The sequence below is a fragment of the Nannobrachium achirus genome (assembly GCF_963921795.1).
Source record: "Nannobrachium achirus genome assembly, chromosome: 9".
Taxonomy (NCBI): Eukaryota; Metazoa; Chordata; class Actinopteri; order Myctophiformes; family Myctophidae; genus Nannobrachium; species Nannobrachium achirus.
In genome coordinates this window covers 60470481-60614659 of record NC_137818.1, presented here as the reverse complement: position 1 = coordinate 60614659, position 144179 = coordinate 60470481, and the positions used below count along the sequence as shown (strand labels likewise).

General features: G+C 42.3%; 6 protein-coding genes across 7 annotated transcripts; 4 read left to right on the top strand and 2 right to left on the bottom strand.

The window, feature by feature from the left end:
* Positions 1-49510: 49510 nt before the first annotated feature.
* Positions 49511-62687, top strand: LOC308290612 (protein-serine O-palmitoleoyltransferase porcupine-like; the record flags this gene model as incomplete). Its single annotated transcript, XM_080732519.1, has 13 exons — positions 49511-49646; positions 51365-51557; positions 51975-52018; positions 52743-52924; positions 53529-53659; positions 54205-54231; positions 55064-55189; positions 55286-55386; positions 55847-55923; positions 56411-56474; positions 57493-57578; positions 58508-58618; positions 62586-62687. The coding sequence occupies 13 exons, from the start codon at positions 49511-49513 to the stop codon at positions 62685-62687; spliced, it is 1380 nt and encodes a 459-aa protein (XP_080588645.1).
* Positions 62688-67463: 4776 nt separating this feature from the next.
* On the top strand, positions 67464-84962 carry wdr13 (WD repeat domain 13). 2 transcript variants are annotated; one of them, XM_080733351.1, is made up of 10 exons: positions 67464-67505; positions 69591-69680; positions 70364-70595; positions 74791-74900; positions 75470-75600; positions 76355-76662; positions 79895-80075; positions 81152-81293; positions 82368-82486; positions 83561-84962. In XM_080733351.1, exons 2-10 carry the CDS (start codon positions 69640-69642, stop codon positions 83743-83745), a joined length of 1449 nt encoding a protein of 482 aa, XP_080589477.1. In that variant the 5' UTR covers positions 67464-67505; positions 69591-69639; the 3' UTR covers positions 83746-84962. The 2 variants fall into 2 exon arrangements, with proteins under 2 accessions (XP_080589477.1, XP_080589478.1); XM_080733352.1 differs by having other exon boundaries at positions 67476-67505; positions 69573-69680.
* A 1518-nt stretch (positions 84963-86480) lies between these two features.
* eif4e2rs1 (eukaryotic translation initiation factor 4E family member 2 related sequence 1) lies at positions 86481-91130 on the top strand. Its single transcript, XM_080733431.1, has 3 exons — positions 86481-86654; positions 88309-88506; positions 90761-91130. The coding sequence occupies exons 1-3, from the start codon at positions 86498-86500 to the stop codon at positions 91111-91113; spliced, it is 708 nt and encodes a 235-aa protein (XP_080589557.1). The 5' UTR covers positions 86481-86497; the 3' UTR covers positions 91114-91130.
* Positions 91131-102521: 11391 nt separating this feature from the next.
* Positions 102522-107409, bottom strand: LOC308291526 (putative G-protein coupled receptor 173). Its single transcript, XM_080733556.1, has 2 exons — positions 106439-107409; positions 102522-104898 (listed from the first exon to the last, which is right to left on the bottom strand). The coding sequence occupies exon 2, from the start codon at positions 104748-104750 to the stop codon at positions 103542-103544; it is 1209 nt and encodes a 402-aa protein (XP_080589682.1). The 5' UTR covers positions 104751-104898; positions 106439-107409; the 3' UTR covers positions 102522-103541.
* Positions 107410-111014: 3605 nt separating this feature from the next.
* LOC308291680 (uncharacterized protein) lies at positions 111015-126872 on the bottom strand. Its single transcript, XM_080733774.1, has 4 exons — positions 125701-126872; positions 119038-119084; positions 118865-118947; positions 111015-114923 (listed from the first exon to the last, which is right to left on the bottom strand). The coding sequence occupies exons 1-4, from the start codon at positions 126549-126551 to the stop codon at positions 113271-113273; spliced, it is 2634 nt and encodes an 877-aa protein (XP_080589900.1). The 5' UTR covers positions 126552-126872; the 3' UTR covers positions 111015-113270.
* A 5862-nt stretch (positions 126873-132734) lies between these two features.
* Positions 132735-141258, top strand: tspy (testis specific protein Y-linked). Its single transcript, XM_080733043.1, has 8 exons — positions 132735-134236; positions 134433-134510; positions 134933-135044; positions 135910-136064; positions 137055-137131; positions 137778-137947; positions 138073-138117; positions 140775-141258. Exons 1-8 carry the CDS (start codon positions 133169-133171, stop codon positions 140927-140929), a joined length of 1860 nt encoding a protein of 619 aa, XP_080589169.1. The 5' UTR covers positions 132735-133168; the 3' UTR covers positions 140930-141258.
* The last annotated feature ends 2921 nt before the right edge of the window (positions 141259-144179 follow it).

Genomic DNA, 144179 nt, shown 5'->3' with positions numbered 1-144179 from the left:
GAAAATGAAATGATATTGATTCAACTCTCTGAAGCAGCATGCGTGGCAGATCAATTTCCACCCTTGAATCTGGAGTTCGGGCCGTGAGAAGTGAGTCCCAGTAGCCGCTTACCTAAAATAACATTGTAATAAATCTCCGCTCAGCCCTGAGGGTCATATTGAGTGTTTATCATAAGAGACAACCGCTCTCATAAATCCTTGATTGTGACCCTTGAGACTGTGAGAAGTGGTGGGGGTGTGATTGGGTTTATTATGGCTCGCGTAAGACATAATGAAGCAAAAGAAGAACCATGAGAATGAATCATGACATGATTTGTCAGCTTACCAGTAGGCCATCCTGGTAGGCCAAATACAAATCCATATGGCCATGTTGCTTTGTTTCATACTGTATACCAGTGGTTCTCAACCTTTTCAGGCCACGACCCCCAAAATAACCATATCTTGACTGGGGACCCCCCAATCTGACGAGCACTAAGAGTTGAGGCATTACATTTTGTATAACATGGTTCTATTGTGAAAATAGCAGATCTACATGCTCACAACGCCTCGCGTTGCCAGGCGTTGTGAGCATGTAGATCTGCTATTTTCACAATTTCCTCCTCTGCTATTTGACAATTTGGCCAATGTTTAATTTGTCATTTTAGAGGCATTAAAAAGTCACTTTAGAAATGTGCAGATACCCTCTATACACTTAAACTTTTTGTTGGTTTGTTTACTGTTGAGTGAGAAAACAATGTTGCACATTAAGTTAATCATCTGGGGAGCCCCCAAAATAATTTGGGGACCCCTCTGGGGCTCCGACCCACAGGTTGAGAACCACTGCTGTATATCAATTGTGCCTCTCTTGTGAAATGGTAGGCTACTGGGCGTTCGTTCTTGAACAGAGGGGAGTGTGGCAGTGTCAATTTCTCACATTAAACAACAGCGACATCCATCGGTGGTGGCTGAGAACCACAATCACTTTACCTAGTCCTGCCCTAGGAACATACTACTAGGAACGTTTATTTACCGTGCTTCATCCGGAACTAAATGCAGTTGCACCACAATAATGTTAGTTTTCTATTTCTAAAATTACAAATTAAGTATTAAAACATCATTATTTAAGGGCAGCCTGTGACGTTACTGAACGCAACATTTTGTTAGTGTGGCCAGACAACTATTCCACAATCTCCGAATGCTATACAGTATATAGTCTACACCTCCCGAAATACAAGTAATGGAAGCTGGCATTTCCGTTCATGAAAATATATTTTAAAATATAATTTCCGATAAGCAGCAAGCTACTCAAGTGTGATACTCATGATCACAACTTCCGTCTCGCAGACTGTATGACGGGAGCATTTCATAATTGTGGGAGGCAACAGTCTGGCCAAGCAAGACTACCTGCAGGGCAACCAGATTATAGTACTTGTCCGACTTTATTCCATCCATCTTCCCCTCCTAGATACTAGATTTTTCTTTTTCACACTGTATGTCCATACATGGGCATTCCCAGATATGGACTAAATATTGATGATCAGGGATCTCCATATATGGGCATAAAAAGGGACAGGGACGGAATTGTAAGCGCACCTCTCAAATAGAGACCAATAGAGAGGACTGACAGATACAGAGATATTTGCAAATTTCCTAACTTAGTTACAGATTTTATAGTCAAACTAAACCAGTTACTTGAGAGGTCACAGGACCCTTTTCCGCCGGGGTTGAACTGGTTCAGTTATTTTTTTTCCTGCCTAATATTGAACCAGTTCAGAGGGAACTGGAGCCAAAAAATGGCCACCGGTTCCATGGAATCACCAAGGTTCCAAGAATCTAGAATGGAACCAGTTCTAGACCAAAGTTATTTTGTTGGAAAAGGGGCCACAGAGAAAGCTTTCAGAATTCAGCACCATGGATAGTGCTAAAGTTGGTCAAAGACCAGCTGTGTGTAACAGTATGTGTTGATTCAGTATGTGGACTGACTGAATGAGTGTTTGTCTCTTGCTGCTCTTGTTAATCTACTCTAAATCAGTGGTTCCCCAGCTAAATGATTGATACAGAAAGAGGCTAAGTGATAAGGTTTTTAGGCTTTTCAAACACATATTGCACAGGTCAGATATGACAAATTACTTCAAGAAAAGACTGAAAATAATACCAATAATCAAAACCAGTAAGATGCCTAAAGGCGAAAAGGAGTCGCGCCTCTCTCTTGGCCATCCGTCTTGGCCATATATGGATTCTGTTAGTGTGGTTCTAACAGGGCATCATCTGGGATACAATTCCTTTTATGCTCATATAAGGAGATCCCTGCTCTGAGAATCTGACATCACTGATGTCACCCGTTTATGCCCATATATGGAGATACCTGCTCTGAGTATCTGACATCACTGTGATGTCACAGTGATTTGTCAGGGGAACCACAGTGTCAGGCGTTACCCGTACGGAAGGACAATCTGTGACGGTTCTGATAGTAAACTGCGACCTAAGGTCGCAATTATAAGTAATGTATTTATGGCCAAAACGGGCCAAACATTCAATAATTGTATACTTTCAACAATAGCTAATTAGCCATTGTGTCACAGTAACAAAAGTGTCACAAAAAAGAAGCGTTGTGAGCTTGTAGGTCTATTTCCTTTTTTTCCCCTTTCAAGTTTTGAATGTACATTCTTCAACAGATGAATTTACATATCGTCTCTGTCGGGTGGAAACCTCATATGCCCAAAACTATCACTTTTCAGGATTTGAATTCAAAAGTATCAAAAGTAGCAGATTGACAAGCTCAAAATGCATCGCTTTGCACTGCATTTATTTACGATGATAAAAAACACACACTCTGCACAGCAGCGACGGTATACAGATGAATGAAATCATATGATTATGTAATACAGTGACAGGCCTACCTCCACAGTACTAGAAGTCTGAAAGAATCATGTCACCAGCCCACAAAAAAACACAACCTGTGTCACCAGGAGCCCAGATGCCTGCAGACAAAGAGAGAGATAAAGCACTTAGCAATATGAATACACAGTGACCTATTGTAAGACCCTTCAGGCTCATGCAAAGGCCAAATGCAATTTAAATAGCATGTTATGTAGACAGATGCCAGGTCATGGTTAACCTGGCATCCTATAGTGCAGGAGCCTTCAACGTTTTCAGGTTAAGGACCCCTTAGCTGAGAGAGAGATGAAGCAGGGACCCCCACAACCTGTTCATAGATTCCATATAGTTTCATCGTTTGCCAGCACAATCATCAGTGTATTATGGATTCATGTCAATTTGTGCTTTCAGATATTTAGCCACTTGAACCGTCAACACTTAATAATCTTCACCTTTCACTCTGTACTTAGTCTGCTCTTTTTCCCCTCTACACCAAACATCTTTGCAGAAAATAGCCGATCTACAAGCTTGTAGATCTGCTATTTTTGGCTAAAGTTCTCAGAATATGGACGTTAGGGTGGTTCATATAAAAAAAAGAGAAAAAAGTTTCTATCACACAAAGATTTGGAGGACCCCCTGTAGTAACTCTGAGGACCCCCTAGGGGTCCCAGACCCACTGTTGAAGACCCCTGCTATAGTGTGTATAGTTCAATGAACATATTATAGATGTATTTGAATATTCTAGTGTTAGACTGATGATAGGTTATTGGTTTACCTATGATCCTAGATTACCATTTCTATGCATTTGAAGTACAGTATTACCATGTGATGTCCTTGCTCATTGTAAATCGCTCTGGATTAAGAGCATCTGCTAAATGCCTAAAATGTAAAACACACAGCTTTTGACCAAAAGGTCTCCCCAGTTCTCAAAGAAGACAAACAGCGCTCCCTGTTGGAATAAGATGGCAAACACACCATAAGCTAGAAGCAGTGCTCTTCCAAGCACAGGTCTCCACCAGGTCGGTCTGGTATGTTATTGTCGCCTCCTGGTGGCGCTACAATAGGCCAATGTTAAAAGGCAATGTCTTCTTCTCTCTTTCATGCTGCAAGCATGATTTTAGGCATTTTGTGCCTGCTGGTGGCGCTATAACAGGCCAATGTAAAAAGGGTGGAATTTGTTCCTTGACCTAGAGGGAATGTGCAAGTGCTCATTTGAGAGGGGACGCAACCGTCTATAAACAGAAAACGAGATATCTGTCTAAACACCTGAACGTGGCCAGCGTGCTCTGTCTTCTGGTCTGTGGAATGTAACAAGTGTGAAACCATAGCCATATTCAATCATAGCTATGTAGGTATTTGAATTTGGAGGTATTGAGGTATGATTTGTTTTTCTTCGCATAGTCCCAGAAATTAAAGAAATTAGTTCAATTGAGCGTTAATTAAAATCGTACCTAGTACAGCATCATTTTATAATGGACAATTTACTTTTCGGGCAAGTGCCTCTGAGACCTTAGTGTCAACCCCTGAATGTGAAGGAGTACTACTTATTTTTATTTTTAAATAAGTCAGACAAGGTTTTTCCTTGTCCTCTAGGGAGAGCAGATGTCGATCACATGACTGTAGAGATTATACTGTACCAATTGTTTGGACAAAATGTGTTTTGCAAAAATCCAACATCTCTTTGGTCATATCATTTTCCAAAATAGCTAAAAATAGTAATATACATCTTGTACGAGAAATAGAGAAATAGCAAAAATATCCAATCTATCCAATCTACAAGGTCACAACATGTTGCAATGTGACACGCTGACACTGTAGATTGGATATTTTGTTGTACAACTAATTGTAGAGGGTTTAAAGGTCACATGTAACAACTAGGATTTAGGATTTCTTATTGATAAAAATTTTAACTCATACACCTGCTAAACAACACACTGGTCAATTCCCTCCCAAACGTACTTGGGAAATGGGAGACAAAATCCAAGTTCATGTTTCTCATGTTCACTTTGTATCCAGTACTTATGCTTAGGGTAAGTGCAGGGTAGATAAGATGACCTGTACAGAATGTAGTCAGTGTGTGGTGATGATGCTGACCTGTCTTCTAGGTATTGGTTTGGGATCTCTCCTTCCAAAACAGATCCCAACGTTGCTCTCTGCCATCACCTTGTTCAGGAGCTCAGGAGCCTAGAGATTGTAGCACAAAAGACAAAGACAATAACAGGAAGGATTAGGAAGGAAAGAATAAGTTGTATAAATGGATAGGTCTGGCTGGCTGGCTGTGTGTGTGTGTTCACAAACCCATTTCGGTTACAGTAAAGCTCCGTTATGTATAGACCATCAACAATACCAAGGAAGCATTGTCATGAGCCAGTTGAAATACTTGTTTTCAATACATTTGCTGTAAGTTCGCATAGGCAGATATTGTCATTTAACTTTTTACTCAACCAAATTAATTTTAAAACTTTAATTACTAGTGACTACAGTACTTTTACTTTGGTGCTTCAAGTCTTTTGTACATTTTAACACATTTACATTTACTTATTTCTGACTGTGCCGTTTTCCTGCCAAGCTTTTTAGCCATTTTGACCAATCTTTCAAAACCAATACAATATTCTGTATTATGACGTCAATATCAGACAGAATATTAATGTAAGAAGTGAATGTCTAGTTTTCAAAATTATGTTTTTGGTATGTTCAGATCTTTATAAATATTTGAATAAGGCATGGTTTGATCAAAATATGCCCTCTGAGGAAATAAATCTGAGAAAAACACTGTTTTGTAAATGATACTGTATCAAGCTGAAAACTTACTTTTTTATTTTTGACTTCTATGATGTATTTACAGTATTTTTCAGTATTATTATTTTTCAAATAATAAGACAAATAAGTGTTTCTTTTTTTCTTATTCAATCAAGTGCATTTTTGTTCATTTCACATTGTGTCAGTGGCTTTTTCACACAATCCAAAATACTTTCTTACATTCAATATTGTAGTGCAATAGTGCATGGGGGGGAAAAACGCTTTTTACAGACTTTCAGTAGTAGTCAATACTTTTCAAAACAAATAAGAGAAAGAGAAGAATAGAAGGTAGAAGTGTGTGTGTGTGTGTGTGTGTGTGTGTGTGTGTGTGTGTGTGTGTGTGTGTGTGTGTGTGTGTCTTTTTCATAATCCACCTCTGTGTGGTACCGTGCAAAACACTTCTTGTGTAATGGCCCTAAACACACAGTGCACATAAACGCTGTTTCACTCCTTTTGCTCCTTTTTGGAACAGAACTTGCAAAACCTTGTTGGGTTCTCTTTGAAGAGGGTGCGCGGAATCTTGGCTACTACATGGTTTGTTGGCATAGGTGGGATACCAGCTGAGAGCCTTGACTGGGGACCAGGCTCCCTTGGTCTTCTGGTGGGACGTGTTGGGCTGGTCCACGCTTTCACAACACTTTCAATCAAACCCAGCATGCTTCGAATGGCCCCCTCAGGATTTCTCTTCTTGTACAGGATGAAAGCATTGAAAATGCAGATCTGGAACAGGTAGAAGACCAACTTATTTGTCCATTTGCTGTTCTTCCTACTGAACGGATAATAGGAGATGTTTTAGATAGTCCAAGACCGGGCAGACTTTGAACAGCCCGTCTGTCCCAGAATCAGCCGCATCGATGTAGTGGAAAAAAACAGAGGATGATCTGAAATGGGTTTCGTGGCACCAACAGACAAGAAAATAGAAGAAGAGCTTTGCTTCTGAGAATGACCCTCCAGAGTGGAAGGAGCGTGGTACTGGTGATGTGAAGTTGCTGAAACAAAGAGAAGGGCACCATCCGCCTACAGATGAGGAGAAAGTACGGTGTCGTGGTCACTTCCTCCAGAGACCAGTAGTCCTCCAGCTCGGGTTTCCAAATGATGCCAGTCAGAAACAGGAGGCCAAAGAATGTTTTTAGTTCAACTGTGAGCTCCTGCCAGTCGTTGACCCTGAGTGTGGCATCTCTGGGGTCTGGGCAAGGCACTGTTCAGCATAAATGTTGGTCTGCTCACCAATACCACTCAGCAAGTCTTCGGTCCAAAACGGGCTGAGGTTGGTCGGACTGGATGGTTGCGGCATCGTTGATGAGTCCAGGTGTAGCTGTAAAAGGGAAGTCTGCAGGCTGCCAAGCCACCTCTGCACTGAACCATTCACCATCTGTCCTCTACCTAGAAGTAAAGAAAAACATATCCATTTACAACACAATACATTTAGTCACACACACACACACACACAAACACACAACTAGAGATTGCAGATTGATTGGTGAGTGATCGCAATTGGCCGATAATGCCTCTATCGGCTTTGACCGGTATCAGCTTTGCGATCTACAAGCTATATCAGCCATTTTCACAATATTTATCTGTCGGACTGAATGTAACCTCAGCTTCAACTCCTATAAGTTGAATTGGATACTAAAGGACCTCAGCTTGCAATCTCCTAATGTTTACACTTAATATATACAATGTCAATGTTTTGTAAGAAGAATCATTAAATATATAAATGCTGCTACAGTAACAATAAATAGAAGAATTTATGGATTAGACGCTGTGATCGGGAATATCGTTATCGGCAGGTACTGATTCCAGTTGATCGGTATCAGTCCCAAAAATGGAGCATCTCTACACACAACTGTATAATAGAATACATTATCTCCACACACACACACACACACACACACACACACACACACACACACACACACACACACACACACACACACACACACACACACACACACACACACACACACACACACACACACACACACACACACACACACACACACACACACACACACACACACACACACACACACACGGCCATCGGCCAAGTACAGGTCATGTTCTACTTGCCCAAAGGTCATTCCCACTTCCCCGAAAGGTAAATTGTCCATTATAAAATGATAGGTAAGGTTTTAATTAACATTTAATATTTCTTTCTTTACTTTCTGGGGCTGTGCGATAAAAAAAGAAAAAATATATACCTCAATACCTCCAAATCCAAATACCTACATGATTGAATACTAAGTCTATGGTTTCACACTTGTTATTTTGTATATTTCTTTTAAACTGTAAAACAGCACATTATAGATAAACGGTGCCTTTATTTTACATTCCACAGACCAGAAGACAGAGCGCTCTGGCCACATTCAAGTGTTTAGACAGATATCTGGTGTTGTTTATAGACGGTTGCGTCCCCTCTCAAAATAGCACTTGCCCAGTCGGGCAACCTGAAAGCAACTCCACCTGCCCCAAAGTTTTATTTACCTGCCAGGGGCAGGTGGGCAAACCTTAGTGTCAATGCCTGTTATATACAGGGTTCCCACACATCTTTACCAATTAATTTCCAAAACCTTTCCAAAACTTTTCCAGAATATTTAACCCGATTTCCAGGACTATATAACAATAATTCAGCTCAATAACGAGTCCCTTACTCCTATAAGCAATGCCCAAAAGACAGGTAGTGTATGGCAGTGGTTCTCATCCTTTTCTGGCTGTGCTGACCCGGGTACATCTGACCCGGGCACCCTGACGAGCACCAAGAGTAGAGGAATTTTGTATAACACGGTGAAAATAGCCGATCTACATGCTTTGCGAGGCGTTGTGAGCATGTAGATCTGCTATTTTCACAATTTCTGCCTCTAATATTTGACAATTTGGCCAGTGTTTAATTTGTCTTTTCAGAGGCATTAACAAAATCAATAACAAAAGACAATGCATAGCTATTTCTCCAGGACCCTTGATCAATTCCAAAACTTTTCCAGTACTGGAAAAAAAAAATTCTAATTTAAAAATATTTCCAGGAATTTCATGACCGTGGGAACCCTGTATATAACGATAATCTTACCTCCCGAGCCATCACGTGACTCTTCATGATAGTCATCATCACCACCACCACCACCGTCTGACTCCGAGCCTAAATAACAGATGAAGTACAAAAAAAGAACAAATTGATTTACACTTATAGGCATTTAGCAGACACATTTATCTAGAGCGACTTAGATTATAATATAAAATAATATATATATAATCATTATCCCACGATTATAAAATAAAGTCTTACAGGTAAATTTTGCATCTGGGATGTATGCCTCCGGTGCGTCTCACTCGGCTCTCACTGAGGTCACAACCATTCACCGGACCCGTCAAAACAGCAACGTCTGAGAGCTGTACGGACTCTCCACCATCTGTGAAAGATTGAATTGAAGAGACAGAGACGCACAGGTGTTGTTGTGGCTGGTGTCTCGTCCTCTGAAGCGCTTCACTGCTTTGGTTTCTTGTGATGATTTCTGTAACATGTTTGTTTTAAGGGACGAGGTTGCTAACCTCATTCCCAACCCCCAATATGGAGGACTAGGGATTGTCCTTAGTCTGACCCCTGCCCTTTGGGTCACTAAGCTTCTCCACCGCGACAAGGTGACAATCCATGGGAGAAGTCCGATTTAGTCGTTGCCAATTCCCAACTGATCCCCAAGTGTCCTGCAGTTCCTGTTGCTGCTACAGTATAAACTGCTATGTGCATCAGCAGCTTCTGCATAGCAGCAAAAAGAACACGATCACTTGATCCTCACCAGCTTCCCACCCCCTAACTGTTATATTATTTATAGCAATGTGCTAATAAACTAAACTAAACTAATCAAACACTGCCAAATGTGTTTGTTGGAGCGCCCGGCCAAGCTGGAGGCACCGCTGCTACTGGGTATTAAACCCAGCCGTCTGCAGTGGCGGGAGAGGGTGTGATTTTACCTCTACCACACCCAGACGCTCCATACTGTTTTGATTGTGTGTGTGTGTGTGTGTGTGTGTGTGTGTGTGTGTGTGTGTGTGTGTGTGTGTGTGTGTGTGTGTGTGTGTGTGTGTGTGTGTGTGTGTGTGTGTGTGTGTTAGTTAGTGTTAGATATAGTTAGTTAGTAGTGTTAGTGTTAGATATAGAGTTAGTTAGTAGTGTTAGTTAGACAGACAGGGTTAGGTTTCTTTTTTTTTTTTGTATTTTTTTTAATTTTTTTTGTATTTTTGTATTTATGTTTTTGGAATGTTTACAGTAACAAGGGAATCCAGGCTCACTGACAACTAGGTAATGTAGGTTCCTTCATGCTGCGGTCGTCCATGTCCACCAGGAGCGGTTAGTAGGGCTCAACTAACCCAGCTCAACTGGAGGGACTCTGAGCGGTCAGAAGAGACTCCTCAATCAATCCAGACAAATACAAATCAATGTGACATCTCAGTGGGGCGGCATCACAAAGTGAATTCACTTGAAGAGCCAGGCTCACTCACTGGCAAGGTAATGCAGCCTTCTTCATACTGCAGTCGTCCATGTCCATGTCTACATCCTCGTCCACCAGGAGAGGCTAGGAGTAGGGCTCAACTAAGCCAGCTCAACTGGGGGACCTCTGTGACCAGTCAGAGACTCAATCAAGACAAATGCAGAGCAAAGTGACATCTCAGTGGGGGATTTAAACCTGGGACCCATCATTGCAAAGTGCTTTCACCTATATAGTCAGGCTCACTGGCAAGTGGTAATGCAACTGTCTTCAGTCGTCCATCCTTACTGGAAACACGTCCACACGCACCAGAAGTAGGGCTTAACTAACTAACCTATTTCAACTGGGGGGACCTCTGTGACCAATGAGAAGAGACTCCTCACACATGTCAACTTCCACTTAACTGCTAGCTCTGAACTAAATAAGATCTGCACCTGGCTCAATGACAACTAACTATCATACACCTGGCTAAAACAGAATCCATCCTCTTTGGATCAAATCATAACCTTATCAAGGTCGATAACATCACAGTCAAAGTGGGTGACAATGTAATAATGCAAAAAAGAATTGGGTTGCATCTAGTGAAAAGATGACTACAAAGTAGGGATGGGCCGAAAGCAAAATTCTTGGCCGAAACCGAATACCGAATACTGGAAACATTCCACCGAATACCGAATACCGAATAATACATGTATATAATTTATTTTGTATAATAAATGTTTGTACCATTGCTGTACCTTTGTTGTAAAGCTACCTGATTATGGCAAACCCTAACTTAAATAATAATCACCATATGGTTCCATAAAACATTTATTTCTCACTTTTGAATGCACACATAACAAAATAAAATATTTTCTCTTTGCAATGTTAGCATAAAACAAAGTCAAAATAGTGCAACTATTTCTGTAGTATCCTACAGAGATAAAAGTGCATCAGAACAAGGTGCTTAAAACTGCAGAATGATCTAGGCCTACAACAAAATACTATTGTAAACACAAGGGCTGTAACAGCCAGGCCTTCAACAACAAATGCACATACTGTATGTTGCAAAATGATCTAGGGCCCAGGGGTCCTCAAATACAAATCTTGAAGGTCCAGAAATATTTTTTTGAAACAGGTCCAGGTCCGAAAAAAAGGCGAAGGCGAAATAAGGCGGATACATTTATACAGTATGTACTGTATGTATGTATGTTTATTATAATCATTAGAATTGTTTATTTTAATTATTATTATTATTATTTGGAACTTTGGAAATCTCAGTTGGAACTGTTACCCCTGCTACCTGATGCTGGATAAGCGGTTGAAGATGGATGGATGGATGAATGGATAATTATTTCTAGATAATTATCTAGAGTAGGCTACATTATTTACATTTATTGTGTAGCAATAAAACACTGGCTTATAGTTTAATTATTGGAAACTAAAGAGCATAAATGCAATATTAGGCTTGTCGTTCAGAATGGAAAATAAAGTGGAACTTAGCGTGAGGGGGAGAGGATTACTTGACATTCAGTTAGTTGACACACGTACTGCACAAGCCAGACTGACTGACTGCTGATTGACTATGTCAAATGACCAGTCAAATCAGGGTCAACGAGTCATAGTTATTAACCTAACACAGCCTAGGATAGCTGGCAATAATATGCGACGACACATCACATTGTTAAAGAGGCATGATCACGCATCGCGAGTTTCGCGACCATTTCTCGTCTAATGCAAGCAGTTGGAGCCTTACATCGTGGATATTAATGTGTTGCTGTTGTCCTCTCCAATTGAACAGCCAAAGGTAGAAGATCTCTAAGTTATTAATCCAGTGGGAGCAATGGTTTCCAAGAGGTTTTAGCAACTTTTTTAAGGCAGCGAGCGGAATGAGTGTGTGAAGAGGGGAGGGGAGGGGGGAGCAGCATGGAGAGCATACTGCTTCGGAGGGAAGGAAAACCTTTGATCTACAAGCCCACAGCACGTTACACCCGCAACGCTTTGTGGGCTTGCAAATTGGCGTAGGGGTGTGTCTTGTGAGCCTGTGTATGTGTTTGAGCGAATGAGCACAATCAGCACATACACACCCACGCACACACAAACACACATCACACACAGTCAGTCCGATCGTCAGATACAACTGTGCGGAGTTTTCTCAGAAATGTGCCGCGGTCCGGACATGGACTGCGGTCCGCCTATTGAGGACCCCTGACCCTGTCCTTCACACTATTCGGTGCTCAACTATTCGGTTTTAAAAGCTATCCAGCCGAAAACCGAAAATGCATTTTTAGCCATTTTCGGCCGAAAATTTTCGGTGCCGAATATTCGGCCTCATCCCTACTACAAAGGTAATGAAAAAAATCAACAAACTTGTTTCTTACAGAGGATGGTAATTAACAATACACGGAAGACACTAGCGGGTGCACTCATGACTATGGAGTCCATGTATGGTATCACGATGCCTCAAAGGCTCCAAAGACAAGGCTCCAAACAGCCCAAAACAAACTAATTAGGGCCCTGCTTACCGGCTCACCTCACCTCACCGCTATTCACTTTTCAAGTGTGTGGTGGCTCAAAGTAGATGCCCGAGTACAGCACCTTGCAATGGGCCTGGTGTACAAAATACACTACACCACTAAGATACCCATGTACCTGACAAAATACTTCCAAAACGTCAAGGATGTCCACAATTACAACAACAGAGGCAGCTCCACAGATCATCTTCAACCCAGTTCGGCTCTAACAAGGGTCAAATTTGTTCTCCCGCTATACCACTTAAGTGGAACGCCCTACCGAAGGCCTTGAAGAAGTGTAAATCCCTAACTTCCATTAAAAAACCTATTACAGGCGGCTTCTTCTACTCAAACCTGGTAACAGTAAACCTAGCCTAACCATACCTCCCCCTGACCCTTCAATTGTAAATACCATTATTTTGCATTGTACTTTAAGGCAGTATTTTTGACGAGTTAAAAAAGGATCTCGAAGTAAATAAGCGAGTGCTTTCCTGAGCTTATCCTTTTAGTTGACCTTATACAAGTGAACTGTACCGTCATGAAACTGTACCCTTTCCTATACAAACGTCTAATAAATAGTTACTACAATCAATCAAAACCATTCAAAATTGGCTTTCAGGGTTCAATCAATCAAAACCATAAAAAATTGACTTTCAGGGTTGCCTACCACTTACCTTTGAAAATTCATTCAATATTCCATATTAGTCCGATTTGCTCATGGGATGGCTCAAAAGATGTGCACAGATGTCATCTCCTTGGAAAATAATTTACCTCGATCCATTCCAAATCCAAAGTTAGCGTGATCCGTGTGAACCTTGCTTTTCCAGACTCTCCCATAGGCTTAAAAATCGTTATAACCAAATGAACGCTGATTTCGTTCCGGTGACGTCGTCGTCCTTGGACCTTTATTCTACCTTGAAAGAAATAGCTGATCCATAAGCTTGCCAACAGTGTCATCCAGTGTCACTTTCCACCACTCAGCCAATCCACTCCCATTATACAGACGTTTCCTTTTTACTCTGAAGTGACGTTACCGGTCATCAACGTTTCTAGGTGACCTCCCAATTACCCCAGAAGTACTTGGTGATCCATAAGTTGTGGACAAGTTGTGGACAGAGTAAAAAATAAGGAACTCCTCAAACTCGTCACCAGCAGGTTGGACAAACTTTAAATCTCGTCATGCAGCACCCAATGAGGTAACAACCACCTACCACCGATGTGCTGTAACACCAGCCGAAGCGCTCCAAGGCAATCCTGACACAACAAAGTTGAGGATTCAATTCTGTTGCCCAGCTGATGGAAATGCAGCTGCCTTCATATGCTACAACCTTGCCTGTCAGGTCCTCCTCTTCAGGGGTTGAGACTCAGCAGCTCCTCATTTCCAGGCTGAAAGGAAGGCATTCCAGTCAACGGGGGCCCCATCGTCTATGGGGCTGGTGCTGCTCAGCGGCTCGCTGCTGTCCACACTCGGCTCCCCGTTCAAGGTTGAAGCTGCCGAAGCAAGGAGCCGACTCAGCTGTTGGTCCAGACCGAGCTCCCTGCTCGAGGTTGAATCGTGGCAGCCCATGTCCAAGTCCCAGTACGTCAGGTCTTCCTCTATGGGGCTGGTGCTGCTCAGTGGCTCCCTGCTGTCCACACTCAGCTCTCCGCTCAAGGCTGAATCCTGGAAGTCCAAGTCCGCCAGGTTGTCCTCTTTGTGGCTGGTGCTCAGTGACTGCCTGCTGCCCAGACTCGGGTCCCCACTCAAGGCTGAAGCCACAGAACCAAGGAGCTGACTCACCTGATGCTGAACAGAATCCAGGTAGCCATCCAATTCCAAATCCAAGTCCTCTTCAACAGACCTCAGCTGTTTCTGTTCTTCTGCACGATGGGGGACTTTGGCCATGCAAGCTGTAGAGTCTGGGCCTCGCCTCTTCCTCTTGAGCCTGCCGCTCTCCAGGGGTGGACTCTCCAGGGGTGGACTCTCCAGGGGTGGACTCTCCAGGGGTGGGCTCTGCAGTGCCGGGTCAATCTGGATGGAGGTCATCCGCTTGTTGAAAGCACGGAGAAGGATGCGCTCGGCATACTGCTGGTTGACTGTCCAGTAGCCTCCCTTACCACTGTCATCTTCCATCCGAGAGAGAGTGGTGAATTCCTTGGTGGTGCACAGGTTGTGCCGGACGGAGCTCTTCCACGAGTCGGGTTTGCGGTGCAGGCGGTAGTAGGAGAAGTTGTCCATTATCCACTGGTAGATGTAGGAGACGGTGGTCTGTCTCGTCCCACTGGCTTGCATGGCCATGCAGATCAGCATGGGGTAAGTGAACTTGGGTCTTCCATGGGTGTCGTGTGGCACGATGCCAGTGAGGCTCTGCTGCGTCCCGTTGCAGACCACTGGCGTGGTGTTGGTGGGTGCCAGGTCGCCGGCCAGAGGGGACAAAGGCTTCTCAGAGGAACCCGGCTGGTGGCGTGGCTCCTCGCTGTCCAGACCGAGCTCCTTGCTCACGACCCAATCCAGGTAGCCATCCAATTCCAAATCCAAGTCCTCTTCAACAGACCTCAGCTGTTTCTGTTCTTCTGCACGATGGGGGACTTTGGCCATGCAAGCTGTAGAGTCTGGGCCTCGCCTCTTCCTCTTGAGCCTGCCACTCTCCAGGGGTGGACTCTCCAGGGGTGGACTCTCCAGGGGTGGACTCTCCAGGGGTGGGCTCTCCAGGGGTGGACTCTCCAGGGGTGGACTCTCCAGGGGTGGACTCTGCAGTGCCGGGTCAATCTGGATGGAGGTCATCCGCTTGTTGAAAGCACGGAGAAGGATGCGCTCGGCATACTGCTGGTTGACTGTCCAGTAGCCTCCCTTACCGCTGTCATCTTCCATCCGAGAGAGAGTGGTGAATTCCTTGATGGTGCACAGGTTGTGCCGGACGGAGCTCTTCCACGAGTCGGGATTGCGGTGCAGGCGGTAGTAGGAGAAGTTTTCCATCATCCACTGGTAGATGTAGGAGACGGTGGTCTGTCTCGTCCCACTGGCTTGCATGGCCATGCAGATCAGCATGGGGTAAGTGAACTTCGGTCTTCCATGGGCGTCGTGTGGCACGATGCCAGTGAGGCTCTGCTGCGTCCCGCTGCAGCCTGCCGGCGTGGTGTTGGTGGGTGCCAGGTCGCCGGCCAGAGGGGACAAAGGCTTCTCAGAGGAACCCGGCTGGTGGCAGCGGAAGACAGGAGGTTGTTGGTGGTGGTGGCCGGACGGCTGGGATCCTCCGCCGTTGGCTCCAGGGATGGAGAAGTCACAGGGCAGTGGCCTTACCAGCAGCCACCGCAGGCTGGTCAGGCTGCCATCCACGTCCCTAGAGAAGGAGGCGCTGTCCAGTTCCTTGGGTGTCCAGGTGGTGGTCGCCATCACCTCAGGCCGCGGGTCTGCACGCCACACGGGCAGCATGGTACTACTACTCTACTCTGAAACCTCTGCTCTCTCTCAGATGTCCTTATTCCTCTGTGTGTGTGTGTGTGTGTGTGTGTGTGTGTGTGTGTGTGTGTGTGTGTGTGTGTGTGTGTGTGTGTGTGTGTGTGTGTGTGTGTGTGTGTGTGTGTGTGTGTTTACTTACCTGTACTGGCTCTGACTCCGGATAAGCGGTTGAAGATGGATGGATAGAAGGATGGATGGTCTATTGGTGTCCTCCTTATTCTCCTCCCTCTGCTTCCTGCTGCACTGAGAAGAGAAAAAAAAGAGACCTAAAAGATTAGTACATATAGCTCACACACAATTATAAAAACACAATGAGGGTCACATTTCATAGCAGATAACATGGCCTATCATTAAGATTTTAATTATGTTTCTGTATTTGTGATCGATTACGACTTACAGTACTAAAGTAAAGTACTTTGGTAGTAATTATGAATGGCCCATTTCAGAAGAAAATCCCTCAAACTTTGTCAAACCTTTACAAAGTATGATATAGAGCTTAGTAGTTCATTACCGGTATTTTGTTTTGTATTAATAATCTAAATCTGACAAGGGCCTCTGGTTGCACTTAACACAAGAATACTTCATAGTTCATACCACGCATTACAGTATCTACTGTCAAAAATTAACACTTAACACAAGAATACCGGTACTTCATACCACGCATTACACTTGCGTGGTATGACACATCTACAAGCTTGTTGGCAAGCAACCTTGTAGTTCATGTGACAGATTTAGAACCTGCTGCATTTTGTCCCTGTTTCAAATGAACACAACATGTGACAATTAAGTGATGGCCAAGTTAATTTAGCCAGAATGAGATTGATGTATATCCTTTAAATAATTTCACCATACAATCACATTTGGCCCATTATAGCTAATCAATAAATATTAAATTACATATTACCCCCCCCCAGTCTCTTTTGCAAGCACAGTATGCGCTAGCCAAGAGGCAGACATGTTATGTTACATACATTCCATGCTTAAAACTGAAAACTCCATAAAACACTTACTGTACATACTGACTACCAAACCAAACACCACTAAAATGACAAGACGACTTGTCGCTTGAAGTTCAATATGACAAGCGACACGACGATTTGAGTGATTCCCAACGACAACATGCTGTGAGCCCCCATTTTTATTGAAAACATTAGCCAACTTTCACAAAAACTCATCCAACATCACCATAACCGTTCAATATGACAAGCGACACGACGATTTGAGTGATTCCCAACGACAACATGCTGTGTATGGAAGCGAATTTAAATCAAAACATTAGCCAACTGTCACAAAAACTCATCCAACATCACCATAACCGTTCAATATGACAAGCGACACGACGATTTGAGTGATTCCCAACGACAACATGCTGTGTATGGAAGCGAATTTAAATCAAAACATTAGCCAACTGTCACAAAAACTCATCCAACATCACCATAACCGTTCAATATGACAAGCGACACGACGATTTGAGTGATTCCCAACGACAACATGCTGTGTATGGAAGCGAATTTAAATCAAAACATTAGCCAACTGTCACAAAAACTCATCCAACATCACCATAACCGTTCAATATGACAAGCGACACGACGATTTGAGTGATTCCCAACGACAACATGCTGTGTATGGAAGCGAATTTAAATCAAAACATTAGCCAACTGTCACAAAAACTCATCCAACATCACCATAACCGTTCAATATGACAAGCGACACGACGATTTGAGTGATTCCCAATGACAACATGCTGTGTATGGAAGCGAATTTAAATCAAAACATTAGCCAACTGTCACAAAAACTCATCCAACATCACCATAACCGTTCAATATGACAAGCGACACGACGAATTGAGTGATTCCCAACGACAACATGCTGTGTATGGAAGCGAATTTAAATCAAAACATTAGCCAACTGTCACAAAAACTCATCCAACATCACCATAACCGTTCAATATGACAAGCGACACGACGATTTGAGTGATTCCCAACGACAACATGCTGTGAGACCCCCTTTTTAAATCAAAACATTAGCCAACTGTCACAAAAACTCCCCCAACATCACCATAACAGTACAAATATGACAAGCGAGACGACGACACGAGTGATTTCCCGGCAAACGACAACATGCATGTCATTTTTTAAATTAAAACACTGGCTAACGGTCATCAAAACTCACCCAACATCACCATAAACTCAAATATGACAAGCTCCAAGCGGCAGGAGACAGCCAAGTGACTTCCAATAACATAACAATGTTGTTTTTCAAAATGTAAACACACAATTCAGTTAAGATAAGTTAGCATTTCGAAGAAAAATGGTAACATGTCAACTTACCCTCTCGGTAGAACTGGCTGACGATCGACTCGACCGTCAACCAGTCGTCGACCGGGTCGACGAGGAACTTGACTTCGACGCCCAAAAAAGGAAGAAAAGTCAAGTGTCCAAACTGTCCAAACTGTAGATGAAGGTGAAGGTGAAGGTGAAAAACGCTCAAACGAGTTCGTTAGGTTGGGTTGCAAACCAAGTAACGTCCTCTGTGTGGAGCTGGTGATGCGTAACTGATACGGTGAAGGTTCTGAAAGCATCTGACGGCTCCTGAACCGCTGGTGTCATTTAAACACCTGCGCCTGGTCCACGCGCGGATCCGCGCAACTCCATTGGCCCGCCGATTGCTTCGCGTGTGCACACGTGACTGAGTCGGCCAATCAGCGTGCTCCTTCCGCTCCTTCCCATCTCCGGTAAAATCAAAACATGCTCAGTATTTATTTAATTTCGGCTTTTTTGTTCGTTTTAGGCCCAAATATTTACCAAATCCAGGTAAATAATTGATTATTAATTTATTTAATTATTATCTTTTAAATTAGTTTTAATATAGGTGTAGGAATCAAAAATCCAGATCGCTTTTTCGTTTCCTATCCTCCGCCCCTTTTTTAACCACGTGTGTGTGTGTGTGTGTGTGTGTGTGTGTGTGTGTGTGTGTGTGTGTGTGTGTGTGTGTGTGTGTGTGTGTGTGTGTGTGTGTGTGTGTGTGTGTGTGTGTGTGTGTGTGTGTGTGTGTGTGTGTGTGTGTGTGTGTGTGTGTGTGTGTACTCCTTACATCCACTGGGTGTCGCTGCAGGCTTGTGAACTGTCTGTTCTTTGGAGAGTTTTTGACCATCGTGGCACAACCATAGATGTGGGCACAACAACAACAACAACATGCAGCCATGCAAAAGCAGGCAGCAGAAATAAGTATTTGCGGCCAGGGAAACGCAAACGCCAGGAGGTTTATGATTTTAATACCTGCTAGTAAGCTATCAGGTAGCAATGTGCTAGCTTACGTGAGTGTGGATGGAATTTGTTTAAATTAAAGTAGCATAATAATATAGTCTGTACACTATAACTGCCCGTTTATAAGACACACCTAATTAGTTATATAATTATTAATTAATTATAATGTGTTTGTTTTGTTTTGTTTTTTCTTTTCTTTTCTTTACTCTAAATGACAGGGTTGCCCATGACATTTTCTTCAAACAGCACTCATCACCAGTCATTTATCTTTGCTATCTTATGGAAACTAAATATGTTTCAACTCACATTTTGAGTTTGATTCAAGTTTGATTCCAAAAATAGTAACATTGCTGCTATTACACAAGATACTGTGTCAACATAGATATAGAACGTTGTCAACATAGCAGACATTCTTCTAAAAAAGTATCAAAGTAAACATGATATATAAAAGTATAAAACATGTAAATTAAGCTCAATGAACTTGAAGAACCTTGGATTCATATGGAGCAGGTCCATGTCATGTTAGAGTGGGGGTGTTCAGGACTGTTTAGTACTAGAACTAATTCATTCATTTCGATTGGTACTGGAAGGTCCTTAAATGTTACTGTAGGATAATGTGGTACCAATGACATACAGTTATACAGTGTGACTTTGAATCAATGGATATTTTATAAAGAATATCTTTGTACTGTATGTTGATAATAGAAAAGCATGGTCTTTTATAACAAGCAATAGCATGATGCATAACATGGCATATTTTGGGCATAACATACACTATCCTGTGTGTGTGTGTGTGCGTGCGTGCGTGCGTGCGTGCGTGCGTGCGTGCGTGTGTGTGTGTGTGTGTGTGCGTGTGTGTGTGTGTGTGTGTGTGTGTGTGTGTGTGTGTGTGTGTGTTGTCCAACAGGCATCTGGAGATGATGGAGTCCAGGAAGATCTTGTGGGCAGCGATGATGTGATCCAAGTCTTGAGCCTGCTGGACTTCCTTCAACAGCTCATCCCAGGAGCACTACAGTATACCTACACGCGCACGCACGCACACACACACACACACACACACACACACACACACACACACACACACACACACACACACACACACACACACACACACACACACACACACGAGAAGACATACAATTTACTAAACTGTAATCAGTATGCACAGCACGTTAGTAGTGAAAATAGGCGATCTACAAGCTCACAACGTGCTGCGAAGCGAGGCATTGTGAGCTTGTAGATCTGCTGTTCTCACTAGTTTGGGTCCTGGGCAAACGTCTAATTTCTCTTTTGAGTATTGAGCTAAAAAGTTTGGGAACCACTGCACTAGAGTCCTACTAGCAGACAGAGGTCATCATCACACACGTGTAACTCTGCTGTTTTCATGATAGTCGTTCTATGATGTCGGCCAGGAGAACACGTCATTCATTCATTCATTACTCTCAAATAACTTTTCTGTGTGACACTGTTCTGCTATGTAGTGTTGTGAACATGAGGTGTAACATTATCTGTCTTATGGTAATCTGTTGTTTGCTTTATGGTAATGTTTTACAACCAAAGTAATGTTTATTATCATTCATCTTTGGCCAGTATGGTTGTAGCACAAGGTACCTCTGTGGTCAGAATGTAAACAAACAGTCTATGCTGTTTTGATATGCTGCTTTATAAGAAATTATTTTTATTCTTAATTTTATGGAGTGATGTGTGATTTGCATTTGTGAGTCCTAATTAGTATTATGTGTTAAACCCAGGGTACAGTAATGTTTACAGGGCTCCCATGATCATGACATTCCTGTAAATATTTAGAAATGAGAAAAACAGTTTTCCAGGTTTGGAATTAATAATTAACTATTTCAAAATGTGTGTATATACGGTAAATTGATTTTGTCTAGCATTACGTGAAATATGTAACATGGTAGAATGTAGTGCTGCGCTGCACGAGCTGTCTGAGTGCGGCCTAATGTATACAGGACATCACGTCAAGAAAATAATAGATGTACAGGCTAACAGCATGTTGCACCGTCATATGTTGTTAGCTTGTAGATCTGTTATTTTTGTCACCTGATGCCTTTGCTCAGTCTTGGTGCATTGATAGCACACTGAAGTAAGAGATTGCACTGTGATTGCTATAGACCTGGAAATGGGATGAAATACTTTGGAAAAGTTATAGAAAAGTTTTGGAAATTCATTGTTGAAAATATGTGGGAATCCTGTGTTTATTATTGACGTAAAAGAAGACTAAATGGGCTCAGGTGGTTTTTGCCTTGTCTGTGACTGTGAGAGTCATGCCGTCCTGCATTCATTCATATCACATCACTTTTCTGTGTGACTCTCTTCTGTTTAAAGTGGACAGCGTGGGGAAAGAGGACTGCTCATCGTGCCTGTGGAGAACTGCTTATCGCGCCTCCCACTGCACAACTTTGGTATTTCCATTCTCCTTTTTATACATCTAAATTATTTGGACTGAGGACAATTATAAAGGGTCCATTATTATTTTATTTGTTATATGTGAGGACTGTTCAGTCTTCATATCTCAGAAAGGACAATGGGTCAATGTCATTTTGTATAGACATACAAGTTACATGACTGTTCATTAGACTTTATTATATATTGTTACATATCTCTGCTGTCGGACCGAAACCTCCTAACTCCCAAATGTAAATTTTCAGGAAAATTTGCTCAAGTGGACTTAGGAGGTTTTGACCGAAGGGCTTTTTACTACTTTTCATTGGTTCAATATTATTTTAACCAACACACAGACGTAAAGGGTGTTCAATAGCACATATTTTGAAAAAAAGAGAGGGCCAATCGGGTGGAGTTAGCTGATTTGGCAGAAAGTGTGGAGTTAGGAGGTTTTGTCCCAAGCACTTTTAATTACTTTCCATTGGTTCAATATGATTTTAACCAACACTCAGATGTAAAGGGTGTTCATTCTGTTCAATAGCCCTATGATTTATACCAAAAAATCTAAAACCTCAAAAATGGAGTTAAGAGGTTTTGGCCAGACAGTGACGATATGTTATTATATCATGTCATTATATGTTCACTATGACTGTTCAGAGCTTCAGACAGAGATCAATCATCATCACACACTGTATACATTCTATATGCCCTGCTAAGCATAAGTACTGCATATAGTGAAATACCGGTATGAATTTAGATTTGATCTCCTAAAGTACCCTTGAATTGAAGAGAATTGGCCAGGATATTGTTTAGTAGATGTATGAGTGTCATTTCTTTTCTTCATGGGTACACTTTTTATGTCCCAAGAATCCATGGGCACACCAACATAATACGGGGGTGTAAATATCGTCACTGTTGGGAATAAACCTTGTATCTCCAAGTTTCAAATTTGTACGTTTCTTCACAAAGCAAAGCCCTGCTTCATCATACAAGGCTGTCGCACAACAGTAGTGAAAACAGCAGATCTACAAGCATTTTTAAAATGCATAAAAATACATAAATACAAGTGCTTTCAAGCAGTTTCAAGGGGCACACCAAAGGTCCCCCGGCACAGTGGTTGAGAAACACTGCACTATGATTAACATGATTAACGGGTGGTCCATGTCTGTCTTTTCTTGGTTATAGTGGAGTCTCATCATGTCTCATGTCATTTTCTGGCTCAAACCTTATCCTGTACATATACTGTACTTCAGGTATATGCCATCCCCCATGCCGGCATGAAAATACTACTGTCACAGAGATACATACATACTGGTACAGTAGTTACAAAAGGTAACATTTAGCTTTTACTGTAAGCTCTGGGAATTCAGCTTGACAACTCATCCAGAACTTCAAAAGGGACTGCTTCATGTGACTCTTGAGTCTGTGGACATGGCAATTTATTTTCCAAAATGAAAAACTTTACTTTCCTATGTGCTGAACGCATGATCAGGGCCCACATGCACCTCCACAGACCACCAGTGGTCCACGGACCACCAATTGAAAACCTGTGTAGTAGGGGAACTATGACATTTCCGTGGGGTATTGTAGGTAGGGGAAGGGGAGCAGAGGGATTGGTTCATGCTGAACGAAAATGTATTTGCCTGGATTGAGATTAGGCAGAGACCTGGGGAAGAGGATAACTGTCAGAGGGAATATTCCTTCTTGTCTTCACTGTCAAGGGAGATTCCCAGAAGGGAATCACTTCTATTTGGCTAATCTACTGTCATGGAATAACCTGAAGCTTAAATGCAGAGTAATGGTCACAAAAACCGTGGCATAAATCGTCTGTGACAGAAAAACAACACACATTAAACAATACTACTGCCTCCACCTGCACTAGCATTTGCCATTTTGCCTTTTCTTTTGTTGTAATTTCATATTTACAATTGGGCAAAAAAGATACATGCTAACACTAAGTGACAGCCAGTCTTACATGACAGTGTATTAGAACAGTTTCTCAAACTTTTACATTTCAAGGTCTCCCATTAACTCTGACAGTGTACAAATGGAACCAAATGGACCTGTTAGGGTTCATTTGAACACTGTTAGAGTTACAGACTTGTATGGGTCCATTTAGACCCCCCTAAAGGAACCCACAGAGTCCCTGGAACTGGAAGCCACTTTGAGAAACACTGTATTAGAAGACTATTGCAACTATAAAGAATAGTTGCATACTAATGTCAAGGTACCATTGTTGTTGTGACATGCAGCATTTAGGGGAAATTAACCCATTTAGACCTAAGACCGATTCTAAAAACGCCTTCTAAATCCTGACCTAGGTTTCCTGAAAAACTTACAATATTTATTAAAATATTACAAATATGTCTATGCTGTACATACTGTAGCAACAAGTACCGCAAAAGGGGTTCCCGGATTGAAAGGTATAGTTTACGTATAGGGGTTCCCGGTCTAAATGGATAGAAAACGTACCTAACGCAGTAACCTTGCTTAATAATATACTATAATTTCCCATTCCTTAAAGTTGTTATCACTTGAAAATGTTGTGGACTTTGCTAACATTATCTTTACTTTTCTTTATGTAAGCATACTGTATCTTCTTCTGACAAGGCACACAAATTCATCTTGCCTGTCTCTGTGTTTCAGGGGGAGAATGCTTTTATATACACAGTGATTCCTTACTACAGAGATGAGGAATGTGAGGATGAGGAGAGGACCATGTCCAGTGTTGCATTGGTGATTCAATGTTTGACACAACACCACCAGTCTTAGCCTGGTTAATAAACCAGACCGCACAACACCACCCCTGGCGGTGGAAGGATTTGTATGAGCAACACCAGGCTAAGCCAGTCTTGGATTCCCAGGTCCAGAATGGCATAATTGCCATTTGACTATATTTATGTAATCTGAATGTATCAATTGCATTAGCTGTTAGTTTCCCTAACATCTATAGTACTTGTCTGACCTTATTCCATCCATCCTTCTTTCTGGATAAACTTTATTTTGCCGCACTACTCCTTTCTCCTCCCAAAATTTGGTGGCACGCGCTTGGGCCATAATTATGTCAAATTGACCGTGTGCTTGCATTTTGCTAAGAGATAAGTTATATAGTTTAACTTGTATCAATTTATTTGTGAATACATTTTCTCCATTGACTTGAATGGGAAAATGCATAAAACATTTATTTCCCAAATATGGAGATGAATGTCTGACATCATAGACCACATGAGACTGACACAGTATGCCCATACATGGGCATTCCAAGATATCGGCTTAATATTGATGACATCAGAGATCTCCATATATGGGCAAGGGACAAGGACTGACACAGAGATCTCCATATATCCATTAATTTACCGGTATAGTGAATACATTTTCCCCATTGACTTGAATGGACACATGGAATTAATTTGCAAGTGTGACTCGCGTCACGGCAACCACACTTGCAATTTCCCAGAATTGCATTTTTCTAGTTATTCTCTATTATGATGATGCATGCCAAAATATGAATCAGGTGACACAAATGAATCTTTCATGGTATTTATTATGAGTTAGATCATACAAAATGTCCTCCAAAATACAAATATACAAATAAATTATACAAATATAACAAACATTATTGTACATACTGAATTAGAATTAATACTGAATTAGTATATAAAATAGAACATTCATCACAGGTTAAAAGAGGTAACAAGACCAGTCATGTCTGTGTGTGTGGGGGGGTGGGGGGGGTTCAGGAAGGCTGGCATCCGCCGCACTTGTCCTGCTGCTCCTCCTGACTTGTCTGTGAATGGGTGGGCGGCGGGCCCTGTGGAACTTCCATTACGGTCTCTGTGGAATGATAATAGTTTTTGGGCTTTCTCCCCCTCTTCTTCCCGGTGTAGATGGTCCTCTTGGGTGGCGGTGGCTCCAAGCTGATGTCCACTTTGATCGTTGGTGCATAAAGGCCTCCCGAGAAGGACTCCGCAAAGTGCTGCTGTCCATTAGCTTGCAGGGTAAAGCTGTAGGTGGGGCCAGACAGTGCTTCCCATAGCCGCTGTTTGATTCTACGGCCCAGCTCCAGGCTGTACTCGCGGGGCTTGCCGTTGGCATGCTGCATCATTGGGTCAACTACCGAGTGATACAGCTGCTGGTACTCGGCTACAGAGCGTCCATGGATCATCAGAGGCTCATCCACAGACTCTGATGCAGCAACGGGCAAAGTTTCTGCAGGGGACGGTGGGCGGACAGAACGCCAGTCTGGCAGGACAGCAGCGTTCTTAATGAATCTTTCGTCTGGGATCTCCTCAGAGGTCCTCAGACTGTCGTCGTTGTCCTGCTGCTGCTGCTGCTCCACCACCACCTCCTCTTCCTCTCTCTTCCTCTTCCGGTTAGTCTCCGAGGGTGAAAGGGGAACAGCTGGTCCCTCCCCGTCTGACTGGAGCCTCTTGTACCGTTTCCTCCTCCTGAGGAAACTCCCGTCGTCGAACATGTTCTCCGACTGCGGGTCCAAGGTCCAAAAGAAGCCGCTGCCCTTACCGGTGTTGACACCTGGCTCCCGGGGGAGTTTCACGAAGGCGTCATTGAGATACATGCTATTGCGGAGAGACAGTTGCCAGGTAGTAAACTCTCTGTAGTAAGGGAAGCGGTTGATGATAAATTCATAGATCCCGTTCAGAGAGAGCTTTTTCTGCGGGCTCTGGAGGATGGCCATGGTGATGAGGGCGGCGTAAGAATAAGGTGGCTTTCCTAGGAGGTGCTTTGGCTTCTGGATCGAATACCTCGAAGCTGCCTTCTGGTTCTGGCCTTTCTTCACAGTGGGGTCAGGGGTCTCCACTTCAACGGGGGTGACCACTTCAATGGGGGTGAACACTTCAATGGGGGTCTCCACATCAATGGGGTTCTCCAGTTCAATGGGGTTCTCCAGTTCAATGGGGTTCTCCAGTTCAATGGGGGTGTCCACTCCAATGGGGGTGTCCACTTCAATGGGGGTGTCCACTTCAATGGGGTTCTCCAGTTCAGTGGAGGTGTCCACTCCAATGGGGGTGTCCACTTCAATGGGGTTCTCCAGTTCAACGGGGGTGTCCACTCCAATGGGGGTGTCCACTTCAATGGGGGTGTCCACTTCAATGGGGTTCTCCACTTCAATGGGGTTCTCCAGTTCAATGGGGCTCTCCAGTTCAATGGGGTTCTCCACTTTAATGGGGGTCACCACTTCAATGGGGGTCTCTGTTGCTTTGTCGCTTCGTCGTTGGGTCCTCATGGAGAGGTGGTGGTAGCAGTACCCCTGCCGCTGCAAATCCTTACAGCAGTCCTTGTGGGAGCACAACGGTCTCCATTGCTTGCCATTGAACTTCTTGCGTAAGCCGGTGTGCAGGCATATCACATCGCCCTTCTTAGGCTTGGGCTGTGTGGCCTTGCACAGGTGCTGGGTGGAGGACGTCACACCAGAAACCAAGACTCTTCTTACTCCGCCGCTGTCCGAGGAGCGCTTTCCTGCTCTGGAGGAGACAGCGGTGGTGGCTGAAGAGATGGTTGGGAGAGGATGGAGCTTGATGGTTGGGAGAGTAAGCAGCTGGAGTGCCATCGCCATCTGCATCCTTGTGTGATCGCTGTTCTCTGAACCGCTGATTTCATTCCTCGTCGAACAGGTTGTGGAGTGGGAGGATGAGGAAGATGACGATGATGAGGTGTGGTCCTTGTTTTCCGGGGACCAGCTCCTCTTCTCTTCTCTCCTCCTTCTCCTCTGTTCGGCAAGGTGAAGGAGGCAGTAGCCCCGTCCCTGGGACTCCTTTGGGCACGTCTCTTTGGAGCACAGTGTCCTCCACTGTTTCCCGTTGAACTTCTTACGGACGCCCGTGTCACAGAGGAGCACAATGTCACCTTTCTTGAAGATCTGACCCATCATATTGGCTTCACAAAGGTGTATTATTAGTTGGCAGGTTCACCAGAGGTTCTCAATATGATGATCTCACTCTGTTGTCATCTGCATGTAATCTGCATGCTTTGTGGTCTATTTATACTGACATGTCAGTGACGTGGCATAAACAATCCGCCACGTCACAAACGCGCTCATTGGTTACTGTACAGTGTACGTTTCCATGGAGATCAACAAAACTGCACCTGCAACCGTAGCCACGCCCCCCACCGCACGCGATGATGGGGAAGACGCGGCTTCTGATTGGCTGAAACGGGCTCGGGAGCACTGGGCTGCGTGCGCGTGAACCGCGCGCGAGCCGAAGTAAACAAACACCGATCCGCGGTGAAACGTTGCCGAGGTGGGGCGGGGCTTGGGGTTTACGGTAAGTGAGTTGCCTGGCTGGTAAACACAGAAGAGTCGCGGTTAAAACACTAGCCGACGGCAAGGTTCAAAACAAAGGGCGAGAGTTTTACCGTGAGTCGGTGTTTACGTCCGGGCTGGAAGGCCTAATAAAGCAACCCACAATCGCACAGGCATGGACATTCAGTAGGCCTACTGCATTTTTACCTTACTTTTACTTGAATAAAAGTATCAATAATGCAATGTAGTACTCTGTTATAATTTAAAGTCCGGAATTCAAAATACAAAAAGTATTGGAATCCAAATGTACTTAAAATATCAAAAGTAAAAGTACTACTCATTATACAGAATGTCCCATTTCAAGTTTTCAAAAAATTGTTGAAAATTGCAGATCTACAAGCTCACAATGCAAATATATGTAGGGCTTAAGTGGTGGTTACGTTTTGAAATAATAATCAAAATCTACAAAGTAACTGTAAAGTTTTCAGTGGAGTAGCCTAAAGAGTAATATTTGCCTCTGAGTGCACTGTGTAATGAAGTACAGTAGTAAAAGTGTTGGAAATACTCAAGTAAAGTACAAATACCACGACGTTTGCTAGAAACGTGGCTTTTTCCTTTTCAAACTTGAACTTGTATCTGATTGACATACATTAAATCAACATGTACATGCGTTGATCTAATTGTTTTTTGTTTACAGCGCTGTAGTCTGCTTCATATAAAGTTAGAACTTCAGATCAGATTCCATGTAGTCATTAACGTTTCAACGGTGCAACTTGTTGTGAGATGATGATGATCAATATTGCACAGTCGACTGTAATTGCGACCGAAGGTCGCAGTATACCATGAGAAATGTCGCAGCTTGTCTCCGTCTGTCTCTGTCTGTCTGTGTCAGTCAGTCAGTCAGTCAGTCACTCAGTCAGTCAGTCACTCAGTCACTCAGTCAGTCACTCAGTCAGTACACATTTTTACAGTCTATTTGTTCCCTTGTCACTGTGACATCTCTCTGACACATCATGCTCTGATGTCACAGAATGGGTTTGCTGCTGGCTTGATGTCCCTTTTATGCCCATATATTTTTGACCCATATATAGTTGACAATGTGATGTCAGAACATGCCCATATATGGGCATTCCCAGATCACACTTGCAAATTAATTACATCCTTGTCCGTTTTAGTCTATGTATTGCTGGAGTTTTTTTTTTCAAGCCAAGGACCCCCTAGAGATGAAGCAGGGACCCCCCCACTCGACATATTGTATGTAGCCTATAGGATTGTGGTTCAGATTAAACTTTTTCATAGATTTCATAATGTGTATTTTCAGACAGTTAACCACTTTAACCCTCAATACTTGGAAAACTTGTATTTGGTCTGTTCTTATTTTCCCTCTGCCGTACACAAACCTCTTTAATGAAAATATAGCCCATGGTCACAGCGCCTGTAGCTGAGGCATTGTGAGAATAGTGATGTTAGGGTTCAAGTGGTTAATGTAAAAACTAAAAAGAAAGGAAAAAAGGTCCCATCACAAAGATTTTGTGCGGCCCCCTGTAGTAACTCTGAGGACCCCCTTGGTGACCTGTTAAAGACCCCTGGTCACTCATCAGATAACTATCTGGCACATATTCCTTTCCAACATGTCAAAATAATGTATGAATAGATGTCTGTTTTGTTGGCTTGGCTGTTTTTGTTTTTCAAGTCGTTATTTGTTCCATCTGTACAGATAAGCAAAGAATATGTACAATACATTGTCTCCACTTTTGGGTCCACACACATCTGTCTTTTTGTTCACGTTTAGTTCTTCACCAAAGTCAATGAAGATGGTCTGGAGGAAGACTTCTACGAGACTGGTGTGAGAATGAGAAGTTACTGTTGGCTTTCGTCATCTGTCATGTTACTGTCAGTGTCAACTCAGCGGACAGGACACGAAGACACTTCAAGTCAATGTAAGGACAATTTTGGTGCCAAAATGTGATATTGTAGGGCTAATTTCATTGTGGTCTTATTTCTTCTTCACTGTAATGTACAAGCAACATTCTTGTTTCAGGACACTTAGTTGGAAGTCTTCCGAGTTCTGAGTATAATATTTAGATATGATAGAAAATAACAGTAATGAAAATGCATCAGAAATACATTCAGTTTTGAGTTGCGGACATTCCTTCTGTTTTAGTCAGACCAAGCCTTTTACTGTTAGTGGATGTTAACAAGTAATTAACTCTTGATAATGAAAAGAAATGCACATTATTTTGATGAGGAACTTGGGACAGAAAATATGTAATCATGTCCTCTTGTGGTTTCTCCAGGTGTCTGTATTCACAGATGAGACTTTTGCAGGTCGCCTGCCACCTACCACGACATGAAACTAAAATACAGACACGCACACCACAACAACAATGTACACAATGTTTGTCGGGCTCCTGTCTTGCACCATCTTCCATCTGGGAAGAAGAGAATCAAATGGAGACGAAGAGACTCCACTTCAGCGTCTGTGTGTCCGTCTGGCTAATCTCGCAAAGCACTTGGCAGACTGAATTTCTTGTGCACACTGCCAGTAGGCCAGAGAAGTAAAACTCTGAACATTTTTCAAATATTGTTTTTTTTATGTGTGTGTGTAAAGTGTAAATATCTTTTCCCTTTTTTCTGGATTCTTAATCTCAGATCCACTGTCTCTCCATTTTTGGGCAATACACGTGACATCAGATATCCACATGGTCACTACTTAAACCCTATAACGCAGGGGTCTTCAACGTTTTCAGGCCAAGGACCCCTTAGTTGAGAGAGAGATGAAGCAAGGACCCCCCACAACCTTTTCATAGATTCCATATTTTTGACAGCACTATCATTAGTGTGTTTTGGAATCATGTCAATTTGTGTTTGCAGATATTTAACAGCTTGAACCGTCAATACTTAAAAAAAACTTGAACTCACTCTGTACTTAGTCTGCTCTTTTTCCCCTCTACTCTAAAGCTATTTGCCGAAAAAAAAGCTCACAACGCCTCGCGCTTGTGAGCTTGTAGATCTGCTATTTTTGTCTGAATAATTCTCAGAATATGGACGCTAGGGTTCAAGTGATTAATATAAAAAAGGAGGAAAAAAAGTTTCTATCAAAGAAACAGATTGCAGCCAAAGTGCAGATTTGGACACCAACTTGTTTGTGTATCCTGGATTCAAATTGCCACGTTTAATGCGCACTCCGTCGCGAGCCAAGGTTACGTGACAAAAGGACAGATCTACAAGCTGCAACGAAGTCTGAAGCTTGTAGATCTGTTCTTTTTTTGGCACTGCTACGGAGAATCAATTAGGTCATAGTTCTTTGATCTTGCGTGAAGCTGGTGGTCCACACTGGTCCATAACCAACACGAGACTAAAACTATTTTAAACTTAAATAACGTTAACTATATGTATGATATTCATGGCATTAATTGTATAGTGCTCCACAATAATACTCCATTTAATAACAACAACTACAATTCCATTCATTATTTCCTCATCAATTTCAGGTGCTGTACATCATTGGTTATCAAAGTGGGGTCCGGGGACCCCCATGGGCCGTTGAGAGAGCTCCAGGGGGGTCCCTATTCCCCAGCTAAATGATAGTTAGGAACCAAATGGACCCTTTTGGGTATGTAACTCAAAGAGTGTACAAATGTAACCAAATGGACCCGGTTCAACATTGATTTTACAATATAAAGTGGGGTCTCAAAGATAGAAATGCCATTAAATGGGGGTCTGTAGCCTAATGTATGTCAAACTGGGGGTACTTGAAATTAAAATGGTTGGGAATCACTGCTAGAGCCATACAAATCTTGGGGGTCCCTGGAATATCTTCAAATGGCAGTAAATAGGTGTCAATTCGGGGGTCCTTGACATGAAACAGTTTGAGAACCACTGCTGTAAGCCTATGATGAAGGTGCTGAACTTGATGGGTGAAACAAACATTATCTTTCTTTCTTTCTTAGACATACATTGATAGGCTATATAAGCTTTTTAAAAGTTGTTAATTCAATCATAATAACAATATTGTTATTTATTCGCGACCCCGACGTTTGGGAAACACTGTTGGACCAGCGATCAGTGGTGTAGTATTGATAAAAGTATCAATACTGCAGAAATACTCTTTTACAAGTTAAAGTCCAGAATTCTAAATGTACTTAACTAATCTAAAAAGTGTGACAAATAGCTCAGAATAAGTTGATTAGAGTCTTAACTGAATCTGAATAGGCCTACCCACAGCTTAATTCTACTTGAAAATATCTAAAAAGAAAAGTAGCAGCAATAAAAGCTCACAAGGTGACAGTCTATGAGCTTACAGATCTGCTATTTTCTTTTTACATTTTTGAAGTCCAAAAGGCATTCAAAAGTATGGAAGAGCTGGGTTACAGGGCTGACATTTAATGAGAAACAGTGGATGCAAGTGCCTTTCATACATAATAGTGGCCACAGGATGTCTGGTGTTTACTGACAATAAACCTTTTTCAAGTGAAAAATCACATGATGCAATGCATCACAGATACCTTACCTAAACTTTAAGGTCAGGTGGATTAGGTGCTATGACTCTTACTTTGGCTCTGCTGGTATACAATTTTATCTGTTGTCCCATTGGCTAAGAAGGGCTATAGTTTTTGTATGTGTTATGAGGCCACCTGGTGGATCTGGGGCGCAACTGCCTTGGATAAAATACTCATGTGCTGCTCATGCATAGCACAGAACCACCAAGCTCCCCAGAACAGTACCTATGAGAAATACATGCAGAAAAATATGTGTCTGCTTACTTCTGTGTATGTAGGCGTGTCATCGTAGCTGAGAGAACGATGATGCAGGGACCCCCACTACATATTGTATAGCTGAGAGATGAAGCAGGGACCCCCACTACATATTGTATAGCTTAGAGATGAAGCAGGGACCCCCACTACATATTGTATAGCTGAGATGAAGCAGGGACCCCCACTACATATTGTATAGCTGAGAGAGAGGTGAAGCAGGGATCACCTCTACATATTGTATAGATGAGAGATGAAGCAGGGATCACCACTACATATTGTATAGATGAGAGATGAAGCAGGGATCACCTCTACTGTAGAGGTGATCCCTGCTACATATTGTATAGATGAGAGATGAAGCAGGGATCACCTCTACATATTGTATAGATGAGAGATGAAGCAGGGATCACCTCTACATATTGTATAGATGAGAGAGAGATGAAGCAGGGATCACCTCTACATATTGTATAGATGAGAGATGAAGCAGGGATCACCTCTACATATTGTATAGATGAGAGATGAAGCAGGGATCACCTCTACATATTGTATAGATGAGAGATGAAGCAGGGATCACCACTACATATTGTATAGAGAGAGGGATGAAGCAGGGACCCCCCACAACATATTGTATAGCTAAGAGAGAGATGAAGCAGGGACCCCCACTACATACAAACTGAACAGAACTCTGACCACAGGACTCTGGCGATCAATCGATACCTTTGGAACCACTATATTAATGGAAGGTATTTCTCATGCTTTATGTTCAAAAATCTGAACTAACCCTTTAAGGCGTCAGCTAATAGGGATCCGTATAAATAAACAGGCTCCAATTCACTGATGAAGCTTTGCTATTTGTTCAATACAGTATGAAGACTAGCGGTGATAGTAGCATGTCTGCCAGAGCCTGTAGATCAGACCCGACCAGCTCCATCACTGTCACTCTTGAAAACCCAGTTGTATAGGTTGGTTTTGATGATCTGACTCCTGCCTTGGCCTTGAGGTTTAAAAAAATATAACGAAATTGGCACAACTTGTGTTTTATATCTTCAGAATAATGGGATTGAGCCTTTGTACAGGGAAGACTATGTGCAATAATGTTAGCAGGATGTAAATGCATGGCTGGTTGCATCCTGGAAGCAGGAATGGGAGGCCGCGACCCCCAAAATAATCATATTTTAACTGGGAGTTGAGGCATTACATTATGTATAGCATGATTCTATTGTGAAAATAGCTGATCTACGAGCATGTAGATCGTCTATTTTCACAATTTCTGCCTCTAATATTTGACCAATATTCAATTTGTCATTTTAGAGGTATTAAAACGTCCTCAAATTGTCACTTTAGAAATGTTGATACACCCTATATACACTTAAACGTTATGCTGGTTTGTTTATTGTTAAGTTAGAAAACAATGTTGCACATTAAGGTAATCGTCTGGGGACCACCCAAAATAATTCTTAGCCATTTTGACCAATCTTTCAAAACCCACATAATATTCTGTATTATGACGACAATAGTACTCAATAGCTTTAAGAAAGTGAATGTCTAGTTTTCAAAATTATGTTGTTCAGTTCTATATAGAAAAGTATGTTTGACCAAAATATGCCCTCTGAGGAAATAAATCTGAGAAAAACACGGTTTTGTAAATGATACTGTATCAAGCTGAAAACTTACTTGATCTTTTTATTTTTGACTTCAATGACTTCTATGATGTTTCTTCAAAACAATTACAAAAGAATAAGACAAATAAGTGTTTCTTTTTTTCTTTTTCAATCAAGTGCATTTTTGTTCAGTTCACATTGTGTCGGTGTGTCGGTGGCTTTTTCACACAATCCAAAATACTTTCTTACATTCAATATTGTAGTGCAATAGTGATTGCCTGGGGGAAAAAAAGCTTTTTACAGACTTTCAGTAGTAGTCAATACTTTTCAAAACAAATAAGAGAAAGAGAATACTAGAAAGTAGAAGAGTGTGTGTGTGTGTGTGTGTGTGTGTGTGTGTGTGTGTGTGTGTGTGTGTGTGTGTGTGTGTGTGTGTGTGTGTGTGTGTGTGTGTGTGTCTTTTTCATAATCCACCTCATAACACTTCGTGTGTAATGGCACTAAACACACAGTGCACATAAACGCTGTTTCACTCCTTTTGCTCCTTTTTGGAACAGAACTTGCAAACCCTTGTTGGGTTCTCTTTGAAGAGGGTGCGCGGAATCTTGGTTACTACATGGTTTGTTGGCGTAGGTGGGATACCGACTGAGAGCCTTGACTGGGGACCAGGCCCCCTTGGTCTTCTGGTGGGACGTGTTGGGCTGGTCCACGCTTTCACAACACTTTCAATCAAACCCAGCTTGCTTCGAATGGCCCCCTCAGGATTTCTCTTCTTGTACAGGATGAAAGCATTGAAAATACAGATCTGGAACAGGTAGAAGACCAACTTATTTGTCCATTTGCAGTTCTTCCAACTGAACGGATAATAGGAGATGTTTACTCCGGTCTTGGACTATCTAAAACATCTCCTATTATCAGAGGCAGACTTTGAACAGCCTGTCTGTCCCATAATCACTGTAGTGGAAAAAACCAGAGGATGAACTGAAATGGGTTTCGTGGCACCCACAGACAATACTGAAGATGTGAACCATGACCCCCACTTTGAGCCCATCGTGTCTCTTCCAGAGCAGGAGGTGAAAACGCTGAAGGAAGACGAAGAAGAGCTTTGCTTCTGAGAATGACCCTCCAGAGTGGACACCAGTTCGGGTTTCCAAATGATGCCAGTCAGAAACAGGAGGCCAAGGAATGTTTTTAGTTCTTCAACTGTGAGCTCCTGCCAGTCGTTGATCCTGAGTGTGGCATCTCTGGGGTCTGGGCAAGGCACTGTTCAGCATAAATGTTGGTCTGCTCACCAATACCACTCAGCAAGTCTTCGGTCCAAAACGGGCTGAGGTTGGTCGGACTGGATGGTTGCAGCATCGCTGATGAGTCCAGGTGTAGCTGTAAAAGGGAAGTCTGCAGGCTGCCAAGCCACCTCTGCACTGAACCATTCACCGTCTGTCCTCTACCTAGAAGTAAAGAAAAACATATCCATTTACAACACAATACATTTAGTCTCTCTCTCACTCACACACACACACACAAACACACAACTAGAGATTGCAGATTGATCGTTGAGTGATCGCAATCGGCCGATAATGCCTCTATCGGCTTTGACCGGTATCAGCTTTGCCGAAGCTATATCAGCCATTTTCACAATATTTATCTGTCGGACTGAATGTAACCTCAGCTTCAACTCCTATAAGTTGAATTGGATACTAAAGGACCTCAGCTTGCAATCTCCTAATGTTTACACTTAATATACAATGTCAATGTTTTGTAAGAAGAATCATTAAATATATAAATGCTGCTACAGTAACAATAAATAGAAGAATTTATGGATTAGACGCTGTGATCGGGAATATCGTTATCGGCGGGTACTGATTCCAGTTGATCGGTATCAGTCCCAAAAATGGAGCATCTCTACACACAACTGTACAATAAAACACATTATCTCTCGCTCACACTACAATAAAACACATTTTGACACACACACACACACACACACACACACACACACACACACACACACACACACACACACACACACACACACACACACACACACACACACACACACACACACACACACACACACACACACACACACACACACACACACACACACACTTTCTTAACTTGCTTGTCTCTCCTGGTTTTCCCAACAGGTGGTACAGATGCTGCAGGCTCCCTCTCCACATCTGAAAAAAAAAACACACACACAAAATGATGTGCACAAAATAAAATCTTTTTTTTTTTTTCAAGTTTTCTAACTTGAATGACGGTCTTAGTTGCCATGTGCCAGTGAAAATCATTGAACAAAGACACAGTATACAAATGGAACCAAATGGACCTGTTTAAACAGGGGTTGACACTAAGGTCTCAGAGGCACTTGGCCATCGGGCAAGTACAGGTCATGTTCTACTTGCCCAAAGGTCATTCCCACTTGCCCAAAAGGTAAATTGTCCATTATAAAATGATAGGTAAGATTTTAATTAACATTTAATATTTCTTTCTTTACTTTCTGGGGCTGTGTGATAAAAAAAGAAAAAATATATACCTCAATACCTCCAAATCCCTACACTAGCTATGATTGAATACTAAGTCTATGGTTTCACACTTGTTATTTTGTATATTTTTTTAAAACGGTAAAACAGCACATTATAGATAAACGGTGCCTTTATTTTACATTCCACAGACCAGAAGACCGAGCGCTCTGGCCACATTCAGGTGTTTAGACAGATATCTGGTGTTCTGTTTATAGACGGTTGCGTCCCCTCTCAAACTAGCATTTGCCCGGTCGGGCAACCTGAAAGCAAACTCCACCTGCCCCAAAGTTTTATTTACCTGCCAGGGGCAGGTGGGCAAACCTTAGTGTCAATGCCTGTTATATAACAATAATCTTACCTCCCGAGCCATCACGTGACTCTTCATGATAGTCATCATCACCACCACCACCACCACCACCGTCTGACTCCGAGCCTAAATAACAGATGAAGTACAAAAAAAGAACAAATTGATTTACACTTTTATCTAGAGCAACTTAGATTATAATATAAAATAATATATATATAATCATTTATCTCACGATTATAAAATAAAGTCTTACAGGCAAATTTTGCATCTGGGATGTATGCCTCCGGTGCGTCTCACTCGGCTCTCACTGAGGTCACAACCATTCACCGGACCCGTCAAAACAGCAACGTCTGAGAGCTGTACGGACTCTCCACCATCTGTGAAAGATTGAATTGAAGAGACAGAGACGCACAGGTGTTGTTGTGGCTGGTGTCTCGTCCTCTGGAGCGCTTCACTGCTTTGGTTTCTTGTGAGGATTTCTGTAACATGTTTGTTTTAAGGGATGAGGTTGCTAACCTCATTCCCAACCCCCAATATGGAGGACTAGGGATTGTCCTTAGTCTGACCCCTGCCCTTTGGGTCACTAAGCTTCTCCACCAGCGACAAGGTGACAATCCATGGGAGAAGTCCGATTTAGTCGTTGCCAATTCCCAACTGATCCCCAAGTGTCCTGCAGTTCCTGTTGCTGCTACAGTATAAACTGCTATGTGCATCAGCAGCTTCTGCATAGCAGCAAAAAGAACACGATCACTTGATCCTCACCAGCTTCCCACCCCCTAACTGTTATATTTGTTATAGCAATGTGCTAATAAACTAAACTAAACTAATCAAACACTGCCAAATGTGTTTGTTGGAGCGCCCGGCCAAGCTGGAGGCACCGCTGCTACTGGGTATTAAACCCAGCCGTCTGCAGTGGCGGGAGAGGGTGTGATTTTACCTCTACCACACCCAGACGCTCCATACTGTTTTTATTGTGTGTGTGTGTGTGTGTGTGTGTGTGTGTGTGTGTGTGTGTGTGTGTGTGTGTGTGTGTGTGTGTGTGTGTGTGTGTTAGATATAGAGTTAGTTAGTTAGTAGTGTTAGTTAGACAGACAGACACACCTTTTTTTTGTATTTTTTGTTTTTGTATTTTTTTTGTATTTAGTTTTTGTTTTTTGTATTTATGTTTTTGGATTGTTTACAGTAACAAGGGAATCAAGACAAACACATCAAAGTAACAGCCCAGTAGGAGGGGGCATTAAAAAGTGCCTTCATTTGAAGAGCCAGGCTCACTGACAACTAGGTAATGCAGGTTCCTTCATGCTGCGGTCATCCACGTCCATGTCCATCAGGAGCGGTTAGTAGGGCTCAACTAACCCAGCTCAACTGGAGGACCTCTGAGCGGTCAGAAGAGACTCCTCAATCACTGACAACTAGGTAATGCAGGTTCCTTCATGCTGCGGTCGTCCATGTCCATCAGGAGCGGTTAGTAGTGCTCAACTAACCCAGCTCAACTAGAGGACCTCTGAAGAGACTCCTCAATCAATCCAGACAAATACAAATCAGTTTGGCATCTCAGTGGGGCGGCATCACAAAGTGAATTCACTTGAAGAGCCAGGCTCACTCACTGGCAAGGTAATGCAGCTTTCTTCATACTGCAGTCGTCCATGTCCATGTCTACATCCTCGTCCACCAGGAGAGGCTAGGAGTAGGGCTCAACTAACCCGGCTCAACTGGGTGGAGCTCAGTGACCAGTCAGACTCAATCAATCAAGACAAATACAGAGCAAAGTGACATCTCAGTGGGGGATTCAAACCTGGGACCCATCAGGCTCATTGGCAAGTGGTAGTACAGCTGTCTTCAGTCGTCCATCCTTACTGGAAACACGTCCACACACACCAGAAGTAGGGCTCAACTAACCTATTTCAACTGGGGGGACCTCTGTGACCAATGAGAAGAGACTCCTCACACATGTCGACTTCCACTTAACTGCTAGCTCTGAACTAAATAAGATCTGCTCCTGGCTCAATGACAACTAACTATCATACACCTGGGTAAAACAGAATCCATCCTCTTTGGATCAAATCATAACCTTATCAAGGTCGATAACATCACAGTCAAAGTGGGTGACAATGTAATAATGCAAAAAAGAATTGGGTTGCATCTAGTGAAAAGAGGACTACAAAGGTAATGAAAAAAATGAACCAACAAACTTGTTTCTAACAGAGGATGGTGATTAACAATACACGGAAGACACTAGCGGGTGCACTCATTCAGCCCCTATGACTATGGAGTCCACGTACGGTATCGCGAATCCGCGATGCCTCAAAGGCCCCCAAAACAAGGCTCCAAACACCCCGGCTCACCTCACCGCTATTCACTTTTCAAGTGTGGGGTGGCTCAAAGTAGATGACCGAGTACAGCATCTTACAATGGGCCTGGTGTACAAGATACACTACACCACTAAGATACCAATGCACCCGACAAAATACTTCCAAAACGTCAAGGATGTCCACAATTACAACACCAGGGGTAGCTCCACAGATCATCTTCAACCCAGTTCGGCTCTAACAAGGGTTAAATTTGTTCTCCTGCTATACCACTTAAGTGGAACGCCCTACCGAAGGCCTTGCAGTGTAAATCCCTAACTTCCATTAAAAAACTATTACAGGCGGCTTCTACTCGAAACTGGTAACAGTAAACCTAGCCTAACCATACCTCCCCCTGACCCTTCAATTGTAAATACCATTATTTTGCATTGTACTTTAAGACAGTTTTTTTAACAAGTTAAAAAAGGATCTCAATGTAAATAAGCAAGTGCTTTCCTGAGCTTATCCTTTTAGTTGACCTTATACCAGTGAACTGTACCGTCATGAAACTGTACCCTTTCCTATACAAACGTCTAATAAATAGTTACTACAAACTACAATCAATCTACAAACTACAATCAATCAAAACCATTCAAAATTTACTTTCAGGGTTCAATTAATCAAAACCATTAAAAATTGACTTTAAGGGTTGCCTACCACTTACCTTTGAAAATTCATTCAATATTCCATATTGGTCCAATTTGCTCGTGGGATGGCTCAAAAGATGTGCACAGATGTCATCTCCTTGGAAAATAATTTGCCTCGATCCAGTCCAAAGTTAACGTGATCCGCATGAACTTTTCGTTCCAGTGACGTCGTCATCCTTGGACCTTCATTCTACCTTGAAATGTATTGCTGATCCATAAGCTTGCTAACAGTGCCATCCAGTGTCACTTTCCACCACTCAGCCAATCCACTCCCATTATATGGACGTTTTCAACATCTTCAACGCTTCTAGGTGACCTCCCCGTTACCCCAGAAGTACTTGGAGATCCATAAGTGTTGACAGAGTAAAAAATAAGGAACTCCTCAAACTTTAAATCTCGTCAAACTCGTCATGCAGCACCCAATGAGGTAACAACCACCTACCACCGATGTGCTGTAACACCAGCCAAAGCGCTCCAAGGCAATCCTGACACAACAAAGTGGAGAATTCAATTCTGTTGCCCAGCTGATGGAAATGCAGCTGCCTTCATATGCTACAATCTTGCCAAGTCGGGCCAGGGTATCTATACTGTCAGGTCCTCCTCTTCGGGGGTTGATACTCAGCTCCTCATCTCCAGGATGAAAGGAAGGCATTCCAGTCAACGGGGGCCCCATCGTCTATGGGGCTGGTGCTGCTCAGCGGCTCGCTGCTGTCCACACTCAGCTCCCCGTTCAAGGTCGAAGCTGCCGAAGCAAGGAGCTGACTCAGCTGTTGGTCCAGACCGAGCTCCCTGCTCGAGGTCGAATCGTGGCTGCCCAGGTCCAAGTCCCAGTACGTCAGATCTTCCTCTATGGGGCTGGTGCTGCTCAGTGGCTCCCTGCTGTCCACACTCAGCTCTCCGCTCAAGGCTGAATCCTGGAAGTCCAAGTCCGCCAGGTTGTCCTCTTTGTGGCTGGTGCTCAGTGACTGCCCGCTGCCCAGACTCGGGTCCCCACTCAAGGCTGAAGCCACAGAACCAAGGATCTGACTCAACTGATGCTGAACAGAGCTAGGAGGGCATGGAGGCACACAGGGGACAGTGGAGGTAGCATCACTGCAGAGCTCTGGGCCCTGTGGCTGTTGGATAGGAGGGGGTGGATGGCTGTGTTTGGACTGTGGCTCCTCGCTGTCCAGACCGAGCTCCTTGCTCACGACCCAATCCAGGTAGCCATCCAATTCCGAATCAAATTCCTCTTCAACAGACCCCAGCTGTTTCTGTTCTTCTGCACGATGGGGGACTTTGGCCATGCAAGCTGTAGCGTCTGGGCCTCGCCGCTTCCTCTTGAGCCTGCCACTCTCCAGGGGTGGACTCTCCAGGGGTGGGCTCTCCAGGGGTGGACTCTCCAGGGGTGGGCTCTGCAGTGCCGGGTCAATCTGGATGGAGGTCATCCGCTTGTTGAAAGCACGGAGAAGGATGCGCTCAGCATACTGCTGGTTGACTGTCCAGTAGCCTCCCTTACCGCTGTCATCTTCCATCCGAGAGAGAGTGGTGAATTCCTTGATGGTGCACAGGTTGTGCCGGACGGAACTCTTCCACGAGTTGGGATTGCGGTGCAGGCGGTAGTAGGCGAAGTTGTCCATCATCCACTGGTAGATGTAGGAGACGGTGGTCTGCCTCGTCCCACTGGCTTGCATGGCCATGCAGATCAGCATGGGGTAAGTGAACTTGGGTCTTCCATGGGCGTCGTGTGGCACGATGACAGTGAGGCTCTGCTGTGTCCCGCTGCAGACCGCTGGCGTGGTGTTGGTGGGTGCCAGGTCGCCGGCCAGAGGGGACAAAGGCTTCTCAGAGGAACCCGGCTGGTGGCAGCGGAAGACAGGAGGTTGTTGGTGGTGGTGGCCGGACGGCTGGGATCCTCCGCCGTTGGCTCCAGGGATGGAGAAGTCACAGGGCAGTGGCCTTACCAGCAGCCACCGCAGGCTGGTCAGGCTGCCATCCACGTCCCTAGAGAAGGAGGCGCTGTCCAGTTCCTTGGGTGTCCAGGTGGTGGTCGCCATCACCTCAGGCCGCGGGTCTGCACGCCACACGGGCAGCATGGCTACTACTACTCTACTCTGAAACCTCTGCTCTCTCTCAGACGTCCTTATTCCTGTGTGTGTGTGTGTGTGTGTGTGTGTGTGTGTGTGTGTGTGTGTGTGTGTGTGTGTGTGTGTGTGTGTGTGTGTGTGTGTGTGTGTACACTTGTACTGGCTCTGACTCCGGATAAGCGGTTGAAGATGGATGGATAGATTGATGGTCTGTTGGTGTCCTCTCCTCGTCCTCCTTATTCTCCTCCCTCTGCTTCCGGCTCACTGAGGAGAGAAAAAAAAAAGAGACCTAAAAGATTAGTACATATAGCTCACACAAAATTATAAAAACACAGTGAGGGTCACATTTGATAGCAGATAACATGGCCTTTCATTTTAATTATGTTTCTGTATTTGTAATCGATTACGACTTACAGTACTAAAGTAAAAAGTACTTTGGTAGTAATTATGAATGGCCTATTTCAGAAGAAAATCTCTCAAACTTTGTCAAACCTTTTCAAAGTAATGTATGATATAGAGCTTAGTAGTTCATTATTTTGTTTTGTATTAATAATCTAAATCTGACAAGGGCCTCTGGTTGCACTTAACACAAGAATACTTCATACCACGCATTACAGCAGTATCTACTGTCAAAAATGAACACTTAACACAAGAATACCGGTACTTCATACCACGCATTACACTTGCGTGGTATGACACATCTACAAGCTTTTTGGCAAGCAACCTTGTAGTTCATGTGACAGATTTAGAGCCTGCTGCATTTTGTCCCCGTTTCAAATTGAACATAACATGTGACAAGTGATGGCCAAGTTAATTTAGCCAGAATGAGACTGTAAGACCTTTAACTAATTTAACCATACAATCAAATTTGGCCCATTATAGCTAATCAATAAATATTAAATGACATGTTACCCCCCAAGTCTCTTTTGCAAGCACAATATGCGCTAGCCAAGAGGCAGACATGTTATGTTACATACATTCCATGCTTAAAACTGAAAACTCCATAAAACACTTACTGTAGTGTACATACTGACAACCAAACACCACTAAAATTGGAGTCACTAAAGCACACATGGGCAACGTAGAGCCCAACCGCAACCGGCCCTTTGACCATCTCAATCCGACCCGCACATTCCTCAAAAGGAAAAACTAAATGTACACCCCCCCATAAAATCTAAATTCTAAAAAGGCAACAGCATTATGTTAATTGTTTTGAAGCAAATGCATTTAACTTTATTACAATTAATAGTAATTAATATTTACATCCATATTACATCAAAGTGTAATCAAATGTTACAAAGTTAATTGTTTATAATGTAACAAGGAAAAGGTCTAACCTAATAAAAGGTGTTTTATTAGTAACCTACTAAGTCATTAATAACTACAGTACATACTATAGCCAAATTTAAAAGTTAATACTGAATTGAAGTGGATTGTTTTATGTAGGCTACAGTAAGTAATCTTTTCATCGTAACCCCAGAGTACACCAGAGTGATAAAATACAGCTGTAAAACTGTCAACCAAATTCATGCTGTTTTAACTAAATGCAAACTTCAATCCAATAAATTGTCCTGTGTGGCCCTTGGCTGACTTTATCAAAGACAATGTGGCAGTTTGGATTGAAGGTCAAGGTCATTCAGTCCAAAATGAAATACTACTACTGCATACTGCCTGCATACTTTTTACTTTTGACTCCAATACATTTCTATAAAGGGATATTTCAAATAAAATAGCAATAGTGAAAATAGCAAATCTACAAGCTCACAATGCACCAAATCACTTGTAGATCTGACATTTCTATAAAGGGATATTTCAAATAAAATAGCAATAGGGAAAATAGCAAATCTACAAGCTCACAATGCACCAAATCACTTGTAGATCTGAAAAGGCTATGAGAGAAGTTTCCCAAGGATAGTTATGTAAACGAAGATGTATTAATGCTGTACCATAGGTGAAGCTAAAGATAACCACGAAATAGACTACAGTAAATATTAAGTACAATGACGGGTCCTTCTGACCTAGCCCTGAATACAGGACTCTCATATACATGAGATGAGAGTCCTGTATTCAGGGCTACTTCTGACCATAAATCCCAATCCAGAGCAACATGGTAGAGGACAGTTTTAACCAGTACAGTGGGCAAAGCAAATCTATAATCGATGTGTCACCATGACCATAATCCAGCAGAGATTAAAAAAAAAACACACACACACTGAGACCAAGACCAACAAGCAAGAGGGGGAACAATGTAATTCTATGAAGAAAAAACGCATTACATTTCAGTTTAAAGCATCAATGTGGTTTGAAATTGAGCTTGTCATCTTAAACCAAATACCAAGCTACCAAAAGGCACCCAAGCAGTTCAAACTCAAAGCTTAACGGATATGTTTGACAAGCGAAAAGACGACTTGAGTGATTCCCCAACGACAATATGCTGTGAGCCCCCCCCCCCCTTTTTTTTTTAAAGAAAACATTGTCTAACAATCACAAAAACTCACCCACCATCACCATAACAGTTCAATAAGCGACAAGCGACACGACGATTTGAGTGATTCCCAACGACATGCTGTGAGCCCCGCTTTTTAAATTAAAACATTTAGTTAACTGTCATAAAAACTCACCTAACATCACCATAATAGTTCAATATGACAAACGACACGACGATTTGAGTGATTCCTAACGACAACATGCTGTGAGACCCCCTTTTTAAATGAAAACATTAGTTAACTGACAACTGTCACAAAAACTCCCCCAACATCACCATAACAGTTAAAATATGACAAGCGACACGACGACTCGAGTGATTTCCCGGCAAACGACAACATGCATGTCATTTTTTTAAATCAAAACACTGGCTAACGGATATCAAAACTCACCAAACATCACCATAAACTCAAATATGACACAAGCTCCAAGCGGCAGGACGACAGCGAGTGACTTCCAATGACAACACGCTGTCATTTTTCAAAATGTAAACACACAATTCAGTTAAGATAGCATTTTGAAGAAAAATGGTAACATGTCAACTTACCCTCTCGGTAGAACTGGCTGACGGTCGAGTCAACCGTCAACCAGTCGTCGACCGGGTCGACGAGGAACTTGACTTCGACGCCCAAAAAAGGAAGAAAAGTCAAGTGTCAAAACTGTCCAAACTGTAGATGAAGGTGAAGGTGAAGTTGAAGGTGAAAACCGCTCAAACGAGTTCGTTAGGTTGGGTTGAAAACCAAGACAACGTCTCAAGTCGGAGCTGGTGATGCGTGACTGATCCAGTTAAGGTTCTGAAAGCATCTGATCTGACAGCTCCTGAACCGCTGGTGTCATTTAAACACCTGCGCCTGGTCCACGCGCGGATTCGCGCAACGCCATTGGCCCGCTGATTGCTACGCGTGTGCACACGTGACTGAGTCGGCCAATCAGCGTGCTCCTTCCGCTCCTTACCATCTCCGGTAAAAATCAAAACATGCTCAGTAATTTATTTAATTTCGGCTTTTTGTTCGTTTTAGGCCCACTTATTTACCAAATCCAGGTATTATTAAATAATTATAATTATCAATTAATTTAATTCGTATCTTTTAAATTGTATTTAAAGTTTCTGGCTGGGCTGCTCTGTGGACATACGGTACTCTTTTTCCATACCAATGAATTAGCAACAATGGCTAACTACAACGAGACAAGGCCGGTAAACAACCCGACTACCCGGGCCAGACCCACATAACCATATCAACATCTAAACATAATGCATTTCTCACTAATAATGTAGTCCAGAGTCATTCCAATACATTATTATTAAATTATCCACCAACGACGAGAAGGGAAAAAGTATCTTGTGTAATTTACAATACTCACAAAACGTGTGGCGCCCTCTACTGTTGATAAGTAGCTTGTGCAGACTAACGTGTGTGTGTGTGTGTGTGTGTGTGTGTGTGTGTGTGTGTGTGTGTGTGTGTGTGTGTGTGTGTGTGTGTGTGTGTGTGTGTGTGTGGATTGCCAGGCCACCAATGATGAATAATTTTGTTCTCATAATGACTTGCCTCTTGGTTATTTTAAAATAATAATACAATATTCACATTATCACATACATACATAGCATTGGCTTCCAGACAGAGATTTTCCTCCAGGAATGCATCTGATTGTATTTAAGCTGCACTCCCGTTTCTGACCATAAGAGGGCAGCGACAGACTTTACATTTAAGGGTACATGTTAACATGAGCGTAACACAATCTCTACTGTATGTGTTCTACTCTGTAGCCTATTTATGTATCATGATTGCTTGTATTTGCATTGTGACCTTGGCAAATGTTGTGTGATGCAGCGGCTTGGAGATCAACGAGACCATTCCCTTGCTGAAAGATGGCATCCATTTGATCCTATATAATAACTAATACCGTAATTTGGATTTGGTAGTGATTTCAACCAGTAAAATGCCAGTTTATGCCACACTCGAGCGTGCCAGAATAGGGCCTGACTTGGAATGTAGATGTAGTCTAACAGCTTCGTGGCCCCGTGGAGGCGCTATTCTACATCTAACAACATAATTAATAATAACATATGTGCTTTTCGTTTGTTGTGACTCTATCACCACCATAATCACCATAATGTAAAACAAAACAAAAAATCTTAGAAAGTAGGCGGTCCTTTGTCGTCAGTAAATGATGATGATTGGCGCATGAGGCTGTCACTTTGTGCTACCCCCCACAGCAACGATTGGACGCCGTCATCGAATCCAAGACAGAGGATTGGCTAAAGGATGCATGTGTGCGTGTCTCCAGTGGTCCTGATGCAGCTGTGTGAATGGTGCTCATCCATCCATCCATCCTCATCCAGATAGGCATCAGCTGGACCGAACCGAGTGTCCGTGCATGAAAGAATCACAGACGTCTCCCCAGCAGCACTATTATAAGGGACGTGTCCCTTATAATAAACGGAGGACGCTAGAAGGCTATTCGTGCTGCTTACCGGAACACACCACAAGAAAACGCTTCTTTGAGACGGTAAGTTAGCTTTATTTTCTGGTGGTGGTCAATGTGTCCCTTTGCGAAAAAAGAGCTGATCTACAAGCTAACAACGCGACTCGTTGTTAGCTTGTAGATCAGCTCTTTTTCGCAGTTAAAATGGACACATTCGTAGGCTTACGGTCAAGTAGACTATGTTGTTGATGTTGAAAACTATAAATCCTGCCGACTAGGACACTAGGTTAATTAAACAAGCTCGAGCAAGCACATACAGTGTCAAATGATCAGTAGGCTAGAGCCACTGTACTGTAGGGTTGTACTGTACTAAGGCTGCAGCACGCCGATTCCTTTCAAGTTAACCTAACCGGCATATATCGCTATAGCCTACGCTTTATCGTGCAGCTGTGATGACAGCCAGGAACGTCTCCTCGCAGCTGGGTCGACTGCATTGCGGAGAGAACATGCCTCATAGAAGGACATATGATGACATATAAGATTAAATTAATCGGTTCAGTGCTCTCTCTGCAGGCGTAATTCGGGGTGTTTTTGTGTCATGGTCTATAATAGCCGACCAGTATAGGCCTCCTAGGCTTCTCTTCTGTAAAGATTATTTGACCTGCACATCCTTGTGATTTTTGTGACGTGATTTGCATTTATCCCAAATTAACATGTGTTTTTTTTATATAAATAACCTACACATCTGATGAATAATGAATTAAAGTAGTTTACCTATTATTCATATTATTCTGATTCTGACCTATTATTAGTCTATTATTAATGCAAAAATCATGCATATCATGACATGTGTTGTTAGTTGCTTTATGTGTTGTATAGTCACATTGATTGATTTGAAGACTTTATTAGAAGAAGTTTGCATAGGAAAAAGTACAGTTTCATGACGGTACAGTTCACTGGTACAAGGTCTACTAAAAGGAGATCCTAGAAAAGACTAAGCTTATTTCTACAGGAAACCATTTAAGTATCTCATATAACATTGAATGACAGATGGATAGAACACAGTACTATGCAGTAGATATAGTCAGGAAAAAAGTGTTTGATAATGTCCCCACATGCTAACATAAACATACAGTATACTAGGTTTGATGTTTACCTGCTACCCTTGTAACTTTGTAGCACTCATTGCTCTCTATTCAAGTGACATGACCAGAAAAAAACCTGAAGTGGACTAAACAGTTATTATTATTTAACTTATTGTTTGTTGACAGGGTTCTGATCTCTTGTTGGATAAGAAGGGCATCTGACAATGATTGTTAAATAGGCTCAGGCTGCTACAGTATACTGAGATTTAAAGTTGCATTCCATGACAGGCACTATATGACTGACAATTCAAAAGGTTTGCATGATATGTGTATATATGATCACCAGATTTATAGCGAGACAGACAGTGGGCATACAGTGTATATGTGAAATAGTATAGCTCACTGCAGTGGTTCTCAAATAGTGGGGCCTGGGGACCCCCAGGGCCAGGGGTCCTTGAAGGGGGGTTCTAGCCGGGGCCAGGGGTCCCTAGCAAGAGTATTAGGACCCTACTGAAGAATGAACACTGGTTTCTTCTCAGCTCCACTGGTTTTACTGCTTCAACGTTTCGATCCGGTTGGATCTTCTTCAGGAATATATTATATCATATTATTCCTGGTTCCATTTGTATACCCAGGGTTGTGGGGGTTCGTGGGCCTAAAGGTTTGAGACTCACTTGCTCACTGAACATATACTTACAGGGTTCCCACGGTCATGAAATTCCTGGAAATATTTTGAAATTAGAAAAATCTTTTTTCAGTTCTGGAAAAGTTTTGGAATTTATCAAGGGTCCTGGAAAGTCCTGGAAAAATAGCTATGCATTCTCTTTGGTTTTTAATTTTGTTAATACCTCTGAAATGACCAATTTAACATGGGCCAAATTGTCAAAGATATAGAGGCAGAAATTGTGAAAATAGCCTTTGCGAGGCGTTGTGAGCATGTAGATCTGCTATTTTCACAATAGAACCGTTTTATACAAAATTCCTCAACTCTTAGTGCTCGGCAGGGTGCCGGGTCCCCAGTTCAAATATGATTTTTTCGGGGGTCACAGGCTGAAAAGGTTGAGAACCACTGGCATACCCTACCTGTCTTTTTGCATTGCACATAGGAGTAAGCGACTCGTTATTGAGCTGAATTATTGTTATATAGTCCTGGAAATCGGGTTAAATATTCTGGAAAAAGTTTTGGAAAAGTTTTGGAAATGAATTGGTAAAAATGTGTGGGAACCCTGTACTTAGGTCCTATTTCTCTCCTCTCCTCCTCAGGTGGAGTGATGGGAGCGTTCGGCCGACAGGAGTTCTTCCAGGAGCTCTTCCAGGGCTGCTTGCTGCCCACCGCCCAGCAGGGTCTGGAGCAGGTCTGGCAGCTGCTGCTCATCTGCCTGCTGTGCCGGCTCCTCTGGATGTTGGGTAAGACAGGGGTTCCCAAACCTTTTTGTCTCAGGGCACCCCATAAATATTTGTTTAAACCGAGGCACCCCTACATTATAATTTTCACTCCCAGCACCTTATATTTATAGCATATCGTCGTTGTCGGGTGGAAACCTTGTATGTCCAAGACCGTTCGTTTTGTTTTTATCATCTATAAAATGTACTAAACTAGTGAAAACAGCCGATCTTCAAGCACACAACGCCTCACTAGTTTTGTGCGACAGTTTTGTATGATGAAGCAGGGCTTTGCTTTACCAAAAGAAACTCGGAGATACGAGGTTTCTGCCCGACAGTGACGATATTTTAGTGATTGTGTTGCGAGGAAAACGTTGAGATAATAGCCATTTTGGTTAGAACTGACTGAAAATAACTTTGTACTTCAAGTTTAAAATTATACTAAATAATATTTTTTCAAGTGTCCAAATAAATTCCAAATATGATCACGTTATCTCGCGGCACCCCTGGACTGCCGTCACGGCACCCCAGGGTGCCCCGTCACCCACTTTGAAAACCCCTGGGGTAAGAGGTGCAGCAGTTACATCCAACTGATCGATTTGAATTGATTATATAGCAAAGAAATGTATTTGTAATAAAATAACCGATTTTCGAGGGGGAAAAATGCAGATCTAAAAGCTCTTCTACAGAGCTTGTACTTACTGTACATCGGCTGGTTTAGCTATATTTTTGTATATCAGTTATTTAAAGACGATCTCATCTCACAGCGATCTGTGCGATAGGCTTCTCTCATTTTTGCCATTGTCTTCCCGTGATGTAAAGTGCCGTAACTAAAGTACAGGTACACAAGTACTGTACTTAAGTACAGTTCTGAGGTATTATTACTTATTACTTACTTTCAATAGGCAATACTTTATACTTCTACTCCACTACATCTCAAAGGCACATATTGTATTTTTACTCCACAATGATTATTTGAAAACAAGTTTACGTTGTAGATTTTGATTATTATTACAAAACCACCTCAGACCTATTCACTTTGGCAATTTGAAAATAGCCAATCTATCAGCTAATTTCAAAGGATTTTTGTACATTCTATTAAAACTTGATAAATAGGACCTTCTGCAGAATGAGTACCTACTTTAACTTTTTGGTACTTTAAAAGACAACTTTGGTTTTTTACAACAAGAGTTCATATTTGAGATTGTAATTAGAGAAAAGAAAAAGTGAGTGTTCAAATGTTTTCATTTGCTTCGTTCTATTGTTTTATCCCGTTTACTGTGCTAAAATGTGGGGCATGTGTACGCATGGGGGCATGCGTACAAGTGGCTAAATATGTCTTTTTAGACAATAAGCCAGCAGTTTCTTTATTGCTATTTACAGTAACACTTCTAGCCCCCATAAGCCATAAGTCACATCCAACCATGAAAGGTTGCTTTGTATCTTGGGAATGGGCTTATTCTGTGTAAAATGACATATTTAGTACTTGTACGCATGCCCCCAACCACTGAAATAAGAATCTCTAAAACAATAGAAAGAAGTAAATGAAATAATTTTAACACTCATCTTTTATATTCTTTAATTACAATCTAAAATATGAACCCTTGTTGTAAAAAACTAAAGTTGTCCTTTAAGCATTTTCGAATTCCAAAGTTGTGCTGTGTAACAGACTACTTCTACAACAAGGTGTACAATGTCAGTTCTTCTTCCATCGCTGACTGTCTCTTTCTCGCCTCAAACAGGCCTCCCGTCTTTCATGAAACACCTGAGCACGGTGGCGGGGGGCTTCTACGCGCTCTACCTGTTCTTCGAGCTGCACATGATCTGGGTGGTCCTCCTCAGCCTGCTCTGCTACCTCATCCTGTTCCTGTGCCGCCACTCCAGCATCCGCGGCACCTTCCTCTCCATCACCGTCCTCATCTACCTCCTGCTGGGGTAAGAGAGAGCCTGGTGAAAAAAAGCATATACAGTATACAAGCTCACAGTGCGGCACTGAGTGCCGCGCTGCGGGCATGTAGATCTGATGTTATATGAAAAGTCGTGAAAATGTGTGCGAATCTTTGAATATGAGTATTTTTGAAGCGCACATACCGGTATGTAACTCAAATTTTGCTTCTGGTGGTCCCTGGAACTAAATGTTTTGAGATGGGGGTCCGTGACCTATCAAAAATAGCTATCAAAAATAGCAGATCTACAAGCTCACAGCACAGCACTCGGTGCCGCTTGAAGTTGGGGAGAGTCTGTCGTCAGTGGAGGCTATTGATAAATCAAAGCCGTTGTGTTTCAGTGGTGACGACGTGTGGTGACGACTTTATCAAAACCGAAACGATTGCTTTTGTCTCATTTGTGCAGAGAGCTTCACATGATGGATACTACCACCTGGCACAAGATGAGAGGTAAGCTCACTTCTGGAGGCGCTTGAGCTTAATTTATAGGAGTGGTACGCTGGTGTTACTTGCCTGAAAAGAACAGATTTTCAGTCACCCTCGTGCAACAGAGTATAACCATTTACTGTAAGTTCTATATATTTTTTGTGAAGATAGACGAATTACAAGATCACAATATGTTGATGCGACGCTTGTAGAGCACCTATTTCAGGGTTGTGGGGGTTTGTGGGCCTAAAGGTTTGAGACTCACTGGCTCACTGAACATATCGTCGTTGTCGGGTGGAAACCTTGTATGTCCAAAACCGTTCATTTTGTATTTATCATTTTAAAAATGATCTAAACTAGTGAAAATAGCCAATCTACATCTTGTAGATCGTCTATTGTCACTAGTTTTGTGCAATATAGTCTTGTTTGAGGTACCAAGGCTTTACTTTACAGAAAAACTTAGAAATTTGAAACTTGGAGATACAAGGTTTCTGCCCACAGTGACGATATTTAGGTCCTTTCAGGGTTGTGGGTGTTTCTTTTTTTTTTTAAGAACTGAATTTGCTTTGAACATCCATGTTTATATTGACATACCCAACATAGGGATGTCAGGTGGATAAATTGATATTTACAGTATTGAGTTCTGACCGTACAATGCACGTCTGCTTAGCTCAGATTTCCATCGATGATGATGGATCTGTCATGAAATGTGGTCAATATCCTGAACGCTGGGTGTTCTACTTCCCAGGTTCCCAGATGGTGGTTGCCATGAAAGCCATCTCTCTGGCCTTTGATTTGGACAGCGGCGTGGTGACCAGTGTGCCCTCGCCCATGGAGTTCATGGGCTACATTTACTTTGTGGGTACAGTCATCTTTGGTCCCTGGATCAGTTTCAACAGTTACAAAGAGGCACTAGAAGGACGTAAGCTGGTAAGCCTTATGTTTTTGGGTAAGAATGGTTGAGAATGATTTAAAACAGGGGTCTTCAACAGGGGGTCCGGGACCCCTAGGGGGTCCTCAGAGTCACTAAAGGGGGTCCTCCAAATCTTTGTGTGATAGAAACCTTTTCTCCCCCTCCTTTTATATATTAACCACTTGAATCCTAGCGTCCATATTCGGGGGACTTTAGCCAAAAATAGCAGATCTATAAGCTCACAACGCCTCGCGCTGCGAGGCGTTGTGAGCTTGTAGATCGGCTATTTTCGGCAAAGAGTTTTGGTGTAGAGGGGAAAAAGAGCAGACTAAGTACAGAGTGAAAGGTCAAGTTTTTTAAGTATTGACGGTTCAATTGGTTAAATATCTGAAAACAAAAATTTACATGAATCCAAAATACACTGATGATTGTGGTGTCAAAAGATGAAACTATATGGTATCTATGAAAAGCTTGTGGGGGGGTCCCTGCTTCATCTCTCTCTCAACTAAGGGGTCCTTGGTCTGAAAACGTTGAAGACCCCTGATTTAAAACAATCGTGGATGTGGATTGGCACCTCTCTTTAAAATCGTCATTTTCTTTCTGTCTTTCCCCCGGGGCCAGAGCTTGGCGTGGTTGTGGAAAGTGTCCATTTCCTGGGTGAAGAGCCAGGTCTGTCTGGTTATCTCCAACTGTGTTGCCCCCTACCTGTTCCCATACTTCATACCCGTCTTTGGAGACAAGCTGCTGCGAAGGTAAATAAATCACAGCAACTCAAACCTCCTGGTTATTATCTAGCTTGGATTGTTTTCTCGGCTTGCTGCAAGGAAAACATTGAGATAATAGCCATTTTGGTTAGAACTGACTGAAAATAACTTTGTACTTCAAGTTTAAAATTATACTAAATCATATTTGTGTCCAAATAAATTCCAAATATTATCAAATGATCTTGCGGCACCCCTGGACACCCCAGGGTGCCCCGTCACCCACTTTGAAAACCCCTGTTGTAGATCATCTATTCAGTGTGCAAGACTGTCGTGTACGGGTGAAATAATTTGGCAGTAGATTGGCAAATATTCATGAATCTTGGTGGGATTCATTAGTTGGCTGCCCTGAGGACTTAACTTTTTGGGTCAAAAAGGTCAAGGTCACAATCAAGGTCAGACTTTGCCTGCATAATAATAGGTCACATATCTCAGGAATTAGAACAAGAGATGTTGTTGTGGCAGGCTTTGCACCGCCAAGTGTTGTTTAATTTGTGCTATGTTTTTCTTCTTCCCGTTACATGCTACGCCCACAGCAAAAAGAGAAGGAAGATCAGGTTAGTGTATTGGCCTTTGCCACACAACATAAGCTACTATTGTACACTCTTTGTCCTCAGTCTCATAACGTCACTGTCGGGCGGAAACCTTGTATCTCCAATTTTCAATATTGTATGTTCTTTCGTAAAGTAAAGCCCCGCTTCATCATACAAGGCCGTCGCACAAAAGCAGTGAAAACAGCAAATCTACAAGCACACAACGCCTCGCGGTGCGAGGCGTTGTGTGCTGGTAGATCAGCTGTTTTCACCAGTTTAGTTCATTTTTAAAATGATAAATACAAAATGAACGGTTTTGGACATACAAGGTTTCCACCCGACAACAATGATATGGTTTTGTCCTGTGTGTAAATCTCCTGTTTACCTGCTGTGACGTAATTTAGTTGCTGTCAGAACAGCTAATCTTTAACATATTTGAAAAGCAATTCTTTTCTCCTACAATGACATACCCAAAATAGGGACACTGGGTTCAAAATGGTAAAGTCTGTTTGTGGGCTTTATAAATATTTAACCAATAAAAAGCATTAACAAAAGCTTATGACTAAATAATAACATTTCATCCATTGTAATGCATGTTCCTTTTTCCATTTTCCATTTTCTTCAAAGTTTTGTACATACAAGGTTTCCACCCAACAGTGATGATTTGTATGAATACGTGTGTGTAACTGGTGAGATATAATTCTAAAACCTTTCTCTTCTGTACATTTGCTTTTCAGAGGTTCTATTGCCAGGTATGTTTGACAACTCTCACAGTGTTGTATTATCTGCGATTAATTCAGTTGTGTTTCAGTTTTTAATTTAGTCACTATGTCTGTGACTAAATTCTATTTCTATTTCTCAGGTGGCTGTTGGCTTATGAGAATGCAGTCTCTTTCCACTTCAGTAACTACTTTGTCGGTTACTTGAGCGAGACAACCACCACTCTGGCCGGGGCCGGCTTCACGGAGGAGAAAGAAAACCTCAAATGGTCAGATTTAAATGCGACAACATAAAGAAAAGGTTAATTTGATGTTACACTGACCCTTGTTCAAGTCCCTCATAACGCCCCTCTTTTGTATTCCAGGGATATGACTGTAGCCAAGCCCCTGAACATCGAGTTCCCCAGGTCCATGGTGGAGGTGGTGTCCTCCTGGAACGTACCCATGTCTCGCTTTCTCCACACCTGTGAGTCGGGAGGGTTGAAGGCCGAAGTAGCTGATATTTAATTGTGAATCCTGTTGTTCTACTGTGACGGAGGACTAGGGCTGCTACTATCGATTACATTTCTAGATGATTAGTCTGATTAACCACCTAAGAATATAATATAAGAATAAGTGATTAAATGTAAATCTGACATTAATTCCTTCCTCAAGTTGTCCTCTAAAATGCCATGGGAAGTCTCTGCCACCTACATAAGATGACAATGTGTCATCTTATGTAGACTAGAGATGTCTTTCACATAAACTTCATACAATAGAGCGATATCTTTCAAGTCAGAAATCAACTTTTCTTCAAAAAATCTTCAACTTTTAATTGTAATGCTGGAAGCATCCATGTTTTGCGTTCCTCTTCCACTGTTAAGGAAATTACAAGTAACTCTTTAAATAAACATGGCGAAGCAAACCATAATTGTCTCTTTTCACAGACGTTTTCAAGAGCGCCCTCAAATTCGGTACCTTCTCGGCTATCCTTGTGACCTACACAGCCAGTGCATTGCTACACGTGAGTTTCATGTCTAAACAGACCTTGTGCTGCTCCAGTCCTTGTGTGTTCTGTTGTATTGTGGTACTACTTGGTCAAATGCACAGTATGTGCACCACTTTAAAGCTGCAAAAAAGAAATAAATGATATTGAAACAGAAAGCTGCAACCAGCAAATGGAAATGTGCTTAATGATTGCTGGCCAGCCGCTTTAGAAATTCGATGAATCATCCTACAATAATAACATACTAAGACTCCAACCGTTTCCTGAATGTACAGAGCACAATCTCAGGTCAAATGTACATTAACAGGCCTGATTGTTGTGTATTGTGTGATTGTGATGTTAAGTGTAGGCTATTATGTATTTGGCTTGTTTTGTCTTTGGCAACAAATGGTGCTACAGTACTAGTGATGCGAAACCTTTTTTTGGCAAACTAAAGTATCATCAAGACAATCAGTCAATCAATTAATCAATAGGTCAATCAATTGTGTTGTAATGTGTTGGGTAGGGTTTGAGTTTCCATCTGGGAGCAGTGCTGCTGTCTCTTGGGTTCATCACGTACGTTGAGCATGGTAAGTGTCTGTTTAATGTCCACTCCATTCTAAACAAGTACCTGTGTCCATTTAGAGCAGCGGTTCTCAACCTTTTCAGGCCGCGACCCCAACTAAGAGTTGAGGCATTACATTTTGCATAACACGGTTGGTTCTATTGTGAAAATAGCAGGTCTACATGGCGTTGTGAGCATGTAGATCGGCTATTTTCACAATTTATGCCTCCTGCCAATGTTTAAAGGAGTAGTTCACCACTTTTCAACCTGTCTTCATATAATAGGTCCTCACTAATGTTCATAATAAAATAGCACAATTCTTTTCTATTCAGTCTGGGTCTCATAGGAGAGCTGTCAAATCCTTCTACCGGTGACATCATCGTTTGACAAAAAAATATTAAATAATATTTTTGAAAAGAAATATTTAGATTTGTATTATCACAAGAACAATGGCTTCCACTTTAACATTGCAACTTTTTCAGGAATAGAAAGCCTGCAGTTTCTATTAGCTTGCATTTCCCATTGATGATGTCACCGGTAGAAGGATTTGACCCACCCACAGCTCTCCTATGAGACCCAAACTGAGTAGAAAAAAAATGGTGATATTTTATCATGAACATTAGTGAGGACCTATTATATGAAGATAGGTTGTAAAGTGGTGGAGTGCCCCTTTAATTTGTCATTTTAGAGGTATTACAAAGTCCTTAAATTGTCACTTTAGAAATGTACATTTACCCTCTATACGCTTAAACTTTATGTCGGTTTGTTTACTGTTGAGTGAGAAAACAATGTTGCACATTAGGTTGATCATCTGGGGAACCGCCAACATTATTTGGGGACCACCCTGAGGGCCCTGACCCACAGGTTGAGAACCACTGATTTAGAGAAAATGCTTAGCTTTGCCATTATGGTTAATATCACCCACTATTGCATTATGTGTCTAATCACTGTAGTATTTTGATATACACATTTCATGGATGTAAAGTAAATGATTCGTCTAGCTTCATTGTAATGCTCCTCTGTGCTGGTGTACTGTGTTTCAGTATTGCGAAAGAGGCTTGCAGCCATTTTTGATGCATGTGTGCTGTCAAAGAATTGCCAACCAAACTGCACACACCAGAACAAAAAGGTAACTTGTGTTGGTTTCTTCTCTTTCCTTTTGTTTTTCTAGAGATAAGATTCTATATTGTCTCGACTTTCATTCATTAGCCGTGAGCTTTGATGTTGTTTGTTTGTTATCACATAATCAAGCCTTCAAATTTCTACTACTACACTGTCAATCACATGAAGAAAAAAAACATCTAATTATCTGCCGGCTCAATAGAAAGATGAATTGATTGTTTATTTGCACTTGAAAGGCTGTGGATAGGAGAAATAATTAAGTATTTCAAAAGAAAGCAGTGCACCATAGCTACTGTCTGTATGCACTGCTGACTTGATCTTAACTTACTGTATGTTCCAATCTTGCATTGATTTTAATTGTATTTTTTCCTTCTGATCTTGCGCACTTGCAAATGTGAACAGGCGTTGTGTTGTGTTCCTCCTACCAGGGGCGTCACAAGGGGGAGGAAAGTGGGACTGAGTCACTAGGGCCCAAGGTGGAGGGGCCTTAATTATTTTATATACTTGAGCTGTAGTTCTGCTATTTTTTAAAAGTCGTGAAAATGTGTGCAAATCTTCGAATACATGTATTTTTTAAGCGAACATTTGTAACTCAAATTTTGCTCCTGGGGGGTCCCTGGAACTAAATATTTTGAGATGGGGGTCCGTGGCCAAATACATATCATTTTGGGGGTCCTTCACATGAAAAGGTTTGAGCACCACTTACATAGAAACATAGATTAAAAAAAAAAAAAAAAAGCTCACAGCCGCGCTGTGAGCTTGTATATCTGCTATTTTTCGATAGTCAGAGGACAAAATAATGCCTAATACCCCCTCCCCCTATGAAGAACATTCATGTGGGGGGCCCGCAGTGAATCCTTGTACCCAGGGCCCAGGATTTGGTACCACACCCCTGCCTCCTACTGTAATTCCCTACATAATTCCCTGTCTCTGCAGACACTGTGGGTGTACGTGATTAATGCCGTGTTCAGCGCCTTGGCAGTCCTCCACCTGGCATACCTGGGCTCTGTGTTCACTTCCAGCGTGGACTATATGGACGAGGACGAGGTGAGGTCACCACCACGCGTCTGTGAGATTATGTCGTTGGTGTTCGGGCAGAAACCTTCTATCTGCATAGTTCAACCTCTTATGTATATATTGGATTTTCGAAGCGGTGAAAGCCGCTTCCAAGGAGTGGCTTTGTGTGTCCCGTACCTGTCCCGTGCATGCAGAATTGAGGATTGGTCAAGCTTCACATGACAATTTGGCCCTCCAGACAAAATCATTAATTCATTCAGAATTCATAAAAATATAGAACTAAAGCACATAGAAAGTATAGATCTAGAACACAGAATGTATAGATCTAGAACACAGATTTCATAGCTCTAGAACACATAGAATAAAAATTCACCGCTTCACTTCGAACCGAGGTTTGATTTTTGAAGTGGTGAAAACCGCTTCCAATGAATGGCTTTGTATGTATCACGCCCATATATGGTCATTTCAGTCCAGAATGAACAGGCTTTTTCAAAAACAGAATGTCCGTTTAATTACCATGTATGGTGATCTCAGTCCAGAATGAACAGGGTTTTTCAAAAACACAAAGTATGTTACCTTATGTCCATATATGGTCACTCCAGGCCAGAATGAACAGGTTTTTCCTGTCCCGTACGTGTAAAATATCAGTCCAGAATGAATAGGCTTTTTCAAAAAGCAAAATGTCGATGTCCCTCCCGGTTAGATGAATGGATACTTTGAGGATTGGTCAAGCTTCACATGATAATTTGGCCTTCAGGGTTTAAAATATGTAGTAAGCCACAAATACATTCAGAATAGAGGTTTTATCTGTCCACCGCTTCACTTCGAACCGAGGTTTGATTTTTCGTAAATGAATGCCCTACTTTGACAAAATTGACACACTACAGTGTCACACGTTGTGAGCTTGTAGATTGGCTATTTGTGCCGTTCGATAATTCTTTTAAGTAGATTAAAGTGCTGAAGTGTATTGAATTGAATAGGCTCTTTGCACAGCAGCCACAATGTGAAGAAATTGGGCCCCTTCCTTACTTCCTTCGCAGGTGTTATGATTCTAATTGAATTATTGAATGCTTTAACCAGTGAAAAATAGCAGATATACAAGCTCACTGCGAGCTTGTAGATCTGCTATTTTTGAAAAAGTTGTGAAAATGTGTGCAAATCTTTGAATATATGTATTTTCAAAGCGAACATTTGTAAATCAAATTTTGCTTCTGGGTGGTCACTGGAACTAAATATTTTGAGATGGGGGTCCTTGGACAAATAAATATCAGTTTGGGGTCCTTCACATGAAAAGGCTTAGACTAACTGAGCACCTTTTCTTTGACGATGGCCGGCCAGATTGCTGACACAGAAACACAGGTTTTTCAAAAAATCTTAGAAGGACACTTATAGAATTGGGTCAAAATTCTAATTTTCATGATTTTTCAAAAATAACAGATCTACAAACTCGCAGCGCGGCACTCAGTGCCGCGCTGTGAGCTTGTATATCTGCTATTTTTCAATAGTTAAAGCCTAAAATAATGATACACAATAATGTGTACCCTTTCTGAATGGGTTAAGGCTCTGTTCCATTTAGTGTAGCACAGTGGTTCTCAAACATTTTGATTTCAAGGACCACTATAGCTCTGAGAGTGCTCAAATGGGGTTCCATGTGTACACTCTCAGAGTTACAGACCCATAAAGAGCCATTTGGAACCCCTCAAGGACACTTTGAGACCCACTGGTGTAGCAGTGTGTTTCCAGTGAGCCAACAAGCACAATATCAGCACCCTGACTCTGTTTGACCGGAATGGAACTGAGCCTTTTTTTTGCGACCATAGGTCGCAAGTATACTATGAAAAACCGGCACATCTTGTCCGCATATCTCTGGGTGTACGTCACGCCTGACACTGTGGTTCTATGGGTTTGTCTGTGGTTCTATGGGTTTGTCTGTGGTTCTATGGGTTTGTCTGTGGTTCAATGGGTTAGTCTGTGACATCACACTCCGGCTTGATGTCCCTTTTATGCCCATACGGTATATGGAAATCGCTGATGTCATCACGAGTCCCACTTGCAAATGAATTACGTCCTTGTCCGTTTTATGCCCATATATGGAGATCCCTGTCCCAATGTCATCAATATTAAGGGCACCTGGGAATTCCCATAGTTTTGGTAATGCCCATATATGGGTATGTTCTGACTTCACATTGTTGAATATCATGCAGGGGTCTCCATATATGGGTAACTGGTCCGATATACATCACTGGCCAGATGGCCAAGAATTGGCCCTTTAGGGCGAGGTCACATGTCGCCCTGAGGCGTCTTACTAGTTAGTATCATTGGTAACAAGGAAGGGGCCCAATTTCTTTACAGTATGGCAGCTGTTCCTATTGTGTGTAGAGTTTTTGTGAATATTTAACTAATGAAAAGTATTAACAAGAGCTTGTGAATACACAACTACATTAGATCGAACACAGGTTCTTTCCTGAAAAGTCACAGATTTGAACATACAAGGTTTCTACCCGACAGCGACGATATGAGTCTTGAGTCTATATTATTTATATACGATGGCATGGCACTCACATCCAGTGGAACACTTGACAGTACATTATGTGACATGGTAACAACCCGTGACAGAATGTAACCTCAGCCTGGATATTTTTAGGGCCCGCAAGACTGAAGAGTTCTGCAATTGAGCTGGCTTTTCGACCTTACATAAATTATGTACAGTGGCAGTACTGTATGTCGTCGCCGTCGGGTGGAAAACCTTGTACCGGTATGGCCGAAACGGTTACTCTTCAGAAACTGGAAAGAAAGAACCTGTGTTCAATGGATCCAGTCAGGGCCGGTTCCTGGCATAAGCAACATAAGCGGTCGCTTAGGGCCACAACCATAAGGGGGCCACATCACAGGGAGAAGACTGCAACGCGTTTTGAGCTTGTAGATCAGCTATTTTTCACTATATGCATTGTGGGGTGAGTGTGAAGTGGCCCTCTCGACATGTGGCCAAGACCCGCAGGTTAATATCGGAATACTGATATATTATTGATTTCAGCTGTTACCCACTTTAATTACTTCAGTCTATAGTAGCATAATGACCAGTGCTATAGTCTTTTTTGTCAATGTATTTGCATTTCATAAAGTTAACATACGAACATATAAATGTATTTGAAATTAAATAATAATGTTACTTTTCAGGATTCCAGTAAAAAAAAATACCTAAAAAGAATACAGGATTCCAATTAAAAAAAATTGTGAAAATAATGGATCGTCGCAATGCTTGTAGATCTATTTTTTTACAATTAGCATTGTGGCCCTCTGGAGTGATTGTGAAATATAGTGGCCCTCTCCATCATCTAAGTTGCCCACTCCTACCCTATCCAAATGCTACTTATTATTTTAATGTGCAATAAAATTAAGATCTCACACAAGACACAACAGAATTGAAAATATGCCACATACTGTAGAGTTGAATAGGCCTACAAAGTTGCAATTTGAGACCAAAAGAACACAGGATGAAGGTGTGTGATGTTTTGTATGAATCTGATTCAGATCAATTGTTGTTTTTTCTTGTTATAACATTACACTCATGTTTTTGGACAAATGAAACAGTGTCTAGAAATAGTATTATAATAGTTATATCTTGGTTTTGAGATGTTTTTCATTAGAGCATAGGCCTACATGTGAAAACAGCCGATCTACAAGCACACAACGCCTCGCGGTGCGAGGCGTTGTGTGCTTGTAGATCTGCTGTTTTCACTACTGTTGTGCGACAGCCTTGTATGATGAAGCAGGGCTTTACTTTGCGAAGAAACGTACACATTTGAAACTTGGAAATACAAGGTTTCTTCCCGACAGTGACGATATTTACACCCCCCGTATTATGTTGGTGTGCCCATGGATTCTTGGGACATGAAAAGTGTGCCCATGCAGTAAAAAGGTTGAGAAACACTGACATAGAGATACAAGCTTTCTGCACAACAGCAGTGAACTAATACGCCTATATCTCTCCCGACAGGATGACGTAACACATCACACCATTCAGAAGTGGTCAGAACTCAGCTGGACGAGCCACTGGCTCACATTTGGAAGCTGGGTATTGTATCGTCTGATTCTCTAGTTTCAGAGAGACCGAGAGAGAAAAGTCAAGGAAGCAATAAAGAAGAGACACTGTATTTGACACTGGCTCTCGACACTCGCACTGTGACCTTATCAAGAGACTGGAATCACCCCTAACACGGTATATAATAATGCATCACAGTGAAGCAACGCCTCGACACCCGACGTGCAGCGCTCAGGATAATCATTGTTCTGTCTACAGTGTTAATATGACAACCCACTTGGGACTATTTTTGATACGTTTGAAATAATTGCCTCCCCCATTCCGTCCTTTGATCTGTGCTGCAGACGTCAACGTGTCGAGTTGTCACACGGCAGAAAGATTTCTCACTGCGAATCGCAATCAGTAGCTAACAGCATGGTGGCCATCAGGCACTCCGGTTGTCATTGAGCACTTAAACCCTATATACAAATTCTGGTTTACATTTTTATCTACTTAAATCCTATATTATATTTGATTGACAGGGGGTCCCCCAGTCTATACTGTACAAGGCCCACTGCTTTTTCTTCCAAGATCTCTATGCCAAAAAATTGCAGATCTTCAAGCTTACACAGCGTGTCGCAAGGCTAATGTTCGCCACCAGAATAAGGATGCTAAGGTTCAAGTGGTTCATTTGACTCATGTGTCAGTTGCGTGTTTAGTTTTAGCTCACCTCTTGAGCATGGATAAGGAATACAAACAGTTTACTTTGGAGTGAAAATAGCACAGTGTACGGATATTGAGGCAGAAAGGTTATTGATATTATTGTAATTTCTCTATGTGAATTCTAAGCAATTAATGTAAACGGGCAACTATTTATAAATCACTTTTAATGATAATGATGGTATTTTACTTCAGGAGGGGTGGGGGTATGTTCTTCGGTCATCCTAAAAAGATATTTTGTTTAGAGATGTTATGTGAGCTTTTGAAATACTAAAACACATTTTAATATTACAAATAAAAGTTTATAATCAGAGTATTTCATACATTGCTACAGAGTAAACATATGTACTGTAAGCCAAACTTCCAATTTCAGATGGCAAATTCAAGATTCCGTTCCATTGAATTTTGAAACCTGACATATTCAGCAATGTGTTTTGACGATTATACTGATATTGCTTTGAATAATTATACTTTTATGTAATTCGCTTATACTTTATGAGAAAATTTACACAAGCTAAAAGACACTGAATACACCTTGTGATGTATGTTTTGTTTTTGTACTTGTGCTACATCTAGAACATGTAGCGTTGATCTTAGAATTCATGAAATGTAGTCGTCAAGATTACTGTACCCATTTGAAATGATTTCATCAAGCTTCCTGTAAATGTGTAGCTATTGAGAGTGATCCCTTTTTTATAAATTTTTCATGAAACCTGAATTGACGTCTTCATTTCATTTACGGTGGTAAAACCATCAGTCCGATATCAGGTGAGAACACAGATCATACACATTCTGGACTGCTGTAATAAATACTTGTTTATTTCAATTGCAATTATTATTTATTTACAACAAGAATGAACTGTTTGACAGTCAGGGTTGAGAAAAGGGTTGAAAAGGGGTGAATAGGCTGAGAAGTGACAGTGTTCAGTTTGTTTGGCCTCGTTTGTTTGACCCCGCATCCGTTGCGGGGCATCCGACAAGCCTAGCAGAGGGGAGAGGGGGAGAAGGGAAAGGGAAAGGGGGAGTGGATGCAGAACAGGTTCTCTCTCTGCCTCTGTGTGAGAGGGTAGCAGATGTTTCTTTATAGTCCATCGCCCGAGGGTGTCGCTTGCAAAAAAGAACAGCTCTACAAGCCGTATAGCTTGTAGACCAGTTCATTTAGGCCGGTGGGTCTCAAAGTGGGGTCCCCGGCGAAATTATTGATAGATAGGAACCAAATTTGGAGGGGTCCTTGAAATAAATATATATAAAAAAAGAAAACGGTTGAGAACCAGTGTTTTAGGTAAGCAACACCGTCATACTACGGAGTATAAATCTCTCCACAGTCCCATGGGGAGGTGTGTGGGGGAGCTGGGGGAGAGGAGTAGTTTGCACTCAGCCCTGCCTGCCTCGCGGCCCCCCATGCTTGTTGCGCCGGCAGGAACCCAGCAGCGTCTCCAAAGCCATCTTCACGAATGCCTGGAAGTTATTGCTTCTCTCCCTTCGGCTGTCCTGCGAGGGGACGGAAACACACGCGCACAGATAGCTTCACATGATGAGGACACACAGCAAATCGCGGCAACTCTTTTTCTGTGTGATTCTCCTTGCAGAGATACACGCATCAATATGTCGTCACTGTCGGGCAGAAACCTTGTATCTCAGAGTTTCGTTTAAATCACTTTTAAAATGATAAATACAAAACAAACGGTTTTGGACATACAAGGTTTCCACCCGACAACGACGATATCTTTTGGTGATTTATGGGTTTTTGATCAGAATTCACTGATGATACCGATTTCTTGTGCCTATTGGTGCTTACCTCCTTGCTTTTTGTTGTCATCTCCTTTCTGATCAGCTTTCTTCGGCTGCTCTCTGCTCTCCTTAGGACTCTGAGGTTGCTGAGGAAGTAGAATGTAAATAATTGTTATTACTTTAAGCCTATTATTCACAGGTTGAGAGAAACCATATTATGTATGGCTTTGGCATGGTGGAGAAACCAATTTTCGTACCTTGGTAGCTGACTTCTTGTCCGATTTATTACCTGTGGATTGTGGAAGAATTCAGATGTATCGGGTCAAGCTTACTTTTTAAGACAAAATGCATCTGACGTGGATGCATTTCTTTGGTCAAATGAAATTGCCTCATTGAAGAAAATCGCTTCCTTGAGGTTATCTATGAAAAATATCTATATATATATAGATGAAAGTCTTAACTTAAAGGGGAAGACCACCCATTTTCAATATTGAACTGTGTCATTAATATAGTCTACCTAGGAGTTGTGTGGAAATAGAAAAAAAGTTCCCCCCCCTTCTGTGTTGCCTAGAACTGGAGTATTGATTTGGGGGTTTGTATTGTAAAGTACAGCTTGATGACATCACACAATACAAACCCCAAAATCAATACTCCAGTTCTAGGCAACACAGAAGGGGGGGGGGGCTTTTTTCCTATTTCCACACAACTCCTCTAAGGTATATTAATGACATATTTCAATATTGAAAATGGGTGGTCTTCCCCTTTAAGACGCTTAAGAAAACAATTCCAATGGGCCCTATATAGCCATAGGCACCCAAAATTTAACATCATTTATTTTTATGTATTCTTTTTTTTACCTTTTGTTCCTGGCATTTTGGCTGTGCTCCAAAGTCAGTGCTCCTTCTGAAAATGCAGTGCTTAATGTGGTGTTCAACGCGCACATTTATGGCCCTGGGTTGTGAATGGACGTGTCACCAGGGCCCCTTCGGGAAAGAGCGTCACCGAAAAGAAAAGAGCCCCGTCAGCTGCAGCCTGCTGGGCTGCTGAGCCACGCGAAACCACCTGGCCTTTATAATCCCCCACCCCATTGTAGGAGCCACTAGAACGCAGCATTGTCCATTGTTCATCCACACAACACAAGAAAGCATTCTCATGCAGGTTATTCATTGATCCTCCTGAGAGTGTTAATATGACTGACTTTACTCATGCAGTGGTTCTCAAAGTGGGGCCCGGGGACCCCCTCGGGGGCCCTCGAAGGGGTTCCAGGGGGTCCCCAGCAGAATTAGTCAATATAGCAATGTTTTAAAGAAACAAGCCATATGGCTTTCTTGGGTTTAAAAGGACCGTGTATGGAACTCTCCTTTCCTGTGATTTTTTGGCAAACTGCTAATAAAGTATTCAATCAATCAGCATCCCAATCTGTTTAACCCACTTTAACCCAATTTCACATTTTGCCAATAATTATTGATGCCTGAAGAAGGCCTATGACCAAAAGCTTGATATACAAAAAGTATAAAATAATCAGATTTTTGTCATTAATTAATTGATTAAGTAAAATTATTAACAGTGAGTTTTATTTTTTTTTAATTTTTTTTACTGTGGTCTGTGGTGGTAACTGTAGGTGATGGTATGGTTTGCTGAAACATACCATCCCAATTCATATGTAGGCCTAAAGGGTAATGCTCTTACATTAGTCAATTATTTATAAACGTGTATTGCTTTGCAAAGGTAACTTAACAGAAAAGTAATGGGAAGAAAAAAGATATTGCCTATGAAAAACCCGGGTTATTAATGTGTAACTTATTTGTTTTCAATGGGTGGAGAATCATAATATTAATAATAATATTCAAAAACGGTCATGGAAACGTTTTTTTTTTTTTTTTTTTTTTACTGAGCTATAAAGTATAAGGATCGTAATTCGCACTGTACTATGTCAATCCCCATGATTTACACATCAGCGCAGCGGAGAAGAACGGGTCACCCTAGAGGTGGGACGTTCGCGAACGAATCGAGTCTTTTGAACGGGTCTTTGATCGGTTAAAAAAACTCTTTTTCCAGATATTTTTTTCGAGTGGATGGTAGATACAGATAAAAAATAATATCTGCCACAGATATTTGTTTTATCTGTGACAGATTCTTTTTTTATCTGTATCTACCATCCACTTGAATGGAAAGATATCTGGAGAAATATATTTTATTATCTGGCCCAGTGGGAATGGGCCTTTAAGTAGCCTAATTTGTGATCTTAAATTCATAATCAAAATCTACTAAGTAACTAAAATGAGCCAGTCTTTTGAACGGCTCTTTGAAAGGAACGGATCCCAGAGATCCGGCTCACTTCAAAGAACCATAAATCCCATCTCTAGGTCGCTCGCTTTACTTCCTGCCCGTGTCACGTGACCTGTCAGAATAAACATCAAAACGATGGAGAAAAGCTAAAGCAAGGTGAGTGTCTCATTTAATGCTTCATTTCTGCTGTCACCGTTCCTTCTGAGCCACGTTCGTTCTGCACCAGCGTGTCGACATAACAAATGAAACGAATGTTGAGAAATGTGGTCTTTTTTTTTTACGCATAAGGAGGAGTAGGCTAATAATAGTGTGGCTAGTTGTGTTAGCTGCCCGCTGGCCTTCCTTCCTGCTCCATGGTTGAATGCTTGTTATATTCACCCTGTTCATATCAAGGTCCATTCTTTTTGAGCCACGGACCACCATTTGATGAGATTCAGCCTCTCAGACCCAAAAGTTAAAATATGTTGTCGTTTATGATTTTGTCCACAATTCCATGCTACCTCTGTGAAGTTGGCATCCCATATGATGAAAACATATATAAAAATGGTGTCATTCTTTAATCTTTAGTGCTGAATTGTGCTGTAAATGTAATAATTTGTGCTGGTATCACTTTTTAGTTTCTACATAACACCACTGTTCTGCCCCTGTGTTCTGCTCCTATGTTGTGCTCTCCATCGCCCTCTGTAGGCCACACCACTGTAATGCTGATAAATCTGCTAATTCATAACCATATAAATATTTATATATATAAATATATATATATATATATATAAACACAATTGATGATTTCAACGGCACAAATTAGAGCACATCCAGCACTAAAGAATGAGACCCTTTTCCCAGATTTGGAGCCAAAAAATTGGGGGTGCAAGGCTCAGCAAAACTATAACTTGAAATATCTCAAAAATGATAGCAGCACAAAATTTACGGCACAATTCAGCACAAATCCAGCACTAAAGAATGACACCATTTTTATATATTATGTTTTCATCATATGGGTTGCCAAGTTCTGCCAACTTCACGGAGGTTTCCAATGCTGTATTGATGTTGGTACCATAGGACTGATAACGGGTCAATACAAATAACATTGCTTCTATACATGCTCTTGTTTGTGTAGACTTCTTATGAATTAAGTAAGATGTAAGATGAATAATTTAACTCTTGAGAGCGTAAAATGAAACCAAACGGTCCATTTGGTTTCATTTTACGCTCTCAAGAAGAGTTAAAGATCTATAAGGGTGACCAACTCTTCATCATTTAGCTGGGGACCACCTGGAACCCCCTCAAGGACCACTGGTTGAAAACCACTGATTTAGAGCCTATATCTCTGTTATAAATGCATGGTGTAACATGTTATATCTTGTTGTATGTTGATTCATGATGTCTTGTGAATGTCTTGTTATAGCTTAATATCTTGTGTTATAACAATACTGTAGAACTTGACATGAATTATTTAAATTCAGGTGAACTCAATTTACATTGAGAGAGAATGAGTTATATATTTATTTAGACCCACTAGGAAATTGGAAAAAACTGTGAGTCAGAGATGAAAACCAGATCATAATGATGACACACAGTGATAATACAGTTATCTCACTGTTATCATGAACATGGGACACAGCAGAGGCAAGACCTAGCCTAGTCTGTATACTGTGGTATTATTTACAACACATCACGGGACTTCACAAAGGAGCGATTGAAAGTAGCTTGGTAAATCATCCCGGTCACGTGAATTAGGGGTGGGCGATATGGTGATAAATATCGTTGAGACGATACAATGTCTCCACGATATGCCTTTTTCAGAGGTATCGTATATCGTGATACAATGGAGGGAGCCTTGTAAAAGATCCTGTTTAATCGTTAATACAGAGATTCATTGCAGAATTCAATTTAAACCTGCATTTTGGTCAAAATCATCAGTTATCAAACTTTAAAATGTCAAGGTCTCCACCTAACTCTGACAGTATACAAATGAACGGGTCCATTTGGTTTCATTTGTATACTGTCAGAGTTACATACTTGTAAAGTTCAATTTAGACTTCCCAAAAGGAACCCAGATAGTCTAGTTTTTGTCAAGTAACTTGAAAAATAACCATAAAAACCGACATGAAAAGAATTGTGATAAAATCGTGTATCGTGATACAGCTTGGGAAAATATCGTGATTTTGTATTTTTCCATATCGCCCACCCATATTATAACATCATGCTCCTCGGTTGTGACAGCTCTGTGTTTGTTGACAGGGATCTGCCCCTGGCAGTGGCTTCCTGTCTATCCCACAGTGCTTGAGGAATGGCTGCCGTTTGGCAGCAGGTGTTGGCAGTGGACGCAAGGTAAGGCGCAGTCAGGCGGCAGGGTTGAAGTTTCCCTGTTGACTGTAATTGTTTATAGCCAGGGTTCCCACGGTCTTGAGATTCCTGGAAATGTTTTGGAATTGGAAAAATATTTTTCCAGTACTGGGAAAAGTTTTGGAATTTATCAAGGGTCCTGGAAGGTCCTGGAATAAAATAGCTTTGCGTTGTCTTTGGTTATTGATTTTGTTAATACCTCTGAAATGACAAATTAAACATGGGCCAAATTGTCAAATATTAGAGGCAGAAATTGTGAAAATAGCCGATCTACATGCTCACAAGTCACAACGCCTCGCTTGTGAGCATGTAGATCAGCTATTTTCACAATAGAACCATGTTATACAAAATTCCTCAACTCTTAGTGCTCGTCAGGGTGCCGGGTCCCCAGTTAAAATATGAATATTTCAGGGGGCCACTGACTGAAAAGGTTGAGAACCACTGGCATACACTACCTGTTGCGCATAGGAGTAACCGACTCGTTATTGAGCTGAATTATTGTTACATAGTCCTGGAAATTGGGTTAAATATTCTGGCAAAGTTTTGGAAATGAATTGGTAAAAATGTGTGGGAACCCTGTTAATTGTTTATAGATCAGTCGTGATTTATGGTTTGTGCACTCGTGACTTTCCTCCCTCTCCCCTCTCCTCCCTCCCATCCCTCTGCAGGTACAATGCTTACCGCACGCCTACGTTCCCACAGTTCCGCACGCAATACATCCGGCGGCGCAGCCAGCTGCTCAGAGAGAACGCCAAGTGTGGCTTTGAGCCGGGTCTGCGCAGGCAGTACCTGAGGCTGCGCAGCCAGCTGCTGGCCCTGCGCTACGGCCCGCTGTCCGAACAGAGCAGCTTCAGGGCCAGCAGTGTGCGCAGCTCCCGAACCACACTGGACCGCATGGAGGTCAGACCCCCCAGGGAGACGAGGGAGAGAGATAAAAAATTAAAACCCCCCCCCCCCCTCCGTTCTGACCTGATTAGATCTAACCTGAGGAGGAGGACCAGTGACTGTTTATTAGGGCTGGGCTACACAGCAGGGACATGCTGGGCCCCTGATTCAGCCCGGGAAAAAGAGTTGTAGAGGCCCTCATTGCGCGCCATAGAGAGAGATCTCTCTCTATAGCGCTGCTGCTACTCAAAGATTTGCCATTTCAGATCATGACAAATGACAAGCCAGTGGGCCAATTACAGTACATGAGTTATATTTCATTGTTGTTGGGTGGAAACCTTGTATGTCCAAAACCATTTGTTTTGTATTTATCATTTTAAAAATGATTTAAACTAGTGAAAACAGCCGATCTACAAGTACACAATGCCTCGCACCATTTGTTTTGTATTTATCATTTTAAAAATGATTTAAACCAGTGAAAACAGCCGATCTACAAGCACACAATGCCTTGCACCGCGAGGCGTTGTGTGCTTGTAGATCTGCTGTTTTCACTACTTTTGTGCGACGGCCTTGTATGATGAAGCAGGGCTTTGCTTTGGGGAAAAATGTACAAATTTGAAACTTGGAGATACAAGGTTTCTGCCCGACAGTGACGATTTACTTTGTTGGCCGCCCAGCCCCCAAAATGGAACGAAGGCCAACATTTAATTTTTATTTTTTTCCTAATGACCGGCCGGGAATGAGCCGGCCGTTCGGGAGTTGTCCCGCTTTTCCCAATGGCCAGCACGTCCCTGCTACACAGACAAAATTAAACATCGCAATATTTTTACACAAATAACTCAATCACATTTTGAGGAAAATGGCAATATTTCAATTTGGTTAACCGGAAGGCTCGCCCCCAAAACACACTCGCCCCAAGCGGCCCTTATATTCTTGTATTTGTTTTACTGAGGTTAAGGTTAGGAATACGTTTAGGGTGAGGCATAGTTTTACTGAGGTTAGGTTTAGGAATAAGATTAGATTTAGGCATTGTTTTACTTAGGTTACGTTTAGGAATACCTGGTGGTGACCGTTCTGAGGTTGACGGATTTGACCCTCTGTGAGCGTGTTTTGGGGTGAGTGTTTTTGTATTCTTCAATTTATTTTCCAAAATGCCTACCAATCAGCTGGCAGATATACAAGCTCACCATGCGTCGCGTTATGACGTGTAGTGAGCTTGTCGATCAGCTATTTTTGAAAGAAAAAAATATATATTGTATAAAATACTGTAGGGCTTAAGTGAATAAAACCAGGAAAAGACAGAACTTATGCCTTGCCCTGATATTTTGTTGTCCAAAATCCCAGATGATATCTAGTCTGATATCAAGATATTTTTATATTGATATTGTATAGCAATATTATTGGCCAGCCCTAATTTCATTTATGACCTGTTACTTCAGTGTTTCAACCTGTCTGCCAGTGCCATGTCAATAATAGTCGGAGGCCTTAGGGTTTTTTCGTGCTAATCAGTCTAAAAGTGCCAAATTTTGCACAGATGTAGCCCAGGGCATGCTCTAATGATTTAGCTAGGGCGCCCGAGTCGGCGACCTTCGGGGTCGCCACAGCTCCAGAAACACCCACAAAACTCTGAAAAGTGATAACTCATCACTTTTCATCACTAAACCATCGTTTTCTGGGGCCATTTCTAGCCCAAGGAATGTTTTTTGTGCAAAACAAATGCTTGCATTGGATTCAGCATCATGATAAACCCCTAGTTAGACCCCTCACATCCTACTTAAATACCCAGAAAATGGGGGTATTTTCCTCTATTGAAAGTCGATGGGAGCCCAACTTGATTTGGCCACTGTGGCGACCCCGAAGGTCGCCGACTCAGGCACCCTAGCTAAATCATTAGAGCATGCCCTGGGCTACATCTGTGCAAAATTTGCCGCTTTTAGACTGATTAGCACGAAATGACCATTCTATCTCCCTAAGGCCTCCGACTATAATCCTTATTGGATTGGAAAGTGAGAATTCCTGATTGAATTACCTAGTTTATTTTGGGGGAATCTCTGAGGACCTCTCTGGTAATACTAATACAGTACTGTGTGAATAGACATCTCAGTCATCTACAATTTTTAATTACAATTGATTATGTATTACACACAATTCAATCGATTAGTTCGATTAACTGTTCATTGGGAGTTTTGCGGTTTCTTTTTTAAGCTTTCAGCATCCCCCCCAAAATATCAGTCATAATGGCTATGTTTTTAGTTAATGGTTATATGACAGTGGCCACATTAAAGTATAGAGATTATGTCATCATCAGATCAGCACATCAGCACTCGCCAACATTGCTTTGTGAAAAATGTGGACATTTCCCGTAATTCCTCTGGCAATTAGATTATTATCCCGTCGGCATGCTCTGCTGGAATTACCGAAGTAACAACGTAACAGTTAACGCACCTCCTCGGGTAAAACCTGTCCTGTCAGAACTGGGCTTAAAAGACCGGGAACTAATGTCAGCACTGAATGTAGAAATGCAAATATAATCACATTATATCGATTCAATTTGTGTTTGACAAAGCACAATGACTAGACGGCCTAATTGAGACATAAGAAGCACAAACTGGACTTGGATGTCCACTTGCTGTCACTGTGCGAGTCACACAGGCTGGTTTTGCACACATGAATCTGAGCAGCTTGGTTGAAAGAGCCTGAGGCATTGTTCATGTTTAGGGAAGCATGGTTGTCAACGCCACAGTAGGTTTGGGACGATACGCAATGTTATCGTTTATCGCGATAAAAAACACTCACGATAATCGTATCGTGGAGATTTAATTTAGCGTGATATTGTGCTCTGTCATGCACTGGGATCAATTCACCTTTTATTTGCCGAGCTGCATATCCGGTACCACTTAAACCCTCTATAATCTATATAATTGGTAAAACATACTTATAATATACAGTATGTATTCGATACGGTCTTTTTTTCACACTATGAAATGTCTTTTAAAAAAAATTGCCGATCTACAAGCTCACAAGCTTGTGAGCTTGTAGATATGCTATTTCTTGCCAAATGTTCCACCCCAGGACAATGGATTTTGATTATCGCGATAATATCGTAAATCACGATTTTTTTTTTGTCACAGTAATCGGTATGAAATTTTCATATCGTCCCATCCCTACTCCACAGTGCATGGTGGTGCACTCTCAGTGGTGGAAAGTAACTTAAGTACATTTACTCAAGTACTAATACTTAAGTACAGTTTTGAGGTGCTTTTAATTTACTTAAATATGGCCACTTTTCAGTACTTTATACTTCTGTTCCACTACATCTCAGAGGAAAATATTGTACTTTTTACTCCATTTCAGTTATTTTGTCAATTTCTATTATTATAAAAAAAAAAGTTATACTTTTGTCTGTTTGGAAATATATGACCCAAAGCTCACACGCTTGCTATTTTTGAAAAGGTTTGACATTCTGACAATGACAAATCGTCAAAGAAATTGTGAAATGGGCCATTCATAATGAGTACTTTTACGGTAATTTTGACTACTGGTCTTTAACTTGTAACAAAGTATTTTTTATTGTTGTGGCATTGCTTCTTTTACTTAAGAGATTGTAAGAGTACTTTCACCACTGTGAAGTGTGCATAATATCGTCGTTGTCAGATGGAAACCTTGTACTGTATCTCCAAGTTTCAAATGTGTACGTTCTTTCGCGAAGTAAAGCCCTGCTTCATCATTCAAAAGTACAAAAGTAGTGAAAACGCAACGCACACAACGCCCCGCGGTGCGAGGCGTTGTGTGCTTGTAGGTCGGCTGTTTTCACTAGTTTAAAACATTTTTAAAATGATAAACGCAAAACAAACGGTTTTGTTCATACACGGTTTTCACCCGACAACGACGATATGTCACTGTTGGTTCCCTCTTCATTCACATAACCACTTACACCCTATTTTGGGCATGTCATTGCAGATTAAAAATAATAATAAATACCAATTTTGTTTTTTCTTCCCCCCAAGACTTTGGAAAATACGGCATACAAATGTACTCTTTTGATATTAGTCTAAAACGGATTCATTATGTTTTTGGAAATGGCAGATCAACAAACTATTCTCAAAACATTTTAGGAGGTTTTCGCCTATAATGACATGCCCAAACCAGGGACGCCAGGTTCAGAGGGGTTAAAGCTCATTCCATGAGGTTCTTTATTCTTTCTGGACAGGACTTCGAGGAGGACCCTCGTGCCCAGGGCGCCCGTGGTCACCGCCGGTCTGTCAGTCGAGGTTCTTACCAGCTTCAGGCCCAGATGAACAGAGCCGTCTACGATGAGAGGTACGTTGGCCCGGCCCACGATAATGATACGCTTCCAGACAATCTCCTCTGTCTTTGAGGAATTGCATTCAGTAAGTCAGTTAGATGTATTCATGCTTTGAGCAGTTTTCAGCAGGTCATAAGCCATATCGTACTGATTAGGGCTGTCACTATTATGACATTTTACGTGACGATTAATTGTGAATCAAATAATTGCGATTAACGATTTAATTGTGTATTTGTCGTTGACAATTACATTTCTGTTTGGCTTTTAGGCTTTGAAGTTGCACATGGCAATCATGACACATAACTTGAATATACAAAGAAATTACTGACATATTTGACAATGTTATACTTGAAAAAAGAACATTGATAGTGGAACGCGTTGTGAGCTTGTAGATCTGCTATTTCCACTACTTTTTGAAAGTGTTTGTAACTATTTTAATTTTTCTCAACATGTAAGCTATTATGACGATCATGCAAAATAATTGCAATTACCTCAAATAATTGGGTTTAAACGATTATGTAATAATTGTGACAGCCCTAGTACTGATTATATGCTGCTGCTGTTCCGTGTGTGTGTTGTGCAGGCCTCCGGGCAGCCTGGTGCCCACCTCGGTGGCAGAGGCCAGCCGTGCCATGGCTGGGGACACAACCCTGAGCGAGAATTATGCTTTTGCTGGCATGCACCACATCTTTGACCAGCATGTGGACTCTGCCGGTAAGCTGACGTTTTACAGCATTTCTCTCTGTAGGAGGCCAAATGTCTATAACAGTGGTTTTCAACCCTTTTCTTATAAAGGTCCATTATTTATTCTGCAAATAATGCCATTCTGCCTCTCAGACCCAAAACGTAACCCATTCAGAACGGGTACACATTATTGTGTATCGTTATTTTGTGCTTTAACTATTGAAAAATAGCAGATCTACAAGCTCGCAGCGTGGCACCCAGTGCTGCGCTGCGAGCTTGTAGATCTGCTATTTTTGAAAAATCGTGAAAATTTTGAATCTTTTGAATCCTTCTGTTGTTTCTATGTCAGCAATCTGGCCAGCCATCGTCAAAGAAAAGCTCCTTTTCACTTAACTGGAGCTCAGTCAGTCTGTTCTTGAGAGACTACTATGTCAGTGGTGCTCAAACCTTTTCATGTGAAGGACCCCCAAAATGATGTGTATTCGGACACGGACCCCCATCTCAACATATTTAGTTCCAGGGACCACCCAGAAGCAAAATTTGAGTTTCAAACGCTTGCTTTAAAAAATCATTATTTCAAAGATTTGCACACATTTTCCCAACTTTTTCAAAAATAGCAGATCCACAAGCTGTGAGCTTGTATATCTGCTATTTCTCAATAGCGTAAGTATAAAATAATGAAGGCCCCCTCCACCTTGGGCCCTAGTAACTCAGTCCCACTTAAATTCCCCCAATCCCCCCCTTGTGACGCCCCTGGTTGTGTTCTCCTTTTTGTCTCGCTTAGTTCCGCGGTTGCAGTTCGCCAACGATGACAAGCACCTGCTCGCATGCTGCTCGTTGGACGGCACCCTGTCCATCATGACCCTGTCCCCGCCCCCGCCCAGCGTGAAGGTGATCCTGAAAGGCCACGGAGGACCCGTCACGGACTTCGCCTGGTCCCTCAGCAACGACGTCATCGTGTCCACGTCGCTGGACGGGACGCTCCGTATTTGGAACACCGAAGACGGACGTTGCATCCGCGAGGTCCGAGACCCTGAGTCCAGCGAGCTGCTGTGCTGCACCTTCCAGCCCATGAATAATAACCTCACTGTGGTGAGTAAGTTAGAATAATACTAGTAAGTATAGATCCAGACGAATGTAAATGTTTGCGCAGCCGTTCACGGTTTCGGAGAGTCCTAGACCAGGGGTTCACAAACTGTTTTGTCTCAGGGCACCCCATAAATATTTTTTTTAATCCGAGGCACCCCTACAATTTTCACTCCCAGCACCTTACATTTATAGCGTTGTTGTCGGGTGGAAACCTTGTATGTCCAAAGCCGTTTTGTATTTATCATCTATAAAATGTACTAAGCATGTATTTATGCTTTAATTATTAACAATAGCAGATATACAAGCTCACGAGCTTGTAGATCTGCTACTTTTGAAAAATCGTGGACATTTTTGCAAATCTTTGAATATTTTGACCTGATTCTAGAAGCGTCTTCTAAATCCTTTCTTTTTTTTTTTATATGTTTCTGTCAGTGGTTCTCAAAATGTTTCATACCAAGGACCCCCAGAAGCAAATATTTGAGTTACAAATGTTCGCTTTTACTTGCAAAAAATAAAAAAAATAAAATAGCAGATCTACAAGCTCGCAGCAATCTGCTATTTTTCAATAGTTAAAGCATTCAATAATTCCAGGCCTAAATGGGGGACACATCAGCTCCATAAATACCAATGTCATCAGAAAAGTCAAAGAATGGCCGATACTGTATGTCTGTTGAGCTACTATTGTGATATAAAAAGAGAAAATGTGAAAGTGAGAACTGGATCCTTGTGCTTTAGGTGGCACTGTTTGTGGATGATTCATCATGATCTCATATCACAGCAGTGTGATCTCCACACCCCCAGCATGGCCACACACTCACACAGGAAAACAGTCTGTTGGCTCACACACAACCTACTGTGGGAGGCCTGCAATAGTGCCAGTTTAGTGTGCAATACGTTTGAATTCACTTTGCAAATAAGGAACTTCGGTTTATCTAATTAGATACTCTACGTATTATTATGGAGAGATATTTCTATATATTCCCTAATCCCTAGTCCAGTGATTCTCAACCACTGTGCCTGGGGACCTTTGGTGTGCCCCTGAGAAGGGTCAAGTTTGCCCCTTGAAACTGCAAGAAAGCCAGTATTGTATTTATCATTTTAAAAATGATTTAAACTAGTGAAAACAGCAGATCTACAAGCACCGCGAGGCGTTGTGTGCTGGTAGATAGCCTTGTATGATGAAGCAGGGCTTTACTTTGCGAAGAAACGTACAAATTTGAAACTTGGAGATACAAGGTTTCTTCCCGACAGTGACGATATTTACACCCCCGTATTATGTTGGTGTGCCCATGGATTCTTGGGACATGAAAAGTGTGCCCATGCAGAAAAAAGGTTGAGAAACACTGCCCTAGTCAAAACAATCGTGATGAGGCTGCATTGCCACCGAAAACCTTTCATCATCCATGGCTTGTTTTTTTTTTTTTTCGTTTAGTATTTCACTTATGACCCACCAAGATAAGATATTTTTTTGTTAATGCGGATTGGGGATGGGACGATATGAAAATGTCATATCACGATTATTGTGACAAAAGAAATTGCAATTTGCGATATTATCGCGATACTCAAAATCCATTATCCTGGGGCGGAACATTTGCCAAAAAATAGCAGATCTACAAGCTCACAACGCGTCGCAAATTTGATAGAGAGTGCAAAAAAGACTGTATCAAATACGTATAGTTGTATATTATAGTACCTTTTACCAATTATAGAGGGTTTAAGTGGTACCGGATATGCAGCTCAGCAAATAAAAGGTGAATTGATCCCAGTGCATGACGGAGGATGATATCGCGATAAATTAACCCATTTAGGCCTAGAATTATTGAACGCTTTAACCAGTGAAAAATAGCAGATATACAAGCTCACGCGCTGCGAGCTTGTAGATCTGCTATTTTTGAAAAAGTCGTGAAAATGTGTGCAAATCTTTGAATATATGTATTTTTTAACCAAACGTTTGTAACTAAAATTTTGCTTCTGGGTGGTCCCTGAAACTAGATATTTTGAGATGCGGGTCCGTGGCCAAATACATATAATTTTGGGGGTCCTTCACATGAAGAGGTTTGAGCACCACTGACATAGTAGTCTCTCAAGAACAGACTAAAGTACCATGCATAGTAGTACATAAGGACCGCAGGAATACACAAGAAACGGAGGGGGAGAGAACTTTCCTCCGTTTGGTCCGTAGGTCCGTACGTAATTGTCTTTCTCCGTAACCTTACGGACAACACTCAACCCGACGGATAAAAAACGATAAAAACGTACGTACACATGAACTACCCGTGGCGAACTTGTGTCAACCGTGGGGGCAGTAGAGGGAGAAATGTTTCGTCTTTTTTTCTGGTATCCATTTCGTAGGAGGAAGTAAAAAAAAAAAAAGAAATCACAAAGTTGGTAACCAACACGCTGAAGAGTGAACAGGCCAGGACGCAGACCCGCATGCCAGCCTAATCAGCGCTCTCTGCCAGCTCTCTAGAATGCGCCTGCTCTCTCCACTCCCATGCACGTGTTTTTTGCGGGTTTTGGGGTGTTTTAGTCGGTTTTGGGTCGGTTTGGGTGGCTCAGTAACTGTCGGCGGCGCCCCCTTGAGATTGCGTTCTAGGCGACGGCACTGAGGGGACGCGTCGTGTCCACGCTCATCCATTCTCCAGTCTTATTTATATTATACCCAGAGACAGCATAATACAACGCCGATGCCTATAAACCTCTCAACAATGTAGGCGCTATGTACTATGTAGCGTTTGCTCCCTGTGAAGATGCATTTGGGTGCCATCTAGTGGATACAGTATGTACATAACCGTATGTAACACAGAGACCGTACATGAACTATGCATATCGACACAATTACCGTACGTTCTCTCACCCCCAAACGTACACAAAATCAACCATACGTAACTATAAATGGCCCTTAACTGAGCTCCAGTTATGTGAAAAGGACCTTTTCTTTGACGATGGCTAGCCAGATTGCTGACATAGAAACAGGTTTTTCAAAAAGTCTTAGAAGGATTCAAAAGACACTAGAATCGGGTCAAAATTCTAATTTTCTCAATTTTTCAAATATCTGCTATTTTTCAATAGTTTAAGCATAAAATAATGATACAGATTCACAATAATGTGTACCCGTTCTGAATGGGTTGAATCTCCACGATACGATTATCGTGAGTGTTTTTTATCACGATAAGCGATGATAGCGCTTAGCGTCCCGTCCCTAACGCGGACGTCCCTCCACTCTGTTGTGCAGGTGGGGAACAGCAAGCACCACCTCCAGGTGGTGAACATCTCCACGGGTAAGAAGGTGAAGGGAGGCTCCAGCAAGCTGACGGGCAGAGTGTTGTCTCTGTCCTTCGACGCCCCGGGGAGGATCCTCTGGGCCGGCGACGACAGGGGAAGCATCTTCTCCTTCCTGTTCGACATGGCCACAGGTACAGTCGCCGTATGAAAACCTGTATGTCATACGTAGGGCTGTCACGATTATGACATCTTGCATGACGATTAATTGTCACTCAAATAATTGCGATTGACGATTTAATTGTGTTTCTGTCGTTGACAATTACATTTCTGTTTGGCTTGTAGGCTTTGAAGTTGCACATATACAAATAAATTACTGACATATTTGACAACTTCATACTTGAAAAAGAACATTGATAGTGGAAATAGCCGATCTACAAGCTCACAACGCGTCACATTGCGACGCGTTGTGAGCTTGTAGATCTGCTAGTTCCACAATTTTTTTTATGTTTGAACACACGTTTTTCAACATATAAACGATTATGACGTTTACACAAAATAATTGCGATTATGTCAAATAATAGCGATTAGACGATTATGTAACCATTGTGTCAGCCCTACTGAAACGATGAATGATTTAATCGTTTCAGCCCCGAATCAGATTCAGGGCTGAATCGAGGCTTTCGAGACACATGGGGAACACTTCGATTCACTCTTTTGGGGAATTTAGTTCTAACTGTGTGCCATATTTCATAACCTGACTTTCGCCAGATGGTGGCAGCATTGCGTATATAACGCTCTGCTTTTACCATCTTGGGCTTGCTCGGCCAGAGTTGATAACACTCGTAAAGTCCCGGGCCGGACCAATCAGCGGCAGCTATGGGCGGGCTCTGAGCGGCTCTGAGCCAATAGAGTCTGATTGCAGACCACGTGGAAACCCAGGAGGCGGATTCTGGGTGCAACGTCATGCAGACAGGCCAATATGAGTGGTTGGAGTTGGCACTCCCAGACTGTGATAGAAACGGCCACATCCAATCACCTGCTACAGAAATTCAAAAAATGGCCCGCCCCTTACATCGAGTCTGCCCGAGAGAGCCCAGATGTAAGGCAGAGCGTTACGCACTGCTGCAACTAACTTCTATCATAAAAGTGCACGATTCCATCAACATACTGCCCGAAACGCCCGGACTGTTTTAGTTTGTGAGTTGAATGGTGGACATTGGTTGAGAGAGAACCACCAGGTTGATGACGGCTCCTTTCTCCTCCACAGGGAAGCTGACCAAAGCCAAGCGCCTGGTGGTGAGCGAAGGCAGCTCCATCTGCAGCATCTCTGCTCGATCCTGGATCAGCCGCGAGGCCAGGGACCCCTCGCTGCTGGTCAACGCCTGTGTCAACAAACTGCTGCTGTACAGGTCAGTGCACCCAGCCTGCAGTTATCACAAAACTGCTAATAGATGTTAGTATTTTTCAGTTAAGATGTTAGTTAACCCATTTAGGCCTAGAATTATTGAATGCTTTAACCAGTGAAAAATAGCAGATATACAAGCTCACAGCGCGGCACCGAGTGCCGCGCTGCGAGCTTGTAGATCTGCTATTTTTTGGAAAAAGTCGTTAAAATGTGTGCAAATCTTTGAATATATGTATTTTCAACGTTTTTAACTCAAATTTTGCTTCTGGGGGGTCCCTGGAACTAAATATTTTGAGATGGGGGGTCCGTGGCCAAATAAATATCATTTTGGGGGTCCCTCAAATGAAAAGGTTTGAGAACCACTGACATGGTAGTCTCTCAAGAACAGACTAACTTAGCTCCATTTAACTGAAAAGGACCTTTTCTTTGACGATGGCTGGCCAGATTGCTGACATAGAAACATTGGTTTTTCAAAAAGTCTTAGAAGGATTCAAAAGACACTTATAGAATCGGGTCAAAATTCCAATTATCACGATTTTTCAAAAATAGCAGATCTACGAGCTCAGATCTATGAGCTCGGTGCCGCGCTGCGAGCCGTTCTAAATGGGAACGTTCTACTTTAACCCTAGTGTTAACTGTTTAACCCTTTGGCATGTCATCATAGGCTAAAACCTTAAAGATAATCTTTTAAATAGCGAAGATGGCCAATCTACATTGAGCTTATAGTTTGGGTATGTTTGCTATTTGTTGTATAACAACAAAGTATAGAGGGTTCGAGTGGTTAACTGATGTTTCAACACAATTCCATCATTATGTGGTTTCAGTTTGACCTTCAATGCTAAATTATCCTTTGTCGTACGACCAACAATTATGATGTATTATAAACTGAAAAAAGTGTGTCGTGTGGAAGAATTCTGGGCATGTCATTATAGGCAAAATGTCGGAAAAATAGGCGAAATAGATGAACTACAAGGTCAAGCGCGAACGTGTTGTGAGAGTGTAGATCTGCTAGTTTTTGTACAATGAAGTATATAGTGATTGTTCTGTGATTATGCTCTTGTGTTGGATTGCATTGCAGAGTGGTGGACAATGAAGGAACTTTACAGCTGAAGAGAAGTTATCCCATCCAGCATGGTTCCCAGCACGTCCACAGCATCTTCTGCCCCCTCATGTCTTTCAGACAGGGAGCCTGTGTCGGTAAGCACATTACATTTCTTAACAAATGAAATCAGCAAGCATGGCTGTAAGACTTCATTGCTTCCACGCCAACGCCAAACCGACCTCGTAACGGAGCATAATACGGAGTATCAGTATTTAATATCCAGCCAGAAAGTAGTCTTGACAATAGGAAATCATTCATACAGATGATTATATCTACAGAACAACTAAGATCCGAGAAGAATGACGAGACGGCTTACATAACCCTTCCTTGCCAAAGAAGTATATCGAGGAGAGTCCACTGTTGGCCACTAGATGGTGTTGTTCACCAAGTTATGCAGTCAGACTTGGTCTCCGGGCTCTCCACAGCATGGCAGAGAAATATGTGAAAAAGGTGTTCACTTCCGGCAGAAAGCGTGAACATTTGCACCTAGAGGTGTTTTTGTGCGCTGAATTCAAAAATTGACGGATCCAAGCACTTTTCCCATGGGATCTGGTGGCTCTAATTCACTTACTATACAGGGAGAAAAGTGTGAAAGTGTTCTGACAGGTTGCATCACAGTGTGGTTTGGTAACTTGACTGTCCAGGACGGTAAACAGCTGCAGAGGATTGTGAAGAGAGCAGCTAAAATTATCTGCACAGAATTGCCACAGCTCCATACAATATATACCACACGCTGCAAGAAAAAGACTCAGAACATCATGAAAGATAGCAGCCATCCCGCCCATTCCCTGTTCTCACTCCTCCCATCCAAAAAAAAACGTTACCAGAGCATCAAATCGCACACCACTCGTTTCAGTAATAGTTTTTTTGCCCAGGCAGTCAGGTTGCTCAACGAAGGGATGAAAGTGAAACGTAGGTAAACATGGGCACTGTACGCATTTTTTAAACTGTACACTGTTACACTGTATGGTATTGTCGTTGTTGGGACTTGTCTTGTGTGGCCTGCATGGTATGTGGGTCCACACTCTTGTCGGTCACTGTGACCATGTCTTTGTGTAATAAGGCTGAGAGTGCTCCTGGCACAACCATTTCATTGTATCTGTACCTGTATGGATATGTGTGACAATAAACCTGTACCTGAACCTGTCGTCATCCTCTCTCCTCCACAGTGACGGGCAGTGAGGATGCGTGCGTGTACTTCTTTGACGTGGAGCGCAACGCCAAGGCCATCGTGAACAAGCTACAGGGCCACGGGGGTCCGGTGCTGGACGTCAGCTTCAACTGCGACGAGAGTCTGCTGGCGTCGGCCGATTCCACCGGCATGGTCATCATCTGGAGGCGGGAGCAGAAATGATTTGACCCACCGACCGGCCAACATGCTTCCTTCCATGCAGTGCACGCGTGAAAGAACATCCGTGCGTCATTCCATACTCCGTCCAATTGCAACTCTGTAGATGAGTTTTTCCCTTGAATGTAAACGAGCTACATTTGAACCGTTATCAGTTGCAATGAGATCCATCCATATCCACGTCTGTATGTTAGGGATGTTTTGGGATTTTTACGGGGGTGGGGCTGAGAAATGCTTACTTAACCCGGTGGTTCTCAAAGTGGGGTCCGGGGACCGCCAAAGGGGTCCTTGAGGGGGTTCCAGGGGGACCCCAGCTACATTTAGGAACCAAAGTTATTGGCACCCAATTCGTACAAAACTGGGGGTCCTTAAAATTAAAACGTTTGAGAACTTAACCACTTGAACCCTAGTGTCCCGCTTCTGCATGTAATTTTCTGCGAAGATAGCAGATCTACAAGCTCACCACGTGAGCAGTGTCACTGTCTTAATCCCTCAGCAAGACAGTGAGGTTCAACATGCTCAAAGGTATAAAGGCAGCTGCAGCAAGAAGCAGTTCCGGAAGTTCTGTGCGTGAGATGACTTTGCTTTGCATTTTTTAGGTTGCTTTTCAGCGACTTGTTTTATTGTCAAAACGCGATCAACTGATTCGGCGTCGATTGGACAAAACAGGGGGCTGAGTATATGGCCCTGGGGGACTGCGGTCGGCAAAGTACATAGGGTTTAAGTGGTTAAACTGTCTCTGTGGATTTGCTTTTCAACATACAGGAAGATAGTGCTACTAGCATGCATGAGCGCCATCTCTTATGGACATCACTGAAATCATTTGAATGAAAGGAAACGCTGCTCAAACGCATTCCATCACAAGACACTGACGGGCCCTGACGTACAGAAGATCTATTTAACTATTTATGTAACTGTTTATCAAGCAGTGTAGTCGTAATAGGCCGTCTCCTGTCCTTTTTATTCCTTCAGATGTCTTTTAGGCGGCCAGGTGTGTTTTCATGTTTGCTGTGACATGGCATGCATGGCATTGAATTCCAGAACCAGTACTGGCATATCAGACTGGTCTTCAAACAAGAAAAAAAAAGAAATGAGTATGTATGTACAGTGTGGGTTTGTTTCAGTGGGTTTGTGTTTAACTGTGTGTGTGTGTGTGTGTGTGTGTGTGTGTGTGTGTGCGTGTGCGCGTGCGCGTGCGCAAGTGAGTGTTATTCTAGTCATGTTTGTTGCAATATTAATATATTTAACAAATGCACACACTGAATAAACTACTGTACCTTTATCTGCTTATCTGTCTTTTGTTCACTGGATGTCCCAGAATATATCATCATTAAAATGTAGTTAGTGAACATTCTGAAGGTTATAATGTCATTTGAGCTGACTTTCCAACTCCTAAGTGCTGTGAGGTGTGAGCTTGTAGCTTGCAGAGGGAAAGTATTGACAGTTAAATGGTTACAATTTCTGAATATGAATTCAACATGATAGTGCTATGAAATCTATGAAAAGTGTATCTGCACAATGTTGTACAATATGTATTGTACTGGGTGTCCCTGCATCTCTCAGCTAAGGGGTCCTTTGCCTGAAAAACCTTGAAGACCTCTGGTATATAGTTATACCAGAGGTATTAGAATCTAACCCAGACCACTCACATTCCCAGATGTTCTAAGTAGGGACACAGGACTGACTGTGAATGAACTTGGTGCGGCAATGAGCAACAGAGGCCAGTGGAAGCAGCTTGTGTCGCAGATCTCGAGGGCACTCGAATGATGATGATGAGAATCTAATTTGATAATCAAATTAGAATCTAATTTGCTAAAACCGCCACAGGTGTTCTTGAATGTGTGACTTACTGTTAGGTTCTAATTAGTAGAACTTACTGTAATTCACGAATTCAAGAACACATATATATGATATCCTTCCTATTATAATAAGGGTGCAACGGTTAATTAAACCAACCGATTTCATTATAAGAAAATCATGTCAGGATATTTGATCATTATAAAAATGTTTTTATTGATTAATCAAACCATTGTACGACACTGATTACTCTGAGAATGTTCGTTATATTGATTAAGTCCTTTTAAAAACAAATTTGAATGGATTTATTTGAATAATAATAGAGTTATCAATACAAAATAATCGATTGCTGCAGGCACCCTTGTATGATATTGATAATATATTTAGTTGGGTATCGGACATAGCATGGGTGTCGTCCCATAGACTTACAAAAATATTTATGTGACTCACGACCATAAAATCCTATTTAATTATATGATACATAATAAAAACCCTTTGTTTAGCGGTTTTCAACCTTTTCTTTTCACAGAATCAAAGATTACATGGTCATGATGATTCAAAAGGATCCTAGATGGCTTGATTCTATGCTTAAAATAATTGATTGAAATATTTTTGTAAAAGTCTATGGAAAAAATGAGTGTGTGTGTGTGTGTGGCACCACCAGTAAACCACGGTGTGCACTGCTATGAGAATCGGATTGGCAACTCTCGTCCTTTTTGACCGCTCCGATTACCCTTAACACCCGGCACGGCGGCGAGCACTCTGCGGCTGCGCACACGCACACGTCAGCCCAGGAAGCAGGAAGTCCCAACCTAAGCAGCAGCAGCGTTTTGTTTCCAGTCAGTTTCAGTGAAACCGAGTTGTACTGTTTTACCCCTTAGTAAACTGTGCGGTTGAAGAACTTTGTTAAAGAGAGCTTCGTTCGACGATAGATTAACGATAATACCTGCATGCTAGTCTAATGAAACTGCTGCTGGGAGAGGAAATAATGAACCAAACTGAAGACACCATCCTCGAGGAGGAGGAAGAGGACGCAGTGAGTCCTCGGGCTGCGGAGGATGGCAGCAACAAAAAGAACAGCATCATCATCAGTAGCAGACAGCAGTGTGTCTATCCAGGTACAAGTGCTCACATTGCTTACTTCAGTGTTTCTCAAACTGTTCAAATGTCAAGGTCTCCCCTTAACTCTGACAGTGTACAAATGGAACCAAATGAACCCTTACGGGTTCATTTGGTTCCATTTGGTACACTGTCAGAGTTACAGACTTGCATGGGTCAATTTAGACCCCCATAAAGGAATTCCATCCCTGGAATCCACCCTTTTCCACTGGCCCGACACCACACCACTCCACACCACACCGCCCACGTGTGCCAGGTTTTCCACTACAAGGACCTGGGTAGAGTGGTGTGAAAGTGGCACTAAACGTGGTACTAAAAAGTATCCAATCCAGAGTAGGTCTGAGCTAGGCCAAACAGGGCACTTCATAATGACCACTCAGTGACTTTTCATTTAGACCACCAGGATATAGTTGTAATACGTGACAATAGATTCTATTGTGTTATATTCACCATTATAATCTATTATAGTGTATTATAATTATCATCGTAATACATTAATACTCTATTGTGTATTATAATAACAGTTATAATCCATTATAGTGTATTATAATTAGGATAGTTGTAATACACATTTATATTGTATTATAATCACAGTTAAAAGGGTCAATTTGTTTCTTACTTTTGTGTAATGGAAAATGTAGATATTTGTATGTGGTGCAGTGTGGTGTGGTGCTAAAGCTGCAGTCGAAAAAGGGCTCCGATGTGTAGCAAAAATAGCACATCACTGGATTTAAGCGATTTTGACCCAAAAAAAATTAAAAGTCTTTGAAGAATCTCGAATATTGTTAATTACTGATTTTAAGAGGCATTTGTAGAATGTATTAAAGAAGTAGTTCACCCCCAAAAATATTATTTTTTTCCTATTGATTACTCACGCCATGGAGACTTGTGTTCAATAATATGTTTTGGTTTTTGTTGCGTTCCTAAGACAATAATTTGATTACAATGAATTTACCCCCCATTGATTCCGGATGGGGACCCAAATGCATCCGGAATCAATGGGGGTAAATTTACTATAATCATTTATTTTCTTTATCTTACGAATGCGACAAATACAAAAGAATATATTTTTGAACTCAAGTCTCCATGGCGTTAGTAATAAATATAAGTCATTTTGGGGGTGAACTACTCCTTTAATGAGTTTTAAGGGCCCTAGTCTCACATGGCCAGACTGTTGCCTCCACGATTTGCAAATGCTCCCCGCATACAGTCTGGGGCACGGAAATAGAAACGATGAGTGCGAGATCAAGCGGATGTGACGCAACCGCTCCCTTGGTGCAGTAACAATAACAAGTCCTACTGGAAGCGTTATGTCTCCTTTCAATACTTTTTGGGGAGTTCTTTTCGTCTTTCTCTGGTGTTGTTGGTGTTACTTCCAAGATGTTTTCAAATGTTTTCTTAAACTATACACGGCATAACAAGAATATGCTGCTCAAATGACTCTGTGCGACTGTGCTTCTGTTATGTTTCCAGTGGGACTACAGTTCCGCCAACTTCCGTGCAGCAGTGGCTACTTCCGATACTCGCCGTTCGGGAGCTGCCGTTCCAGATATAGCATTCGGAGATTGTGGAATAGTTGTCTGGCTACGCGAGACTATAAAGGGCCCTGGCTTGGGTTTCTTTCTTGACAACATGGTCACTCTCTGTTTCCAGGAGAACATCTGCTCCAGTTCAGCTACACCTTCTGGTTCAGCAGAAGAACCCCCAGCCGTCCCGCCAGCACGCAGAGCTACGAGCAGAACATCAGGCAGATCGGAACCGTGGCGTCCGTGGAGCAGTTCTGGAGGTTGTACAGTCACCTGGTGAGACCAGGGGACCTGCCAGGACACAGCGACTTCCACCTGTTCAAAGGTACATGGGGACTGCCCATAAGTCCGAAGGTTCATTAGTCCGAAGGTTCATTAGCCCGAATTTAGTTAGGGTTACTGAGGTTAGGGTTAGGGTCAGGCATAGTATTCTTAACAAATTCGGATAATGAACCTTCGGCCCAATGCCATGGCACCAGGTACATTGTATGCACTAGTCCAGGAATTCCCAAACTTTTGTCTCAGGGCACCCCGTAAATATGTCCAAACCCGTTCGTTTTGTATTTATCATCTATAAAATGTACTAAACTAGTGAAAACAGCAGATCTACAAGCACACAACGCCTTGCATCGCGAGGCGTTGTGTGGTTGTAGATCGGCTGTTTTCACTAGTTTTGTGCGACGGTCTTGTATGATGAAGCAGGGCTTTGCTTTACCAAAGACGTACACATTTGAAACTTGGAGATACGAGGTTTCTGCCCGACAGTAACGATATTTTAGTGATTATGTTGCGAGGAAAACGTGAGATAATAGCCATTTTGGTTAGAACTGACTGAAAATAACTTTGTACTTCAAGTTTAAAATGATACTAAATATTAAGTGTTCAAATAAATTCCAAATGTTATCAAATTATCTTGCGGCACCTCTGGACTGCCGTCACGGCACCCCAGGGTGCCCCGTCACCCACTTTGAAAACCCCTGCACTAGTCCATATCTAGACAACAATGTCTGTGACTGTGAGGGTTGTCGTTTAATCTTATGCAATGTTGGACAGTGATTGTGTTTTAACTACAATTAACGAAAGAACGAAAACTAAAATTGGAAGGGGGGGGGGGGGGGGGGGAAATAAATAGAGGAGAAAAGAAGTGTTAACTGAAAAACGAAGCTTTATAAAAATAAAAATAAATAAACTAAAACCACAGAAAATGTCCTTAGTTTTAGTATTTGACAATATGTCCTTGAGCCTAGTATTTTAGTTGTATATTTATTTTATTACATGCATAATAATTCTGAATCAATATTGCTAAAATATTTAAACTGACTCTAAAACGCCTTTTCTTAAAATAAAAACTAAGCTAAACTAGCCAAAGCCTCTTTAGAAACCAATACAAATTTAAATTGAAAACATGAACGACATAAAAACTAATCAAAATTTAAAGAACAGCTTTTCTTTAACCACTGTCATCCAATTGTAGGTTGAATATTTCAAATGTATAAAAATAGGCTAGCAGATCTATTAACCCTTTTAGTGCCTATCCCGAACTAGTTCGGGATATTCGGGATCAAAAACAATTTTTTATTTGCTATTTTACTTACCCCGAGCTGCTTGGAGCAACGTGGGTGGTCCCGGCTCGCCCAGCGCTCACCAACGAGAGACGCTAGATGCTCCGACGATTTATTCCATTGAAAATGGTTTAAAATAAAGTTTAGACCCCCCCCAATGTTCACCAAATGTTCATTGTAGGCGGCGCGACGTATTCCAGGGTGCCTATCCCGAACATGTCCGGGATATTTAATAAAATGAATTATTTTATCGGAGGCCTCAACGAAGCCCCGGTCTAGACGTCCATCCTTGGCCAGGACTTAGACTCGGCCATCCACGGGCCGTATTCGCGCTAACGGCCGAATCGCGCCGCCCACTCCAATAATAAATCACATCTTTAGACAGGATTTTCTCCGGATTGTGTCCCCAGACCCAAAGAGAAAGTTTTTTGCGGCTGAAATAGCTTTAGATCGGGCTTCTAAATGGGTTAGCATTTTGGCTACGTGTCAGCTAGCTTCCTCCTCTGGACACCCATAGGATTGACCGGAGTGAAAACACAAGCCAGTTGGGAGAGGGTCGACGAAAGCTATAAAGAAGGTCAATGGAGAAATTTCTGGCACTCTAGCACCCCTTGTGGCCGGATGGCACTGTATGAGTTAAGCTACCACGTGTTGTGAACATGTAGATCGTCTATTTTCGCTATTCGCTGTACAACAAAGTGTATATACTATAGGGCTTAAGTAGGTCGGGAGTGGCTTATTGTCGGTATCAGCCGGTAACACGCTGGAGTCTGTCCCCGTTACAATGCGCTAGACCCCTGGGAGATGGACTGCTGAGGTGGAGCGCCACACCTACCATCAGCTCCCAGTACTTGCCGCAGGACTTGCCAAGCCGTGCTACTCATACGCTGAGTTGGCGGTGCCCGGAATCTAACCTATGACCTTGCGGTACAAAGGCGAGAGCTCTACCGACTGAGCTACCCGGGCACTAAGTGGTTTAAGTGGTTAACATGGTTTGAATTTGTGTCTTTTTAAAAGAGGGGATCAAACCCATGTGGGAGGACGACGCCAACCGCATGGGAGGCAAATGGATCATTCGTCTCCGCAAAGGCCTGGCGAGTCGCTTCTGGGAGAACATCGTGCTGGCCATGCTGGGCGAACAGTTCATGGTGGGGGAGGAGATCTGCGGCGTGGTGGTGTCCATACGCTTCCAGGAGGACATCCTGTCCATCTGGAACAAGACGGCCAGCGACCACATGACCTCCTCCAGGATCAGAGACACGTTGAGACGAGTCCTCAACCTCCCCCCGAACACCATCATGGAGTACAAGACGCACAACGACAGTCTGAAGGATCACTCCAGCTTCCGGAACACCAAGATCACTCTTTGAGCGGATTGGGGGGACTATTTGGGGGCCCTATTTTTGTCCATGCCTTACTGCCCCTTATGCCAGGGGGTCTTCAACAACCCCTAGGGGGTCCTCAGAGTTACTACAGGGAATCCTCCAAATCTTTTGAGTGATTGAAAGTTATTTTTCTACTTTTTTTATATTAACCACTTGAACCCTAGTGTCAATATTCTGAGAACTTAAGCCAAAAATAGCAGATCTACAAGCTATGTTTGGGCTTGTAGCTTGTAGATCTGCTATTTTAGGCAAAGAGCTTTGGTGTAGAGGGGTCAAGGGGTCAAGTTAATAAACCCCTCTACACCAAAGCTTTTGCCTAAAATAGCTGACGGTTCAAGTGGTTAAATATCTGAAAACACAAATTGACATGAATCCAACATACACTGATGATCGTGCTGTCAAACGATGAGGCTATATGTAATCTATGAAAAAGTTTTGGGGGGTCCCTGGACTCCCTGGTTTTATCTCTCTCTCAACTAAGGGGTCCTTGGCCTGAAAACGTTGACCCCTGCCTTATGCCTAAACCTCCTTGCCTTTTTTTTTTTTTACTCTTTTGAAAAAAAAGTTTAAATAGTATCGGAATGTATTTTCAAATGTTTTTCCAAACAGTAAAAAAAAAAAAAAGGCAAAGACGTTTAGGGATAAGGGGCAAGACATGGATGGAAATATAGCTCCGTGTGTGTGTATTGTTAGTTCCTTACTTGACGAGTTGTGATTTGGGGTGAAGGAAGAAACAGGGTTTTCTACTGGGGTTCATGTCACATTATGTACAGTATGGGGCATTTTGTAAAGCGGGCTTAATATTGCCAGTGATGCTTTTTTTGGGACCTGTTTGCATTTATTTGCTTATAGACCCATTCCACTGAGGTTTAACTCCTCTGAATAATCATCTCTGTTCAATAAATGTATATGTCAATTATAATTGTCCCCTAAAAGAAAATCCCTGAAGGAGCTATAGAGTACCTTTCTACGACTTTTTGTGGTCACATGTTCATATACTGGATTCTGATTGGGCTTAAAACAGTGGTAAATCAGTCAACAACCTTTAGTTGGCTTATGGACCCTGCCCACCGCCACACTAAATAACCTTGCAAGTTACAACTGTTTTATTTAATTTATATGGTAGAAGTGGTAGAAAAGCAATGTACCATTCGAGGGTCGTGCCACAACCCTGAAACAGTGGTAAATCAGCCAACAACCCACTCCCTCTCGTGGTAAATGGCTTACTTCTATTTTCCCTACCTTTGCCCTAATTCAGTAAAACTACTGGGGTTTTCATAGGTAAGCGAACACAAAACATGACTTGGGTGGGTGGGTGGGTGGGGGAGGGGGCGTCTTTGATTTGGATAGTGGATAGTGTTTTTCTTTTCAGGTACTGGCTAGCAGAGCTAAGCAGATGGGACTGAGAGATCATAACGGCTTTCATTCTGGCGACAACTTTAAAGAAATATTTTTTGCTTATGAATCAACTATTTTCAAATGGCTAAAGTATATAAAATAGGGCACAACATGCTTTAGCAACATAGGTAATTTTTTTGCCTCGGCCAGCGTTGTGGCCGCTTGTGACAGTGCCCTAAGCCAGTGGTTCTCAGGAGTCCCCAACTAAACCTTTGGTATTGGCAACTCTCTCCGAGAGTGTACAGACTGTACACATGGAAACAAATGGACCCCTGTTAGTCCATTTGGTTCCATTTTGTACACTTTGTGTTATGGGGGGCGATAGCCTAATGCATACCAAACTTGTGGCACTTGAAATCAAGAAGTTGATAATCGTTGCCCTATAAAGTTTAGGCCTAAACGGTCAAATGTTTCAGATGGACGAGGGGCCAGCTGGATGCAGTGTTTGGTGGGATTGTGTGTGCAGTTTTAGGTTTTTCTCTGAATACTGTCCAGAATATTCCTTGCGGTGATGACCCCTATGGTAACCGGAACCAATGCCCACGAGGGCCCCCGGGCTGGTGAGCCTGAGATGAAACTTTTTGACCCCATGTGTGTTGTATTAATTGCTGTGCTACAATGTTTTCTCTCTTTCACTGAGTTGACTGCTGTTTGTTCTGTGTGCTTTGTTTATAAGGCTCGCAAAATGTAAGGAAACGAGAGACATAACCAGGTGGACCAATTACTAGTGCTTATGAACCAGGTGTTGGCAGGGTTTAACCAAATGAACCCTAACGTCCCTATTCTATGCATTTCATCATAGGTAGCCATTCAGAGGAAATAGCCGATCTACAAGCTCATAACCTGTCATGGCGCATTGTGAGCTTGGTTGGGTAGTTTTTGCTTAGATTTGGTGTGTAAAGGGACAAAAGAAGGGGACCCCGGTTATAAAGTATATTGCCGTTGTCGGGTGGAAACCTTGTATGTCCAAAACCGTTCGTTTTTAGAAACATTTACTTAACTAGTGAAAACAGCCGATCTACAAGCACACAACGGGTGCGAGGCGGCGTGTGCTTGTAGATCTGCTGTTTTCACTACTTTTGTGCGACGGCCTTGTATGATGAAGCAGGGCTTTGCTTTGCAAAAAAACTGACACATTTGAAACTTGGAGATACAAGGTTTCTGCCCGACAGCGACGATAACGGGTTTAAGTGGTTAAAATGCCATGCTTCTCTGCTACACCATCCTAGTGTACACAGTAAAATCCTCATTGTTAATTTTACTCTTGAGATAACAGCGTACAAATGTAACCAAAACTGACCTGTAAGGGTCCATTTGGCTACACGAACTACACCGAGTTTCAAATGGATAAATTAACACAATTTACTGTGTATGCGAATGTGATGTTTGGTTTTAAAGATTATCCGCTGGATCTAGGCTATTGTGTACGCAATGTCTACGAAATGTAATTGCTGGATGCAATGTATTTATTGAATAGGCTAATGTTTGAGAGATTGGATGTTTATGGAATAGCGAATGAATTCATTGAAAGAGATGGTTGTTTACTGCCTTGGATCTGGTGTGATAGGCTCTCAAAAGAAAGCACTGGAAAATAAAACCGACCTTTTAATTGAATTAAGTCTGTTTTCATGTCTCATCCTTATTTAAAAGATTATTTCATTTCATCTGTTATTATCTGTGCAGTGTTCAAAAGAGTGAACTTGAAAGTGGCAGTTTTACCCAATGATTTCAATTGTTTTGTATAGTATACCAGTGGTTCTCAACTCTTTCTGTCTGTGACCCCCAAAATAATCATATTTTAACTGTGGACCCCCACCCTGACGAGCACTAAGAGTTGAGGCATTACATTTTGTAGAACACGGTTCTTGTGAAAATAGCAGATCTACATGCTCACAACAACTCGCGTTGCGAGGCATGTGAGCATGTAGATCGGCTATTTTCACAATTTCTTCCTCTAATATTTGACAATTTGACCAATGTTTAATTTGTCACTTTAGAGGTATTAAAATGTCCTTACATTGTCACTTTAGAAATGTGCAGATACCCTCTATACGTTTAAACGTTATGTTGATTTGTTTACTATTGAGTGAGAAAACTATGTTGCACATTAAGTTACTCATCTGGGGACCCCCCAAAATAATTTGGGGACCCCCCTAGGGGTCCCGACCCACAGGTTGAGAACCACTGTAGTATACCACCCCCCAAGGCTGTCTCGGGTATTTTGAACATAGATTTTGAAACTTTCACCCAAAGACACATCTTAAAATACAGTAAAATAACTCCACTGTGAAGAGGCCTGATCTCGCCTGAGGAACTAATCCACCAATTGAGAGGCAGCAATAGGATGTGATCACAAATGCCCATTGAAGTACAGTATAGACACTAGTTAATGTCTCAAATATGTACTGTATGTGTCCTTTGTCTCAATATGTGCATTTCATTTTTCAAATGAAACCCATGTAAATAAATTACTGGGTTATCTTTATTTTGTAGGTCTATGGATTTATTCATATTCACACTGATTTCATTGTATCATAAAGTTAATATTGGGGTATGGCACGACATGTAATTGGTGATTTTTGCTACTGTGCTGGTCAATGTAATTAGTGATTATTACACTATGAAACTATTCACCACACTTTCAAAACACCATTCTCGTGTACTAACAGCTAACTTTCCAGTCAACATAAAAATAGACATGAATTGTTGATTACCCAGGGATTAGCTCAAAACACTGCCAACTTTAGAATGGGTTTTTAATGTGGGACTTTCAGGAATACTCTGGTGAGAGAATTTTAAAAAACGGTATACTGTAAACACCTCTTAAAATAGTGGATAAGAGAGTACCGAATACAATAAAAACGTGAGCTTTGAAATAAAATATTTAAGGAATATATGTATGGGAGATTTCTAAAAGCTTTACTGTATTTACCAACGCAAGTTACATTATTTTTCTCATGTAGTCTCTGCGCTTAGTATTTATTATTATTAAATTGTTTTTATTGAATTTAATTTTTTTCTGCGCTTAGTATTTATTCGACATGGCTGCTGGATAAGGCCCCTGTGTGAGATAAGCTGTTTTTATTTTTTATCCATTTCTTATGTCATTGTGTAATGTTGTGTTACATAAACTGGGCTTTATTTATGCTATGACTGCCACATGCGTGGGTTGTCAGTCACGTTTGTGTTTGTTTGTGAGTGGAAATAGGTCCTGCTGCTTTATCTGTGTTTCATCCTCGATTGTTGTTAGCCTATAGGTTTTTATTTCCTCTCCTTTGCAATTGCCCCCCAACATGTATTCTTGCATATCAATTTGTCAATTTGTTCTAGTTGTGCTGACACTGGCCTATTTCCTACTAGATAATGATCACTGGGTATACCACTGTCATATATCCACCCGCTGTAGTTTCACCAAAGTACTAATCTCTCCCTAAAGATGTTTTTTCTCCCTACTTACTCAGTCTCTTTTGTTATATGGAAATAATGATCTTTTTCAGAAATATGTCCCCATTCAATGTTTTGCCAAAATGTCTCTCTTTCTGGGTCGTCCTAGGACAGGCCCTCCAGCGGCGTATCCAGTCATCTGGATAATTCATACATCTCGCCAGTACTTTCCGCCTCCACATCTTTCTTTAGTACATCCACGTAGGTGGCTGTACAGGAGGACGCCTTCGCGATGTTGGGTCCCATAGCACACGTTTGCTGTCTCTGGGAGCTCCCGGTGTGTGTGGCAGTGACTGGCCGGCCTCATTCTCCTGGCTGCTATCTTCTCACATACTCTTGGTAGTTGGTACTAGGGATGGGACGATATGAAAGTTTCATGTTATCATTATGACAAAAGAAATAGCGATTTACGATATTATCGCGATAATCAAAATCCATTATTCTGGGGCGGAATATTTCCCCAAAAAATAGCCGATCTACAAGCTCACAACGCGTCGCAACGCGACGCATTGTGAGCTTGTAGATCGGCTATTTTTTGGCAAAGACATTTGATAGAGAGAAAAAAAGACTATCAAGTACGTATTAAGTACCTTTTACCAATTAGAGAGGGTTTAAGTGGTACCGGATATGCAGCTCGGCAAATAAAAGGAGAATTTATCCCAGCACATGACGGAGGACGTTATCACGATAAATTAAATCTCCACGATACGATATATCATGAGTGTTTTTTATCACGATAAACAATATCGCGTATCGTCCCATCCCTACTTGGTACTACATGCAGCATTCTGGTGTTGCACCCATCCAGGGAACCTCTGTAGGGCAGGCTTCAGGGTCCAGCAATGAACTGGAAAATCTTCTTTTACTATAAAAACCTCCTGATCCTGTGCCTGCGTCGTGACACCTCATCCCAGCTCAGCAGATGCCTATAGCTGACCTGTTCTGACATCACAATGATGTTGCAAATGAATTCCGTCCGACATCATAGACCTATGACGTCTATGACGTCTGACATCATACAATCCCTTTTATGCCCATATATGGAGATCCCTGTCTGTAGAACCAACGGTGTGCTGTGAGACCCCAGACATACGTCTGTGCGTGTTGAAACCCAATGTCTCTCCTGTTTAGGCTCACATAGGTTCCTCAGAACCAGGTTACAGAGTGGATGAACCAATGCATGTATTGTCTTACAAAGTGGATTCCCTTTACTCTGTTCTCTTGACACCATTTCTGCAAACAGGCTTTACAGAAGCTGTGGCTACATGACAGGACAACCGGATCTTTAAAGATGTCACGACACACACAGGACAAGAAACAGTATCCTCTGAAAAGAGAAAACGTGGGAAACATTCTCTGTGAAGCCACAATCACTGACCTCGATTGACATTTGAGGTGAAGCTGAATCTGTGACCTCGATAAAGAATTAAGCCAGTCTGAGTACTCCATACTAATATCACTGTGTAGATATTAGTCTGGAATCTCTGTATGAAAAAAAGGCCCCATATTTGCATACTGGACCCCGATTAGTCCCTCACTACTTCGGATGGAGTGAAATCCAATCACAACTGAGCGGTGCCAGACCAAATCTGCTGAGGCCTTTTTTCTTTTCTTTTTGTGCAATGGCAGAGTCGTGTTCTGGTTTTCAGGCTAGCTTGATTCTGATAGATCAGGGATCTTCAACGTTTTCAGGCCAAGGACCCCTTAGTTGAGAGAGAGATGAAGCAGGGACCCCACAACCTTTTCATGGATTCCATATAGTTTCATCGTTTGACAGCACAATCATCAGTGTATTTTCGATTCATGTCAACGCTTTCAGATATTTGACCTTTTACTCTGTACTTAGTCTGCTCTTTTTCCCCTCTACACCAAACCTATTTTTGCCGAAAATAGCCGATCTTGCGAGGCGTTGTGAGCTTTTAGATCGGCTATTTTTGGCTAAAGTTCATGGAATATGGTTATATTATATAATATAAAAAAGGAGGAAAAAATTCTATCACTCAAAGATTTTGAGGACCCCCTGTAGTAACTCTGAGGACCCCCTAGGGGTCCCGGACCCCCTGTTGAAGACCCCTGTGATAGAGGCTAGCTGTTAAGTTAATTGTATCAATGACGTCATCATATCAGCTCCACACCAACAGATCCTGTCATTGACATCTAACCTCTTGGTCTGGGGATCTTGGTACAATTTGATTTTCAATCGAATTTGACACGTACAAAAGCATTCTTGTGATTTTAGTCCATCTTGCAGTGCACGTGTAAAAATCACGTTTCACAAACAAACAAGTGCCATTTGTAGCATTGATGATAGATTTCCCACCCAGGAGACCTGGATTTGAATCCAGCTGTTTAAATATACAGTTTCTAACAACATGAGTGGTTCTCAACCTTTTTTTAAATCCTTGGACCACAACATCATTTCGAACAATCCCTAAACACCACCCACCCCACAAGTTCTTCAATAATATTTACCATGAATGATCTTAAAACTGGATATTACCGGATTTAAAATCAGATTATACCAGATTATTCTTAGATGCGTGCCTAGTACCAAAAATCAAGCTCACAACACGCCACAGAGTTGATCTGCATGTAGATCTGCTATTTTTGGTGCGCAAGTATACCAAGCCCTTAAAGCCTCACCATGTTTATACGATATAACTCATATACAATCAGGGTGGTTGTATTTTGTCTCCCATATGCTCTTCTATGGAGACATTTAGATCGAGTCAAAGGTCATGTCTCACCTAGACACAGGATCTGACACAAATTTTGACCTGATGGTCAAGATTCAATTCACCCCCTGAGCCTGCAGGCGCTATTAGCTCAATGGTAAAAATGTCAGCACTTGCGCAGGAAACAGGGTTCTAATCCGGGGTAGAAGAGGAAAGTTACATAGTGCTGCTATAAAGGACAACTTTGTTTTTTTACAACAAGGGTTCATATTTTAGAGTCATTAGAGAAAAGAAAAGATGTGTGTTAAAATGTTTTCATTTACTTCTTTCTATCATTTTAGTGATTTTAATGATTTTGATTTGCACGCATGCCCCCAGGTTGGGTCGCATGCATGCAAGTGGCTAAATATTTATTTTTAGACACAATAAGCCCAGTCCCAAAATGCCTAGATCATTCATGGGCAGATGTGACTTATGGGGGCTGGTGTAATAGTAACAAAGAAATTGTCAGCTTATTGTGTCTAAAAAGACATATTTAGCCACTTATGTACGCATGCCCCCAACAACTGAAATCAAAATACTAAAATGTCTAAAACTATAGAAAGCAGTAGATGAAAACATTTTAACCGTCATCTTTTCTTTTCTCTAATTACAAATCTAAAATATGAACCCTGACGTAAAAAACTAACTTCCTTTAAAAGTCATCCCCCCACACTGAGCCTATTAGCACAAAGTTTTCTTACATTTTATAGACTTATGAAATATTATTTAACATATTTTTGATATATTTAACAAAGATACAATACATTTTTAAAACATTTTCCCATGATACACCTGTTGTGGACCCAGGTGCGTCACAAAGGGGGGAAAAGTGGGACTGAGTTACTAGGGCCCAAGGTGGAGGGGCTTTGATTATTTTATACTTTAGCTAATGAAATAATAGTAGATCTACAAGCTCACATCGCGTCACCGAGTGCCGCGCTGTGAGCTTGTAGATCTGCTATTTTTGAAAAGTTGTGAAAATGTGTTATGTGCAAGTCTTTGAATATATGTATTTTTTTAAGCGAGCATTTGTACTCAATTTTTGCTTCTGGGGTCCCTGGAACTGAATATTTTGAGATGGGGGTCCGTGGCCAAATACATATCATTTTGGGGGTCCTTCACGTGAAAAGGTTTGAGCACCACTGACATGGACACATAGGTTTAAAAAGAAAAAAAAAACAATAGAAGGATTTTAAATATTCAGACTCCGCACAAATTTTCAAGATTGTTCAAAAATAGCAGATATACAAGCTCGCAGCGCGGCACTCGGTGCCGCGCTGTGAGCTTGTATATCTGCTATTTTTCAATTGTTAAGGCACAAAACGTGAGTGGATCCTTGTACCTGCAGGGCCCAGAATTTGGTGTGACCACTTGTGGTCGTGTGGATCACAGGTTGAGAACCACACTGTGGCAGGCCACACGACACTGCAGATGCATCAAAAGTAGAGTCTTTATTGATGAGTGGATAAAAAGCACCACCCGGGTTGAACTGTACACATACAGGAAAATCATCTCGCAAAAAGGAATGCCAGACGCAGAAATCATGGACCTTGTGGCACGTCACCTTGTTCAAGGAAATCGTTCCATTATCAACATCATCTATACATGTTTTTAAATCCCCACAAGTCTTGGATCTATGAAATACAGTGGAATGCATGCTAATACAGTATGCAGTGCAAGTGTCCACATTTAGAAAAATTGCACAAATATGCATAATATGCCCCGACGCACAGGTCAGACATGTTCCGTTTACATAAATCTTAATTTGGAGGGCGGACTTGGTGTTGTCTGAGCCTGTTCCCCATACACAAAGAATCTCCTACCTATAAACCAAAGTCCGGCTCAGATATTTATTTTGTATGCACACTAAACCCAAACACACATATAGTGGCACCTAAGCTCATGGCAGCGTGCCCAATGACATTCATCTTTCCTTTCATTATGCTGTGCGAGCCACTTCATTCGTTAAACGTTGTTAACCACTTGAACCCTATATTATGTGTTCCATTTCTGGGGGCGAACATTCAGCAAAGAATAGACCTAATTCATACCGCGGCCATCTTGGATCACATGACTTCCTGGGGTAGCAGCCTGCATTACAAATAGTCCATTGGCCATACGAGATGTCGGTATCGGAAAGGTGGCAAAGGTTATCATGCATTTTTGAAAAGCTCTATATCTGTAGATTATATTTTGGTATGATAACACTTTCTGAGACACAGCTAAATTGGTGTTATCAGCCGCTAGAGTTGGTGTCCCATTAACTTTACATTACAGGGAGAAAAAGCAAAAAATGTATCTGCTTTAAGTAACATATGAGGGGTCAAACTAGGGGTTTTCATGATTCTAAATCCATTGCAAACATCTGTTTCGCATAAAAAACATTCATTAGGCTAAAACGGCCCCCACAAAAGTGTGAAAAGTGATGACTAATCACTTTTCATCACTAAACCATAGTCTTGTGTGGCTGTTTTTTAGCCAAAGGAATGTTTTTGTGCAAAACAGATGCTTGCAATGGATTCAGAATCATGAAAAACCCCTAGTATGACCGCTCATATGCTACTTAGAGCAGATTCCTTTTTTTTTTCCTGTAATTCTTTTTTCCTGTAACCTTTCCGTTACCGACATCTCGTATGGCCCATGGACTAAAACCATTGTGAACAATGGAGCGATGGTCCCAAAATATGAGTTCTATTCAACCATTTTCTTTTGACCAAATCGACAAATGGGAAGATGACAACATCAACATCCCCAAAAGGATTAAATAGAAGGGTACATCCACAATATTCATGGTAGTTAGGTTACACTGTTACTCTGTACAAAGACTTGCTACAGTATCTGTGCAGACTAGTGCTTGCTCTGCAATCATATAGTTAATATTACTGTATCGTGATTTTTGCATATTAATCAGGAACAATCTAACAACAAATAGTTAATATGATGGTGGAGCAAGCACTGCACACAGATAGCAAGTCTTTGTACACAGTAAGGTTGCAACCTAACTTACCTTGAATATCGTTACCATGGATGTAATCAATCTACTGTAGCCCTTCTATTTAATCATGTTGGGGATGTTGATGCCCATTTGTCAATTTGGTAAAAAGAAATTGGTTGAATAGAACTCATATTTTGGGACCATCGCTCCATTGTTCACAATGGTTTGTAATGCAGGCTGCTATCCCAGGAAGTCAAGTGATCCAAGATGGCCACGGTGTGAATAAGGTCTATAGCACATCTGCGAGCTCGCACGCTTCGAGCTTGTAGATTGGCTATTTTCATCAGACATTTGGTGTAGAGGGACCCAGGTCAACTAAGTATATAGGGTTTAAGTGGTTAATCTGAGGGAACATTAACCGTATTTTAGGAGTATTCCCTAGAACATCATTGTGATTATTAAAGTTTCCTTTTCTTTTTATTGTTATGATTATTATATCACATACAGTAGCACATCACCATTCAGGTCAGACTAAACTCCCTCGGCAGAGTTGCAGTTCTAATTATTTTGTTGTCTTAACTCATTATCCATCTGTATTTCAAAGGAACGTGCATTGGCATCAAAATCAACACACATTATCAGTTGCAGCAATCTCTTCAAAAGAATTAAATTTCCATAAACTGCCTGCTCTGTATGTCATGATTGTAAAACAAGAAAATGAGGTTTGATTTGTACTGTCTAAATGTTACTTAAACCTGTTTTTTTATTATATCATAACCCCCTCCCTCCCTCCCTCCCTCCCTCCGCACACACACACACACACACGCACACACACAGTAAATGCGCTATAAAAAACATGGTCAGGAATATATTATCCTGTACAGTCTGTACAATATGAAATCAAGTCATATTTCAAAATAGTGTCATCTGCTTAACATGTATTGTTCACAAATAAAGGAAAAACAGGCAATATTTATGATACAAATAAACCTGACACATCCCCAAATCAAGTCCCAGAAAATCAAGCATGTTAGGGGGTTTGGGTTTCACCACAGCTATTTAAATGTCTCCAAGAAAATAGTGTCCATTTGATTAGATTTTGTTGTTGTTGTTGTTGTTGTTCAGGCTACTTTGAATCGCTTGAACAAGGCGTCCAGCATAGTGTGTTAAGCCTAGTTCAGACCAAAGACTCGTGACAAGACAAAAACCGTTGTGAGCCAGATTTAGACTTTGTTGTACGGAGGCGTCGCACGACGAAAACAGACGATTGTCGATCGGCCGTTTTCGCCATGAGACACCGCCTGTAAGATGGAGCATATAAGTTAAGCACTAGAACATTGCAGAGAAAAATCGCAGTGGGTCTCCCCGGGTCTCCTCAGTTCTTTCAAAAGTTCGTAACACACCGAGCCACATTCTCCAGAATCTCCACCAAATTGTCCGTCGTCTCAATTTCGACCCTTTGTGGAACTGCTTTGTGTCATTCTCTGGTAAGAGCTGCAGGGGGCGTCCCGCTGAAATAAGGCAACATTATTTTAAAATGGCATCAGTCATATTGAATTGGTGCGGTCGGTGATTGTTGTGATCTCGTCGTGATCTTTCATACATATTATTCATACAGTAAAAAAACAAACAACCCCCTTAATGTCTTCTTGACACGGCACAAGGGTCCAACTTAAACCTTTTTTGGACTCATAGACCAGAAAGGGTCACTTGTTTCATCAAAATATTAACATTCTCAATCGAATGGCACTGTGCCTGCATTTGTCGGCAACCTTTTCGTGACATGTTGTACAAAACAGACATTGAGACTTAATCAAGGTGCATTAAATTACCTCTTCTCTCTAAATCTCCCTTCCTAAGCACGAAGCCCTTCCCTATCATCAAAAGCATCAGGAAAAAGATCACCCTGTTATATCTTCTCACATGATGCAGTAGGCCTCGTCCTGGGGCAGGTGTTGTTTAGTCCTCCAGTAGGTGGGCAGGTGGGCCCTCAGCACTTTCCTCAGCTCCTCGTTGAGCAGGAGACAGAAGATGGGGTTGACGCCGGCCTGGGCGAAGCTCATCCACACGGTGATGGACAGGTACCTGTGAGGGATGTTGCAGCTCTTGACGAACACCCTCCAGAAGCAGGCCACGATGTACGGAGCCCAGAGCACCAAGAAGAGCAGGGTGATGGTGTAGAACATCCTGCCCAACCTCCTCTCCGACCTCACCTCCTCCATCCCCAGCAGCCGCCGGTGTTGGTTGTGTAGATTCTGCCGGATGCCCAACAGGGTCGGCGGCATGGGGCCGCGGCCGAACCCCGCGATCCAGTTGGCCGCGGCCTGACCCGTGGCGCCGGGGCCGTGGAAGGTCCAGTTCTGGCTGATGGCGGGCACGAGCTGCACGGGCTTCATCTTGCGGTGCCGGTACTCGAACAGCAGCAGCTTGGCGTAGAAGCCGTGCGTGGCCAGCACCACCACGGCCAGCATGAGCATGAAGCCCAGGGTGTCGTTGGTCTTCAGGTAGCGGTGCTCGAAGATGCACTGGTCCTCGTCGCGGATGAACTTGTACGTGCCCACGTTGAAGACGGGCGGGAAGGCCATGGCGACGGCCAGCGTCCACACCATGCAGATGATGGCGGCGCAGGTCCAGATGGTCATGCGCTTGGCGTAGAAGCGGTGGTGGGCGATGGCCAGGTATCGGGTGACGGCCACGCAGAACAACATGAAGGCGGCGTGAAAGCAAAACAACACGGCCATGAAGGCCACCACCTTGCAGCTCAGCGCGCTGTACGTCCACGCCGAGCTGTTGTGCACGGACACCAGGACGAAGGGGAAACAGGCGGCGGAGCGGACCGCGTCGGCCAGGCACAGGTCCAGGAGGAAGAAGTAGGGGGCTTTGTGGAGCGCCCGGTCTCGCAGGACGAGCAGGGAGACCAGGAGGTTGCCCGCCAGGCTGACGCAGATGATCAGACCCAGGAAGGCCAGCTTGAAGTAGGCGGACACGTCCGTGGCAGAGATTCCACCGTTATTGTTGTTGTTGCTGCTGCTGCTGCCAGTGCTGCCACCTCTTGCCAGTCCACTCTGCGAGGCAAGCACCGCCAGCAGGCTACCAGGGCCATCGATGGCAAAGGTCTGGTTGGCCATCCTGCCACTTCCACCCGAGCTGCGTTTAGGGGAGCTTTATCAGCACCTCGGATCCACCGCGGCTCGCTCTTCTTACACGGAGGAGGGGCTGTGAGGACCTATTCTACACGACAGACTCATCTTTTCTCTTTGTCCAGAATGTCACCACCTGTGAATGTAAACACACACACAAAGGATGAAGGCTAATGCCCACTTTATGCTCCATCGTACAACATAGCAGCTCTATTAAGCTAACAATGCGTTGCATCGGCAACGCGTTGAAATTATAGATAGAATGATTTATCAATGAGTATGAATGAGGCTTAATCGTCGCCGTCACAAAACAAAAAGGTGTCCTGATGTACGTTCCCTGTAAAGCAGGGGTCTTCAACAAGGGGTCCGGGACCCCTAGGGGGTCCTCAGAGTTACTACTGGGGGTCCTCCAAATCTTTGTGTGATAGAAGCTTTTTTTTTCTCCTTTTCTATATTAACCACTTGAACCCTAGCGAGAACTTTAGCTAAAATTGCAGATCCACAAGCTCACAACGCCTGAGCTTGTAGATCGGCTATTTTTGGCAAAGAGCTTTGGTGTAGAGGGGGAAAAAGAGCAGACTAAGTACAGAGTGAAAGGTCAAGTTTATTAAGTATTGACGGTTCAAGTGGTTAAATATCTGAAAACACAAATTGACATGAATCCAAAATACACTGATGATTGTGCTGTCAAACGATGAAACTATATGGAATCTATGAACAGGTCGTGGGGGTCCCTGCTTCATCTCTCTCTTAACTAAAGGGGTCCTCCTTGGCCTGAAAACGTTGAAGACCCCTGCTGTAAAGAAACCAAAAAAGCATGGCTGTCAAAGTGGAGTGTTATGCGTTTCTCTACGGCTAGGCTCAGATCATGCCAGCTCCTTGGCTCTCCCAGTAATTACCTTGCCCGTTGCTAAGATACACCAGCTCACATACTTTGAGCAAGTGTGGGTGAGTGAATACATGGTGGGTGTTCAGAGAGGGACGGAGCAGACAGAACACAACCAACGCTAGACACAGAGAGAGGTCCAATAAACACTGATGTAAATGAGCCAGAACACCTGTCATGGTTTCCCCTGTGTTGCTCTGTGTGAATGAGTGAGAGTCAGATAACTAATAATGATTTGTCAGGCTAAACACGGCATACGAATATGTTAATTTCTGTCATGATTCAGTGCCAGGCAGGTGGCCGGTTTGGTTTAACTTTGCATATTAAGTGCCAGACACTTCAATCAGCAAGGGATGGACATTACTTGCTTAACATTAGCATGATAGCCTGATTCCAGTGCACTAGCAAGGAATCTCAAGTCACCCTTTATTGTTTAAAGAGAGATTTCACAAGAATGGCTTTTAGCTACATCTCAGTAATTTGCAGTGAATACAAACTATTAACAATTAACATTATAAAATTACTTGATGGGCATCATATGAGGTTGTCTAGGCTATTGTCATGTAACACATTTTGATTTGATGTATGCCTTTTGCGTTTTTAATCCCGATGGCCCCCCCAAAAAAGAAGGGAAAAAAATAATAACAGCATTTCAAATGTTTTTATGTCTGGCCTGTATGACTGCTAGGCCCGACCGAGCCATGATGATGTAGCCTCAAGTGACAAACAAATGGAACAGGTGTCACAATAAGCTCTACTCTGGGTGTATGATGTCTGTGTGACAACCTACCTTTCATCTCTGTATGTAATATCTTCTTATGTCGCCACGAACGACGAAGCGGGTGGCTTTGTTTGACTGTTTGTTAGATTAAGATGGAAAAACATCATGGAGCCTCAATGCTCGTTTGCTGTGCTGTCAAACAACACCTGTTATGCAGAAATCCTTCGGCGGTGGAAAATCAAATTGAGTTTAGAAAAACAATTAAAAAATATATAATAGGCCTAACATTACGGGCCATCAAATAATCAACAGCTGACCAAAAACAAATCCAGGGATGGGGGGATGCTAGGGCTGATCCACTGTGAAGATAGACGAACATTCTACTCCCACCCTTTTTACAGTTTCAGAGGACCGAATGATGTGTTGAATTTGTCTCCATCCATGGATATAATATCAGCCGAGAACATGGATTTTCATGGTGCATTATTATTACGTCGAAGATGTTATTTCCAAAAGACTAGATGGACGATAAAAAAAAAAAGAAAACCCATCTTCTGTTCAGCATATCCAAATGATGTCAGATTTTCAATGCTTATAATAACCCACCCACAAACGTTTTGGGGAGAAGAGGATGGGAAAAAAAACACATCGCGCATCCCATCAATGAACATAGTCTTGGCATGTAGAGAGACAAATGGCCCTCGAACAATTGGTCCACGGAGACAAAAGCCTCGATGCGTTTCTTTTTTCCATGATCGGGGAGTCTGAAGGTATTATAAATATTATTTACCCCGAACGGTAGGCTAATGTGCAGTCTTTGTTTTGCTGTCCAGCGCCGAAGGTAGGCTATAGACTCAATAGTCCATAATAAAAGCCGTCACCAGAAAAAACACATTTTCAACAAATCCCGTATATTGGCACCCACTCGCAATTCACATCGCACCACGTCTCCAAACCGCGACGAAAACATTATTTGCTATGTGGTTGGATTGAGCGAATTATTTCCGAATAGGTAATCCCAATCCCAATTATGGCTGCTTGCAAGGAGGCAGCCTCGCATATTCGCGGATTCCGTCGGTTCTGTTCGGAGCCGGAGAGAGGAGAGAGAGGGGAGGGAGGGGAGGGGCAGGGGCGTCAATTGGGTATGGCACTAATGGCAGGGGTATGGGCAGCTGCCATACCCTGGGTCCAGGGGGAAAAATAAAATTACTTTTAAATATAGAATGTCTCTTTGTCTATCTGTGCTGGTTATTATGTTGTTAAATTACAGTAAAATAACTACAAATGCTAAATGTAACAAAATGGTCACTTTAACAAGGTAATATATTCTCCACACTTGTAGACGTATTTTCCACATCTTGACAGAATGTATATTCCCAGGTTCCGCAGGTCAGCTGCACAGGTGCAATGCATTATTGTTAATTGTGGCACGATAACTAACATGCCAAGTTTAGCTGCACTTGAAGAACAACCATTCCAGGCTTTCCATATCCAGCCCAAGAAACCGTAGAAACGGGGGAAAAAAATAAAAATGTAGGCCTACTTCTTAAAATAAATGTATCATGCCTGTTGTTGCTAAGGTATGGCAACATGACTGGTGTTCTTCGCATGCGTGCAAGACACCAGTCATGTTGCCATACCTTAGCTTTTTCTGAACTGACGCCACTGGGGAGGGGGCATACATAAAAGTGATGCTTTGTTCTAAACCTCTCAACTGATAGATACCATCACCATCATACATGACACCAAGTTGATGCACATGATATAGGCCTACTGTTTATGAGAAAAATTAATTTATAAAATACATACTGTATAATGTGCCTAGTCTAAATTAGCCTGTAGGCCACTGGTTCCCAAACGGTGGGTCGGGACCCATTTGTGGGTCGCAGACACGTTTTTATGGGTCCCTTAATTTTTGGGTTACTACATTTTGTTTAGAATTATTTCAAAACATTTTTCAAAAACATTCCCTCAAAAAGCTTTTCATGAATTATAAAACGAATTAAATGATTTCTCATTTGATTTTCATGAAATTAATGTAATTTCATGAATAAAAGAAATCCCATGAATTAGAAAGCATTTTTTTAAGAAGTAGTGAAAATAGCAGACCTATACAAGCTCACAACGTGACACAAAGCGATGGGTTGTTGTGAGCTTGTAGATCTGCTGTTTTCACTAGTTTGTAGTTTGGGCCCAGGGCAAATGTTTAATTTCTCTTTTGGGCTATAATACATGAATTCCATCAAACAAGGAGCAGTCACCTATTAAGTGCTGAACCCTGGTTGTTTGTGCATTTTGCAATAATCAGGGCTAATAGCCAGTGGTTCCCAAACCTTTTAGACAAAAATGTGATAACAATAAATTTACCCCCATTCGTTCTGGTCCCCATCCGGAATCAATGGGGGTAAATTTACTCAAATCAAATTTTCGAATGTGACAAAAACCAAAAAATCTCTACTCTCCATGGCGTGACTAAAAAGTCATTTTGAGGGTGAACTACTCCTTTAACTTTGATTTCAGAGCTATAACATCGCAGACATGCAAATCTCAAATGCAGCTTTCGTCATCCTAGGCCTATACACTATTTCCAATTTGCCCCTGCAAATGTCTACTGCAGTAGGCTATTCAGATGACTTGGATGAAATTGTCAACCCAACAGAACATGTATTTTCTGTTTATTAAAGAGCTTGAGAGAGGAAAACAAGCTTTATGGAAAGTAAATCTGTGTCCTTCCCCCACTGTCTAATGCAGTGGTTCGCAACCTTTTCAGGCCGCGACCCCCCCAAATAATCATATTTTAACTGGGGACCCCCCACCCTGACGAGCACTAAGTTGAGGCATTACATTTAACATGGTTCTATTGTGAAAATAGCCGATCTACATGCTCACAACGCCTCGCAAGCATGTAGATCTGCTATTTTCACAATTTCTGCCTCTAATATTTGACAATTTGTCAAATGTTTAATCATTTAAGAAGTGTTAAAAAGTCCTTAAATTGTCACCTTAGAAATGTGCAGATACCCTCTATACACTTAAACCTTATGTTGGTATGTTTACTGTTGAGTGAGAAAAACAATGTTGCACATTAAGTTAATCATCTGGACCCCTCCAAATAATTTGGGGACCCCCCTGGGGGTCCTGACCCACAGGTTGAGAACCACTGGTCTAATGGATGGATAAAAGTGAGTCATTTACCACTTAAACAGTATACCTTTGGGGTCCCCCAGGGGTCTATTCAGTCCCCTCCTTGTCTCCCTCTTCGCCAAAAACAGCCAAATGCAGCTCACAATGCCCGAGTTTGTGCAGTAGAATCTACTGTACGAGCTACTGGCTAGATTGACTATATCTTCGCTGAATGTTCGCCCGTAATGACATGACCAGAAGAAGTAGGCCAACCGTACACTAATGAGGTCACGGGTAGGCTACTACAGTACTGTATATAATCAGAAATAGCCTGCATGTGATATGCTATCAATGTGATACGTTATCAGTCAACTGGACGGCTTAGGGGAGCTTCCCTGCGAATTGTCAGCCCCCCCGAGCGCTGGTCTGTTTACAATGGCCACTCATGCCCCCAGTAGCACGACACCATTGACTTCAGTGCAATGCGTGACCTTTGGCAGCTGTCTCTGAGGTCTCATGTTGCTCTGTGTGTTTAATTTAAACCTGACATACACTGCTGTGCGGTGGACAGAAGTACAGTCTCCTACGCAGACAGAGGGATTTAAAACCACTTAAATGGGGACAATTTAGTAATTGTCCCGTTTAGTAATTCAGGGCTGATTTAGAAGTTTGGTTTCCAGTTCAGGTTTAAAACCTACAGCAGGTTTTAATATGCTTTCAAAAGTGCTGTTTTGTATCAACAAGCTCACAACACATCACATTTCACATTATTGCGATTTCTTTAAATATAAAATAGGGCTTAAAGGAGCTAGTCAACTTTTTCTTGAAAAACGGACACTAAAATAAAAATGTTTTTCGAAAATATTTTATAAAAAAAAGATTAAGCTTCATATATGTGTTTCTATTCAAAAATTACCACAAAAAGTATAAAATGGTAAAATAATAATTTTGGCCATTGTCGGGCCGACAATGTACATCGGATGTAAACATTGTCGGCCCGACAATGACCAAAATGATTATTTTACCATTATTTTATACTTTTTGTGGTCATTTTTGAATAGAAACACATGGCCATTTTTGAATGGAAACACATATATGAAGCTTATCTTTTTTATAAAATATTTTCAAAACATTTTTATTCTAGTGTCAGTTTTTCAAGAAAAAGTTGACTATAGCTCCTTTAAAGTGGCATGACACCATACTATAGGCTTAATTAGTTTGTTTCCCAGTTGAGGTTAAAGACTGCAGCAGATTAAAAACGTGGCAGGCTAAGAAAAGCATCTTCAGCTAATCAAATTAATAGGTTAGGTGTAGGTGTGCCCAAAGCCATAGGTGTGCCAATGTGCAAGCAAACACAGTATAGGTTTTAGTTTGTATTTTTTTCACAATATTTTCCAAAAATGTCCTCACTTCCCTTGCATCATCGTCATCATCGTGCATGCAGTGGTTGCGAAGCACATTTCTGAAAGTGTGTGGCTAGAGGAAGAGGAAGACAGCAAAATAAAGACAAGTAGATCTGCAGAATATTAGACTTTGTATTTTATGGCAATGCACTGCAAAAACCTATACATACATCACTTCCCACGTCAATCAATGTGTGAGGTTGCTACACAAGCTGCGGGTCGGATCTGCTGTACATTTGTGAAAGGTCTAGCCTATGTTAACAAGAACAGGCACTCGGGTCATACTTGACAGTAAAACAACACAGTTTATTAATTACTAGCGTCAGAGTCTCTGATGTGACATCTACAGTATGTTGTACAGCAGGGTTCCCCAATAGGCGTGCCGCGGGCCATTTGCGGCCCGCAGGGGGCCCACACCAACCCCAGTAATAATGCATTGGTGGTATAAGAGCAGCAACAACACTAGTATATCGTCGTTGTCGGGTGGAAATCTCGTATCTCCAAATTTGTACTTCTTTCGCAAATCATACAAGGCTGTCGCACAAAAGTAGTGAAAACAGCAGACCTACAAGCACACAACGCCTCGCACCTCACTAGTTTGAATCATTTTTAAAATTATAAATTCAAAACGAACGGTTTTGGACATACAAGATTTTCACCTGACAACAACGAAAACTGTCGCTGGAGTAGTGGGAACGCCACCGTTGCCCCCTGCAATGTTGTGGCCCTCGGCTTGGTACCCTAGACATAATTCAGCCCTTGGGGAAAACTAATTGGGGGAACCCTGTCGTACAGAGTATCATGCAAGTCTTTGTTTTTGTTCCTTCAGGAGTCAGGACATGGTTACTTTTTTTTCTCACCCCCAATTACTGTACCAATTCTCCTGCAGGACACGTTCACAGTGTTGGGACAACTGATGTTCGGGAGGCAGAGAACCACACCTGTTCTGGATGGCTCCTCCCTGCACGCCAATCAGAGGCGCTACTTAAACCCAACCCAAACATCCCAGAAGCCTTTGCGCTTTCAGAATCCCTCCACCACCCCTCTTACCTCTATTGAAGCAATAAGCCACAAGAGGCATGTGGTTACCTGGTATGTTATAACAACGCTTCATCCTTCTTGATGGTGTGGTTCTCTGACTAGTGAACTAAACAAATACTAGTTATTAGAGGTTACCGTTTTTAGAATGCTCAAACAAAATACTGTACAGAGTATGTATGTCAGTGTAAACAAAACAACATTTTGATAGTAAATCTCTGGTAGGAATTACGAATAAACTCAAGTACACTTGACTTGTATTTTCACCCTGGTTAGGTAAAAACAAAATCAACAACTATAAAATAGGTGGAAAAGGTAAATTGTGTGCCAAATAGTTAATCCATTAGAAAAGCAAACAAATTTAAATTTGTCCAGTAGAATTTCCAGTATTACACAATTACAGTACAGCAATTACAAAACACACTCTGCAACAGCATGTTGACTGCACTGCTTTTTCTACATACCTTTTTTTAAATAATTTATACATTTTGTTTTCTTATACTTCAAGTGTTCTATCGTTTGCACTATCATGATGTATTTCATTTGGTAATGCATAAAGTAACTCTCCTTTATGTCGAATGATGCAAATATTCACCACGTTCCATATAACTTTCTATCCACAAACACATACATACATTTACACACTCACACAAGCACACACAGAAATTTCAAGTGAGCACATTAAAACCCATTTAGAACGGGTACACGTTATTGTGTATCATTATTTTATGCTTTAACTATTGAAAAATAGCAGATATACAAGCTCACAGCGCGGCACCAAGTGCCGCGCTGCAAGCTTGTAGATCTGCTATTTTTGAAAAATCGTGAAAATTTGAATTTTGACCCAATTCTATAAGTGTCTTTTGAATCCTTCTAAGACTTTTTGAAAAACCTATGTTTCTATGTCAGCAATCTGGTCAGCCATCGTCAAAGAAAAGGTCCTTTTCACTTAACTGGAGCTCAGTTAGTCGGTTCTTGAGAGACTACTATGTCAGTGGTTCTCAAAGCTTTTCATGTGAAGGACCCCCAAAAGGATATTTATTTGACCACGGACCCCCATCTCAAAATATTTAGTTCCAGGGACCCCCAGAAGCAAAATTTGAGTTACAAATGTTCACTTTAAAAATACATATATTCAAAGATTTGCACACATTTTCACGACTTTTTCAAAAATAGATCTACAAGCTCGCACTGTGAGCTTGTATATCTGCTATTTTTCACTGGTTAAAGCATTCAATAATCCTAGGCCTAAATGGGTTAACAGCAGTTAATGTGCTCACTTATTTGCTCATTTTGGAATCATGAAAAGGCACTTCAAAGGAAGAACAGAGTTTAGGTCAATGTAGGAAAGCTGTACCCAACAGTACAGCGAGTAAGCCGGCAGCGCCCAGGAATACAACGGATAGCATCCAACCCTTCCACCGCCGACCGCGCTCAGGTTGGAGGAGGTTTAACGGCTTGGCAGCTTCTGACGTGGCGATCGGTAGATTCTCTGGTAATACTTCTGGGGAATCCCGGCGAGAGTCTTCCCTCTCTCTCTCAGCTTCGCTTGCTGGAGGTTCTTGACTCTCTACAAGAGGAGACAAGACGGTGTGCGGAGCCTTTTCTTCGTGCCACGCGGCCCTGTGCCGCAGGGCTACCTCGTCCATCCCCACGATCTCGTGGGGGAACGGAGGAGGAACCTCCGGAATGCACGCTGGGACGGTCGGCGGCTTGCCGAATTGAACGGGGGATAAGTGTTGTTCCTCGTCGCTCTCCGGGCTCATCACATCCTCTGGCTGCAGACCCTCATACTGTTCGTCTGTCTCCAGGACCTGACGGACCTCTGAGGTCAGAGATGGCTCGGGTTGTTCCGTAGGTTTTGGGCTTTGGGTCACAGTGGGTGGCTCTTCGTCAGTGGTTTGCAGTGTTGTTGTGGATGACGCGCAGGGTGGCCGTTCATCGAGCGTCACAGCGGCAGTGGGCAGTGTGCCAGCAGCTGGTGACAAGAGAGTGTCTCCTGAAGCTAAGGAGACGTCGAGTGCTCCCACGGACTCCGTCTGAGGGCCACCGTCTTCGGTGCTTAAGAGCCGAGCGTCAGACTCAACATCCACACCCGACATCTGCTCCTGAGGAGGTTGGGACATGTCCGTTTGAGGGCTATTATCTTCAGTGGGCAGTGTGTCAGCAGCTGATCGTAAGAGAGTGTCTCCCAAAGCTAAGGAGATGTCGAGTGCTTCCATTGACTCCGTCTGTGGGCCACTGTCTTCGGTGCTTAAGAGCTGAGCTTCAGACTCAACATCCACATCTAACATCGCCTCCTGAGGAGGTTGGAGGAGGTCTGTTTGAAGGCCATCTTTAATCTCGCACTCACAGAGGTCGGATCCTGAATGATCCTCTGGAGAAGGCGATGTAGCATCTGGAGGCCCGTGAGTTATAATAGATAAGTGAGGTCTGTCTTCCATGACAGGATCTTTAACCACTTGCTCAAGACTTTCAATCGTTTCCATGGAAACGCGTTCGGCATCCACCTCTACATCCTCCGAGGGCGAAGGAAACGAGCTCCGTTCGGCCGTGTTTTGATCTAAACGTGCGTGGGCTGGGATCTCAGTGGCAGACGGGTTGCTAACAATGTCTGGTTGAGGGTTACTGAGTGCAGAGAGCCCCGTCTGCTCCTCCTCCGTGGCTGAACGGGTGCTACATCGGTGGGGGTGGGCTGGGTCAGAGGTTGAAGCAGGGAGCGACGTGCAGAGATGAGCGTCTTTGAGTTGCTCCGAGGTTCCGTTGACTAATTCACTTTGGGGTTTGTGCAAATGTCCTGACTCGGTTGGCTGAATGGGTTCGCCGGCGTGGTATACGATGGACAACTCGTCATCGGGATGTGACGCGGTTTCAGAAGACACACAGGGTGATTTTTGTTCACCTGAGGAGACGGCGGTAGTGGACGGTGTACCATCAACTGATGGAGGCTCTGGGTGGTGCGGGAGTCGGGTACTAGATGAGGTGTCTGTCTGTAAAAAGCACAAGGTGAGAGCCATGAGAGTATCAACAACAAAGAGGAGAGGTTGTTACACAAAACATACATGCAGACAGAGGAAAAGCATTGTAACGCATCTTACAATGCTTTTCTGTGAGGTGCATTTCATGCCAACAATGTAATTATGAAGAGATACATACCACTAATGGTGGCGTCCCTACATTTTCTAATCAGAAATTCAGCATACAGTGACAATATGTGACAGTGGTTTATCATGTTAACTAGGCTATGGGACAACTGATGAATCAACTTCATGTGAAATGATTCCAACTTTCACCTTTTTATTGAATTTCTGATTTCCAGTTTGATGTGATTTATGTGGCTCTGATCCACAGTCTTTTAGCCCAGGGGTTCCCAAACTTTTTTGTCTCAGGGCATCCCATAAATATCGTTTTAATCCGAGGCACCCCTACATTATAATTTTCACTCCCGGCACCTTATATTTATAGCATATCGTCGTTGTCGGGTGGAAACCTTGTATGTCCAAAACCGTTCGTTTCGTATTTATCATCTATAAAATGTACTAAACTAGTGAAAACAGCAGATCGGCTGTTTTCACTAGTTTTGTGCGACGGTCTTGTATGATGAAGCAGGGCTTTGCTTTACCAAAAGATGTACACATTTGAAACTTGGAGATACAAGGTTTCTGCCCGACAGTGACGATATTTTAGTGATTATGTTGAAAACGTTGAGATAATAGCCACTTTGGTTAGAACTGACTGAAAATATATGACGAAATATTTTTTTAAGTGTCCAAATAAATTCCATATATCATCAAATTATCTCGCGGCACCCCTGGACTGTCATCACGGCACCCCAGGGTGCCCCGTCACCCACTTTGAAAACCCCTGTTTTAGACAAAATGATGGTGCCTGTCCAACAATAATCCCAGTTTCTGCACAAGCTGTGCAACACAAAAACTGCTCTCTCCCTCATTATATTCATATTTGTGATGACGGAAATGTTTCACCAAAACGTGTCTTGTCACTCAAATCATAAAAAGCTATTACAGACAACAATGGATTATATGTTAAAGCTACAATCCAAGTTCTGCAGAAAGAGGTAATTGCTCTGATTGAACTACAGTAAAGGTGGCGGTGCATCTACAGTAGGGCATTCACCAAATATTCGAATATTCGAATAGCAAAGTCACTATTCGATGTTGTTCACCGAAATCGAATATTCGCTTTTTTTTATTATTATTATTGTTTTCTCTTTAAAAAATGTATAGTTTATAAAGCTTGGCTAGATAGGAAGTCATAAGAATGAGTTGTCAATGCCCCTGGTGGATGAATTTGTTAATTCTCTCCGTGACCCCCAAAATAAAGATATTTGAACTGGGGACCCCCACCCTAACAAGCACTTGGAATTGTAGGTATTACATTTAACGTTGCGAGGCGTTGTGAGCATGTAGATCTGCTATTTTCACAATGCTCGCCTCTTGCTTACTTAATATTTGACAGTTTGGCCAGTCGAATATTCGAATACTTTGAGGTAGAATAATTCGAATACTAAAAATCACTATTAGTGAATGCCCTAATCTACAGTAGGTAGGCACGCCTAGTGTTCAAACCACTGTTGACATTGTCAAGAACTAGGTGTACTGCAGATATAGTTATATAATCATACCATAAAGATTGGTAAAATAAAAAAAATATTAATGTAAGTTCCTGGATTGTAGTCCTGGATTGTAGCTTTAAAGGGGTCATGACATCAAAAAAATAATAATATTTTTTGGTGGCTTTTTTTTCATGTTTCCTGACCTCAATTACACCCCAAAAAATTATAAAAAATAAATAACATTCAGTGTTTTTTCTGTAATCTGTCATTTATTTTAATAATAAGGCTCAGAAAAGTGAGTTAATTTTCCCCTGGACAAACGCATCATCATCCAGGGTTAGGATGTGGTTGTAGGGGAGGGTGAATCACTTTTTTTATGTCATGACCCATTTAACCATGCCAACATTTTGTAGCTTTAACCATGCCAACATTTTATTTGAGTATTGGGTCGATGAAAGAGACATGATTTAAGTCCAACACATAATATATATGAACAAAACATCAACCTTTAAACCAAAACCGCCATCTATAACCAGTAAGACTCCCTAGATAGATAAGCGACCGTCACGTCACATACACAAACTTTAGAAGGCAATCATAGTCAATCAGGAGGGAATAGGGGAAATGGGACAGATCCAGGTTGATGACATGGCTTTATAGATAGATACTGTGTACCACTTTGTGTGATTCTAGGCCAATATCTGTAGGAGCAGTGTCCAAAAATGTGTTTTGCAAAAATCGGCCTAATGGTGGCGCTAGAAGAGGGCCATGTGAGAAATCAGGGGCGAAGATGGGATTTGCCATCCAAGGAGTGTGTGTGCAAAGTTTGGCATCGATAGGGCCAATGGTGGCGGAGATAAGAGTAGACAAAAGTGTGACGTGACGGACAGACAGCCGGTGGAGCTTTTCGTTGTAACTTGCGACCTGACGGTCACAATCAAAAAAAAATAACTCCTTCCACTTTGATTAGGCTATATTAGGGAGTGGGACTGACTCCTCTACAACAAACAACAATGGAACAAACATAAAATTAGAATGGACGCGCTGTTAGCTTGGAAATCCGTTCTAGGCGGCAAGCGGCGATTTATCCTCCAAATAAAAATGAGGCATTAGTCACTTCAATATCATAATATGATGAAATCAAATAGGACCACAACTTTGATGAATTAACCACTTGAACCATAGTGTCTAGCACATAGCACCGAACATTGCAACACAATGTGCTGTGAGCTAGTAGATCGGAAGTTTTCGACAAAGATATTTAGTGTATAGCTAAAACAGGAGGGGCACTAGTATAGAGCCCAGGGGGACTCCGGTCAACTAAGTATATACGGTTTAAGTGGTTAAGTAAATGGTGAAAGTGACAAGAGTACGGTGCATGCCACTGTAATTATATGAATAATATGATCAAAGTCATGCAGTCAGTGGTGCAGCCAGACATTACCTAAGTTGTTGCTGAGGCTTCAATGAGCTGTGAACAATATAATCAATCAAGCCAATGACAGGTAAACAAATGGACGATTAGATAGTTTTTCCCTGTTATAAAACAATATTATTATGCTGCATAATTATTCTTTATTAGACATGTGATTTTCATAAAGGGATATTGCACTCAGCATGTGTGACGGTTAAATGGGATTGTACCGCATGCAAATTAAAATTACTTGGAAATCATCCAACTAGCAATTTACTAAATGTATGTCCTCTGCTGGCAGGTAAGCCATTAATTTCTTGAATAGAATGATACAGTTTGTAGTCCTAAACCTCAATGTAGAAATTCTGTTCGAAATCTGCCGTAGGAACCCATGCTGAAGGTAACTTCCGGGTTGGACTACAAAATGACATCATCCCTGTAGCCTTTTTTTCCTAGGATAACAGGCTGGAGACTCAATAAGGGAAGCAACAATATGTTACAATTGTTGTTCCCCATCATTGTCAGTACATTAATGACAGATTGTGGAAATAAAACGATACAAATCAGGAGCACATCGTGTGTCTGTCTGTTCGGCTAGTTGTTGGAGGTGCAAGAACTACCAAACAAAGTTCTGAAACACACTGCCTAAGTTCTTATGACGTCATTTTGTTCTTATCGACCTACCCTAGAATTACAAAGTGTGTGTACAGTTGGAGCACGCTATGGCTTTTATGCCTCACTCAGGTGCACCTCAGGGGGCTCAAGCCTGCTTCTATTTGCCTTTTTTGGAACGTGATTGATGACGCCGAACACGAAGACACTTGGCCCCATTCACTATTAATGTTTTCCCCTGCCATCCTAAGAAAAGAAAGAAACGTGCTCCCTGTAGCACTCTATAGCAACCATGAAAAGCACAACTGTATTGGTCCATCATGTTTTACCTCTATGTCAATCTGGGGTGGCGCGGGCATCGGGCAGATGGGATTACTCCTGAAATCATCTGACCTGGATGGCCCTGGGTGCTCTGTAAATGTAAATACAAAATACTTTGACCATCATGCAACATCATCATATTTAATTACACTTTAATGTTAAATTAGAAGTCATTTTGTACCTTCATCATCCCCATTGCGGTTTATCTCCATTTCGAAATCGTCATAGCTGAAAAATAAGTACAATTTTGATTGGAATACATAAAAAGAAATAAATACAAAATAAATCAAAAACACCCAAAAGAACATAGAATCTGTTCCTTTTAAGAAATGTTTTGAAGTTGGGCATAAAATCTCACAAATGGCATTTAAGTTGCCTAATAGTACAGTAATAACACTGTGGTATAGTAGAGTGAATATAATTCCCACAGGTGATAAACATTCATCAATAGTAGGAGTGCCAGGCTGTTCAGACAGGCTAAGTCACGTAGTCTACCCAAGTTTGAATCCAACTCTGCCCTAGGTTTCCCATTTTCTCCAAAACAATATTTAAAAGTATAAAAATAAACAAAATATGGTCAAATTCAATATCTTGGCAAAGGTCAGAGGACCAAAAATATCAAAAAGTGTAAGTCTATTAATGACTAGGCAATCAGTCCTGGGCGGGACAGAGTATCATACAGTATGAGTTACTATGATATTGATGCAGTAGCAATATTTTCTTATAGAACTGTAGCAAGCCAGGTCTCAATTTCAAAGGAAGAGATCAAGGGGCCAACGTTGCTAACAGCTTGCACAAGTTGTGGCACATGATAATTTGATTTCTAATTCAAATTCTCTATCATGATTTGCTGTCCATGTTATTTGTCGTTTCTATTAGTCACCTGTTTACTCAGTCCTGGGTACAATTACGCAACTTGTTCTGTTGACAGGAATCTGGTGTAATTTACAAACACATGTAACCCTGAAAAGTATTGATCTTCTGTGTACCCAACAAAGTTCCACGAATCATTTGGCACTGAAGAGATTGGATCAAAGGAACAACATTATCATTATCAAATGTCAAAGGCTCTAGACCAGGGCTCTTCAACAGGGGGTCCCCAGAGTTACTACAGGGGGTCCTCCAAATCTTTGAGTGATAGAAACTTTTTTTCTCCTTTTTTTATATTAACCACTTGAACCCTAGCGTCCATATTCTGAGAACTTTAGCCAAAAATAGCCGATCTACAAGCTCACAACGCCTCGCAGCCTGTAGATCGGCTATTTTTGGCAAAGAGCTTTGGTGTGGAGGGGGAAAAAGAGCAGACTAAGTACAGAGTGAAAGGTCAAGTTTATTAAGTATTGACAGATCAAGTGGTTAAATATCTGAAAAAACAAATTGACATGAATCCAAAATACACTGATGATTGTGCCGTCAAACAATGAAACTATATGGAATTTATGAACAGGTTGTGGGGATCCCTGCTTCATCTCTCTCACAACTAAGGGGACCTTGGCCTGAAAACGTTGAAGACCACTGCAATAAGGGATTAATAATACTGCAATTCAAGGGTCCATTTGACGACAAAGGCTCTGGACAATACTTTTTGTGTCAAAGCTGGCTTTCCGGATAGGTTTAGGTTGGACACTTTCAAATGATTACTATGTAAAGAAGAGTCCTTTGTCCATAGTTGAGGAAGGAGAACAAACAAACTAGTAATTGATACACAGTAATTGAACCAAAAGACAAGTTATTGGCAAGTGTGTAGGAATATGAAAGGCCAAAATGTGTGGGAGTAAGCTTGTATTCTTTTTAACTTTCTCCACAATTTAGTCATTGCTCCCTGTCGCTGCCGACCCTCCCTCTGTTGGCCTGTAGAGGGCAGTGACAACCACATGTTCCACTGATACACATGGAGGAGGGGAATGTTGTGGTCAGCTGACAGCAGTGATATTCACCAGGAGGGCATAATGTATGCAGAGGTATAGGCTATCCGTCTAGATTTTAAATGTCTTCTGAAAACAAAGCTGCTTTTAATCCCCAAACATTTTAATATATTTTATCTTGTGACATTTGTTATTGCCATGTTGTATTGGTTTATTTCATGTGTATTGAACTCTTCTGCAAAGCAATTTGTGGCATTGTTTTGAAAGTGCTAGAAAATAAAGTTTGTTTCAATAGAAGAGCAGGTAGACCAACTAACACCAGTTATTAATTATATTGTATTGTATTAACATACTCGATCATACAGATAGAGCAAAATAAAGTTTATTCACTAATAAAGTTATATGAACCTTAGCACCTGTTCTTTTAAGTGTGCATGTTGATTCCTCTAATCCTCTTCGATAATGAGCATTTAGTTCATAGCACGAGGACTTAAAGAGGTGGTGCCATAGTTTTGTACTTTTTCTGTTTTGTATGTGTCTATGGACACACTGGTCGACATATGAACGACCAGTTATAAGGGGCAGCTGTGCGCTTTTTCACTCTGAACTCTGAACTTTCTGAAAAGCAGCAGTTGCTAACGTAATGTTAGCAACTGCAATTGAAAGGTAATTTAATTCATAACATTGGCCTACCTGCTGTTAGTTTACACGTTGATGTGTGTGTAACAATAAAGCCCAAATGACCTATCATTTGCATTTTGTTATCATTTCCTACACCATTGTTCACAGCTGACAGCTGAGAAGCGCGAGACACCGCCATGAAAAGCAACCAATCAAAACACCACACTGACGCACCACACTGTCAAAACCCATCTTCCGAGTAGGGGTGTTCTGTGCGTGCACTCAGCACACCGGGTACGCAGCGCACTGGATTTTCGAACGACACAGCAATGAGTGCACCGAATACACGAACGACAACAATGGCACACATTTCTGAACGCACCCTTAATGAACTGGTGGGCGTGGCCACTTTTAACACGTTCTGTACACTTTTCTGGAAAACAATCTTCCTCCTAGTATAATCATAATACCTGATCATCATGTTTTTTTTTTTCTTTTTTTTTGGGGGGGGGGGGGGGGGGGATAATGGCACTTTGAACAAGAGGATACAAGGCATCAAGCCTTCATCAGATAAAGGCTGTTTGTTTGCTCTGGCGTGCCATGCCAACTTTATAAACTTTAATAAAAGTGCCTTAAATGACAGTTCTGTGAGTGCTGGTATCCTCTTGTTCAAAGTTACTTTCCCGACAGTGCACCCGGTAAAAATGTTCAGAAGTGAAGAGATTTGGAGTCGTGCTTGCTTCCTTGACGTAAGGAATCATGGCACCCCATCTTTAATAATGGGAGAAGAAAATGTGTGATAATCAGAAATGAGACACAGGATAGAGTAGAAATCTCTTTCACACATACTTCATTACTGGAAGACAGGAGGAGCGTTGGCAGTTATACTCCAAAGGTTGCAATGCCAACTGAACCCAAGACCAAGATGATGATCAGCATGTGAGAAGAGAGATACATAAATAGAGCTCTGAATAGCCACCGACCATGGTCCTGAGGTTCCCCGTGCGTATTACACTTCCAGTTTTGGGCAAGATGGGTACATTGTGTACAGGGCAGCAATGTGGATCTCGGACATGGCCAGCCTGTGACTTCAGTCATCTACTGTACTGACATCTTTGATGTCGGTCATATGACATATCTATGACTTATGACTCCAAATATGGACACGTTTTCAGCCCGAACAGAACCTAACTTATTTCCATTATTAGATTAAAATGTCAAGTATAAAACACACAACAGTATATGTGGAAAATTTTGTGAAGGTACTTATGTATTGTAGCCTACAGGCATTTTGCTAAGGAAACGTTGCACTTTGCCGCTGGTTTGCAAGGTTAATATCTCCAGACACAGAGACAGACAGACAGACAGACAGACAGACAGACAGACAGACCCTCTTATAGGAGGCCAGACACCTGGTTTTGGGTACATTGGGTATGCGTGTCTATATGAGATGGAGGCATGCTGACCTCATTGCTGACATGACATTCCGGAGATGTTGCAGAGGTTGTGATGCTACAACTTGTGACCTAGATAAAACAGTTATGTTGTCTTCACCAGAAATGGGTATGCCTACTGTATACTGACAAATGAATGCTATTTAGGCTAATATTGAGGAGACAGGCCACAACACTGGATTTTCTTCTGTGCATATGACTATGTGACTATCACTATACACTCTACCAGGGCTGTTAGAATCAGGTACTTTTAAATCGACTCAATTTTATAGATTTTTCCTTAAACCATCGACCGTACATATGTAATTACATCTGCTGCTATTTTTACTGTATCTTCCTACTGCTATAACACGCACCTTACAGTATGTACATATATACGTATGAATCATGCATGTTAATGTATGTATATCACACTGCCATGTTGATATCTGATCTTTTTTCTGTTTGTTTGTTGTCTGTTTCTCTATCTATTTCCACCTATCTTCAAACTAAGTACAAAAGCACCCCAATGTAAACAAGCCTGCCATAGTGCTTTCTTGGGTTTAAATCCTATTAGTAGATATTGTATCTGAACTGTACTGTCGTGTGCTTTTCCTATGCAAACTGCTAATGAAGTATTATTCAATCACTGAATCAATCAGCAACGATGAAGCTTGTCAAGGCAAAGAATTTTACCCACTGTTTTACACCTGTAAATCTGTAGTCTATAAATTGAGTTGTCCTGCAGATGTATTTTAGACACATTTCAGACATATCTTTGTTTTGGATTTTCTTTTCACCACATAAATTACCCTGTACACATATAACATTCCAAGTATTAGCTATCACCATGAATGAATAAATGTGGAAATAGCTGAAGAGTTCATGTCAGTGTTGTGGTAGCAGTGTGTTTATTGATGGGTATCTGCTCTCCCGTCTCCCATATTTCAATCAACAGCTCACCCGCCCTTAGCAACCCATCTAGCTCATCTCTTGTTTATAAAGACCCATGGTGCTAAGAAGACCCAGATGACAACTAAATCAGTTTACATCCTGGACACTCAAAGATCCAGTCCTTTTATAGGTCTTCAAGATTGGGTGCTTGGTTTGAAGCAAATGATGCTTTTAAAATCTTCCTCTCAAGAAACCACTTAAACCCTGTGTGTGTCCCCCAGAAGTCTATATTATGTCCCATCCCTTTTCCCCTCTACACTAAGTATCCTTACAGAAAACATTTAATCTACAAACTCAAAATTTGGCACTTTGCAACACGTTGTGAGCTTGTAGATTGTGTTTTCCCCCCAGAATAGGGACGTTCATGTGGTTAATGTCCTATTGGAAGGGAGCAAAGCGTGTGTGTTTGCCAGAGTTTGATGACCACGCGTTCGACTTTTTTGCTTTGCCAATATATTCCATTGAAACTGGACTGGTCTGATGTCAGCTTTAGTTTCTCTATGTCCAGAGCTAGAAAAGGTCAAGGGTAGAATAATTCCTGGTGCACGGAAATAACACCTGCCCTTTTCCTTTTTCTGATCCCCCCCCCCTACACACACACCCCACACCCACACACACACACACACACACACACACACACACACACCCACACACACACACACCCACACACACACCCCCACACACACACACACACACACACACACACACACACACCCACACACACACCCACACACACACCCACACACACACACACACACACACACACACCCACACACCCACACACACACACACACACACACCCACACACACACACACACACACACACACACACACACACACACACACACACTGGATGACTGGTATCCCTTGCAAAGGACTGAAGACTGTGATTGAGCTATATCTAAAAAGCATGGGTTTCCGAGGCTAAGCTATATCTGACTGCACCAATACATCCACACTCACAGAAAGTTAGCCTGGCTAAACGTTCTATTTTATTTTATTTAGGAGCTTACACACATGTACTCACTCTACATCTGACATTTTAAACTTGACCTCCATAAATTACCTCCAGACAGACCCACAGAATGAAGCTGGACACCCAGTATGTGGCTTAGGCTTATTATAGCCCCTTAAAGCCCTCAGCCAAACGCTCTTGTCTTCTAATTCCAATCCTGTTGTCAGCTAAGGCAGTTGTATCATACAGTAGCTTCCATGTTTGGGGCCTCGAGCCTAGGCTTATTATTTAGTGGTGATGTAAGAGATCAAAAGAAGAATACTCAACAAGAAAAGCAGAACAAGCCCAGAATAGAACTCTGTCCACTAAACTGCAGATGTGGCCTAGCTGTAAAAACATCTTCATCTCATGTTCTGCTTGTGAATGAGATGCATGCAGGACAGGTTCTCATGTGGGCAACACACACACGCACTCACACACACACACACACACACACACACACACACACACACACACACACACACACACACACACACAAACAGAAAGATACCTTCCCAACTTATATTTTCCCATTGACGAAACGGATAGATATTTGGTGACCAGTCAGTAAAATGCCATTCCACCTCTCATCTTATGCTCTTATGACTGTGACTGTGATGCATGCATTATTATAACTTCTGCTTTTTAATGGCCTTATTTTATTGATATTATCCTTCAACCTTATCTATGCTAGATTACATCTGCTGTTATTTTACTGCCTTGTTGCCATTGCGCACACCTTGCTTACAGTACAAACTACACTATAGGCTACATGCTTGCACCTAAGGCTATATTTCACACTGCCCCCATATTTACTGTACCATATGACCTGTTTTTCTGTCTCTGTCTTTCTCTATTTCTTTCCACCTTTCTTGAAACTGCAATGATGGGAATTTCACCCACTTTTGTTTCCACCTGTAAACCTGTGATGAGACAATAAAAGTTGAGTTGCAGTCAGAACAGGACAGCATATTTACCTGTAGTCTTTTGGTGGCCTCAAGATGCCTCTTATTTCTCGCAGGTCGGACACTTGGGCCGAATTGTCATCATAAGACAGGAGAAGAGTCACCACATAATTCATGTGCGAGTTATTGGCCCAGTAATCACCAGCAGAGGTCTCGTAGCGAACCACAAACTCGATGCGGGAGCCGTGCGTGTTATAAGGCGGGCAAAAGGACATCTTGAAGGAAAACTTGTCGGTGTTGGTGCTCGCTTCGTGGGAACCCTGGACATAATCAGCCGGGTAATCAAAATAAGAAGCCCAATTGTCCATGGTCGATCGAATGTAAACGGCCTTGTTGAAAGAGACGTTGAGGACTCGGACGGTCCCGGTGAAGGCGAGCGGCTCGTCCTCGGCCGGAGACAACATCTCAACTTCCACCTTGTTCTTCATCACCGCCTCTTGCAGGTCGCCGCCGGACTTGGGGATGAACTCCGGCATCACGGTGTAAATCGGCTCTCGCTGCTGCTTGCGGTACCGGGCTTCCTCCTTCTCCCACTTGGCCTCGGCGTCCTCGTCGTCCTCGTCGAACTGGTAGAATTCCTTGACCTCGACCAGGTCTCCACCTGTTGTGTCGGCGAACGACACGCTCCGCTTGATCAGCCCTGCCTTGTGGATGCGCATGTACTCGATGGTCTCGTCGTAGATGGACGCGCCGCGCTTCCTGGGTATGGGCGATGATCTCGGGATGAGGCGGACGTTCTCCTCATCCTCCTCCTCCCCGAACACCTCGTCGTCGTCCGAGTTCCCTTCCTCGGCTGCCCTGCTGCCACTCTTCGCCTTCTTGAGGAACAGACCCTCTTGGCTCGGGATGGCTAAGAAAGACATGTCTGCGGTTCTTTCTCAGTGAAGCTGTGGCGAAAACGTGTCGCGCGCCGCTCAGTAGGGTACATAGAGTACACACACGTACACCAGGCAGTTTAGGATGAGGACGTGCGGCGTTGCGTGTCACCCATGCAGGACTCAGGAGCTACCTTGACTCGACTGCCTAGCTATCTATCCCTAAGCCTTGTGATCATCTGTCAGTCCCTCTGGTCTATACATGACCTTAGTACGCACGTTACGTATCGCAGTGTGCAGCTATATTGGAGGAACTACCCTCTAATTTTAGCGTTGACCCGCGCGGCACTCCGTGTGGCCCACATGTGTCGTTTAAAGTTGGTATAACCCTTACCACCCCTCCTTCACCGTGATGGTGTTGTTTGGTACACGCCCACTGCTCCACTATCTTATTATACGGATGATTATATCGCATTGATGGTGTTACTTTTACAGGAGAGTCTCCCGTGGAGACGGAAATGTCTCTGTGTGTATAGTTTTATTGCACTGTATGCGTTACATCATCAGAATTCAGAATGCCAGGCAGCCACACGCCATGCCCATGAGAGTCTCACAGAATAATGTTGGCAGTCATATAGTGACATAAATGATATGTGCCTAGCCTGGCTTACAGTTGAGGCCTACCAATGACAGCCTAGCCTGCTAATTGAGGCGTAAATGTGCATTAATTAATTTGTAGATTATTATTAGATAACGCCTATGAAGGAATTAACACAGGTTTCTGTCATTTTGCGCATCATAATGAAGACAATTAGGCTATAGTAAGCTTATTCATAGGCCTATGATGACTGTGGTGGCAAAGAAGCCTACTCTAGTAAAATGAAATCATTATGAGGCACGCACAGCACAGCCCTAGACTAACCCTGGTCCATCCATGCCTATACTGGTGACTGCAGCATGGACTGCAGTCATCTGTCCCAGGAATTAAAGGAGTAGTTCACCCCCAAAAGGATTTTTTTAACCCCCTATTGCAGGGGTCTTCAACAGGGGTTCCGGAACCCCTAGGGGGTCCTCAGAGTTACTACAGGGGGTCCTCCAAATCTTTGATAGAAACTTTTTTTCTCCTTTTTTTATCCACTTGAACCCTAGCATCCATAATTCAGAGAACTTTAGCCAAAAATAGCAGATCGTTGTGAGCTTGTAGATCAGCTATTTTTGGTACAGATGGGAGAAAGAGCAGACTAAGTACAGAGTGAAAGATCAAGTGTTATAAGTATTGATTGATGGTTCAAGTGGTTAAATATCTGAAAACACAAATTGACATGAATCCAAAATACACTGATGATTTTGCTGTCAAACGATGAAACTATATGGAATCTATGAACAGGTTGTGGGGGTCCCTGCTTCATCTCTCTCTCAGCTAAGGGGTCCTTGGCCTGAAAACGTTGAAGACCCCTGCCCTATTGATTACTCATGCCATATATAGAGACTCAATAGTAGTTCATTTAATAGTACATTTACCCCCATTGATTCCGGATGGGGACCCTAATGCATGGCCCTGGATGGGAAAACCATCAGCGTACTTTGATTATACTGTTATAATAATCAAATTATTGTCTTAGGAAAGCGTCAAAAAACAAAAGAAATATTATTGAACTTATTATTGAAAAGAAAAGAAAAAATCAAACCTCGGTTCGAAGTGGAGCGGTGAATCTGAGAAGCTATACCCTGTGTGTGTGTGTGTGTGTGTGTGTGTGTGTGTGTGTGTGTGTGTGTGCGTGTGTGTGTGTGTGTGTGTGTGTGTGTGTGTGTGTGTGTGTGTGTCTAGTCTGCACAACAGTGCCCTTCTCAATCTGTTCCTGTCTGTCAGTACTGCCTTACTGTACTGTACCTTACTGTACCGTACTGTACCTCACTGTACCGTACTGTACCTTACTGTACCGTACTGTACCGTGCCTTACTGTACTGTACTGTACCTTACTGTACTGTGCCTCACTGTACTGTACATTACTGTACTCTACCTTACTCTACTATGCCTTACTGTACTTTACCTTACTGTACTGTATAATACCTTACTGTACAAGTACATTGTTTAAGAAGTGCTGTGTTCTAGATCTATGTTTTAGATTTTTTGTTTTAGATCTATATTTTTACATTCTGTGTTCTAGATCTGTGTGTGCGTGCGTGCGTGCGTGCGTGTGTGTGTGTGTGTGTGTGTGTGTTGAGTGTGCCTGGCCTGCTAAACAGCGCCCCTCCTTTAACATGTGTGTTGTGTGTGGCCACTAGAGGTATTGCCAGGCTACAGACATAGCCAGCCAGCCACATAGCCAGCCAGCCAGTCAGCCAGCCACAGACATACCTGTCTATTGGGAGCGCTTTCACCGCTCCAAAAAAAAACATTTTGGGGTGAACTACTCCTTTAATGCTGATTAATTTTAGACAAAAGCCAGATGGTAGTGGGTATAATAGTGTGTCATTCATGTGTGTTTTGTAGGCCTGTTTTCATTTATGTTGTGTCATGTGTTACCATTACCATGGCAGCCAGGAACTTTCCCAGGTGTTGCTGTCTCTCTCTCACACACACAGTTAGAGAAATGAAGCAGAAATGTGGGTAAAATGATAAAATGAATTATAATTAATAATTGGGGGAGAGAGTTTGCGCGGTCTGCTTTAACCAATCGGAGAGATTATTTAGTCTGACGTCGCTGCAGCAGTCTAGATTCCATAGCCCAGAGGGACAGTTGGTGGCTGGTGATTGGATGGCTGGTTACCATAGGCAACTGCTTTATATCTGTGTCATAGCTTTCTGTTCTGGACCCTGCACATCTCTGAACAGGTTCACAATGTGAGACAGCCTTGGCTTTTATTATAGAGGACAAGCATGGTTAATACCAAATTAAATATAGGCTACACTCCCGAAAGAAAGAAAAAGCAGAGCAACTTGCAACTTGGAATAGGCTACAGTGCCTATGACACAATGATTCCCAAATATTCTGTTTTTACCAGCTTGGTCAATAGATAGACATAGACAGCCGATGAAATATATTAGTCCAGTCATTTTAGGGTTAGACCTAGAACAAATTGCAATAGTAGCAAACTCAACTGATTTTGTATCCTCATTATGTCCTTAGTGAGGGAAAAAAAGTCCCAAGGAATCCCACCGGGGCAAAGTTTTGAAAACGACCTATCTACCTTCACTTACTATACACTACAATATAAAGGAAAAAATTACTGAAAAAAATCTGCTTTAAGTGGGATGTGAGGGGTCAAACTAGGGGTTTTTAATTATTCTGAATCCATTGCAAGCATTTGTTTTGCACGAAAAACATTCCTTGGGCCAGAAATGGCCACTCAAAACGTCAATTTTCATCAATTTTCATCAATTTTCAGTCTTTTGGGGTCCGTTTTTAGCCCAAGGAATGTTTTTCATGCAAAACAAATGCTTGCAATGGATTCAGAATAATTAAAAACCCCTAGTTTGACCCCTCATATCCCACTTAAAGCAGATCTTTTTTCAGTCATTTTTTCCTTTATATTGTAGTAAGTGAAGGTAGATAGGTCGTTTTCAAAACTTTGCCCCGGTGGGATTCCTTGGGACTTTTTTTCCCTCACTAAGGACATATTGAGGATACAAAATCAGTTGAGTTTGCTACTATTGCAATTTGTTCTAGGTTTGGACAAATTTTGGCCTAAAATGACTGGACTATATAGGCATTAGGCACCTAAGGGCGAGAAGCTGGGTGACTCCAAATCTTACAGTGTGATAGAAACCTCGTTTCTCTTTTTTTATATCAACCACTTGAACCCTAACGTCCATATTCCGAGAACTTTAGCCAAAAATAGCAGATCTACAAGCTGGAGGGCTATTTTCGGCAAAGAGGTTTGATCGGGTGCATGGGTGTAGAGAGGAAAAGGAGCAGACTAAGTACAGAATTGAAATGAATCCAAAATATATTGAGGATGGTGCTGTCAAACAATGAAACTATATGGAATCTATGAACAGGTTGTGGGGGTCCCTGCTTCATCTCTTTCTCAACTAAGGGGTCCTTGGCCTGAAAACGTTGAAGACCCCTGTTGTACAACATGTGGCCAAAATGTGTCCATAGTTTCTCAAATATGGAGATGACTGACAACGTCTGACATCATAAATGTCTGACGTCATAGACCACATGAGATTGACACAATATGTCCATATACGGGCATTCCCAGATATGGGCTTAATATTGATGACATCAGGGATCTCCATATATGGGCATAAAAGGGACAAGGAGGACAGAATGAATTTGCAAAGTGTTGAAAGTGTCTTGGCCATAAAGAGTTGAGTTAATAGCAGGTGTTTGCTTCATTATTCTCTGTAATTGCAACCGTAGGTCGCATTTACTACCAAAACCTCCACAGGCTGTCCGTGAGTGAGTCCGTCAGTCACACGTCACACGTCACACTCTTGCCCTGCTCATATCTCCGCAACCGTTGCCCCGATCCATGCCAAATTTTGCACACACACTCCTTACCTGCCAAACTACAACCTCCAAGGACCCCCGGAGCTCCAGGGACCCCCAGGTCCCTGGGGGACCCCCAGATGTAAAAAATGACCAAATGTGCAAAACTGACCAAATGACCACCCCAACGGGGCTGCTCACGGGGAATTCCCGGGGACCACCGACTCCTGGTGCTCCAGAACGGATGCAAAAGTGGTGGCGCCCCCAGTGGAGGACCCCCTACACTGCAGCTCACATAAAATGCCGTAACTCCGGCTAGGAGCGACCGGGACAGCCGGGGCCGGTACCTATTCGTCCGCCTTGGCGGCGCGGAGACCCCACCCCTCATTTCTCACATGGCCCTCTTCTAGCGCCACCATGAGGCCGATTCTTGCAAAACACATTTTTGGACACTGCTCCTACAATCTTTGCCCTAAAATCACGCAAATCGGTACACAGTATGTCTACACTCATCCCATCAACATGAATCTCTCCCATATAGCGCCACCTCCAGGCCGATTTTTAAAAACACATTTTTGGACACTGCTCCTCCAGATTTTGCCCTAAAATCACGAAAATCACTACACAGTATGTCTACACTCATGTCATCAACATGGATCAGGAAGATTTTGGCAAAACAAATTTTTGCCCTATTTGTGGAGATAAGTGACCTACGGTCGCTTATCTCCCGATTAGGGAGTCTTACTGGTGTAGACATATTGCATGTTGTTGCTTCATGTTTCCTGCACACCTGGTGTCAGATCATAATAAACAGTTTATATTGCATGGCAGTGTTTGTTAGCCTATAGCTGCTCTTTGGATTGGATCACAGGATGGGGGTGTCACAGGATAGGGATCAAATATCTGTATTTGATACCATGGGAAAACCCTTGGAAAAACACATGGACCTAAAAACAAAGTCGTACATAGGCCTATAGAATAAATGGAAAAAGTAGGCTAATGGAAAAAATCACGTCCCCTTCACGAAGGAAGTGAGGGGGCTGTGATTCTTCCATCACTTTTTTCATTTATTTTTCATGTATTCTATTTATGTTTTGTTTATTTGAAAGTGTATCCCATTCTGATAGTAGGCTAATCGTTGCACTCTTTAGAAATCAGAAAATATATTTTCAGGCCAGGATACCAATTTTATCCAATCAGGGGAGAGAACCCATACATACAAGAACAAGATAGCCTACTACAGGATAAATAATTAATGGGAAAGTGATGAAACAAAAATTACCAGACAAAATTGGAACTGGAAAATGTTAAACTTATAAATGGGTTTTCTCTCCTGGATGAAATTTGCACTGTAGGCTACAGCGATGATTTCTATCACAACAGAACAAAACAAAACCTTCAAAAATATTGTAAGTTGTAATAGTTGGCAGTTGATGTATTTCCCACTGGGCCAGATAACAGATGAAATAAAATAAAATCTCTTTCTCCAGATAAAAAAAATATATATCTGTCACAGATAAAAAAAAATATATATATCTGTGACAGATATTTTTGTATCTGTATCTTACCATCCACTTCAATGGAGAAAGAGATTTTTTTTTATCTGGAAAAGGAGATTTTTGTATCTGTTATCTGGCCCAGTGGGAATGGGCCTTTATGATTATTTCATAATAATTATTATTATTATTACTACATGATGTACTACGCAGCCATTGCGCCATTCGTCAATAATCCCTGACAACGAACGCGCCAATCAGAGCGCGGCCGTCTATTCGGGCTATGGGATCCTGACTCTACCAATAGTAAACTGAGGGAGAGCGCAAAATATAAACAAACGCGGGTTGTAAACAGCGTCGTACTGCGGGTTCTTCACATTATTGTTGCTTGTATTTGTTACAAAGCGTTCCTCGCTGGATTCAAACGGATTAACCAGATCCATCTGTGAATCGGAGAACACAAACACACAGTGAGTAACATTAGCTGTTAGCTAGCTGTGCTAACGGTAAGCCTGCTAAAGTGGCTAAGCTAGGCCGCGCAAAACAAGGACTTCCTGTTCTATCTCGATTAAATGGCGCAAGTCAATTTTAATTCGGGGATATAGTTGCAATAATCAGCTATTCGGGTGCGTCGTGTCGGGTCGACAGTACCTCGAACAATACGTGTACCGTTCTTTTTGTGTGCGCTAACTGGTTAACCTAGCTGGTTAGCTTGTTTTGGGACTGTAGCATGAGTAAAGTGACGGACTGCAAGCGGTCCGCAGACTCTGCTGCGTCCAGGAAACGACGCCAGTCCTCCGAGCAGCAAGATGAGAGCGCCTCCAGTTCCAACACCCCGCGCAAGGTGACCAAAGTTGTCGGCCAAAACGCGAGGAACGAGAGCCCCTCCACGTCTTCGCTGAGCCAAAAGAACGGCGAAGCCGAGAAACCAGCAGAAGAACCTGCGGTGAAGCAGCAGCAGGCTGCGGAGGAGCAGCAGCACCGCGAGGGAGAAGCGGGAGATGTGAAAACAGGCAAGGAGAACAGCAGCAGCAGCAACGGTGCCTCAACTGCCAACAGTTCAGCGAGGCAGGATGGCCCTGATGATGATGGTGGTGGTCCCAGCAGGCTGACAGCTGAGGACGCCCAGGGCTCGGATGCTGCGAAAGATGCTGCAAAAGATGCTGTGAAAGATGTTGCGAAAGATGCTGCGAAAGCGGATGCGGAGGGAGAACACCGTCCCTCAACCTCCCTGGACCACCAGTCCGACTCGGCAGCCATCGCGGCCGCAGAAGCCCTCGCCAGCCTCACAGGTGGGAAGGGGAAGGAAGGCGAAGAGACTCCTTGCTCGTCTGAAAGAGCTGGACCCGGAGGACGGGACGGACGGGACAGACCGGGAGGCAGAGTGAAGCGCGCCGGCCACGAATCCTCCAAGTTGAGCTCTAAGACCCAGGCAGCCGCAGCAGATAGCTCCACGTCAGTCCACAGTATCGAAAGGGAGGCTGCGGAAGACATTGGCGATGGAGAAGACGGGGACGATTCGATACCCGGATCGTCCTCCACGCCGAGCTCCTCTTTTCCGTCCGATAATGAGACGAACGACGGCTCGGAGTGTGCCATCGTCTCTGTCAAGATGGCCCCGGAGATCAGGCAGTCGGTGGCTCTTCTTGCCCAGGTACAGATGAGGCTGGAAGCGCTCGATAAAAAGAGCGCCCGGCTTCACCAGCGGCTGGATCTGAAGATGAGTCGGCAGCAGCGTCCACATCTGGACCAACGCAGGTCCATCACACAGTCCATTCCTGGCTTCTGGGTCACAGCAGTATCCTTAAATGTTCAATTAAATCTCCTGGTTACTCAAATGTAATGTAGACTCCAGATCTATGTGTTGTACTCTTATCTCACATCACTCTCTGCTCAACTTGCTCGCTCTCTCTCTCTCATTCAAGTGTGGGTGTCGAAATGAAACCGAAATACCATGTTGTGTACATTTATTTCCCTTGACTCTGATCTAACAGCTGTTGAACCACCCACATCTCTCGGCTCACATTGACGAGACAGACGAAGACGCTCTCAGCTACATGACCGATCTTGAGGTTAATAATTTAACCACTTAATGAAACCCTAGTGTGTGTGTGTGTGTGTGTGTGTGTGTGTGTGTGTGTGTGTGTGTGTGTGTGTGTGTTTTTCCAGGACAAAAGCTACCACAGATTACACAGACTACACAGACTACTAATTGATGCAGATGAAGCTAATACAATGAATTATGGCTCTGTTTAATATAGGCGTGCCCAAAAGTATCTGGTCAATTCTTGCACATTGGCACACCTATATCTAACATAGCCATTAATAATTTGATAAGCCTGCCATGTTTTTAAAGTCAACTGGAAAACAAACAAAAATTGCCTAGGGTTTCAGCTCACATAAGTCCTACAGTATATATATACTCCGATGTACAACAAATTTCGAAAATAGCTCATAACATATTGTTGTTATGTCTGTGTGTTCTGTCTCTCAGATTGAGTCATTCAAGGGCAACAAAGTGGGACATAGGATCCGTTTCCACTTCAAACGGAACCCCTACTTTCAGAACAACATCATCATGAAGGAGGTTCACCTCGGCATGGGAGGTGAGGGTCAGGGGCATCACAAGGGGGGGAGGGAGTGGGACTGAGTTACTAGGGCCCAAGGTGGAGGGGCCTTAATTATTTTATATTTCTTTAGCCATTTAAAAATAGCAGATATACAAGCTCACAGCACGGCACCAGGCTTGTAGATCTGCTATTTTTGAAACGTACAAATGTGTGCAAATCTTTGAATATATGTATTTTTTAAGCGAAGGTCCGTGGCCAAATACATATCATTCTGGGGGTCCTTCGCATGAAAAAGTTTGAGCACCATTGACATAGAAACATAGGTTTTTCAAAAACCTTAGAAGGATTTGAAATATTCAAAGACTTGCACAAGTTTTCAAGATCTTTCAAAAATAGCAGATCTACAAGCTTGCAGCACGGCACACAGTGCATGCAAATCAGGTGCATGCAGTGGGTGACAAACAGTAGATGAGCTCAATAAAAGGTATACCTGCACACTGCCACTTGCACATTGCAAGTTATTTTAATGTAGAAGCAACGTTTTGGTTGTGTAGACCTTCCTCAGGCTAGTCAATCTTAAAATTAATGTTAATTAATTTATCTTAAAAATTTATCTTATACACTAAATTTGTCATTAAATTATTTTAACAGTATTTATTTTTCGTCATATCAAGGCTTTTTGAATGTTATTTCCAATGGGCCTAAATAAAAGCTTCACTAATATCTACATTGGGTCCTCACTTCAGTCCAACGTGAGGCACACAAAAACTGATTTCCTATCTACAGGCCAAACTGCAATCTGCCTGAATATACCTCAATTAATCCAAGAGGGGGCCTATTATTGAGCACCCACTCAAAGTATTGGGTGGTTAAAAATCTCATATTGTTTTGTGTGTCTCAGGACCTCCTGTTTCGTTCTCGAACCCGATCCTGTGGCACCGTGGTCAGAACCTCACGGGCCACAGTGAGCCCAGGAAGTCATCGCGTGGCGTCTACCAGACGTTCTTCAGCTGGTTCAGTGACCACAGCAATCCCGGCCGAGATGATATAGCACAGGTCAGCCTGACTGCATCCAGTTGCCCATGGTCTTATACGTACATCTAGAGCTGTCACAATTATTACATAATCGTCTAATCATGATTATTTGACATAATCGTGATTATTTTGTCATAATCGTCATAATCGTTTCCATGTTGAAAAACGTTCATATATTTTTAAGAAAGTCAAAAATAGTGGAAATAGCAGATCTACAAGCTCAGCGACGCGTTGTGAGCTTGTAGATCGGCTATTTCCACTATCAAAGTTATTTTTGAAGTAGTAAGTTGTCAAATATGTCAGTAATTTCTTCGGATATTTAGGTTATGTGTCATCATATCTACCATGTACAACTTCAAAGCCTAAAAGCCAAACAGAAATGTAATTATCAACGACAAAAAACACAATTAAATCGTTAATCGCCAATTATTTGAGTGACAATTAATCGTCATGTAAAATGTCATATCGTGACAGCCCTATGTACATCTCACACCCCGTAATGACATGTATGCAATCATGGTATTGTGTGTAGGGCTGTCACGATTATGACATTTTACATGACGATTAATTATCACCCAAATATTTGCGATTAACGATTTAACTGTGTTTTTGTCGTTGACAATTACATTTCTGTTTGGCTTTTAGGCTTTGAAGTTGCACATGGCAATCATGACACATAACTTAAATATACAATGAAATGACCGACATATTTGACCATTTTTTACTTAAAAAATAACATTGCTGGTGGAAATAGCCGATCTGCTATTTCCACTACCTTTTGATAGTGTTTGAAACTATTAACATTTCTCAACATGGAAACGATAATGCAAAATAATTGGGATTATGTAATAATTGTGACAGCCCTAATTGCAATCATGGTATTGTGTAAGGCAGATACAATCAGCTAATCATCTAATGTTACAAGTAGATCAAGCCATCGCGTGTCTTCTCCCAGTCTACTGACGAATCTTGTTCATCCAAGTATTAACCAACTAGTATGTCAATGTTTAGATCCTGAAGGATGATCTATGGAGAGATCCTCTCAGATACTACCTGACTCCACTGTGGGAACCCAGGGAGAATGGCAGGTAAGGTTCTTTCAACATGAATCTGTAGAAACTGCATGACTTGCATGTCAGCTACATTAACTGCAAAACAACCACAGTATTAGGATATACACAGGGTACCTGCAGGTGTTTTCTCATTTCCAGGTCATGAAAATGGCTCTATATTTTGATAGTAAACATTGCTATTTGGTGTTTGTTCAGTAACAGGTCTCCCTGTCTCTCCAGCTCTTTAGTTAACAGAAATTACGTATTCAGGATAGGATATCAATGTCTTCCAATAAGGAGAAGGAACTCGTACAGTATAGACAAGTGATTCAATCAAAACATGTTTTAGAGCTGGAACGCTATATAATGTAATCTGATAAATGATCGCCTTGCGACATGTTGTGAGCGCGCGTGTGTGTGCCTGCCTCAGCCTGCCTGTGTGTGTGAACTTTGAATCGTTTCAACTGCTGCGCGGACACGGATTGGATATTTGTTAGACCCACCCCCACCCTCCACGCTCATTGGATCAGCCGCAGTTTTTGGCTGCTAAACTGCCGATTCATGTACTCACTCCAGACCAGAGAAACAGTCCACTCTGAGAGTGGGCGGGGTCTATGGTCTGGAACCAGGCAAGTTCAAGTGGTCATAGTTTGTGTGTGTATGTTTGTGTTTGTCTCTTCAGCGGCAGCAGCGGGACCAAAGCAGGGCCTGACAACAGTAACAGAGATGAGTGTGTGGTGATCTCCGACTCTGATGACGACCAGGAGCAGGACGAGGCAGACGAGGGCCACAGCAGGGAGGAGGAGGAGGAGGACGGGGAGGACGAGGAGGAAGAGAGGGGGCAAGATTCAGGTTAGCAGAGAGTTGCAAAGGGAAAACCGGTGTCTTTAGTCTGCATCACGCTCTATAGCTTATCATGTAAATGTCTTGAGTAAAATGCAGCTAAACTGAACAGACAGGTAATCTGTCCTCCTCAGATGGAAGCCCAGGGGAGGATGAGGACGGGCAGATTATGACTGACGGTAAGTTCTTTGTTCTGTATTGAAAACGGCATCAGATTGATGGTTGTTGACTTCTGTGCCCGTGAAACGGCAGCAGGGGGTGCTGTAGAGTCAAATCACCCCCACACTGGACTGTGAGAGTTTAAACAGCCGGAGGATGCAGAATTTTGTGTGTGAAAACAGTGCTGAGATATGTGTTAACCGGAACGGGGCGAGTCGTGACGCGGTGATGAGGCTTCTCAAGCAGGGTGGGTGTGTGTTTAGTGGATGTGCAGTGTTGCACAATAATGCCAAGGACTTTGGTGTTAACATGGCGTGTGGGACAAACCCTGATAATACTTTTTTATTTTTCTTTGTTTAAATGAATAACTTTACTTTCACCGCCTGTCTAACGACTAAGTATAGATGTCAAACACATGAAAACATATTTCATGTGTGTGATATCTATAGTTGGTGAAAGCGACTTGTCTCTGTTCACCGTGTCTCTGTCTGCGCCTACTTACTGTAGGCTGCTCACAGAATGATCGTGAGTCATTTCATTTCCACGTTGTGAGTTCACTTGAACTCAGTACGAGCTTATTATATCTTCATTAAGTACAAGGGCTTTATTACTTTGCAACAACCTGTAGACTATCGCTACTCATTTCCTGTTTGTGTCAGGCTCAATGGAAGGTTTTTTTCAAGTAGGACACTATTGGTGTCTTATAAGCAGACTAGCAGACTGCACTACATCGATAAATGACACACAATGAATTAATTAAAGTAATTCATCCGTGTGTGTATATATATATATATATATATATATATATATATATATGAGTTAAAGTAGGATTTGTGCATGCACATCCGACACTACAGGTATAATAGTTTTTATAATGAGTTTATTAGTTTCTGAGATAATCCAACCATATTCCACACTGATTAGGAGTGAAGTGATATGAGAATCTCTCCTCCCAAACCTTAGGTTTCTCCAAACATCCCCCTTCACTAAACTTGTACTTTAGACCAGTGTTTATCAACCACTGTGCCTGTGGACCTTTGGTGTGCCCCTGAAAAGGGCCAAGTGTGCCCCTTGAAACTGCTTGAAAGCCAGTATTGCATTTATCATTTTAAAAATGATTTAAACTAGTGAAAACAGACGATCTACAAGCACACAACGCCTCGCACCGCGAGGCGTTGTGTGCTTGTAGATCGGCTGTTTTCACTACTGTTGTGCGACAGCCTTGTATGATGAAGCAGGGCTTTACGTTGCGAAGAAACGTACACATTTGAAACTTGGAGATACAAGGTTTCTTCCCGACAGTGACGATATTTACCCCCCCCCCCCCCCCACCCCCCCCCCCGTATTATGTTGGTGTGCCCATGGATTCTTGGGACATGAAAAGTGTGCCCGTGCAGAAAAAAAGGTTGAGAAACACTGCACTAAAGGATGCAAAATCACAAAACAAAACAGTCTGGATTTTTTTCTTCTTCAGTGTGGCTCTCTAGCTCTTTAAGAGGCTGGCCATCTGGGTCTTGTGAGGGTGTGTGTGTGTCTGGAGATAATTTCACAAACCGCTAGACCGATCAATGCCAAATGTCTTACGTGCACACTGCCAGTAGGGCAATTTAGTATTTTCACATAATGGTTTATGTCTGTGAAATATATTTTACGTAAAAGCCATTTAGGCCTGAACGCAAATCTGTGTCACGTTAGATTTTTGAACCACATTAACCGTTATTTTATGCTTTAGCTATTGAAAAATAGCAGATTGCAAGCTTGTAGATCTGCTATTTTTGAAAGATTGTGAATATTTGTGCACGTCTTCTATACCTTCTTTCTAAATCAGTGGTTCTGAAACTTTCATGTCAAGGGCCCCCAAAAGTACATGTATTTGGCCGCAGACCCGCATCTCAAAATATGATGTTCCAGGGACCCCCCCAGAAGCAAATATTTGCGTTACAAATGTTCGCTTTTAAAAAGATATATTCAAAGACAGAAATCTAGATTTTTCAAAAATAGCAGATCTACAAGTTCACATGCCATGCTGTGGGCTTGTTACGACCGTCAGGTCGCAGTTACTATCAAAACCTCAACCAGCTGTCCGTCCGTCCGTCCATCCGTCCGTCAGTCTGTCTGTCACACGTCACACTTTTGCCCTGCTCATATCTCCGCAACCGTTGCCCCGATCCATGCCAAATTTTGCACACACACTCCTTGCCTGCCAAACCACAACCCATCAATTCTCACATGGCCCTCTTCTAGCACCACCATGAGGCCGATTCTTGCAAAACACATTTTTCGACACTGCTCCTACAAATTTTGCCCTAAAATCACGCAAATCGGTACACACTTGCTCTACACTCATCTCATCAACATGGATCTGTCCCATTTAGGGCCACCTTCAGGCCGATTTTTTAAAACACATTCTGGACACTGCTCCTACAGCTTTTGCCCTAAAATCACACAAATCGGTCTACACTCATGTCATCAACATGGATCTGTCCCATATAGCCACCATCAGACCGATTTTTTCAAACACATTTTTTTGGACACTGCTCCTACACATTTTGCCCTAAAATCACGCTGCGACCTGACAGTCGCTTATCTCCCGTTTAGGGAGTCTTACTGGTATATCTGCTATGTTTAGGCTTAAATGAGTTAAATGTTTCTAAGTCATCTGGTTTCTTCTCCTCAGGCTCTGACGACAGAGAGGATGAAGATGAGGAGGACGAGAAGGACGAGGACGTGTACGTGGAAGAGCTAGACGAGTCGTCAATGGACCACAAGAGCAGAGACCCCAACGACGACGAGGAGGACGTCGAAGTCGACGAGGACGATAGCAAAGATTGAACGTTCCTTCCCACTTTCACCCGTTTTTATGCATCGAAGCTCAGTTGTTGTTCTTATTTTGTTTGTTTGTTTTTTATTTCAAGAAATGCTTAACATAAAAAAAAAATCAGGGTTAATGATGATAATAATAATAATAATATTAATAATAATAAGCCAGGGCATCATTTGTCTCCTTTTTTATACAGTTTCACTTGAGGTCAGGTTCCCAAGCTTATTTACTCCATTGCTATCTGATGTGTGACATGCTTAAGCCTGATCTATATCGTCGTTGTCGGGTGGAAACCTTGTATGTCTAAAACCGTTCGTTTTGAAATTATCATTAAAAAAATGATTTAAACTAGTGAAAACAGCCGATCTACAAGCACACAACGCCTCGCGGTGCGAGGCGTTGTGTGCTTGTAGATCTGCTGTTTTCACTACTTTTGTGCGACGGCCTTGTATGGTGAAGCAGGGCTTTACGTCGCAAAAAACATACACATTTGAAACTTGGGAGATACAAGGTTTCTGCCCGACAGTGACGATATGTAGTTGCGCGCAGGTGTCGCACACCGAAAATAGCAGATCTACACGCTCGCGACGCATCACGCTGTGCGCTTGCATTCTTAAATCTTTTATTTCCTTCGTTCAATGAGACAGGACAAACACATTCCCTCCCATTTGGTCAGGCAGAAAGACGGGGACCACTGGTGGATCAAATGCCCAGCCCATCCTCCCCCTTGCTGTGAGCTTGTAGTTCTGCTATTTTGCAGTGCGTGACACCAACTAAGAATAAGTCAGGCTTTACCCCACTGCCTTTGTGGGCGTCAAAATGTGTTCACATCGCGTCGAGCCCTGCCTTTCGCTTTATCAGCGGACATTTCATCGTAAAACTTTTTTTGTTTCGTTTTTTGTGTTCAATAATTGATTGTGACACGGTGAAGCGTGTTGCCGTTTAAGCTAATTTGAGATATCGAACAGTACATTTAAAATGCACTAAAGCAGTGTTTCTCAACCTTTTTTCTGCATGGGCACACTTATCATGTCCCAAGAATCCATGGGCACGCCAACATAATACGGGGGCGTTAATATCGTCACTGTAGGGAAGAAACCTTGTATCTCCAAGTTTCAAATGTGTACGTTTCTTCGCAAAGTAAAGCCCTGCATCATCATACAAGGCTGTCGCACAACAGTAGTGAAAACAGCAGATCTACAAGCACACAACGCCTCGCGCCGCGAGGCGTTGTGTGCTTGTAGATCGGCTGTTTAAATCATTTTTAAAATGTTAAAGTACAATACTGGCTTTCAAGCATTTTCAAGGGGCACACTTGTAGCCTGGCGGGGCCTGATGTCATACTGCGTTCACTCACTCATTCCTTCCCCATTATAACGTCTGGCCTTCGGCCTATTGGCAGTTTGAAAAGTGGGCGGGAGTACTTGCCTTGACAGACAGACTCCTCTAACCAATCAGGGTAGCAAAATGTCGGAAGAACGGCAAACAAACACATCTTTTCGGCCGATGAACTCCGCTAGCGCATCCCCTGTGTTCCTTTTTAATTGTTGTAATTGATTCCAACTCTGAAATAACTGCACTTATTGCTTGTTTTATTGTTAGAGCGTTAACTGTTACACTTGTTGCATCGCGAGAGCAGCCATTGTTGTTTTGAAAATGCTGCAGCATGCATCTACCGTCACTGTCTACACATGGACCAATCAGGGAAAGCTTTTCACTTGTTATCAGGAAGACTACGTTTGTTGTGCGGACAGCAGTCACTGATTGGCCCCGATCAGAAAATAATCAGTATACTCGCTGCCTATACCCGGAAAGCCAGACGTTATACTGGGGAAGGAATGAGTGAGTGAACGCAGTATGACGTCAGGCCCCGCCAGGCTAGCACACCAAAGGTCCCCAGGCACAGTGGTTGAGAAACACTGCACTAAAAGTACTGAACCAAAACTTGTTCTCAGGGATGAACGTAGTGGTTGTTCTATGGAAAAATAATCTTTGTAATGATTTTGAAAACTTAGTTTTTCTACCCAACCCCCCACCCTCACCCCCACCAGTAACTCTTGGCTGTTTGTAAGATAGGCGTAACTCTACTGTGACGTTTGGTTAGAAACAAGGTAAATGTTTTGATGTACTACCTGTGTTTTGCCCCGTGTACATCCCCATGTCTTGCTGCACACCAACGTTTACCGATATTTACACATTTCTAAACGATGTATGATACTGTATCTATTTAAATGAGTCAGTTAGGCCGGTATTTACTCAACACATTGACCTGTTTGTGGCGGTTACCTGGATTTGGTGATATGCTCCCAGTATATGTAGCTGACGACTTTAATTTGGTATATTTTTAACTGAATAACATGTTGAGTTTGCATTTCCGAAGTTATTTTTTTGACAGTCTGACGTCCTGTGCATAAAAAGGGAGAGAGGTCAGTGTACATGGCTGTGCTGTATAGACGATGTATTGCAATATCCCACGAAAGAAATAATTTGACTGGTAAGAGGAACAGTATGGCGTGCACTTGTAACAGAACATAGCTACTTCCTTTTCTTAGCAATTGACATGTAAATAATTAAACCTAGGCTTTTGGATAAGGCTATAGATCTGTTAAACTGAACCGTGAGTACATTTCTCAAGTAATCTGGACTTTTACATAAGATGCGGAATCAGAAAGTTCTATTTTGTGTGCTGAATTTTATAGGAACACTGTAGTTAAAAAAAACAAAACAATAATCATTGTTTGCGTTATTTTGTTTGCTTTTAAAGATAAAGAGATGAAGATGATGTCCACCTTTTGAATCGGTCTAATAAAATGGCAAGTTATTTATATTTGTATTGTCACGTTTGTAAATTGAATGAGTAGTCATGCACTGTAGGCTCAGGGAAATGCTTCTACAGTCGTGGCTAAAAGTATTGGCACCCTTGCATTTGTAAAACAGAGAAAAGAAGAAAAAAAAAAGAATCTTCCAGAAGCTTGGCAAATGAAAAACATATTTTGCATCAACATACAGTATTTGGTTTGCAGAGGAACACAACATAAAACTAGAATAAATACAGCTCATTCTACACAGAAACTTGCATACATACTTAAATACACTGTAATTGAATTTCAAGCTGGCTATTCGCCTGGAACTCACATGTGGTGAGTCCAAGTTGACTTTAATCTTTAGTAACCACTAATCCAGTGTTTCTCAACCATTGTTCTGCATGGGCACACTTTTCATGTCCCAAGAATCCATGTGCACACCAACATAATACGGGGG

What these genes read in the sequence shown, in the direction of transcription:
- LOC308291526 (XM_080733556.1), bottom strand. Translation starts at nt 104,750, where the DNA reads ATGGCCAACCAGACCTTTGCCATCGATGGCCCTGGTAGCCTGCTGGCG.
- tspy (XM_080733043.1), top strand. Translation starts at nt 133,169, where the DNA reads ATGAGTAAAGTGACGGACTGCAAGCGGTCCGCAGACTCTGCTGCGTCC. An exon ending in GCTACATGACCGATCTTGAG is followed by an intron (nt 134,511 to 134,932) that starts GTTAATAATTTA and finishes TCTGTCTCTCAG; the next exon opens with ATTGAGTCATTCAAGGGCAA. An exon ending in AGAGAGGGGGCAAGATTCAG is followed by an intron (nt 137,948 to 138,072) that starts GTTAGCAGAGAG and finishes TGTCCTCCTCAG; the next exon opens with ATGGAAGCCCAGGGGAGGAT.
- eif4e2rs1 (XM_080733431.1), top strand. Translation starts at nt 86,498, where the DNA reads ATGAAACTGCTGCTGGGAGAGGAAATAATGAACCAAACTGAAGACACC. An exon ending in ACAGCAGTGTGTCTATCCAG is followed by an intron (nt 86,655 to 88,308) that starts GTACAAGTGCTC and finishes CTCTGTTTCCAG; the next exon opens with GAGAACATCTGCTCCAGTTC. An exon ending in CGACTTCCACCTGTTCAAAG is followed by an intron (nt 88,507 to 90,760) that starts GTACATGGGGAC and finishes TCTTTTTAAAAG; the next exon opens with AGGGGATCAAACCCATGTGG.
- LOC308291680 (XM_080733774.1), bottom strand. Translation starts at nt 126,551, where the DNA reads ATGTCTTTCTTAGCCATCCCGAGCCAAGAGGGTCTGTTCCTCAAGAAG. An exon ending in AGGCCACCAAAAGACTACAG is followed by an intron (nt 119,085 to 125,700) that starts GTAAATATGCTG and finishes CTTATTTTTCAG; the next exon opens with CTATGACGATTTCGAAATGG. An exon ending in CACCCCAGATTGACATAGAG is followed by an intron (nt 114,924 to 118,864) that starts GTAAAACATGAT and finishes TGCTTTTTACAG; the next exon opens with ACAGACACCTCATCTAGTAC.
- wdr13 (XM_080733351.1), top strand. Translation starts at nt 69,640, where the DNA reads ATGGCTGCCGTTTGGCAGCAGGTGTTGGCAGTGGACGCAAG. An exon ending in TGAATAATAACCTCACTGTG is followed by an intron (nt 76,663 to 79,894) that starts GTGAGTAAGTTA and finishes TCTGTTGTGCAG; the next exon opens with GTGGGGAACAGCAAGCACCA. An exon ending in CAGACAGGGAGCCTGTGTCG is followed by an intron (nt 82,487 to 83,560) that starts GTAAGCACATTA and finishes TCTCCTCCACAG; the next exon opens with TGACGGGCAGTGAGGATGCG.